This window comes from Lactuca saligna, chromosome 9 (genome assembly GCF_052625555.1).
Source record: "Lactuca saligna cultivar CGN05327 chromosome 9, ASM5262555v1, whole genome shotgun sequence".
Classification (NCBI taxonomy): domain Eukaryota; kingdom Viridiplantae; phylum Streptophyta; class Magnoliopsida; order Asterales; family Asteraceae; genus Lactuca; species Lactuca saligna.
This window is the reverse complement of record NC_136425.1, coordinates 188,271,466-188,415,644: the sequence shown is the minus strand read 5'-3', so window position 1 is coordinate 188,415,644 and position 144,179 is coordinate 188,271,466. Positions and strand designations below refer to the sequence as shown.

Genomic DNA, 144,179 nt, shown 5'->3' with positions numbered 1-144,179 from the left:
CACCCCTCGTTATCCTCCACCGGAATCACCGGTGGGTCTTCTCGTACCCGCTCGTTTCTCGGCCTAACCCGCCTTCCCGGCTCCTCGGGGACCGCCTGCTCGTCCTCATTCGGGATAGTAAAAGAATCACCAAATTTTTCCACTATTCGAGCCCTCCTATAGAGTGCAGTGTTGAATGGAGGAGGGTGGATAATCGTTAGCATTTGAGCATGCGGCAACTCCAAGATCCCAAATGATCTTGCAAGCCGAGTAATGAACATGCCCCCATTGATCTTCGAGTTCACTTTCTCCTTAACCACTCCCTCCGCAAGAAATTTAGCAATGCAATATGGAAGGTTGCAGAAGACATCGGGAGTGATAATACTCCACAAGTAAAAGATATCAAGGGTGGGCACTTTATCCCCATCCTTCCGCATATTGATCGTGCTTGCTATGAATCGGTGAATGAGTCGATGGATTGGAGAACGGATATGACCTTCTTGAGCAGTAGAAGGTATGTAGACCTGGTTAGCAATTGTATTCCACCATGTCGACGCCACCACCCCCTCGGGAAGTTCTTTGTGGGTATTTTCCAAAAAGGCTTCAAAGTATTCCGTCATCGACATGTCTTGATCGTAGATGCCCAACCGCCAAGAGAAATCAACCATGCTGCATTGTCACAGCTCTCCTCCCAAAGAAAACGAGATCGTGTTTGGATTGTAATACTCACTACCACCTCGGAATGAAATGGTAGCAAAGAATTCCCAACACAACTCCGCGTAGACTGGCTCTTGGATTTTAAACAATTGCAACCAACCATCACAAGTGATATTGGCATAACCCAAGTTACAATCTTTCACCAAGTATGGAGTAAGTTCCTCTTCCAAGCCGACATTGCCCATCCATCCCCAATCCACTGCAGTGGGCAAGTGAATTTCTTTCTGTCGCAGCGCTTCCAACCTGTTTAGGGCTCGAGTTTTGGAGGATTTGGAGGTGATTTGTTGAAAGGCTAACCATGGCATATCACCATGGCCTCCTCCACGTGATGACTGTCCCCTCCTTGCCATGCTATCTGCATAAACATTCCAAAAGCACAGCAACAAACAACACCCCATAATTAAAAATAGGAAAAAATTTCATCTTTTTGGGACCTACTCGCCGAGTACACTAACATACTCGCCGAGTAGTATGAACATTCGGACAGATCGAAATCGGATCTGTGTAATATGTGTAATAGTCCAATTTGTTCATAGGGGTTTGTTGTAATGGTGTATCTAACCATAGATCTTGAAGAAATTACTCCAAATAACCTCTAATTCATGAGTAAATCAAAGCCCTAAAAATTGGGGAAAACTCCCCAAATCCGAAATCATACCAAATATGGGGAGATATGTGATAAAGATTGGACCTTTCATAAAATTAAAGGGTAAAGATGTTACCTTGTTGCTTGAATGAAGAGAAAGAGGAAGACAATTGAATAAATCTTGAAGAACCCTTGAGATGCGGCTGAGAGGATATGCTCGGTGAGTGTGGAGATGAAATGTTGAATAATAGTAATTTTTACTGGTTTTAATTTACTGGATTTGAAACGGCTACTTGCCGAGTAGAATGGATCTACTCGCCGAGTAGATACGCGTGTTATCGATAATTAGCTATAAGTGAACATTTACTCGCCGAGTATAGTCGATATACTCGCCGAGTAGATGTCTCAGGTTGAAAAAAAAATTAATTTTGCCAATTCTACTATATGAATTCTTTTGTTTAGCCTTTCCACCCCACACTTTCAGTAGAGCTTGTCCTCAAGCACTTAGAGAAGTAGAATAAATGAAGAAGAATGAAAAAAAAACAATATGAAAAATAAAGAAAAAGAAAGAAAATGCAAACGTGAAACTCGGGTTGCCTCCCGAGAAGCGCTTCTTTTGATGGAGTCATTAGCTGGACTCCGCCCCTTCTACGTGTTTGCGATTCCGCACAGCAGCAGCTCCTCCAATCCTTCATTTCGGGGGACTCCTTCTTCATATTTCTTCACTCTATGGCCATTGACTTTAAATGGTGTGCCATCTCTTGAGATCAATTTTATAGCCCCGTGAGGAAACACCGTCTTGACCAAAAAGGGACCATCCCACCTTGATTTGAGTTTGCCCGAGAAAAGTTTTAATCGGGAATTGAAAAGTAGTACTTTTTGGCCTTCATGGATGTCTTTGCTTTTGATTCTTTGGTCATGCCATCTCTTGGTCTTTTCTTTATAGAGCCACGAACTAGAATAAGCCTCATTTCGGAGTTCTTCAAGGGCATTCATTTGCATTAGACGGTTGGTCTTCAATTCTTCCATGTCAAAATTGCACCTCTTTAACGCCCAATATGCCTTGTGCTCGATTTTAACCGGTAAATGGCATTGCTTTCCATAAACTAACCGATATGGTGTAGTACCAATAGGTGTTTTGAAAGCGGTACGAAATGCCCATAGCGCGTCATCCAATTTATCCGACCATTCCTTGCGGTTACTTCCCACCGACTTCTCTAAGATACGCTTCAAGGCTCGATTGGTCACTTCCGTTTGTCCACTCGTTTGCGGGTGGTATGATATGGAGAACTTATGGGTCACCCCATATTTCTTGAGCACCTTGTCCAATTGATCATTGGCAAAGTGTGTGCCACGGTCACTAATTAGGGCCTTCGGAACACCAAACCGGGAGAATAGTTTTTTTAAGAATCGTACCACTACCCGTCCGTCATTTGTAGGTAAAGCCTGCGCCTCCGCCCATTTCGAAACATAATCTACCGCCACTAGGATGTACTTGTTTCCTTTGGATGTGGGAAATGGTCCCATGAAGTCAATGCCCCACACGTCGAATACCTCACACACTTGAATGCTATGTTGTGGCATTTCATTACGGGATGAAATGTTTCCCACCCTTTGACAAGCATCGCATTCTTTGACATATTGAGCTGCATCTTTGAAGATCATAGGCCAATAGAACCCAATGTCAAAGATCTTCTTCGCGGTATAGTGTGCTCCATTATGTCCTCCCGTGGTCCCGCTATGACAATGTTCTAGTATTCGTCGACTCTCCTTTCCGAACACACATCTTCGTATAATTCCATCCGCACAGCTTCGAAAGAGGTATGGATCGTCCCAAAAGTAATATTTGATCTCCGCAAAGAATTTCTTCTTTTGCTGACTACTATAATCCTTTGGGACGTAATTGGTAGCTAAATAGTTAGCTATGTCTGCGAACCATGGCTCCTCTCCCATAGACACCATAATGTATTCATCCGGAAAGTCGTCTCCATCCTTATCTTCTTGCAATGCCGGGTTCTCGAGCCTAGATAAATGATCGGCCGCTACGTTCTCCATTCCTTTCTTATCTCGTATCTCTATATCGAATTCTTGAAGAAGCAGCACCCATCGTATTAGTCTTGGCTTGGCATCCTGTTTGGAAAAAAAATACTTGATAGCCGAGTGGTCAGTAAAAACAGTGGTTTTAGATAAAACCAAGTAAGGGCGAAACTTGTCAAAAGCGTAAACTACGGCTAACAGTTCTTTTTCAGTAGTAGTATAATTCTCTTGGGTAGGATTTAAGGTCTTCCTTGCATAATAGATGGGTTGAAAGTGCTTATCAACCCTTTGTCCAAGGACCGCTCCGAGTGCATAGTCACTAGCATCACACATGATCTCGAAGGGTAAGTTCCAATTTGGTGCTATAATGATCGGGGCATTAGTTAATTTTTCCTTTAGAAAGTCAAATGCCTCTAAACACTCTTTAGTAAAATTAAAGGGTGCATCTTTTAGTAATAATTGTGTTAGAGGTTTCGTGATTTTGGAAAAATCTTTAATAAAACGCCGGTAAAAACCTGCGTGTCCCAAAAAACTTCTAATGCCCTTCACATTAGTTGGTGGGGGTAATTTGGCAATGGTGTCTATCTTTGCCCGATCCACCTCAATTCCCTTTTTAGAGACTTTATGTCCCAAAACTATACCCTCCTTGACCATGAAGTGACAGTTTTCCCAATTTAGGACCAAGTCGGTTTTCTCACATCTAGCAAGCATCGAGTCAAGATTTGTGAGGCAGTCATTAAAAGAAGATTCGAATACAGAAAAGTCATCCATAAAGACCTCCATAAATTTTTCCACCATATCATGGAATATGGCGGTCATGCACCTTTGAAATGTCGCAGGTGCATTGCATAGTCCAAATGGCATGCGTCTATAGGCGAAGGTCCCACTGGGGCATGTAAAGGTGGTCTTTTCTTGGTCCATTAGGTCTATGGGTATTTGGAAATACCCTGAAAACCCATCTAAGAAGCAATAGTAGCTATGGCCCGATAGTCTCTCTAACATTTGATCTATGAAAGGAAGGGGAAATGGTCTTTGCGAGTGGCATCGTTTAGCTTGCGATAATCGATGCACACTCGCCAACTGGTTACCGTTCGCGTTGGAATTAACTCGTTCTTTTCGTTGGTAATGACCGTCATTCCTCCTTTCTTGGGCACCACTTGGACCGGACTCACCCATGGACTATCAGAGATGGAGTAGATGATTCCTGCATCCAAAAGCTTGACCACCTCCTTCTTGACGACTTCTTGCATGTTCGGGTTTAATCTTCTTTGATGTTGCACCACCGGCCTTGCTCCTTCTTCTAAGTTGATTTTGTGAGAGCAGTAGGATGGGCTTATTCCCTTGATGTCAGAGATGCTCCATGCGATGGCTCTTTTCCTATTCTTCAACACGCGTACAAGCTCCTCCTTTTCCGTCTTGGATAGATCCGAGGCTATAATCACCGGCTTCTGATTTCCTTCTTCCAGAAAGGCATACTCCAGATGGTCAGGTAGTGTTTTGAGCTCCAATTTGTTGTGCATAGTGACGAACTCGCCGAGTGCAGGTTTGGTACTCGGCGAGTTGGTGGCGGCATTCACGACTGCTGGCTTTTCTTCAGATGTACTCGGCGAGTAGATCGGGTCTACTCGGCGAGTAGGGCTTTCAGCTTGGTTCTTTATTTCTTCATACTCCGCTTCTTCCAACAGTCTTTCAATCTCTAATAAGTCCTTTTCTGGATCGAATACTTCTTCCAAAGCTGCAAACTTGCTGGAATCTTCAGGTATGTCTTCTTCTAATAATTCGCCAAGCATGTCGATTGAGAACGTCGTGTCGTCACTACTCCTTGAGTACTTCATGGCTTGGTCTACCCCGAATCTCACTGAATCGTCCCCAACTCGCAATGTGAGCTTAGAATCTCTCATATCTACGATGGCGCTAGCGGTGTTGAGGAAGGGTCTTCCAAGGATGATTGGCACTTGCGGATCCGCCTCCATGTCGAGAATAATGAAATCAGCCGGGAAGACAAATTTGTCTACTTTCACTAGCAAATCTTCACATATGCCTCTTGGGAAAGTAACAGTCTTGTTTGCCAAATGGATTGCCATCCGAATTGGCCTTGGCTCCGGAAGGTCCAGCTTCTTCAAGAACGAGTATGGCATAAGGTTCACACTTGCTCCAGAATCAGCTAAGGCATGAATTGCAGCCAAGTTGCCAAATTGGCAAGGCAAAGTTAAGCTCCCCGGATCACCCTTCTTCTTTGGTAATTTGTTTAGCATAGCGGCGGAGCAATTCTCATTAAGTACTACTTTCTGCACTTCCTCCATCTTTCTTCTGTTAGTGAGGAGTTCCTTAAGGAACTTTGCATACTTGGGCATTTGCATGACGGCTTCAATGAAAGGAATGTTTATTTGAAGAGTTTTAATATGATCAAGAAACTTCTGATATTCCTCTTCCTGCTTCTCCTTCTTGGCTCGGGCTGGGTATGGCATTGGAGGCTGGTATGGTTTCAAGGGTGGCTGTTCTTTTGTTTTTGCAGATGTACTCGCCGAGTCCATCGGTCCTACTCGGCGAGTAGGGCTCTCAGATTGTGAGTGTTGGTTTTCGACTTGTACATCTGTTCCTTCCTTCAGTGAGTCCTTGTTTGCTTCAGTTCGAATGGGGGCCAGGGGAGTAATAATCTTCCCACTTCTTGTGGTAACAATATTTACTTGCGCGCCTCGTGGGTTGTTCTCGGTTTTGCTAGGAAGCTCACCCGGTGACCTTTGGTTTAGTTGTTGAGCAAGTTGCCCAAGCTGTGTTTCTATGTTGTGGATGGATGCTTGCTGGTTCTTGAGCATTGTTCTTGTTTCTTGGATAGCAGCATCGTGATCACTATGTCTTTCTCGGAAGCAGCCACAAATTTAGTTAGCATTTCTTCCAAGCTCGGCTTCTTCTCTTGCACCGGCTCCTCCTTTTGGTAAAAGCCTCTCCCTTTTTGTCTGTACTTCTCCTCCTTGGCCTTCTTGTACTCTTCGTAAGGCAGCCACTCCTTCTTTTGTTTGCGTCAGTCCTCATCATACCGGTCACTGCTCGAATAGCATACTTGTGCCTTTTTGTTGTCGTTCTCATCCAAATCGTAATCTCTAGTGAGGTGAGGTCCATTGCAATTTTCGCAACCCACCCGTATGGCATGGATAGTTTGATCCATTTTGTCCATTCTCCTATCCATGGTTTTTAACATGGCCATGACCGCGGATAAATCTTCAGTAGCAGCGTATGCGGCTCCCCTCGTGACATCATTCCTAGGGTTGTGGTATTCTCTAGAGTGTTTAGAGAATTCTTCAATTAATTCTTTGATCACCGGGGGTGGCTTCTTTGTAAGTGGGACTTGTGAGTCTAGCAGCTGCCGGGTCGTGACATTGACTCCATCATAAAAGATGGAAACTTCTTGTTGGCTATTTAGATCATGGTGTGGGCAATTTCGTAGCAGACTTTTGTACCTCTCCCATGCTTCATATAACGACTCTCCAGCTTGTTGTTCAAAGTTTGCAATGGCCTTCTTGAGTTTGGCTATCTTGGATGGTGGGCAAAAGTGATCAATAAATTCTTCCTTCATTCTGGCCCAAGTAGTGACTGACCCGGGAGGAAGTGATTTGAGCCAGTCTTTAGCAGCACCCTTGAAGGTTACCGGAAGCATCCGAAGTAGTTGAGTTTCGCGGGTTACATTTGGAATGTTGAAGTAATCAGCAACATCATTTACTTCATCCAAATGTTTGTAGGCATCTTCATGATCTTTCCCATAGAAAGGTATTTCCTTGAGTGAAGCTAGGATATGACCTTTTAGCTCGAAGGTGGCAGTTGCGGGAATTGCGGGTTGCACAAGTCCCGGGCCATGGTCGTCGCGCATCCTCTTCTTCCATTCTCTCATGGGAATTTCATCAATGTTAGCCATAGTGAATGCTAACTCTTCCTCCGATTCGGTTTCTTGTTCGTACGTTGCCTCGTCTTCTTCCTCAGTTTCGTATCTAGTATCTTCTTGAATTGGCTCCTCAATTATCAAGGAAGCGCTTGAAGCTCCTGATTTGCTGCTCTTCTTTTTCCCAAAAACAGTCTTCAAGTTGGACAATGGTGATTTCTTTGGTGTGCTTGAACTCTCCACGTCCTTCCTTTTGTTTCTTTTCAATTCGGATTCGGGGTCTTCAAACGGGGGTACCAGTGGTGTGTTTGCTCCTCTGGTCATGAAAGTCCTGAAATTGATCAAATAAAAACGTAAAAAAAAACAAAAAGATTGTAAACAAATAATAAAAATTTCTAACTAAACTGTTACTCGCCGAGTAGGTGCGAGTGCACTCGGCGAGTATCAGTGATATTTCAAAAAAAATCTAAGTTTTTAACCTAACTAAAACAAATACTAAAACCTAATTACTAGTTACTAAATTGCAATAAATGAACTTTATGCAAGTAAACTCACACAAAGGATCGAAAAAATTAGGAATTAGCTTAATTATTTAGAACCGTTCCCCGGCAACGGCGCCAAAAACTTGATGTGTGTAAATTCAACTAGTTTTATCCCTACTTTTTATTAGCAATTCGAGCACACAAAGGCAGTGAACCTGTCTATAAGTGGTATAGATTGATAACTAAGGTATCGAACTCAGGGAACGGGTAATTAAACTAATAGCTAATTTTAACTAAAACAAATAATAAAAGTAAAGGGTTTTTCTCTAGTTTTGCAAGACTAGAAACTTAAACAAACTAAATTAACTAATTAACTAAAGCAACAACTATTTACCAAATTTAATAAAGATGTTTCTATTTAGGTTCAACCAATTCACTCCTATGGTTATTTAAGTTAAGGTGGATTAATTGCTATTGGTTACCAATGATAATAGTTAGGTTCATATTCATTACTCCTAACCCTTAGACAATTAACTAATTTAAGCGTTGATCAAGTGTTTAAACTAATTAATTCCCTAGATTAATTATTTGGATTAAATAAGATTTGTAATGGTCAATTAAGTTATTAATTCAATTAACCTCTTGTTGATGGTTTCTCAAACAAGCTCACACATTAATCTTCCTATTTTCTTATTAATCTTAGTTTCATACTCATTACTTTCAAGCATACGTTTTAGCATTCACATAGACATATGAGGTTAAAAATTAAGTGATGTTCATGCAACCTAATTGCCTTCCAATTAACAGAAAATAGTAGTGATTAATACATAAGGTTCTTTAACAAACTTAATTTAATAAATCACCAATAGACAATTAAACAAGAATTAATAATTAAACCATAGGAGTTCTTTGGTATTCCCCAAACAGAAACAAAAACGAGTTTAGCTCATAGTTGCAGTAGAAACAAACACAAAAAAAAAAGTTTATGAAATCAAACATGTTTAATTCCTAAGTCTAAGTGGTAGAATTAACCTAATTGCTTGAATTCTTCCAACTCTTGAAGCTTAGGATTCCTTAGCGCCTTCTGAACCTTTTAGTCGCAGCTAATCCTTCAAAAATCGCCAGGGGTTCCATCTCATGGGATAAGGATTCGTCTTTAAAAGATATCCCAAAACAGATGGTACTCGGCGAGTAGCAGAATCAACTCACCGAGTAGGTCCATACTTATCCGTCTTTAAATTAGCAGTCGTATTTATCTTCTGGCATATCGTCGTGTACTCGCCGAGTAGGGTCGATCTACTCGCCGAGTAGGTCCTTCTTTCACTCTTTAATCTTCACTTGCTTTCCCTTTTCTCCTTTTTTGCCTCCAAGCATATCTTTTGGACTGAAAACACAATTCAAAGCATTTTAAGTACCTTTTGTCCATATTATTCTCATAATTAACCAAAAATAACTAAGAATATATGTTAAATAATTAACTAATTATGCACATATCAGTATGCATGGCCTATGTGGTATGTTACTTGGATATGTGTATGTGTGGTGTGTGGTATGTTCTAGGGAACTCACTAAGCATTTCACTTACAGGTTGTTGAATTGTTTCAGGTACATCAGAGCCAAAAGGCAAGGGCAAGGCGTGATGGTGCGGTGTGCACTCTATCTATCTCTTTTTCATTAATATGTTTATGGACACACTCTGATAATCTATATAATGTAACGGATGGTGTTTTTAACTAAACATGAGATTCAGGGTTTTATGGCAATGTGTTATTTAAATTAAATGAAATTTTTTTGTGGTAAAATTTGGGTTGTTACAAGTTGGTATCAGAGCCTTGGTTTGAGGGATTTAGGCACACTCTCGAGTGTGTCCGGAGTCAAACTAAGGAATGGTAGAAATGTTTTCAAAATAATAACATAAAAACGAAAACATGAGAGTGCAACGCGCGTGATCAACCGAGCCAAGTAAGTAGTTCCCCTATATGATTGCCATGTTATACTAATTTTGAACCATGATTGCTTATGTGGAATTTGCTACGTGTACGCTTTTAGAATTGTATACGGTTAGGAGCTTATAGCCTCAGAATGATTGATTTGGCCTTATTTCCTGTTCCTTGTTTGGTTGTGGTCTTAGGGTAGAATCTTTTATTCGAAACTCTATTTGATTCCTTATATGTGTATAATTTTGATGCATAAGAGCAACCTGTTATGATGATGTGATTGCTATGAGTAGATGAACCTTTAGGATGGACAAAGATGGTAATGTGTGGTAAATACGGGGTATGGTTCGGTCGTGGGAAAATTTTGGAGTTTTTGAATTGAGCAGTGGAGAAAGGTACAGGTAAGTGTGGAAGGTAGTATTGGGCCTGTACTACTGGAAGCACAAGATCTGTGCCCAAAGCACTGATGGATCCGACAACCCCAAGGAGGACCGGTGTGGGATTATCCCTTATACGGAAACCCTAATCTTTGTTATTTATGAAATTTTAGTTTTCATGGTGGTGATGCGATTTGGAGCAGGAGGGTCAGGATCGAGAGACACTACTAATGTCATTGATGAGAGGCTATGAGAACTCATTGCAGCTGAGGTTACCAGGGGCATCCTTGACGCAACCCCAGTCATTTTTTGGACGGTCAAGGAGGGTATTATGGAGATTATGGAGGAGAGAATCGGATCTTTCAGGACGGAGTTGGCAGCGGGACAGATTGGGAACCGAACTCCCTCCTTCCGGGAGTTCAAGGCATGTGGAGCGCTGGGATTCTTCGGGATCAGGGACCCCATTGTCAGCCATCCCTGGGTGGTTTTCCTGTCCGGAAGTGGCAAAGGTTAGGTTTGCTTCGTGTATGTTGAGAGACAAGGCTCGCGACTGGTGGGACGAGGTTACCAGCCAGGTGGCTAGCTGGAGTGGCTGAGATTTCATGGGCCGAGTTTGTTCAATGGTTTGATTTGGAGTTTGCACCACCTATTGAGGTGCAACGGCTAGTAAGGGAGTTTCATGATTTGCAGCAGACCACCGAGACTTTGGCAGAAATCACTGCCACGTTTCGGGAGCGAGCCTTATTGATTCCGCAGTATGCTACTGATGAAGAAATGAGGCGGACCCGATATCATTCCATGCTGAGGGACGATATTCGGGAGTTTGTGAGCTTTACAGGGTGCAAGACCCTAAACGAGATGGTGGAGAAGGCCCGCGAGAGGGAAATAGAGTTGGATACCCTCACGAAGCGGAAGAATGATCAGGCACAGTCGGCGGCGGGTCAAGCTAAGAAGCGTAAGACCTCTGATTCTTCGAGTAAGGGTTAGCAAGGTCGGGGCCGGTGTGCCAAGTGTGGGAGATTCCATAGCGGGGCGTGTAGGACGGATGGGATGACAGGATGTTACTCTTGTTTCCAACAGGGCCACATGAGTAAGGATTGCCCCAAGAAGGGCTTGATAAGTTTCCACTGCAATCAAACAGGCCATAAAAAGGCCAAATGCCCTAGGTTGCAGGGAGGAAGAGGAGCGGTGGCGGCGCCCGCACCCGCCACCCTGAGGATCACTGATGCCCGCCCTATCAAGGCGGATATTTCGGAGGTGAAGAGCTACGCGTTCCAGCTGACTACTGAGGAGGCTCGGGTTGCACCAGACATCGTGATTGGTATGTATCTATTACCTTACTGCTTATTGTAATTATATGGCTTATGTTTATATCATGGTTGTTCAGGGAACCTTTTTAGTCAATGGTATGCCTGCTCATGTTTTATTAGACTCGGTTGCTACCTGATCATTTGTGTCTGTTGCGCTTAGCAAGAAATTCTGAGATACGCTATGTATATTGGACTCCCCACTCGAGGTTGAGATTGCGGCTGATAGCACCGTTAGTGCTGCGAGGGTGTATCGGGACTGTGTCCTAAATGTACTTGGGGAGAGATTTCGAGTCGACCTAGTTTTGATACTATTGCGAGGGCTGAAGGTGATTGTCGGGATGGACTGGATGGGGGCCAATGGGGCCATGATCGACTACGAGCGACAATTGGTTCGGGTTCGAACCTCCAGTGGGGGAGAGCTGGTTATTCATGGTGAGGGGACCTCGCAGGGACCGACCCTCTGTTCGGCTGCGAGGGCAAGGAAGTTTCTTCAGCAGGGTTGCATAGGGTTTCTAGCTTATATCGCGGATACAAGGGTATGGTCGCGACAAATGTGGGCAGTATGACAGTTGTGCAGGACTTTTGGGATGTTTTCGCCGAAGAACTGTCGGGGGTGCCTCTGGAGAGGCAAGTGGAGTCTCGTATTGACTTGGTGTCGGGTGCCGCCCCAATAGCAAAGGCACCATATCGATTGGCACCACCCGAGATGCAAGAGTTATCCGCGCAGCTTCAAGAACTATTAGACCATGGGTTCATTCATCCAAGTAGTTCACTGTGGGGCGCACCGATCCTTTTCGTGAAAAAGAAAGATGGGACGCACCGGATGTGCATTGATTATAGGGAGCTGAACAAGCTGATAGTAAAGAACCGCTATCCTTTACCAAGGATCGATGATTTGTTTGATCAACTTCAAGGTGCATCTTGGTTCTCCAAGACTGATCTCAGGTTCGTATATCATCAGATGAGGATTAGGGAAGAGGATATACTGAAGACAGCTTTCAGAACTCGGTATGGGTATTATGAGTTTGTGGTGATGCCATTCGGACTCACCAATGCTCCGGCACCATTCATGGACCTCATGAATAGGGTATGCAGACCGATGCTGGATCGGTCAGTGATCGTTTTTATCGATGATATCCTAGTTTACTCCAAAACTAGAGAGCGGCACGAACAACATTTGAGGGAGGTACTGGAGACTTTGAGGGCGGAGAAACTTTATGCAAAGTTCTCCAAATGTGATTTCTGGGAAGTGCATATTTTGGGGCATGTCATCAATCAAAAGGTATTTTAGTTGATCCAGTAAAGGTGGAGGTGGTGACGCGATGGGGGGTACCAAGAAACGCCTCGGAAATTCATAGCTTTTTGGGTTTAGCGGGTTAAAATCGAAGATTCATCCAGGATTTCTCCAAGATTGCTATGCCATTAACGCATTTGACCAAGAAGAATGTGACTTTTCGGTGGGATGAGGGTCAACAGAAGGCTTTTGAGACTCTGAGGTAGAGGTTATGCGAGGCTCCAGTCCTTGTACTGCCTGAAGGATTGGACGATTTGGTGGTATATTGTGATGCATCGATTTCAGGATTGGGTGCAGTATTGATGCAGCGAGGGCATGTGATTGCCTATGCCTCGAGGCAGTTAAAGCCTCACGAGGCAAACTACCCCACACATGACCTGGAACTAGGGGCGGTGGTGTTCGCCCTCAAGATTTGGAGGCACTATCTATATGGGGTGCGGTTTACCATCAATACTGATCACAAAAGTCTAAAGTATTTGATGGATCAGCAGAACCTTAATATACGACAGAGGAGATGGTTGGATGTACTTAAATATTATGATTACGAAATCGTGTATCACCCAGGGAAGGCCAATGTGGTGGCTGATGCCTTGAGTCGCAAGGCGGCAGGGTCCTCGGTTAGGGACATTTGTATGAGGATGATGGTGATGTCACCTTTGTTGGATATGATCAGAGGGGCTCAGGTTGATGGGGTAAAGAAGGAAAACTGGAAATCAGAGAAAATACGGGGTCAGTATCCATTGTTTGTTAAGGATAGCCACGGCCTTTTGACTCAATTTGGACGAGTGTGGGTACCTTTGGCGGGGGGGGGGGGGGGGTGGGGGGGAGGGGGGATTGAGGCAAAGGCTGTTGGAGGAGGCTCATAAGTCTAAGTTCTCTATACACCCATGGGCAACAAAGATGTATAGAGACTTGAGGCTTAGTTACTGGTGGCCCTGCATGAAGCGAGAAATCGCTTGGTTTGTGGAGCGATGCTTGACCTGCAGGAAGGTCAAAGTCGAGCACCAGCGGCCTCATGGAAAGGTTCAGTCGTTACCCATTCTCATGTGGAAGTGAGAATAGATCACTATGGACTTCTTTACGAAGCTACCGAGGACAACGAGGGGGTGGATGCCATATGGGTCATTATGGACAGACTGAAAAAGAGTGCTCACTTCATTCCAATCACCAAGAGCATATCCGCAGAAACGTTAGCAGACATCTACGTTCGAGAAGTGGTGGTCAGGCACGGGGTGACGGTGTCGGTGGTTTTGGATAAGGATATTCGGTTTACATCCAGATTTTAGAAAACGTTTCACGAAGAATTGGGTACTTAGCTACATTTCAGTACAGCATATCACCCTCAAACTGATGGAAAAAGTGAGAGGATGATCCAGACATTAGAATACATGCTGCGAGCATGCGTGCTAGATTTTGGAGGAAGTTAGGATACATATCTCCCACTGGCAGAGTTCTCATACAATAACAGTTATCATTCCAGTATCGATCGAGCTCCATTCGAGATGTTATATGGTCGGAGGTGCATGACACCCGTATGCTGGGACGAGGCCGATCATCAGGTCATGGGGAGCACAGAGGTGGTCCTCAAAACCATCGGGTTGCTACAGGAGGTACGCGACCGGCTGCGGGTCGCGCAGAGCCGGCAAAAGAGTTATGCCAATCGACAGCGATCGGATCTTGAGTTTCAAGTGGGGGATTTTGTCTTATTAAAGGTGTCACCCTGGAAGGGGATTATCAGGTTCCGTAAGAAAGGCAAGTTGGGTCCTTGATTTATAGGTCCGTTCAGGATCCTAGCCAGAGTAGGCAAGGTGGCCTATCGATTAGAGCTCCCCGAGCAGCTTAGTCAGATTCACAACACCTTCCACATATCTCAGCTTCGGAAGTGTATTGTTGACAAGTCCGCGGTTGTACCTTTGGATGACATTCAGGTGGATGGGGGACTAAATTATGTCGAAAGGCCAATTTCCATACTAGACAGGATGACGAAGTCACTTCGGAATAAGGAAGTAAAGATGGTAAAGGTGCAATGACAACATCGAAAGGGCTCCGAGTGGACTTGGGAGCCCGACGAGGAGATGCGGGAACATTACCCTGATCTGTTTTTATCCACAGACTTCGAGGGCGAACTCTAGTTTAAGTGGGGGAGAGTTGTATCATCCAGAAATATAAGGTATGTCATGAACCCCTCCCCCCTCCCCTTTTAAATTAGAATTTTTGCATTATTAGTCCCTTAGTACGCTAGGCGTACTAGGACCTTTTATGGTCGCGGGTGTCTGGAGGTACGTTGGGCGTACCAGGGTTTACGCAGGGCGTATGCGCTAGGGACCAGAAAACCCTAATTGCAGACTTGAGGCCTATATAAACGAATTTAAGCCCTTGTGACTAAACCCTGGAGAGCCTCCACTACCCTTGAACATCATTTCACTGTTGGAAGCCTTGAGGAATCATTTGTGAGCTCTTATAGTGTGCTTTTGTGATCTTTAATGTTCCTTTCAAAGAGAAGAGTTGGTCAAGCAAACTTGGATCAAGAGGGAGCTTCAAGATCTTGCATCATAATCATATTTCAGAGCTTTTAGAGGTAAAAATCTTGCACCTTTCCTCTTTGCTCTTTAGATCTAGCTAGGGTTTTTGTAGTTGGTCCTTTTGATGGATTTTAGGCCTCATTTGTGGGCTAGATCATCCCCATTCGATAATAAGGTCAGATCTAACGTCCTTAAGCCATTTAAGAGCATAAAAATGAGAGCTTGGTGGAGGTCTTAACCTTGTGCATGAATTATAGACTTGGGAAATGGTCTTAATGATGACTTTCGGGTTTAATGGACATGCTACGGCATACACTTAGCAACTTTATGCCCTAAGAGGTGTTAATGGACTCATATCTAGATTCTGGACGAAAAAGAATGACATAATAAGCACTTAATAGGGAAAGTTCTTAACTGAGACTTACGACGGGTGTACTCCGAGTACGCTACGTGTAACCTTTGAAAACCCGGTATGCTGCGCGTACCTGAAGTGTATGTTGGGCGTACGCAGGATAGTTTGGCCGATCTTGTTTTGGGCTGTTGAACTTTTTGGCCTTTTTTGGGTTTTTGGGCCTGATTAGATTCTGAGAGAAAAGTCCTTTTATCAATTGGATCATGAACATATTGGGTGGGCCTTTTTGGGCCAAGGGGGTCATTAAGGATATTAGACTTAGATCTTGGGCCCATTTGCAATGCATGGGTGATTGGGCCTTTAGGGGTACTGTTTAAAGGTTGGGCCCTCCCTTGGGATAATTTATGGACCAATCATTGATGATATTATTATTGTTATTATCCATTTCGGGAGGTTGTGGGTTATTAAGAGTGCATTATTCGTATTCTTCGGGCGAAGGTGAGTCTTCTCACCATACCCATGGGTCTACGGAACCAAGGCCGCTCCATTATGTGTTTATGATATATGTGGAATCGATTTGTGTTTGATATGTAATGTGATCGTATGTTTTGCATGAGACCACCGGGGGGCGTGGCATTGGATGTAAGACCATGTGGGGTAGCACATGGCAGTCCTAGGTAAAGACCATGTGGGGTAGCCCATGGCATTGGATGTAAGACCATGTGGGGTAGCCCATGGCAGTCCTAGGTAAAGTCCATGTGGAGTAGCCCATGGCATTCTTGCTGGTTCTATGTATGCATGGCCTCTGTGGTATGTTACTTGGATATGCGTATGTGTGGTGTGTGGTATGCTCTGGGGAACTCACTAAGCATTTCTCTTACAGGTTGTTGAATTGTTTCAGGTACATCGGAGCCAAAAGGCAAGGGCAAGGCATGATGGCGCGGCATGCACTCTATCTATCTCTTTTTCATTAATATGTTTATGGACACACTCTGATAATCTATATAATGTAATGAATGGTGTTTTTAACTAAATATGAGAATCAGGGTTTTATGGCAATGTGTTATTTAAATTAAATGATTTTTTGTGGTAAAATTTGGGCTGTTACACCTTCGCAACCAGCCGTGCCTTATAAGTGTGCACTTTTCCATCCATGTCGGTCTTCTTCTTGAAGATCCATTTGCACCCGACCGTCTTACGACCCGGTACATTGTCAACCAAGTTCCAAACTTGATTGTTATACATGGACTGAATCTCGCTGTCCGTAGCCTCTTTCCATTTAGCTGACTCAGGGCCTGCCATGGCTTCCCTAAAGCTGTTAGGTTCATCCAAATTTACTAGTGTGCTATCACTGATAAATGTATCACCTTCCGCAGTAATATGGAAACTATAGTAATGCTCAGGTACGTTCCTAACTCTCGTGGAACGACTCAGAGGTACATACTCATCATCCGGATCAACAGGAGTTTCCTCCTCAGGGTGATTGCTAGGGTTCGAGGTTCCTTCACCGCTTGACTCTTGAAGCTCTTAAAGGTCAATTTACGTCCCATTGTTTCCTTGGCTTATGAATTCTCTCTCACGAAAGACTCCTCTCCTTGCCACGGAGACCACATTATCACTGGGTTTGTAGAAGAGGTAACCAAAGGATTTTTGTGGGTAGCCAATGAAAATACACCTCTCACTTTGAGGTTCGAGCTTATCGTGAGTCTCATGCCTCATGAAAGCCTCTCAACCCCAAATCTTGATGTGGTCCAAATTGGGAACTTTCCCGGTCCACATCTTGTGAGGTATTTTGGCAACCTTTTTGGTAGGGACTAGATTAAGGACATTGGTGGTAGTCTCTAAGGCATACCCCCAAAATGAGATTGGTAGCAAAGCTCGACTCATCATGGAATGAACCATGTCCAATAAGGTTTTATTACGCCTCTCAGCCACACCATTAAGTTGTGGTGTCCTAGGAGGTGTCAATTGTGATACAATCCCACATTCCTTAAGATAGTCAAGGAACTTTGTACTAAGATACTCACCACCTCGATTGGATCAAAGCATCTTAATGTTCCTACCCAACTGATTCTTCACTTTATGTTTAAACTCCTTGAACTTTTCAAAGGTTTCTGACTTATGCTTGATTAAGTAGACATATCCATATCTACTATAATCATCAGTAAAAGACACATAGAAGTGGTTAGCATCCCTTGTGGCGGTTCTGAAGGGTCCACACACATCAGTATGGATGAGATCCACAAACCCTCACCCCTAGCACAAGTACCAGTGAAGGGTGACTTTGTTATTTTCCCAAGCAAACACACTTCACAACTATCATCCAACTTTAGGTCAAATAACTCCAAGACTCCATCCTTTTGGAGTTGGCCTATGCATTTCTTGCTTACATGTCCAAGACGACAGTACCATAATGATGCTTTATCCAAGTTAATGGAAGAATCAATACACAACACATTATTTCCTAGGTTATCAACAACCGACATAGTTTCATATACACCATCACAAGGTAATGCTTCAAAATAAAGAACATTATTAAAGAAAACATTAATACCACCACATGCATTATCAAACGAAAAGGTAAACCCTTGTTTGTACAAACCATGAAAGGAAATAATATTTCTCGCCATTTTAGACGAGTAACAACATTTATTTAAATCTAACACTAACCCAATACTTAGCAACAAAGAATTAACTCCAATCTTGGTGACAGGTGTAGCTTTCATATTCCCCATGATTAAGTTTATCTTCCCATGCTCCACATTCTCACTTTTTCTTAGTCCCTTCAAATCAGAACATATATGCATACCACAACCTGTATCAAGGACCGAAGAATTAGAATGGGGTGAATTATTATACAATATAGTGTAAATACCTACATGGTTGGGTTTCACTTTCCCATCCATAACATCTTGCAGGTACTTTGGGCAGTTTCGCTTCCAGTGCGACTTTTCATTGAAATAGAAGCATTCAACCTCTTTAGGGTTAGCAGAAGGAGTGGCAAAACCTCTCTTGGTTCCACTGAAAGAGGATCCATCAAGGGACTTTCCCTTGATACCCTTCGAAGGGCTCTTCCTCTTCTTTACTTTGCCTAGCCTGATTGCTAAGACAGGAGCCATTGTAAGAGTAGGAGTGGTAACAACTTATTTACCTTTAAGACTACCTTTGGTGGTCTTCAAAAGTCCTTGAAGTTTGATAAGTATAACTTCCTCCTTGTTCATGTGGTATGTCATTCGGAACTGATCATAACAAGAAGGTAAGGAGTGTAAAATGATGTCAATTTCCAACTCCTTGGGGAATTTCACATTTAGTTTCAGCAAACGGTCCACATACCTTTACATCTTCTGTAAGTGGCCCGTGATAGGTTCACCATCCTTCATCCGATTTGTTATCATGGAGGAGATGATGTCATACCTCTCTTGACGAGCACTTTGATGGTAGCGGTCCATCAAGTCCTGGTGCATCTCAAAAGAATAATAGTCCTCATAGGACTTTTGGAGCTCGTTTGTCATTGTGGCCAACATTATACATGCCAATTTAGTGGCATCTCTCTCATGAGTTCGGAATTCAGCGATCTCCTCTGGATTAGCAGACAACTCATCAAGTTCCTTAAGCTCCTTGTCGAGGACATATTCCTTGTCCTCATAACGACCGACCATCCAAATGTTCCGGATCCAATCCATAAAGTTGGAACCATCAAAGATGACTCTCCCACAAAGGGTCATGAGAGAGAAGGAGCTGGTAGGGTTTGAGCCAGAAGCGGCATTGTTGGAAGACATCAGAAAAAGAAAGACAAGTTTAGATTAGATGTAAAGATAGTCCTTAATAAGACACCCAAATTTAATATTAAGGATAAGAACCAACACAATACTTTATAACTTAGAAGAGGGATGTCGTAATCCAAGCTATAAAATATTTGAAGATAGGTGAATGACGATTCACCAATTTCCACCTTGAAAAACAAAATGAATTATTAGGTTTTAATTGGTTTTGAAACTCCAATATTCTTTTGAGATTCACTGAACGTTTCAATGGCATATTTTAATCTCGAGTGTGCCCTTCAGGTTTTGTGACTGGGATGCCGAGGATCACAAAACAAGGTGTGAAATAACCATGCACATTACTTGGTACTCTTAATGTTTATCACCTAACCGATGTGCCGGTTAACCACACATGCTCCACCGATCTATGATAAACCTTAAGCCACCCTTTCCCTACCTTGTTAAGTCCATGTTAGTGTGTTGGTTAACCACACACGCTCTACTAACGACTTAAGTAAAGTTTAAAGTGTAATTTCATGGGTTAGCACCATATTCACATTTTCCTAAAGTAACTAAGATTGGGAATTTAAGAAAACATTTAGTTACTTTACAATCATTATACTTTTAATGAGGCTTAAAGTCATTGTCCCACCCATTCGGATAACGACCCTCCACCAGTCAAGGAAGCGGTGGGTGAGAGTAGACACCCATTAAGCTGCCATTTTATAGGCAACAACCTTATACCCCCCCCCCCTTATCTACCGGCTTCATAAATGAGGCCTACTAACCATAAAACGACTTGTTCTTATACATACATATATATATATATATATATATATATATATATATATATATATATATATATATATATATATATATATATATATTATTAATGTTGAGTTTAAGGGTTGCGCCATTGGGCCTTAGTGGTCCGGTCCATTTTGTACTCGTGGTTTGGCCCTATCCAACCATGTTTAGTTTTAGGGTTTACTTATATATATAGTGCATGCATGCATTATATAGTTAAGGCTTTTGATTATTTTTCCACATTAAGTATTGTAACCCTAGCACACCTCTATAGTAGCAATTCTCATTGAATTCTTCTGAGGTGGAGCATATCAATCATTCGGCATACGTTTGATTTATCTTGGTGTTTAATTACTTGTCATTGATTGTTATCATTTTATTGATATCTGTTGAATCTATCAATCTTATAGAATTAATTCTCATCAATTGGTATCAGAGCAAGAGACTATATAATTCATACGCATCTCTTCTTTTAGAAGAATCTATTTTGGGTTTCCGCTTCTATCGAATCTGTAGGAGCCGTCACTTCTTTGTTGACGTTATTTCTTGCTTTTGATAAAACCCTAATTCAATTTTTACAAGTCTGATTCTTGCAGATATCTATAAAAGTTCATCATGTCTGTCAATGACTCTCAAACCAATCCAGTCAATATCTCCAATAACATTGGATCTACAACTAGGATTCCAATCCTATACACTCAAGATTATGAAGTTTGGACGCACCACTTTGAAGATTATGTGGTTGGATCTAAAGACAATAGCTATCTAATCTGGGAAGCAATAACATTGGGTCCATTTGTTCATTCGGGAACAAATAGAACAGTCAAGACTCAAAATGAGTACAACACACACTTAACTAATATGGACAAAATTCCTCAAGATGAAAAAGACATGTTGTTGTGTAACGTAAAGGCCATGAGAATGATAAGGTTCACCTTGCAATCCGATACCTTTCGTTTAGTTAGCACATGCACCACAACGAAAGAGATCTGGGATAGAGTTATATTAAACTCATGAAGACCTGGAACACTCCATCCAAACTCTATTGCTTTCAGAGTTTGGTGCATTTCAACAAAAACCAGATGAAAAATTCATTCAGGCTTTCGATCGCTTCAACCATCTTCTAAGCAAAATGATCAAGCATGGCATTGGAAAAGAAGTGACTGAACAGAAGGTCACATTTTTGAATGGTTTAAGACCCGAATGGATGGATGTAGTTTCAACTGTGAAGGATCGTGAGTAGTTTAAGTCTTATTCCCTAGCAAAGATGGTGGGAATTCTCAAGTTGCACGAAAGTGTTGTGTCAAAAGAAGCAAAAGTGGTGTCCGGTATGGGATCCTTGGCCCTTCTCTCTAAAGCAAATAATGTGGCAGAGGATGAAGAAGAGTCATAAGTGTCAGAGTCTGATCTGACAAACGAGGAATATGCAATGATGGTTTCTAACCCGAAGCGATTTTCTCGCAAGAAGTTCCCTGCCACCAAGAACTGAAATTGGCAGGGAAGCTATAGCTCAAAAAAGACTAAAGAGGATATCAAAAACAATCCCCAAAAAGAAGAAGAGAAGAAGGAGAGTAGGCTTGTGGGAGACTCCGGTTATGATTGCAACTTCTGCCATGGAAAAAACCATTTTGCCAAAGATTGCATGTTGAGAAAGCTGTCAGAAAAGAAAGAGGGTGAAGATGATGAAGAATATTACATGCGCAAGCTAGAGGAGATAAAGAAGAATAAAACCTCTAACAAAGCTATGAATGTTTTAGTTGTGCAGGAAAATGTGGTTGATGATGAATTCGGTGGAGTAGAAGTCTGGTCAACAGACTCATAAGATGAAGAAGTTCGCAAACCAACGCATGGCAGTGCGCTTATGGTCAAAGAAAATAATGTTGAGATTGCAGGAAAATGCTTGGTGGTAACTGGTGGAGCTTCTAAAATGAGGGGATATACAAGTAAAGGAGAGTATAATGAAGCGAATTAGAAGGAAGATAAATGCTTCGCTACCAAGCCTGTGAGTGAGAGGATCAGCGACTACGATCAGTTGATCAAGTAGGTACAATCTATTCTCGAATCACTTAAAATACCTATTACAAACTATGAAAAGGAATTAAACGAATTAAAAACTAAGTTTTCAAGTTTAAGTGGTAGCCTAATCCAAACTTGCCCCGCAAATTCTAACCTAACCGATCAACTTAGCAGGGCAACATCCAAGACTGAGGAGCGAAGAATGGGGATCGAGAAGATGGAGTTAGAGTTAGTTAGGTCTAGATATGAGCTGATTTTTTTACAGTGAGACAATTTAAAGCTTTTAAAACAACGAAATGTTTTTTGTTTAATAGCTAAATGTCTTTACACTAATATTACTCAGTTGCACTTAAATTGTGATATTGGCAAAAAGGTTCACAAAATAATCTTGCCATTTCTTGAATTTAAGGAGGATGAAATAGATGCAGATTGTTACAACTGTGAATCACTTGTATCATCTGATGAGGTTTCGGATGCTTACAGGATAAGTCAGGACAAAATTGAGTCCTTTATAAAATCCAAGGACTATAAGGACATGCTTAGAAATTTGTTGGACAAAAATGACAAATTGGACATAAAGACCCAAACCATGCTAAATTTTGACTCATTGAATACCAAATTAAATTCAGAACACAAAATGAATGTGGAAAATTCTTCTGAGTTTGATGAGGACACTGATATGAGTGAAATTTCCTTAGAGGATGAGGTTGACTGTTCTGAATTCCTCAAAAGCAATCCCAAACCAGCAAAGCCACTCATATCTGAAAATTTAGTTGGGTTCGCTCGTTCGTCCAAAAACAAGTCCAAATTCCTTAGAGAAAAATCAGTTGTATATCAAAAGGTGCAGACAATACCAAATCAAGTGTATGCTACTACAGGAGTTACCAAAAGTCAAACAGTTGAGCTTACTTCGTTGGTGGATGAAGACAACGTTGAGGATGTGACAACTTTTTCAAGTCGGCTCCCATTGATAATGTAGACAAAACAGTAGGTCTGTTCGAACAAACCTCATGGAGAGTCAAAGGCAAATATGTAGATGAGCCACAAAACAAGCCTTCAAGCTTTGATAATCCAAGCACAAGTGGTACTAAAGAGATTCAAACTGAATCTCCAAGTGAAGCTAGTAAAGAAATACCAAACCGAAAGCAAACATTCACAAGTGTCAAAAGAAACTTGCTGAGCATGCACATCAAAGAAACCAAAGGTATCAGAAGAATCTTAAAGAGAGAAAGCAGTTCTAGAAATCCCAAAATGCTAATTACGTTCATAAAGCATCTAAACCACAAGAAAAAGCAAGTCCTCAGTTGAACAAAGCCCCATGCACTCAATGTCATACTTGCAGATCAACAAACCGAAGAGACAATCTCGGTGCTAAGCCCAACAGTGACAAGAAATGAAAGACTAGTTTCGGATCTAAACCCCAAAATCTTCATCAACAACCGAAGCAGTACCCAGTGAAAGATATCAAAGAAAAAGGAAGCAAGTCTCAGATTTTGAAGTTCATGCCAAGAAAACAACAGCTAACCCTAGGAATCAAAAGGCTAATGAGAATAAAATTAAAATAACCAACCATATTGAAATAAACCGAAAGTGGAAAGTAATAAAATCAAAGTATTCACCATTAAAAGAAAAGATGAAACCACGTTAATAAAAAGAACATATTTGGTTGATCTTTCTATTTCTATTCCTTGTCCTATAAAAGGCTCACAAGGACCCAAGAAACTTTGGGTTCCTAAATATGCTTAATTTTTGCAGGTTATAAGTGACGACCAGTTCGACGATGAATGGTACATTGATATTGGTTGCTCACGTTACATGACAGGAAGGAGGGAAGAGCTGAGAGAGTTTCGGGCCCTTAAGGATGGTGATTGTGTTAAACATGGGAATAAATCATATGGAACAATCAAAGGATATGGAATGATCATAAGTGGTGAATTCTCAATAAGAAAGGTAGCATATGTGGAGGGATTGCAGCACAACCTAATCAGTGTCTCTTAACTTGTTATGGCAACTGGTTTAAAGGTTTCGTTCGATGATGAAGGTTCAGAAATTGTTGAAAAGAAGACAAAGACTGTTCTGTTGAAATCCAAGCGAAAGGGTGAGATGTATCCTCTTAATCTCAATCCAATTCGAGGGAGCTAGTTGTATGCCTTCTAACGAAATCTCACTCTAACAAAAGTTGGCTATAGCACCAAAGGCTCTTACATCTCAACTTCAAGGACATCAACAAGTTGGTTATTGGTGATCATGTATGAGGACTTCCTCTTCTCAAATTAGATAAGGAACACTTGTGCACTGTATGTGAGATGGGAAAGCAAAGCCGAAAGATTCATCCAACTCGTATCAATACAAAGATCATCGAACCACTTGAACTTCTTCACATTGACTTATGTGGTCCTTCAGCAATAGAAAGCGTTGGTGGTAGTAAGTATATATTGGTAATTGTTAATGATTTTTCAGGTTTCACTTGGGTTTTCTTTCTTAAATAGAAGAACGAAGCGACTCTAAAGCTCAAGGCATTTACAAAGAAAGTGGAACTTCAACTGCGAAAGATGGTCGGGAATATAAGAAGCGACAATGGATTGGAATTCAAGAATCAACAGCTCAAAGAATTTCTTGTCGATTAGGGAGTATCTCACAACTTCTTTGCTCCCTACAATCCATAACAAAATGCCATAGTTGAAAGGCGAAACCGCTCTCTGTGTGAAGCAGCCCGAACCATGCTCAGCTTCGCTTCCTTACCTTTGTACTTTTGAGTCGATGCGATTATTGCTACCTGTTATACCTAGGATCGATCTTTCCTCAACAAGCGATTCTCCATTACCCCATACAAAATATTGAATAATCATAAGCCGAATGTTAAGTTCTTCCATGTGTTCGGTTCAAGATGCTTTATTTTCAATTCCTTAGAGAACCGAAACAAGTTCGACGTAAAGGCTGATGAAGGGATCTTTCTTGGTTACTCTCTAACCTTAACGGCATATATGGTTCTAAATAAACATTCAAAGAGAATTAAGGAAACCTATTACGTAACCTTTGATGATAGTTATGTAAAGAATCTTCAACCAAGCATTGATCAATCGGAGGAAATCTTTCCTAAATCAGGTCAACTTTTAGTCCCTATTTCCAATTTATTTGATAAATATGTGTTGCTTTTTGAAGAACCAGAACGAGAAATTCACTTTGAGATGAAGGTTGTGGACAACAAGATCAATAACTTGAAGAAAATTATTGATGAAGCAGCAAAAGAAATGCCAAGCAAACACAAGGAACCAACCGAACAACCCGTTTCTAGCAAACCTCCAAAAGAAAGTCCTAATTTCCAAGAAGAAAATTCATCACCAGCAGAAACCCATGATGTCCCATTCGAGGGGGAGCAATCTAAACCTGAGGATGAAACCATTTCAGCATTTGAGGGGGAGAATCCAACTTCAAACAATGAACGTCCAACTGAGGGGGAGCATTCTGAACCGGATGCTGAAATAGTCTCGCCATTTGAGGGGGAGAATAATCATACAAATGATGATGACTCTCAATCAAAATTTGAGGAAGAAATAAATGTAGAATTGGATCCTTCTTGTGACCCAAACTATCCTCCTCTCTCTAAATGGACAAGGAATCATCCAAAAACCCAAGTAAAGCGAATCATCTGAGGGTGTTCTAACTCGGTCTCAAATAAAAGCGAAGCAAACTGCTCTATTCTCTCAAGTAGAATTTTGCATGTTTAATTTGTTTGTCTCAAAAATAGAACCGAAAACGGTTAATATTGCACTTGACCATTTTGACTGGGTTCAATCCATGCAAGATGAACTTAATGAATTTGAGAAAAACCGAGCTTGGAGACTAATTCCCACACCAAAAACTGCATCTGTTGTTGGGTTAAAATAGGTTTTAAGAAACAAGATGGACAAAGAGGGAAATGTTATTCGAAACAAGGCTCGGTTACTTGTAAAGGGATATTGTCAGGAAGGAGGAATTGACTATGAAGTGACTTTCGCTACAGTAGCAAGGTTAGAATCGGTTAGAATCTTTCTACCGTATGTTGAGCAACAACTCAGTTTCATGAACGAAAGGTATCCAGATCATTGCTATATTCTTGATAAAGCAATCTATGGTCTTAAGCAAGCTCCTAGAGCATGGTATGAAAGTCTTACTCACTTTCTAAAAATGTCTAAGTTTAAACAAGGTTCGGTTGACCCAACCTTCTTTCGCAAGAAAGAGGGTGAGCACCTAATGATCGTTCAAATTTATGTCGATGATATCATCTTCGGTTCCACGAATCCTAGCTTAACTGTTGAATTCAGGAAGTTGATGGAGACTAAGTTTGAAATGAGCTCAATGGGTCCAATTAACTTTTTCCTTGGGTTGAATATTAGACAGGGACCCAAAGGCATATTTATCAATCAAGAAGCTTACACAAAGACCTTGCTAACCAAGTTTGGCATGATGGGTGATTCCAAAGTGAAAGTTCATATGGCATTTGGAACAAAGCTAACACCATCTTTGGAGAAACCGGCTGTTGATATAACCCTTTATCGACAAATAATAGGGTCTCTTATGTATCTAACAGCTAGTCGACCCGACATTATGTTCTTTGTCTGTTATTGTGCCGGTACCAAGCTAATCCACGCGAACCTCACATGATGGTTGTGAAAAACATTTTCAAATACCTGAAGCGAACCTCATCTCTCAGTCTTTGGTATCCTGCAAAATCAGGTTTCTTCATACAAGCACTCTCAGATGCTGATCCTGGAGGATGTGGATTGGACAGAAAGAGCACCACTGGCGGTTGTTAATTTCTTGATGGGAAACTTGTTAGCTGGCAGTCCAAAAAACAAACATGTGTTTCTCTCTCCCCAGCCGAAGCTGAATATATTGCTGCAGAATCTTTCACGTCTCGGGTCATATGGATTAAAAGCCAATTACAAGATTATGGGCTGAATATGAAGAACATTCCTCTCTATTGTGTTTCTGAAAGCGCCATTAGAATTTGTCACAATCTAGTGCAGCATTCCAAGACAAAACACATAGCACCGAGATATCATTTCATCAAGGACCATGTAGAAGATGGAAATGTTGAAATTCACTTTGTTCGTTCCTCAGATCAATTGGAAGACATCTTTACTAAGGCCTTACCTAAAGCATCGTTTAGTAAAATTCTACAAGGCTTAGGAATGATGGAAGTTGAGTTTATTCCAAAACCACTCTCATTTCACTAAGGATAACTTTTGTTTTCATTTTCTTAAAAATTTTCTAACAACCGAAATAAACCGAACGCTAGGTCTATTTCGGCTCCTGATTTTTCGGGAACCGAAATGAACCGAAGGCTCGGTCTATTTCGCCTCATATAATTTTTCAAAGCAAGCGATTCTCTTATCTTGTGGTTTGATTCTTGTATATCCTTTGTACATTTTGTATATCTTTCTCTTCCTCTACTTTCTGTTTTCCACTATTCTTCAAAAATCCAAAAATATTTTATTTTTGTTTTGTTTTTTGTTATTCTGTTTTTACTATTTTTTTCAGAAAAATTAAAATTCCAAAAATATTTTTCTTTTCTGTTTTTAACTATTTTAAGAAAAATTAAAAATCCAAAATATTATTGTCTAGTATCACAGATGTTCTTTCATCATGGAGCTGGGACAGGTATTTCACACTCGCTTTTCACTAGCTAAGTGTCCCTAGAAGCATGTTGTTGCATGTTGATCGAAGCCTCACAAATTTCAAGTGAAGCCTTAATGATTCGATATACACAAATCGTTTCTTCCCAATAAGGCTGTCAAATTCACTTACGCCATGATCTACCTTACTCTTCTCATATTGAATAAAGAGATAACTGCTTGGTCATTTTCGTAAGTACTTTCGGTTCTTTAGCCATCTCTTCACTATTCTCCATCTCATTTCGGTTCATCATCGTAACCCTTGAGACTCTCAGACTTTACCATTGAGGTTTATGGTTACACGTGCTAAGTGAGACCCAAAATCCAACACCCATAATGCATTGACGGTGAACAATAAAATGTTCTAGTTTTTCACCCTAGTTTTAATGAATTCCCTTTGTTGGTATGTACCAAGAAATCTCGTTTTTCATTTTTTAGAGATCTTTATGAAATTGTCTAAATACTAAGACTTTTCTTCCCAAAAGATCCAGGTTGTTTTGTTTTTGAGATTTCTTCAAAAATCACCAAGTCACTAAAAATAATTCAAACCTACTTGTTTAATAGGCCACATCGGTCTCACAGGTACTTCAACCAACTTTCGGTCTTATGTCAAGTGCTAACGTTCGGTTGAAGCTAAGCCACCCCTTGTAGCCAAAAGTTGAAAATAAGCCTTTTAATGTTTCTTAATAAACAACTGATCGTAATTCAAAGGGAAACCACACAGACACTTCTAGGTCTCTCTTGACCTTGAAGGAAGCGATTCGTGCCCGGGATCCACAGTTTAGTGTCTATCTAGACATCACTAAAATCACACAAATAATTTGCTTTATTTATTTTCTGTTAGCACACTCTTGCACGAAGATCTTTATGATATTCTCAATTCTTGTTCATGGTAATAATGGAAAATTTGCAGAATTGATGGTTCAGTTGTCGCTCTCCAGAGATACACTAAATTAAGGAGCGAACCTCGTCATTTTTTTTGAAGCGAACGGATTAGTGTCCAATGGTAACAAAATTTGAATCATTTTTGGAAATGATAAGGCGGTAACAAGATAAGATTTCATGCCGAGTCATCGGATAAGAATTGCAACAGGCGCGTGAATTTGAAATGGTTCCTAAACCCACGCCTGGTGACGTATATCTAGGGAAACCAAGCTGTCAAATCGTGCTTTTTCAGGCGCCATTTCAGGGGATCGTATTATCATCACAACAGATTCTTTCTTTCTCCTGGAAACGGTATAAAAGGGTTTCTCACACTTCATGTACCTCCTTACCACCTCCAAACACTCGCACAAATACAACAGGTGATTTCCAACTATTCATCTTCTTTCTTTCTACAATAATGACATAATCATCTTTTATCCAAGAACAAACCACTACTTCATCTCTTCTGACCATCAAACCAAATCAGAATCTCATTATCGAACTGAATCCCTTCGTCTATGATTCATACATGCTTCATGTTGTCAAAGGTCTCAAGTATTCACCGCTGGTGATTGCCCTCACGCAGGTTGAATCTATTCCCATGTCACTACTCTCACAGGTCTATTCATCTGCTTCTTACGACAAACACAAGGAATGGATCTTCTTTGACATTTTCAATCATAAGACATCTGTCTCAAAAGCTCGCTTCTGTTCTCTTCTAGGGCTTGCTTTAGACGCCTCTGTTGTCTCTCCTGATTTCATCACCATTACCCAGCTCTTCACGATGTTCTTTGACATGGGGTACACTGATGTCCTTACCACGGTGACAAAGCTCAAGAAATCTTGCTTACCACCTCAATGGAATGGTCTTTTGACCCTCATCTTTAAGGGATTAGCCGAAAGGGTTGTTGGGTCGGATGGTGCCAGCAAAGGCTTCATGACTATTCTTTATGGTCTCTATCACGGCATCAATCTGGATTATGGCTCACTTATTTGGTCTCAACTGGTGCAGATCCTCAACTCGTCGTCCAAACACTCTGGAATTTCATGTGGATGCTTCTGGATGCTAGTTACTCGCAGAGTTATTGAGCATTTTCAGATTCTCATCATGGTGGATGCAATGCAATCTTCAATCGTCACTTTCCACACAACCAAAAGCATCATTTCTAATCCCACGAAGTTCGTGTTCATCGGGTTAATTCCTAAAATGATGTCCCGATGTGTTTCAAGCGAAAGCCATGTTATGGCTGATTACAGAAAATTGACACCTTCAGGGCCAAGACAGCTTACTCCAGAAATGCAGAGTGCCTTAGAGGTTGTTGACAAAACGCCTAAGAGGGAAAGAAACCGGAACAAAAGAAGAAGGAAGCCGAAGGTCCATCAGCCCAAGTGTTCATGCCTAAAAAGCTAAAACATGAAAAAGAATCTTCTCTTGCCCATAAAAAAAGAAAGATTAAGAAGATGGCTAAGAATCCAAAACCCGCCTCTTCCACTTATTCGTATTATGTTCCGTCAGATCAAGATCAACCGAAGTCCCCTGATACCGAAACTGTTCATCTTGAAAGCTCACCAAGAATAAATTCACCTCCCCGGTCCCCATCTCCTGAGGTACATGTAACCGAAACAGTTCTAACTCCTCCTCCTTCACCACCTCATACAATTGTGCCTATTTCGATTGCACCACTTCCACCACCGGTTACTTCTGAACCTATTTCCACACCAACAACTACTTCAACTGTTCCTCTTCCACCTCCAGTGATTACACTAGCAACCACCACAACCACTATAACTGAACCTTCGGTTATTGTCAATGTATCTGATATGGGGGCAACTACCGAAGGTCACTCCATCCCATCACTTCAAAACCTTTATCCTTACCTCACTCAACTGAATTAGATCCAGTTCTTGGTGGAGTCGATATGGAATTTGAGTTTGTATATTTCAGTCCATATCGAGTTCTAAGTGATGAGGACGATGATTCTCCCCTTACTAAGAGGAACTACACGGACCTTAACGCCAAGCTTGACACATTTCTCGCTTCAACCTCTTCTTCCTCATCATCTGCTTATATAGACGCTGCTTTCAAAGATCTTATTGAAACATCCATCAAGCAACATGATGTTCAATCCAACAAGCAACTAAGGCAGTGGATGCCTCCACCTTGTCCTGCAAAACTGCATCTGAAAATGTTGCTCATATTATTGATGAAGCTTAGATTTTTCTCAATTCTCTCAAAGGGGTTGCTGAAACAAATGCTAACAAGGTCAATTCTACAATTGACTCTACTTAACAGTCTCTTTAGGGCGAGCTACAAAAGTTTGGGGTGGTGTGTGATTCTTTGAAGGCTGATTAGGCTAAACTTATGTCCACCATCTCTTCTCATTTTGACAAATTATATCATGATATCGCCTTGGAAAAAAACTTCGAGATGAGCTGGCTCTTATCACATCTCAGGTCCAAACTCAAGCTCACCAGCTTACTCACCTTCAAAACGAAAATGATGAGCTCAAATCAGAAAGAGCTGTCATTTGGAGCAATGTGGGTATTCTCTATTCTATTTTGTTACATCGGTTAGATGCCCATGATCCGGTTCTCACAATAACTACTCGTCGTCACTTGGTCAAGAAATTGCGACCGACTCTGGATATCCTTAGCCGGATTGAGGGTGTTTCGGAGGCTGGTGTCCCTCCAAAACAAGGGGGATAAGGTAGTCCAACATAAAGTCGCAGCTGAACCGAAGGTTAATGTAGCTTCGGTCAGTTTGAAGGATAAACATAAGAATAAAGTTGTTGTTGAAGATGATGTAATTATTGAAGATATAGTTCAAGGTGAAGCCACTAAACCTGAAAATCCAAAACTCAAACATAGCTATCAAGAGCTCACCGAGAAGCTTAAACAGGCTGATGAAGATATTGAAAAAGAGAAAAAGGAACAAGAAGCATATGAGGTCGTGGAACGAAAGAAGTCTTTATTTCCTTTATGGTCAACGTAAAGTCTTCTGAGAGAGGCTATTAAAGCTCCGAGCATGCGTTGGCTTGATCTGATCCTTTCTTTTGGACTGGAAAATTTAATGGATGATCAGTTTGATATGCCCATCACCCGAAAAGAATTTGTATTTCATTGCTTTGATTCTATTGTTCCTATCCCCTCTCCTAATCCGAAGGTTAATCGAGACTTGCTCGAATTTTATCTTTCTTTCTCTAAACCGTAATACCTCACTTGGATCAATCAGAAGATCACAACAGTGAAGGTATTGAAACCCACTTCGGCTGGGAAATTTATAAATGTCAAGTTCAAGGTAACACGAGGCTCAAGGGGCTCGGTTCATGAAATCACTCTTGATGATCTTCCGAACTTAAATCCCCATGATTGGATTCTTTTGAAAAACATTTTGCTGACCAATCAACAAGAATATGGACCTATTATTAATCATATCAAGCGGGTGCTGGTCTGTTATATTCTTGAGGTGGCGAAGATGGATCAGGAGGTCTCTTCTGCAATCAAAAAGAAGCCCATTGTAAACCCAATCGGGAAGGAAAGTGACATAACAGTGATGATTAAAGGTAAAAGTGATCCACAGTTTTACATTGTTTTGCTCACAAGGGGCGAAGGTCAAAGATGCTTATTCACTTTGGCTGATAAACACTTGTTCTCCACCACGTGCTTAGAGCACATTATTGAAATTATATATCGGTGTGACCAGAACAGTGATGCAGATAAGAAGTTATTTATACACAATTTGCGGTGGTATATTCACTTTCGACAAACTTTGCATCCAATAATATTGAAGTTGTTCAAGACCGTGAATTCGTCTGCTCCCACTCAACCAAAGTGATCTCTCGCCTCAATTGGCGCAAAGGGGGAGATTGTTGAGTTTAAGGGTTGTGCCATTGGGCCTTAGTGGTTCGGTCCATTTTGTACTCGTGGTTTGGGCTTGTCCAACTATGTTTAGTTTTAGGGTTTACTTATATATATATATATATATATATATATATATATATATATATATATATATATATATATATATATATATATATATATATATATATATATAGTGCATGCATGCATTATACAGTTAAGGCCTCAGATTATTTTTTCACATTAAGTATTGTAACCCTAGCACACCTCTATAGTAGAAATTCTCATTAAATTCTTCTGAGGTGGAGCGTATTAATCATTTGACATACGTTTGATTCATCTTGGTGTTTAATTACTTGTCATTGATTGTTATCGTTTTATTGATATCTGATGAATCTATCGATCTTATAGAATTAATTCTCATCAATTAACTTATAATATTATAAAGTATACGGGTTGAATTTTAACTTTTAAAATTCTAGGTGTTGGAACTAAAGTTTTCTAAAGTGTGTGAGACTTTACATGTTCCAAAACTTGAGTGCAAGTTTTGTAACTTTCAAAACTTTTCAACTTCATAACTTATGAGTTAATGATTTATTAAAATGAAAACTCTTCATTTTCATGTAAATTATGTGTTTCTTTAATGGACTTTAAAAGAGTGACTTTTCGTAATCCATAACTTGAGGATAAATTATGGATTCCATTAAAACACATCAAGATCAATAATTAAAGTAACAAACTATTTGCAAATAATTCCTATGATCCTCTAAACTCATAAGTGTATGAACATTCATATCAACAATTTCAAGAATCATAAATAAACCATACAAAACTTGAAATTTTGATAATAGCCATTGTAAATGGATTCGCATATCATTACAACATCTAAAACAAGTTTATAAGCCCAAAATAGTTTAGGGTAATGTTTCTAGTCCATTTCCAGTGGCAAAACTCGAAAATCTGCATTTAGGGCCTCCTACTCGTCGAGTGCAAGAACCTAATCGACGAGTAGGATGAAATAACACATGGAATCATCGAGTCCCCCCATGGACTCGGCGAGTTCACTCAGCAGAATGCAAAAATCTTGACTTTTTTCAACAATTTACATCAAGTATCAAGAAAACAAGCCAAGGCTTTGATACCACTGAAGGGTTTTGAGCATTCTAACACTCCTATGGTGTACATGCAACCCTAGAAACCTTGGATCTATGTTTTCTCTGAAATACATGCAAATAATAACTTTCCAAAGTTTACATCCTAACTAGCATGTTATGGGGTACTTGAATCATAAAACACTAGTAGAATTACATATCTTTTAATAGTGGTTGATTGCTTGGAGTTTGAGAGCCTGGCACCAATAATGTGGATGCCTTAAATGGAAGTCACAAATCACCACAAACTTTGGAAACATGAGAGAATGGTAGCACACTTCTAGAAATCGGCCACACCTTAGTTCTCACACACACTAGTGCCATTTCAAGTGCTAAGGACCCCTTTATATAGTGTGGTGGATTAGGGTTACATTAATGTAAACCCTAATACCCATGACCTTTCATTTCCATGAGATATGTGGGTTAAAGCTCCATGGACTTTCCATGCAAGCCTAGCCCATTCTAAATAATCAATAGCCCACACAATATAAGTACAAGAGCCCAAATTTAATTAGTCACCTTTTTTATCACCAAATTAATTCTAAATTAATTCTAGATCAATACTAATTAAATAATATGATTACATATTGATATATTAGAACTTATAATATAGTAATAAATCATAAACATACTATTCTCCAAATATTATTCGTAAATTGTTCGGGTGAAGTGCAACCCAAATGAACCATGCCGAGTCGGGTCATGTACATCTCAAATATAGTTATGGACTTAGACACCTTATCCAACAAACCATACATAATGGTGGACCCCATAGACTTTCGAATACATGATCCTACCCTAAGCCTTTCATCAAACAAGAACAGGAAATAAGTTCAAACCAAACATTCTCATGCTATAAGATCTTAATTATGTACGGTCGTGATTCATACACTAAGAAACTAAAGTAATGATGTCAATTTCATACAAAGAAAACCCTAGGATATCAAGCATCATATAATCAGACAATTCTATCACGCAATTCCTGAAGATCCGTAACCTAGTACTAGCATGTTATTCTAACATATCACAATATCAAATAAGCGTATGGTATTTTGGGGTCTACTTACTGGCTCTGGCTGATCGTACACTTTGTATCCTCCTTTTAAAAATCAAAGTTAAGTCAAGATCCATGTTCCCGATCCCAAGCCAACAATCAAACAAGAACATGACAAGAGATCAAGCCCATGCCTGTAACCCAACTCTTTTTATTATAATTTCTATTTAAAAAAACATTTTGCAAAAACTCTCAAATCCTAGTTTGAGACTGGATTCACACAAGTGTTTATTCAATTCACTCAAACCAGGGCTATGATACCAACCTGTAAGATCCATAAAAATCATGCCAAGTTTAAACTTTTTAAAACATTCAGAAACCAACAGTTATTACCAATTTGTTTTCAAAACAATTCTATATCAGAGTATCCCAGAAACATATTCATAAAATGTGAGGAGATGTACGATCACGCCTTTGCCTTCCCGCGATCATCTGAGTTACCTGAAACCAAAATTGAAACTTTAAGCCCGAAGCTTAGTGAGTTCCCCCAAAATACCGATACACTTCAAATAACACATATAAAAATAACAACATGTATTAGGTCCATAGCTTTACATACTGGATTATCCCTGGCCCATAGTGTGAGTCTGGATTGCCTTACAGGCCCATAGCTCAAATCTGGATTGTCTCCGAGCCCACAGTACAAGTCTGGTATGCCCTACCCGGCCCTCAACTCGTATCTAGAATGCTCCTGAGCCCACAGTACGAGTCTGGCAAGCCCCACCAAACCCTCAACTCGTATCTGGAATGCACTTGAGTCCTCAGTATGAGTCCGACATTCCCCGCCCGGTCCTCAGCTCATATATGGAATACTCTAGGGTTTGTTGGCTATCGCACGAAGCATTATAACCTCAACCCAACCCACATAATATGCCGACATATAACACAACTAAGGCACATACAAATAATCACATAATAATACAGGTAGTCCTACAGATCAGCTAAACTAGCATAGCAACTAGCATGCAAAACTAACCCATACTCGACATAATACCAACTGCTAGGATAACATATCTAATGGATCGGCATTTGTGCCTTCAACCCCTTAGTATAGTGAGGATAACTCACCTGGAACTGCTGAAGTCCCACTGTTGGTGCATGGAAATGCTCCACAAATAATAAGTGTTTATTAGGTTATATTTTCCCTTTATTGTATTTATGGTGTAAATACTCTCCCTACTATATAAAGGGAGAGTTGGCCATTCTTAAAGTTAAGCTATCCATTCTTACTTTTCTTAGCTCTTGGTATCCGACACTCTACATCCGATGATTTGTTGATTTTTGATATCCGGTCATTGGTTATCAAAAATAGGGAGAGAATATCATTCGGATTTGGTTATTATTGTTTGAGTTTGGATTCTTGAAGACTTCTGAAGACGATTATTTATTTAGTGATGCGATGTGGCACTTATTTTTGGTCATTACGGATCAAATTTTTGGCATTACTCGATGTTTTCCGATTCAGATTATTTATTATTCGGACTCTACCACAGGATGATTTTGTGTTCGCATCTAGTTCAGATTTTATGGTTTCACGAGTTTGGATTTGTGATATGTTGAAGACGAAGATTATTTTGGCGATGTGACGTGGCACTTATTTTTGATCCTTGGATCAAATTTTTGGCATCGCTGGACCATGTTTTTGGACTCGCATTATTTTTATCCGACTACATTTTATGGATGCTTCACATGTTTAGCAGGTTATTCTTTGAAGAATTTTGGTGTATTATGATTCGATAACTCGAGATGTTTTTCAGACTTTTGAAGACGAAGTGTTTCTTTTATTAGATCTTCTACTTGCTCATGGTGACCTCCTTCTTCGGGTGATTATGACTGGTTTGAAGATTTGGATCTTATTTTTTCTACTTCATTGGTTGTGCTTTAAAGCTGAAGACCTTCATTTCAGATATTCATGGCCAGTTTCAGACTTCACAGACACTTCAGAGTTTCAGAGATATTTCAGCACTTGATTCCATTTTATTACCACACTTGCTAGTTGGATTACTGTATTATAGCCTTATATCACTTATTGTATCTCTCATCATTTGTAAGCATTTAGGGAGAGAATGTTCGTGCATGGAAATGCTCCAAAAATAATGAGTGTTTATTAGGTTATATTTTCCCTTTATTGTATTTATGGTGTAAATACTCTCCCTCCTATATAAAGGGAGAGTTGTTCATTCTTAAAGTTTAGCTAGCCATTCTTACATTTCTTAGTTAGATTTACTTTTCTCACAATGTAATTCTAGAGAGAGAGAAAGTAGTGGGTTCTCCCCACCTAGGGAGAGTTTCTCTCCTACCATGTTCTTCATCCAATATTATGATTATTGTCTCTTGTTCTTACTTCTTTTTTATGAACTCATATTATGTTCTTCGTGTTCATACTTCCAAAAACACGATTAATCTTGAGATATCTCACTTCCGCATTCACCGTTCGTTAGAACAATGGGTCTCTACACCCACGGATGAAACTCCAGCAGCTAGTTGATAGATTCCCAAACTGCCAACATCAAACAATACCCAATTAATAATTGGGTTCCAAGCCCAAGGTTCAACTCACACTCCAAAGGCCCAATAGTCAACCAATGGACCAAAGCCCAACATATGGCCCAATATTCCAAATTGGGCACAAACCTCTACATGGTCTTTGTAACGACCCAATTTTCAAAGTAAAATTTTCATTTTAGAAGAAATCCAATTATAATTGTTTTCAAAACATAATTCTAATACAACTTTTATTCCAAACATCAAAGTGTCCCAAAAAGTCTGTGAGAGAGTGCACGCCACGCCATGACGCCTTGCCCTTGGAATCTGAAGTACCTGAAACCATAAAAAAAAATTGTAAGCACGAAGCTTAGTGAGTTCCCTAGAGCATACACCACACAACAACCACATAACATGCAAGCTATAGAAGCTACCTCTACCACATACACATATCAATAAGCTATAAAGCTACCTCTACCACATACACATGTCAATCAACTATAAATCTACCTCTACCAGATAACACATATCATTAGCTATAAAGTAATCCCTGCCATTAGCCACAAGGCTATCTCTACTCTTAGCCATACATGCTATCTCTACCATTAGCCATACATGCTATCTCTACCATTAGCCATACAGGCTATCTCTACCATTAGCCATACAGGCTATCTCAACCATTAGCCATACAGGTTATCTCTACCACATATCAATCATAAACATGCCACACACCTCTACACAACAAGTATACCAAGTATCATAAAATGGGTCATCCTTGGTGCCTTAGACCAATTGGTATGGTGAGAGGACTCACCTCACACTGTCGAAGCTTCCGTACGAATTCCCTCGCTGCTACCTTGCCAACTTCCCATGATGCCTCTATCAAACAATATACCCAATTAGCAATTAGATCCCAAACCAAAATCCTTAATCCATGCATGGGGTAAATTTAACATTTTACCCCTGGCCCAGTATGATCCAGAACTAAGGCCCAATCCTCAAAATAAAACCCATCACTAGGTAGGCTTTCCAAGCCCACTAGTGGTCTACAAATGGACCAACTTGCTCAATTAGGCCCAATCCCTTTAATGGTCTTACCCTAAGCCCAAACATGTTCTTGGCCCAAAACATCTGACTCCTAATTGCCCACTGAAGCCCAACAACCCAAAGTCCATTACTTGGCCCACCCCGAGGCCTAAAACTCTATAAGCCCAAAACTGATGAGTGCGCGGGGCGTACTCTACGTACGCTAAGCATACATGAAACATGGTGAGTACATTGGGCGTACCTGCTTGTATGATCAGCGTAATTACCTTGTTAAGTCCTTTTTCCATTAAGCGCTTATTACTCCACTCCAGAGGCTACAAACACAGATATAGGTCCTTTTCCATGTCTTATTCCATAAAGTCACTGACTTAGTGACTTTACTAGGCCCAAACAACCCAAACTCCAAAAATAATCTTCTACTTCCATAAAAAGGGCTAGATCTCATGCATGATTATGCATGAACCATCAAGTTCAAAACTTTACTGCTCATGAAACTCTCTTAGCCTTAAGGGTGGCAACCCCAAGCTCAAAAACGAGATTTCATTATAAAGGTCCAATCTTGGGACCCAAAATGACTCCAAAACTTCACTACACTAGATATATGCATCCTTAAGTAAAGTTATGAACTTGATACCTCCACAAAGTCCCAAATGATGATGCTAATCCAGATCTATGAGCTCCAACTTCGAAAGTTCTTCCTTGTCAACTTCTTCTTTTCCTCTTCCAAGTTTACACGACCAAAATGAGCTTCTTAAGGAGAAAATCACTCAAGAATGAGGTAATGAGACGTTCTAGGGTTTTCTGAGGGTAAGGGAACAGATAACGAGGCTAGGGCTTGAACCAATATGTTCTTTATATAGTGGTATGCCCTAAAATTTGGGTTTCTGGACATTGGACATACGCTGGGCGTACATCCTATACATTGGGCGTACTCCACAAGGCACCCGCAGTCATTTACCCTTATACGTTGGATGTACTCGCACGTTTGCCACTTTGCATGCATGGTTCTTCTTGTCATTTATTTCTATTAGGGGTCATTTCTGTTAATAACTCAAAGTGTCATAACTCCTTCGTTCCAAGTTCGTTTTCGACGAACTTTATATCCACGAAAAGGTGGAGAGAAGCCTTGCGCTTCTAGTGACACTCCCCGACCCAAAACCTCTCCAATAAAAACTCAAAACCCATAAAAGACCAAAACACCCCTAACCTTGGCCTTTGAAACCCATAAATGTATATTTTCAGAACAGGGTGTTACAGTCTTCTCCTAAGGCCCATCCATTTATTCTAGTCCAAACTCTTGATATTCCCATGGCCCAATATCATATAATCATCAAGGCCCATTTATGGCCCACGTATGGCCCAATTTTCCAAATTGGGCCCAAGTCCTTCACATGGGCCTTATCCTAAATCTCATCCAATTATGTTGGTCCATTACTTGTTATTGGATAGCCCATCAATAGTCCAATTACCAAAGCACAATAGGAAGGCCTAACTCAAGGCCCAAGTGAAATTAGGGTTTTCACATGAAATGATGATTAGGGTTAACTTTTCCTACTTAACCCATTAAGGACTTAATCCATTAAGTCCAGTATTGACTTAGGTTAATAGCAAATGATTATTAATTAATATTTTTAGTTTAGTGAATAATTCAAGTGTGGGTCCCGATCAATCCCCAAATTAGGGTTTCATGACATTAGGGTTTTCCAAACCCTAATTAGCGTTTCCAACCCAATACTAGCCCATTAGTCAAATGGTTAGGCTTTTAGGTCAATTAGGGTTTCATTGGACCCATTAGGGTTTCATTAGGCCCACTAAGGTTTCACTAGGCCCATTAGGGCTTCGCTAGACGAGCATCACCCACTACAACCTCGGGTAGTGGTGGTCAACAGCAGCTCACGGCGACGGCCACCACCTCGTGGTGGTGGTTATGATTGTAATACATTTTTTGTCCAAGCAACTAATGTAACGACCATAAATTCAAGCCAAATTAAACTTTTCAAAAACATCCCAATTTCTTTAACTTTTTACAAAAATGTTTTCAATACATTTATTATCAAAGTATTCCCACAACCATAACATAAAACATAAACACGAGGAGTGGTACGATCACGCCTTTGCCTTGCCAAGGTCTCCTGAAGAACCTGAAAAACATTAAACCACAATTGTAAGCCCGAAAGCTTAGTGAGATACCCCTAAAATACCAACCACATATACCATACACACATAACATGCTATATCATAACAATTCACAGAATAGCCATGCAATTCAGGTCTACTGTGTGACTGGTCCGGCGTATCGGGCCTTCAGTCCACCTGGTCCACCCTCCGAGTCCAGTCATGTCCCTTGAGTCTGCAGTGTAGTTTCCGCCCGCATCGGGCCTTCAACCCACCTGGTCCACTTTCTGAGTCTACAGTATGACTGGTCCGCCCGCATCGGGCCTTCAGTCAGCCTGGTCCACTCTCCGAGCCTCGGCACCTCTGGTGCGCCATCGTGGGGCCTACAGCCTATCCGAACCACTCGCTGGGCCTTCGGAATAACCGGTCCGCCCTGGGTATGTTGGCCTACAACACAAAGCAGGTCCCGCCTCAACCCAACCCCAGTCAACAACCATGAGCACATAAACATAAAATCATATAACAATTCACATCCAATCAAACCGATCTAGCAGATCACGTATCATAACATACTCTAAACAGGATACCGACCTAACATGACACTAGCATATACCATCCTAATACCCAGATGCAAACATAGCAAGGCAATAAGATAACAACGATACCCGGATTACAATCCGATAAAGGGTCGGCCTTGGTGCCTTAGACCCTGTTGATATAGTGAGGATAACTCACCTCGCAATTGTCGAAACTATGAACTTGAAAAGCAGACTCCCGAATCACCGACTCACCAAAAATCCTGAACTAGCCAACATAACAAAATAATCATTAGGCCAAACATATATCCACTTATTGGGCCAAGGCCAAAGTCTAATTCTCCTACAAAGCCCAATATTGGCCCAATTTACTAAATCGGGCCCTCCTCACCAAATAGGCCTAGATCCAAGGTCCATAATAATTAGTGAGTCCACAATACTCTTTTCATAATGTCCAGTCATGGCCCAAAATCCAACAGCCCAATAACAACCCAATCTCTAAGGCCCAAATTGAAAACCCAACAGAGGGAGTATGTTGGGCGTACCCTCTCTGGTACGCTGGGCGTACAACGTCGATTCGCAAAGGGGATCGGGGCACTGACTCGCTACGCAGGGCGTACTCCTAGGGTACGCGGGGCGTAACCTCGTTGCTCAACAAATCCATGTAACTTCTTAATGGCTTAAGCTCTTAAGCCCAAACTTCAGATCGTTAGGCCAAATATGATTAGGACCCATAAAGTCTCAAATTTTATCACCTGGGATGTCCATAAAGCTCTTAATCCATTAAGACCTACTTATCTCACACATGGAACAACCTCAGCCCTTGGGACCTCATTTTTCTCACTCAAGACCTCTCCTAAGGTCTGAAAGGATAGATAATCTTGACCAACTCGAAACATGCAACAAGATGAGGACTTTTAGGACAAGAATGGTGTCAAAGCTTAACAACACATAGATCTACACAATATAAATGCCAATCAAGAAGCTTTATACCTCAGATAGGCTCCAAAGGATGATGTCTTTCCAGATCTAAAAGCTCCAGCCGTTCCACTCCTTCTTTAACAACTTCTCCTTTCTTCCTTTATGCTTTCCTTTGCTAATCCAAGCTTTCCAAGACCAAACACACCCAACAATGGAGGTGGGACGGCTATCTAGGGTTTCTGAGGTTAAGGGATTGCTTATGGAGGCTAAGGAGGAAACCTTTATGTTCTTTATATAGTGGTTGTCTTAAAATTAGGGTTTTGGGATTCTGAGAGTATGCTGGGCGTACCTCTAGTACGATGGGTATACTTGACCTTGCCCCCGCGTTCATTTACCCAATTACGTTGGGCGTAACCCAGCCTACGTTGGGCGTACCCAACGTGTCCCTTTTCTTCATACTTGGTCTTCCCTTTCCATTTTTCTCATTAAGAGCTATAATCGATATTATCTTCGAAATGCCGTAACTCCTCTACTCTAAACCCGCTCCCGATAAACTTTACATTCACACAAGGGTGGCGAGAAGCCCTATGCTTCTATCAACATACACCAGTCCGAAACCTTCTCGGATAAAACTCGTTTCCCATAAAAGGACCAAAATTACCCTTCCTCTTAAATCTCAGGGACTCATAAATAAATACTTTAAGAACAGGGCGTTACAATTCTCCCCCACTTAAAGTAGGTTTCGCCCTCGAAGCCTTCGGCAACTCGACTCCAGAACTTCCCCCGCAATGCACCACCTGGCATTCACCAGACCGGGTTCCTCAAGACACAACCATCGAAACCCGAAACCCAACTTATCCCCTTCTTGCTGATAGGATGACACATCCCTCGGGATGAATGTCTACAACATACAGAATCCCTTGGTCAAAATCAAACTGGGAGTCCGAGACTCCATCCCTGCATCCCTTCCGGGCCTCTTAGCTCTAAACCCTCGGAACTCCTTCCATGACCTCAGCAGACATCCAATCCGAATGTGACTCCATACCACTGCTGCAACCCACTACTTAATGACCATACTTGAAACACCCCAATCATAACTTCGCACTACTACCCTCACTTACGTGAACTTACACTCCCTCTCGGAGCTACATTCTTCTCCCTTTCCTTACCAAGGAAAACCCCTTGGCTGCCTTGATACTACCACAAGTGCCACGGTACTCACTCAATACCACACCGTTCTCTTATAGCATAATCTCTATCCTATGCACGATACATACTCTGGATCCGTTCGTGAGGACTCTCAAGTCCATGCTCGACCTTCCACCATTATCAATTCCCGGGGCCAGACCTTCTAACGCTAACATATCGCGACATACTCAATCCATGTCCTCACACCGATCAAACGACACATGCAGAGTCTTCAGTATGACTGGACCGCCTTACTCGGCCTTCAGCCAATCTGGAACACTCTCAGAACCTTCAGCAGATCTGGACCACCCTCTAGAGCCTTCAGCCTGACTGGACCGTTCTCTGAGCCTTCGGCCTGACTGGTACGCCTACCGGCCTTCAGTCTATCCGGACCACTCAACTAGCAATCAATATTCCGAGTTACTCCTTCGGGAAGCTTCTCCCATGCATATTGTTCTAGCCCTCTAGGGGTTCCGAACTCTACCTCCATCATACATACTCAGTCCCGGCCCGATCCCAGGCCTTCCACAATCAATCACCCTGGGTCTGTATCCCATCCCGCATGCCTGCCACTTACTCATACTAGCCTACGCTTTTGGCTGACAGAAACACTGCTGAGTCCCATGTAGCTGAACTACCACTCATGCTCATCGATCTTCCAGAGAATTCCCCAATTCTCCCCCACTTAGAGTACTGACTACCAACCACCGGTCGCCATCACCGACCTCCCCCAACAACCCTTCACGACACAAACACATACACACGAACTGATTCCCACTAACACGAGCAACCTTCACAAATCACATATCAACACTGATCATCCTGGGCTCGAAAGAAACCCAATCTTCAGCTAACCACTCCTCAGACTGCAGATGTTACCCGATATTCAAACCAGACACCAGATTCCCACTAATAACCCTCAGAAATCAATGAATACAATACCGAAAACCACACAACAAGACTAGCAGATAAACAATACTCCACAATAATCATAAAATATAATATATCAAGAAAGAAACATACCCGCAGCTGCTTTCGGCACTGCCCTGACCTCCTCCGCTGTAAGATGAAAAGCACGACCCTGAGCCCTTGAGGGATCCGCTCCACCTTGACCTCCACCTGTGTTCCTCAATGTGGCCGGTTCTGGAGCCAGAACCGGTCCCGCAGCAAGCTGTGACAGCTGACCCTCAAGTGCCCAACCTGATGACAATGATAACAGATCCTCAAATTCCGACCCGGGGCAGCCTGCTGACAATCCCTCGCATAGTGCCCCTCCTTTATGCACTTGCGGCATGCACCACCGGACCTACAAACTCCGGTGTGACCCTTCCCACACTGCCCACAAGTGTGGCTGCTCTGATCTCCCAATCTAGAATCAACGGTCTTAGACCGTTTCGGTGCCGGATGCGAATGCACCGGAGCCTACCTCTGCTCTCGCAACCGCAACTCAATCTCCAACTCACGTCGCCTGGCGGCCTCCTGCAAATCTAACAAGGTCCCGCACCTCTGCGTAGATACAAACTACCTGATATCCCTCTTGAGCATACTCAAATATCGGGACATCTGAGCCTGCTCCGAAGCAAACTTGGGGCAAAACATCGCCCTCTCAGTGAACATTCTGGTGATCTCCATCACCGACTCCGAATCCTGCTTCAGCTCAAGGAACTCCTGATCCAATCTCTCCCTCTCAACCTGTGGAACATAACGAGTGCTGAACATCTTTTGGAACTAATCCCATGAAGCTGAAGCCCTCTGCACATCCGAATATGACCCCGTGGTCAATCTCCACCAATCCTTCTGCCCAAGCCTCGACAGGTTCATAGCACACCTCACCCTCTGATCAGCAGGGCATGAACACGTGAAGAAACACCCTTCCACGTCTGAAAACCATCTCATAGCAACAATCGGGTCCTGAACTCCATCAAAGGTAGGGGCTTCGTATTATCGAAGTCCCGATACTAGAAACCTCTACCAACTCCTCCCCCTTCCGCTGCTACAGCCGTTGTAGCCGCCACGGCAGCCGTCTCGGTGAGAGCTGCATAGCGCTCATCAAAATACTCAACCATGGCGGTCTTGATCGACCCAAACAGTTCCGGCAACTCGGCCCGGAACGACACATCAACCTCATCATGCAAGATCTCACGAATCCTAGCATCCAACTCGCCTGTGCTCATCTGACCAATAACCTCGGGCGGTACTAAACCGCCCTGACCTCCCTCTCCTGCTCCTGATCCTGACCCGGATCCGCTCCCAGCATGCCTCATGACCACCATACTGAAAAACACCACAAAATCTCAGATACTTCCCACTAACCCGGGAACCAACTCCCAACTCAACCCTAGAGGACACGGTTTCCCTGATACGCGTATTGGTCCTGTACTTTCAGTAGTATGGGCCCATACTACCTTCCACACCTACCCATATTTGTATTAAGTACTACCACAACACCCTAGTGACAAACATGCATAACAAGCGCTCAATCCTCACTCCTAGAGGAACACTGGAAATCTCATACATAAAGAAACCCTAGGCTAGTAGGCATCATAAAACAGGCAACATTATCATGAAATCCTAAAGATCCCTAGCCTAGTACTAGCATGTTGTTCTATCAAAGCTCGAAAACAAATATCATGTATGGTATTTTGGGGTTACTTATTGGCTCCGGCTGATTGTATCTCCGCGTCCTCCTTTTACTTATTTGAAAACCATTTTAAATTCTATTTTAAAAACTCTCCCTGATTTGAGACTGTATTCACACGAATGTTCCTCCAATTCACTCAAACCAAGGCTCTGATACCAACTTGTAACGACCATAAATTCAAGCCAAATTAAACTTTTCAAAAACATCCCAATTTATTTAAGTTTTTACAAAAATGTTTTCAATACATTTATTATCAGAGTATTCCCACAACCATAACATAAAACATAAACACGAGGAGCGTTACGATCATGCCTTTGCCTTGCCATGGTCTCCTGAAGAACCTGAAAAACATTAAACCACAACTGTAAGCCCGAAAGCTTAGTGAGATACCCCCAAAATACCAACCACATATACCATACACACATAACATGCTATATCATAACAATTCACAGAACAGCCATGCAATTCAGGTCTACTGTGTGACTGGTCCGCCGTATCGGGCCTTCAGTCCACCTGGTCCACCCTTCAAGTCCAGTCATGTCCCTTGAGTCTGCAGTGTGGTCGGTACGCCCGCACCGGGCCTTCAACCCACCTGGCCCACTCTCTGAATCTACAGTATGACTGGTCCGCCCACATCGGGCCTTTAGTCGGCCTGGTCCACTCTCCGAGCCTCGGCACGTCTGGTCCGCCCTCGTAGGGCCTACAGCCTATCCGGACCGCTCGCTGGACCTTCAGAATAACCGGTTCGCCCTGGGTATGTTGGCCTACAACACAAAGCAGGTCCCGCCTCAACCCAACCCCAGTCAACAACCATGAGCACATAAACATAAAATCATATAACAATTCACATCCAATCAAACCGATCTAGCAAATCACGTATCATAACATACTCTAAACAAGATACCGACCTAACAGGTCACTAGCATATACCATCCTAATACCCGGATGCAAACATAGCAAGGCAATAAGATAAAAACGATACCCGGATTACAATCCGATAAAGGGTCGGCCTTGGTGCCTTAGACCCTGTTGATATAGTGAGGATAACTCACCTCGCAATTGTTGAAATTCTAAACTTGAAAAGCAGACTCCCGAATCACCGACTCACCGAAAATCCCGAACTAGCCAACATAACAAAATAATCATTAGGCCAAACATATATCCACTTATTGGGCCAAGGCCAAAGTCCAATTCTCCTACAAATCCCAATATTGGCCCAATTTACTAAATCGGTCCCTCCTCACCAAATGGTCCTAGATCCAAGGTCCATAATAATTACTGAGTCCATAATACTCTTTTCATAATGTCCAGTCACGGCCCAAAATCCAACAGCCCAATAACAACCCAATCTCTAAGGCCCAAATTGAAAACCCAACAGAAGGAGTATGTTGGGCGTACCCTCTCTGGTACGATGGGCGTACAACGTTGATTCGCAAAGGGGATCGGGGCACTGACTCGCTACGCGGGGTGTACTCCTAGATTACGTAGGGCGTAACCTCGTTGCTTAACAAATCCATGTAACTTCTTAATGGCTTAAGCTCTTAAGCCCAAACTTCAAATCCTTAGGCCAAATATGATTAGGACCCATAAAGTCTCAAGCTTTATCACCTCGGACGTCCATAAAGCTCTTAATCCAAGGTCTTAATCCATTAAGACCTACTTATCTCACACATGGAACAACCTCAGCCCTTGGGACCTCATTTTTCTCACTCAAGACCTCTCCTAAGGTCTGAAAGGACATATAATCTTGACCAACTCGAAACATGCAACAAGATGAGGACTTTTGGGTCAAGAATGGTGTCAAAGCTACACAACACATAGATCTACATAATATAAATGCCAATCAAGAAGCTTTATACCTCAGATAGACTCTAAAGGATGATGTGTTTCTAGATCTAATAGCTCCAGCCATTCCACTCCTTCTTTGACAACTTCTCCTTTCTTCCTTTATGCTTTCCTTTTCTAATCCAAGCTTTCCAAGACCAAACACACCCAACAATGGAGGTGGGACAGCTATCTAGGGTTTCTGAGGTTAAGGGAGTGCTTATGGAGGCTAAGGAGGAAACCTTTATGTTCCTTATATAGTGGTTGTCTTAAAATTAGGGTTTTAGGATTCTGAGAGTACGTTGGGCGTACCTCTAGTAAGCTGGGCGTACTTGACCTTGCCCCCGCGTTCATTTACCCAATTACGTTGGGCGTACCCAGCGTGTCCCTTTTCTTCATACTTGGTCTTCCCTTTCCACTTTTCCCATTAAGAGCTATAATCGATATTATCTTCGAAATGTTGTAACTCCTCTACTCTAAACCCGCTCCTGATAAACTTTACATTCACACGAGGGAGGCGAGAAGCCCTATGCTTCTATCAACATACACTTGTCCGAAACTTTCTCGGATAAAACCCGTTTCCCATAAAAGGACCAAAATTACCCTTCCTCTTAAATCTCAGGGACTCATAAATAAATACTTTAAGAACGGGGTGTTACAACTAAACACAAGCAAAAGCACACTGCCACCCAACACGACGACTGGTGGCAGCAGCCACCACCCTACGGTGGTGGTTTTGAGTTTTCTTTTGATTATTCCTACCCAATTTCAATTTTACAATGAAAAACTCTCAAATAACACACACAACTAAACACACACACACGGTGGTACATGGTGGTAGCCACCACCTCACGGTGGTGGCGGTGGATTTTCTTGGTTTTTAGGCCAAACAAAACACACACACACTCTCTCTCTCTCTCTCTCTCTCTCTCTCGTGATAGAAATACACACATTAAGCACGACTTTTGCTAGGAAATTAACATGACCACCCATCTCACAGTGGCGTACGGAGGCAACAACAAGGTAACGACCACCATGGTGGGCTGAGATGGTGGTTCCCGTGATGATTACGGCCAGAAGATAGCATCCACAAATGTATTTGGCTAGCAGAAACCACCTGCCAGAACAACACCGTTGAACGCGTCCATAACTGGTGGCAGACGACAACCGGAGCGCTGAAGGAGATTGTCATCTGGAGCTGCAGTGGTGACGATCGTAGCTAAGCATAGTGAGCGGGGAATGATGAGAAAATGCAACTGCGAGCGACCATAGCGACACCCACGACAACGGATGGCGGCTAACAGTAGCGGCGAAGGAGTGAAGGCAGAGACCGATCGGTGATTTCGCCGGTAGCAGGTTTGTGGTCGGATTGGCGGCTAAGAAACTCTACACTGGAAATTAGAGAGGTCATGGGTGGCGGCTCAACGTCTTCAGTGGCAGCAAACAACGCCGGTGATGGACACATAAGGGTGGCAACGGCGCCAGAGACAAAGGGGTAGAGGTTAGATTGCAGCTGCCACTCCTTTTAGGGTGACGGGTTTACCGGGGTGACGGGTTTTATACCCCGAGCGCTATATAATTTATCCCATAATGCCACCTTTAGCCCCTCCCTTCCCTTTTCCTTTCAAAGTAGGTCCAAAATTTACCCTTTAAGCCCCCAACATTAAAACTTCAATTCAGCTCCAATCTTTTACCAAACACCCCTCCACTTTTAGAATCTTTTGCAAAACAAATCTAGAAATTACATTTTTATCCCCTAAAATCTCAATTATGGCATATTCAGCCCTTCCTTCTCTTTTCCTTTCAAATTAAATCCTAATTTCCCAAAAATCCCTTCCTCTACAAAATATTTTCAATATAAGCCAATCAATTACAAAACGAGCCCGACTGATTATCCTTTAGCCATGTGCTTAAGTATTCTTTCCACTCTGAACCCTGAAAGCGCTCTTTAGTCCTCCTAAACAATTTATAATGCCCATTTACACACTTTTCCACCTATCTCTTTATTTAATTATATTCATATATCGAAACAGAATGATACTTAAAACACATCTTCAACTCTTAGGGTTTGACTTGGAAACGGGGTGTTACAAAAACAAAGCATGCACAATATTGGTACTTTTGGGACAAGAAGAATACTAAAAAGCTACCAAAGCAAGATCTTAACAATCGGAGCATAAAGGTAGAAGCTTTTTACCTTTTGGAGCTTCCCAAGAAGATAATAATCCAAGATATACAATCTTGCTTTCCTTTTTTGACTCCTTTGATGCACTTTCTTCTCCTTTTGGCACACAAATATCACACTTTAAGCTCAAGATGCTCACTTATGGGTTATGGTTTACTCAAAATGGCTCAAGGACTTGGAGTCTGAAAGAGTGAGATAAAATGGTCCATAATGGTGCTTAAATACTCCACAAACCCTAAAAATTAGAGTTTTCACCCGGACACACATATGCCTACCGTACATATGTGTACCCCCAGCGTACTAGGCCCTAGTACGCTTAGTGTACCCACATGTACGCCCAACGTACAACTCAAGCTCCCAAGAATTACCAATTTGCCAATAGGGCTTCTTACGGCTAATTCCAACCAATTTCAAGGACCAAAATGACATATTTAATTACCAAAGTAAGGATTTGAAAATACCAGAAAGCCAGGGATGTTACACATTGAAAGTGTATGAGATGAATTAAACAAAAAAATCAACATACTTGTGTCACGGCGTGACAAACCCTTTGTCACAACGTGAAGACAGTTTAAATTTGATTTCAAGATTTTTCTGCCTAATCTGATTAATAGGATTATTTTTAGTGATTATATGGTTCCGATTCTACTAAAATCCGAATTTTGAATGCCTTATATGATTAAATATAAAACCCAAAATATTATGAGATAATCTTGGAATATATAATATTTAATTATAATTTGTGAGATTAATTAAATGGAACTATCCTTATGGATTTAGTAATACATTTACTTTCAAGATCAATTAGAGGATAATTATAAAGTCCATGTTAGGTTTAAATTGATTAATTAATTATATGACTAATTTAGATAATTAATATTTAAACATTGTGTTTTAAAAAGCTTTAAGATACACCTTTTATATATATATATATATATATATATATATATATATATATATATATATATATATATATATATATATATATATATATATATATATATATATAAGCCATTTTATTCTCATTCCACCGAAATCAAACCTACACAGCTTATTGGATGTCATGTCAATTACATTCGGACACGATGGAAATAAACTCAATTCATAGACACAACACCTATTATTCCACAAAACCACTTCATCAACATCGATTCATATAGACATTGATTTATCACAACATCTTACATAGCTTATTCAAACAATTGTTTCACTCATAGACATCTGTTTCCGACCACCGCTTCTCTCATTTGTCTTTCTTTGCATTTCCTCACAACTCTCCAACAATCATCTCTCTAACATTTAGTCGGGTTTGATGTAAATCGATTGAGGTTGCTCAATGGGTGTCGTCAATTTTGTAAAGTCACCATGTTCCTTGAAATGGATCCACGCCGCTTTATCATCGATACCATACCTATGAAATATGCACCCTCACCGTAATTTCAAAAAGAATTTAACTAAATAATTTAAGTTTCTCTCACAATCAAGTAAATAAAATGCAGAATATATATATATATATATATATATATATATATATATATATATATATATATATATATATATATATATATATATATATATATATATATATATATATATATATATATGAAGGACATATTTGTAGATCATAAAATTCAAGAGATGTATATTTTTGCATTGTATTTACCTGATTGTGAGAGAAATTTATATTAAATTTCTCTCACAATCAGGTAAATAAAATGCAGAAATATATATTCTAAGCGATTATCCATAAACCTACAAATTTATTTTTGGGGAATATCGATATTCCTTAGGACCCCTTTTCCTGAAGGATGGCATGACATAAATTTTTTATATAGATTGATCATTGTTACTTTGGAATGTGCAGCTTCAATTAACTATTGTCTACTTGCTGGTATATGGAATGTTGAAGATCATGGTATATGCGCCGACCTGAACTAACAAAACCTTGAGTAACAACACCACCCGACGAATTCAATTATTAGTTCTTCCCAAGTATAATATCATAATAGGAAACTTTTTAGAAGCGCATTGTTATAATTTGATAGATTTTTTACTATGATATCTTAATAAGAACAGCAAACTAAAACTACTATTACAGAAAGACATCAAAGTAGAATTGCAAAATAAACAAATGAATGAAAGTATATTGCTCTGTCTAGCGTCTATCCTTAAATAACATTTGAGAAAATTATAGCACACTTGTAGAAATAAAATAAAAAAAAAGCTAATAACGGAAAATTTGTGAAGAGATATGACTAATTACATGAGGAGTTAATTTTCATGACCTTCTTAATTAAGTCATTCTTCTGCATCAAGTCAAAATGACCACTCATCGTATATAGTTTACTATGCACCTAAAATATTTATATAACAACTTTGTTATAACACATTCATGTATTTAGGATTCATGTGTAGTATTGATGCTTTTGAAATGTGTTCAGTTTGAGAAGTCAGTGGAAATACCCAAATCACCCTTTTTATAAATGAGTTCACAACATTCTTAAAAGTAATACCAAGTTACCTCTTATGGGTCGTGATTATCAGGTCCCTCAAAAATTTTATAGTATATATATATATATATATATATATATATATATATATATATATATATATATATATATATATATATTAAAACATTTAATACTATATGTATAAGAAAAGTCAATTGAATCTCTAGTACGCCTCATTCACGAAGTCATGCTATAAGAGGGGTATAAGAAAGCGACCTATAAAATGATCGTTGAATGGGTCTCATTTTCACCCACCACACATTTGTGTGGTGGAGGGTGTTAGTTGAACAGTTTTGGTAGGATATAATAGCATTAAAATTATAATGTTATAAATTACTAGAACCTTCTAAAATCCCACTTTAGTTACTTTAGGAAAAATGTGAAGATGTATGCGAATCCATGAAAACACACTATAACACCCCAAATTTCAACCTATAATTTTCAGTTAAAAATTTAAGTGTTTATTCGAATAACAACTACAAAATCTTAAATATGACCATTTAATCTTAAAACATTTATCAGAGTATCGTCAAAAGTTATCACATGCACAAGTCTCCCATGGGTGCGATGCAATTGAGTCGTGCCCCTCCTTTATTATAAGAAAACCTGAAAATATTTAAACCACAAATCGTAAGCACAAAGCTTATCAAGTTCCCTAAAATACCACACACATCACATCACAAATAAACAATTATGGGTTATCAACAACCATGGAGACTACCTAAAGTCTCAGTGGGAAAACAACACTCCCCGAGGGTTATTAACAACCTTTGAGACTACCCGAAGTCTCAGTGGGCAAACAACACACCCTATGGGTTATCACCAACTATGGAGACTACTTAAGGTCTCAACATACAAAGTATCACATATAATAATAACAACAAATAAGACCCAGCTGGTCAACACATATATATACAGACAATCGTGTATGAGTCACAAAGACAGCAAGCATCCTACATACACAAGTTAGTGGGTCGGTATTGGTTCCTTCTACCCCACAAGCACAGTGGGAAAACTCATATGAATCAAAGAGCTATGAAACACTACGATACAATACCTTTTTTATATTGCTTGCACCCGTGAATCCACTAACAGCAGATCCATATAATATCTCAATTAATTGCCCAAAATCCTCAAGTTTGACCCCCGATCAAACTTGGTCAAAATACAAACGGTCAACAAAAGTCAAACTTCAGGTTGAGTATGCCAGCGTACTCAGCTCGTACGCATGGCGTACTTACCATCCAAAATCGGGACCCGATACAAGTACATGCATCACTTATTTTATTAATTTCTTTCATCCAACATCGGTACGCCCAACATACATGGTCAGATGGAACTTTTCCATTAAGTGCTTATTTTATTAAGTCCTTTCATCCAACACTCAGATCTAGACCCATAACATTATTCTAAGTTATAAAGTTTCCACATTTATAACTTTCTAAGTCTAGAAAAGTTCCAAAAGCAAAAACCTTAACTTATTAATCAATTAAGACATCATGACATTTTCATGGAAGGAATAGAAGAACCAAGATCACATTTTTATGGATCTTAATAGTTTCAACTTCTCCTCAAAATGGCACAACTTCTCCTCCTTGGCACAACTTCTCCTCCTTGGTACAACCCCACTCCCTGGCATCAACCTTTTGGGGCAACTTCACTCCTTCATGGCGCAACATCCATTCCTTTGGCACAACTCCTTTCCTCTTGGCTCAAAAACTTCATGAATGGTGCAAGATATTACCCAATGGCACAACATCCTCTATGCTTGGCGAAACATCCATGTTCATGGCACAACATGTTAATTCATGTTTCTCCGAGTGCTTTAAGTTGCTCCAAACCACTCCAAGTTACTCCAAGATGCTCTAAGTTTCTCCAAACCACCTTTTGGAAGATTCATTCCTTTATCACTTGATCCATTCCTTTGTTTGATGATTCATTCCTTTCTCAGAAGATCCGCTCCTTTGTCACATGCTTCATGAACCCCAAGTACTCCATTTTGATCTAAGTGCTCTAAATTCTCCATGATCATGATGCAAATGCTCAAGTCATGTTTAACATATACAATCATCTTCTTCATTTCCACTCATGGTGCAACTCAATGCATCTCATTACTTACCATACCAGTCACCGCCTCGTGGATTAAGCTTCAAGAAGGTATTTGGTCCTGGACTTACAACATATATCTTTGTCTTCTCTCCCTTTAACTTGTATCACCCTGGTTTTAGGTATTTTCAAATTCATCTCTTGGTTTTAAAGTATGTCATTCCGGTCCTTGTTTTGGAAGGAAGTAGCCGTAAGAAGCCCTAGTGGCAAAATGTTAATACTGGGAGCAGGAGTTGTACACTGAGTGTACATGTGAGTATGTTAAGTGTACTAGTACGCTGGCGTACACATATGTACGTTAGGCGTACCAAGGTTCGAGTGAAATCCTAGATTTTAGGGTTTGTGGGGGTATTTAAGCACATTTATGGATCATTTTGCCTCATCCTTTTAGCCTCCAATCCCTTGATTCATTTTTGGCAAACCCAAATCCCATAAGAGAGTGTGTTGAGCTAAAAGTGTGTTCTTTGTGTGCTTAAGGAAGATGGAGTTACATCAAGGAGGTTAGAAGTTGAAGCAAACTTGTGGATCTTGGATCATCACCTTCTTGGGAAGCTCCAAAAGGTAAAAAGTTGCTACATTTATGCTTTGTTTTCTTGGATCTCATTTTGGTAGCTTAATGATGTTCTTCTTGTCCCAAAAGTCCCATTGTTATAAATGTTTGATTTTGGACGTTTTGGGCAGTCCTTTCAGACCCTAGGAAGGGTTCTAAGCCATACAAATGAGGTCCATTTAGCTAGTTTGCCTCTATGCTTATTGTAGAAAGTCTTAATTGATTAAGACCATGTATTAAGGACTTTATGGACGTGTAAGGTCATAAAGTTGGAGACTTTATGACCCTAGTATGCCTCTAGACCTTGGATCTAAAGTGTGAGCTTAAGTGTTGAAACCATTAAGCACTTATAAAGAAAATGAGATTTACAAGGGTACACCCCGCGTAAGGAGGTGTACACCCCGTGTACCCAATCAACTATCCCGATGGTAGATTATGCGTAGCCTCGTGTATGTTGAGTGTACCTCCGGAGTATTCCCCGCGTATGCGACAATATTAGGCCTCTTCATTTTGGGCATCAGTTTTGGGCTCAAATTATCTTGGTTCATGTTGAACCATCTGGATTTTATGGTTTGGGCTTTTGTCTTGTTGGACTTTTTTTGGTGAAGGCCCACGAAAGTAATTGGGCCCAATTTGGAAAATTAGGCCATATTTGGGCCTTAGATGTTTGTTTTTGGATTTTGGGCCTTTAGTCATCTAGTTTGGGCCTTGGCCTTAGGCCAAGCTTGTAGAAGGGTAAAACGGTCTTTTAACCTAATTTGAACTTATAGTGTGAGTCAGGGGTTGGATGTTGATGGGTTATCATTGTGGATTTGATAGCGCGTGGATTTCAGCGGATCTGCAGTCAGAGATCGTTTGTGAGACCAGCTGCTGGTGGGGTGATGTCTTGATATTGGCGGTTCGGGTATCTGTCAGCCAACAGCTATGGATCATCTGTATGTTTCGGCAGAGCGATGTGAGTTCTCCTCACTGTATTTACAGGTCGAATGAACCAATTTCGGCCTACTGATTTAATATCCTGCTATTCACTGATATGTTGAGTATGGAATAGATCTGCATGATTATGCTAGTTGCCTATATGTTAGTATAGTAGATATATAGGACAACCTATGATTCTGTATACATGATTATTTGCATATGTTTGTTATCTGTCGGCATATTGTCTTGGGTTTATGATGTACTGCTTCGTGTTGTAGCCAACAAACCCTAGAGCATTCCAGATATGAGCTAAGGGTCATGTAGGTCATACTAGACTCATAATGAGGGCTAACTAGCATTACAGATACGAGCTGAGTACCCGGTGGTATGCTAGAATCGTACTGAGGGATTGAGGGTATCATAGCAAATCCATATAAGAGTTGAGGGTTGGGTTGGTATGTTAAACTCATTCTGAGGGCTTAGTAGCATTCTTGATATGAGTTGAGGACCAGTTCGTATACCAGACTCGTACTGAGGGCCAAACATTGGTATACCAGTTTGATGACTGATTGAGTTGGGAGCAAGCTAGACATAAGCTGTCGGCCCAGGGGGCAAGCCAGACTTATGTTGTGGGCTCAAGAGAAAGCCAGACATAAGTTGTGGTCCCTTTAGGCAATTCATACTCATAGTGTGGGCTCAGGGGTGATCTAGCCTTTTAGTTGTGGACCCAGTGCATATTGTTATTGTATATATGCTATTTGTTTGTGTATTGGTACTCTGGGGGAACTCGTTAAGCTTTGTGCTTATAGTTTTGTTTATGGTTTCAGGTTCTTCAGATGATTCATGGCAAGGCGAAGGCGTGATCGTACACATCCTTGGTTTTACAGTGGATTGGATCTTGGAGACTCTGGTTTTCAATCATGTTTTTGGGAGAAAATGTTTTGTAAACACTTTTGTTAATACATGGGTTGTTTTGAAAAGTTTTAATTTGTTGAAATTTTTGGGATGTTACATAACTCATAAGTTTCAAATTATGAGATTCACATCCTTGAATCATGGCAAAATTTTGTTTCCGTCTTTATTTCTACCTCTTCTCGCCTCTCAATCTAGCACACAAGAACCAAAGTTGGCGATGTTGTGCTTTGAAGAGTTATACATTATCTTGCAGAGCAAGAGTTGATTGAAGATTGTTGTAACAGAAGTAAAATATAGGTTTTGATTGAGTAAAAATCATTTTCGAACAAATTTCATGAGTTTACTCTCGAGTTATTGACGTTGATTGATATATTTCCTAACATGCGATATCTAAGCAAGGATGTTGAAGAATTAGTCGGTTTGAAGAGTTGCACATTATCTTGCAGAGCATCAGAAGCAATGTATTGGAAAAATTAGATAGAATCAATAGCAAAATTGTTCCTTAAAAGACAAAACTCAAGAATATCTTCATCACAGTCTGCCACTAACAGTCTCTCCATCGACCACTGATTTAGGTTTTCAATTTCAAGCTCGTTGATCTTTATTTTAACCCAAACTAGTTATTTAGGTTTGCATTTTTTTCTTACGAGGAACTCCTTTTCTTCGCGATTCTCAAAACCAAAAGGTTCAACCACCACTACATCCATCACTCTCGACGGATCATAGAAATCGTCACCTACTTCATCTGGAACCATGCCAAGAGTTTACGGTGATCGGGGACTGTGGTAGTTTATGAAGGACAATGTAACGCCCGTAGATTCGGGCTAGTCAATTTAGAGACGATAGGCATCAAAAATGAATTTTTGATGAAAGATTATTTAGAATGAATAATCTTAACTAAGTTATAGTATGTGTTACAAGGTTTCCGTACATATAAAGAACGCCGAAATCCGAGTTATAACGAAGAAGTTATGACCTGTCGAAGTTTCGCGACAAAACCGGCACGACACAGCGCGACGTAAAAAGTGAATTTACGTTAGAGCGATATTTAGCCTTAGCAATCTAAATGAAAGTCGTAGAATACGTTAAACCATGAGCGTGCATAAAAAGAACGCCCAAATCTGACTTCGTATGAGAAAGTTATGATTTTTCGAAATTTCGACTTAGCAGTATGCAGCCCGAATGCTCGATTTGAGACCGAGCGGTTTTTAGCCAAAGCAATCTAAATGAGAATTGAAGATCTCATTAATTTTAGTAAAACGATAAAAAGATAGGCGAAAACGGACGTTGGATGAAGAAGTTGTGATTTTATAACGAAGTTTTCCTGTCCCGGCCTACTAAAAATAAATAATAAAAATAAAGTCAAAATTAGCCGACGGAGTCTAAACGAAAGTTGTAGATCGTAGTCTCACCTACGCGTGGATATAAAGAACGTCGAAAACGGAGTTTGTATGAGAAAGATATGAATTTTTGAAGTTTATTTAATAATTTCGATATTTAATTTAAATAAAAATTGGCCGATATTATCCATGGGGGGAGTCAGCGACCTTATCATCGTTACGCCCTGCATAATGAAATTTACGCCCCGCGTAAATCAGGCTTCAGCCCTCTATAAAAGGAAGTCGAGTGCAGCCGATTCAGTTGCTCATTTCTTCCCGTTTTCTCGCGTTTTTGCATCGTTTTTCGTGCAAGAAATATCCCGAAGCCCTGATATCATTCCCGAGCCCCGAAGCAAGTCCCGAGGCCCCGAAGATCTCGAGAAGTGCAATTCCCGAGCCGAAGCTCTGCCTACGAGGAGTCCGGTTTTTGTGAAGATCTTCCAGATCTACCGAAGAATACTACTTCTACAAGCCGTAGTGCTGTCCGATCATCTTCTGATCAAGTGAGTGTGTAGTTACTTTCTTCTAACGCATAATTATGAAGTATTTTATATGAAATATGTGTTATGTGTATATATATATATATATTGTGGTTTATATGTGTGAGTGTGCGGTTACTCTCTTCTAAACACATAAATATAAAGCATTAGCTATGAAATACGTGCTATGTGTTATATATTAGTTGTCTATATGAGATGGGCTTGGAATTGATGTTTTGATATGGGTGTTAAATGATTTAAACTATATATGTAATTTATATCTACAAATATGTTGGGTAGAACATGGGTAGATGAAATAGTTGATGTGTGTTGAACGAATGTGATAAGAGAAAGGTGAGGATATAATGGTGATGATAATTAGGTGATGAGAAACAGGTGATGATGATTAGGTGATGAGAAATAGGTGATGATAGAAAGGTGATGATAATTAGGTAATGATAAATAGGTGATGTGAGATGAAAGGAGATACCATAACCTTGACCGGCGAGGTGCCAATTCGGCGATGTAGTCATCTACCAGAGTATAGATGGCGACCACGGACTATTCTAGATGACCCCGTGGAAACACTAGCAGACTCATAACCTGTAGGTGATGAATTACGAGTCCAGGCGATGTTGTGGCTACGTATTCATGCGATGATATTCTAACCCTTACTATAAATTACGAGTCCAGGCGATGTTGTGGCTATGTATTCATGCGATGATAGTCTAACCCTTATTATGACTTACTAGTCCAGGCGATGTTGTGACTACGTATTCATGCGATGATCCTTAGGAAAAAGTCCTTAGGAACAAACATACAAGGAAATGTGATGTAAGGAGATGAGAGGTAAATATGATGTAGGAGATGACCCTTAGGATAATTCCTTAGGGAATGTACTTAAGAAATAAATGGAGATAACGGGGATGGGTAATTGGGTTGATTGTTTGATGATTGAATATAATAATTATATTATTGTGGGTTGAAAACCCTATATGCTCACCAGGCTCCCAAGCCCAACCCACTCAGTTTAATTGTATCACAGGTATCGATACGAAGATGCTTTGCACTGAGAGATTAAAGGAGATGTAAATCATTAGTGTAATTGAATGTAAGTTCTATTTATGCTTATATGTCTGTATCGGAACATGACATCCCGAGGTTTTATTATTAAATGAAAATACATTCTCTTTGAAAAATGTTTTGATAAGTTATTATCATATCTTGTTTTGGGAACAAATTCCGCAACCGTTTTCTTTAAAAGATTACTCTGATTTTATAAAACAAAGCATAAACAAATCAGTTTTTTCTGGCCGTGAAAATGGGGATGTCACAGACAAGGAACAGGATGGAGGGAAGAATGAGGACAATGTTGTTGTAGATTTGTGTAAGATCCAATTTGTGGGTATTTAAACAATGAAGGGAAGATGACTTATTACATACCTGGGTCAAGGGAAGTGGGGTCACAAGAAGTGCTTATGTGACATAGGGTAACCAGTTTACCCCTTCAATTCTTCCAAAAAGGCCTAATAGACCCGAAAAAATGACTTTATGCCCTCATAAAGCCACGAAAATAGTTTAGGGATTAAATGGACCAACCCTAAAAAGTTCGTAGGGCATTTATCTCATTTTCCCATTATCAAACTCAAGGGAACCTGTCGCATTCTCTTCGTGTTTGTCTCGTGGAACTTAGGAAAATCCCCAAGCTCTCACATTTATGTCCATAATCATGTACATCGTTCACTTAGTTACCCTCGTTTCATGAACAACAAAGCGCAACAAAAAGGTTTCAATGGTCATATAACTGTTAAGTAAGATTTCAGATTGTGTATCCACAAAAACATAACAGAAACATGGTTGTTCCAATAGATAAGGAAGTGTTGGTTTGGGCAACAAGGATTTGGGATTGTGGGTCACAAACGATGCAATAATTTGACCATATCAAGAATACAACTATCCTCTTAGAATGTAAAGAAAAAGAATAAGTAGCGTGACTATTACAACATGCATGTAATTTGGGAAGAAGAAGAGAGCACAATATGACATAAGGATGACTAGGTCACGCTCCTTTGTAATCTGATTAGGCCACACAGCTTACCTAGACCCGGATTCCAGTCACATACATTTCTCATGGTTTAAACCCTAATTACATGTGTTCCGACGCTTCACATGTTTCTCCCTCCCTCAATCTCACTCTCTCCGGTTCAAGTTTCATACGATAAGTGCATGTGTAGGTTTCTAGGGTAAGGTAATTTGACATACCAATCATGAGGAAGAAGGAATGAAAGAACACAGGAAACAAAAAAGTGTAGTCGTTTTTAATTACCGGAGGAAACAAAAGAGCATGATGAAGTGTCAAAATTGAATATTTTAAAAATTAATGTTCTTTGTATAATTTTTTTTCGAGTTTGAGACGTTAATACTAACCAGATAATGCTGTATAGTCAACGTCCCATGCAAAATCAACTGCAAAATAGTTAACATTTTAACAAAGTAGAAATTAGAAAACATAATGTTAACAATAAATCTAACTATATTTTGCATAGTTGTCCATCGAAAAAAAAACTAAAACAGCCTAAAACAATAGGTCCAATCAGATAAATACACGTCGTCTTTCCCAGAAAGTGCTAGACGAAAACGCAAACTTCGCTTTGCTAAAAAAGCGATCTACCTCCCCCTTTCTCTCTCTCTCATAACTTCTTAGCCCTGATCTTTCGGTTGACGGCTGCTGTTTTAAACCCCCATTTTCACGGTAATCATCGTTGTTCATCTTCTCCATTAACATCGTTATTCTCTGGCAAATCCGATCAGATCTAAACTTTATTCATCGATCTGTTAATTAGGGTTTTCACGCATATTTCAATCTATTTTTGAAAATGGTGCTTCTGCAGGTTGCTTTGAAGTGTTCGTGTATCATATCCGTGTATAATAATGTGAGTAATCCCTCTCTTGAACTTATCCGTAAGAACTAATTTAATTGTTGTGTATGAAAGTTTGTTTTGTAAGTATTAATGTATTGCTGCCCTACGATGCCATCATCCGGCTGAATTTGCATCGTTAACTCGTATTTTTTAGATCAATTAGGAGTTAATCCCTGATTCGAAAGCAGAAATTCAAATCCATGATGTTATCTGAGAATGCTTTCTCGAAGGCTGATTGCAACTAAAGAGAAATAACCTTGATGTTGTCTTCCAAGTCATCTTTTTATCTCAACATTCTAAAATATGAGCTAGACCACCTCTGATTAAGTGGCTGTAACAGTTATATATCTTCAGTGGGATGTAACTGTGGATCATCTGAATCCTTTTTCTGATGTTTGCCTCCATTAATAAGCTCGATATGCTGGAATCAGTTTAATTACAAACTACACAGCATATCATGCTGCCATGTATTCGATTTTAGAAATGCTGTTTCTTCTCTCGAATCTTTCTTGATCTTCTGCATCCCAAATTACAACTATCTTGATAATTCAGCGGCTGCTCATCCTGACAACACAGTTACTTTTACTACTTATCTCCCATTATTTGTATCCTGATTTGCAGACTTTGTCCTGTTTGAATGAATTGTTTGATAGTTAAGAGGTTTTCAATGGTTTTATATGTATCTTTATTTCTCCATTTAAGGTCGGATGAAGAACCAGTTGACCAGAAGAAATACTTTGAAGATTTATGCAAGCCCAAGTGTGTTAGAGCTTGGCTCGACTATCAGGTTTTCCATTATACCAGAAATTGAAAATTTTCTATTTTACTTTTGCATACATCTTATATCACATGTGTATTTCTCTTTGCTTCTTTCCTTTTGTTGCAAATATATGGAGGAAACTACCTTTGATTATGGTAAATCTATGTCATCACATAAACATTGGGCATTTTTTAAAAACAATAATTTATTTCTAATTTTTTCAGGGATGTGTGAAAAGGGTTCAAGCAGATGAAACTGGCCACAAACATTGCACTGGGCAATACTTTGATTACTGGCAGTGTGTGGACAAATGTGTAAGTATATTATTATTTTATTTAAATAATAAATTTGATCAGTGTTTATCTTTATTTAATATTGAGGCTGATTTGAATGCAGGTTGCACCCAGGCTATTTGCAAAACTCAAGTAATGGAGATACATATTGAGTTCACATTTATGGGTGTTTATTTGTTTGCAAGAAAACTCATTTTTGGGTGAAACTGGTACCTTGAGTTGAAACATGAATAAGGAGTGTCTTAATTGCCATGAATTTAGCTTCTTGATGTTTATTTGTTGAAACCTTGAAAATTGAAAATAGACCTTTGCAACAAGCAAGATCTTGCTTTTACATCATTTTGTGTTTGTGGGTTTCGTTTGTCTCACTTAAATACAACATGTAATGACACTATCTATAACATCTTCAAACGCAACTTGACCCTTTCCATTTGGTTTCTTTTCCTCCTAGAATTTGTTATCTTATCTTTATAAAGGTCATTCTTATCAAAAATGACATTACTCCTTCTAATGACACTCTACTATGTTCATCGTGTAAATAATATCTTATGAATTATAACCAATTAATACACTTTTTTTTTTTTTTTTTTTTTTTTTATGCTTTTACTACGAGCTTATCTCTCTCAACATCGTTAATCTTCAACAAAGAAACATAGCCGAGTGCTCCTAAGTGTGAAATAGTTACCTCCTAACCTAGCTTTTTCCTTGTCTGAAATCATGAAACTGATTTAAACACTTGATCTTAAAGTTCGTCTCATTCTCTACAACTTTCCACTTTTTAAAGGGTATTATTGACATATTTATTATTTTTAGAGAATAAAACCATACGTTTCTTGTGGAATCTCAAATGAAAATCCTGTAATAGCGAACATCCTATTGAAGAAACTAATATAGGTCATACAGATCAATATGGGCAACTCTGTTTTCTAGCTTTAGACGCATTTCCATCTTTGCAAATGTAACATTTTTTGTTTAACAAGAGCGCATGGATGACAAAAACCTATCACCATCCTTAGATCCAGAATTATGTATATTAAAGCTACTATCTTTATACGTTTCTCACTTATATTGTAACATCCCTCAAAGGCCCCTACCACAATATTGTCCGCTTTGAGCCACGAAAACTTCACAGCAGGATCACCCATCCTGAAATTGCTCTTTCCTCAGACACGCTTAAATGTAGAGTACTTATGGGATTCACCATCCTCACGGCTTTAACAACACATTGTGATAAGGTAAGATAGAGTTCGATTCTCCTTCCCAGACGACGTTGGATCGCAGATCTCTCCCCCATTCACCCCTTATTGCAATGTTAGAGGTCCCCGTTGAGCACATCAACATGCAATCTCTGATACCATTCGTAACATCCACAAATGCATGTATTATAATATTGTTCGTTTTGGGCCATCTAACATAAAAACTTCCTAACGGGCCATCTATCTTGAATTTGTTCTCGTCCGGGCATGCTTAACTGCAAAGTTTTATGGGATCTATTGACTTCACGGCTTTAAAACGTATTATGATTGGGTAAATATCTGCACCCCTTATAAGACAATTCTTAGGGGGTGTTTGGCTTAGCTTCTTAAAGCCCAAAAGTTTTTTTTTGGAAAAATTACAAAAAGTTAGGATTTCCTAACTTTTCCAAAAAATTGATTTTCCTTGTATAAAAACTCCAAAAGTAGTTTTTTAAAACTAGTTTACCAAACATCTTTTGCTTTTTTTTCTTTTCCAAAAAAAACTTTTGGTTGTAAAAAGCTAAGTCAAACAACCCCTTAGTTGTCATTCCCAATCGGCGTATAATTAGGGATGATTTTAATCCCCTCCTTCACATTTCTATTTGTAATTGACTGTTATATTAGCATTTTTGTAACAAACAAGGGATGACTTCCCTCGATTTTGTCGCCAGGTATAGACCAATGCAACGATATAGACATTGTAGCTATAAGCAATTGCAGTGTCACGTCGTTGCATAGGTGACAAAAGCTTTAAATAATACGTTATTGTACTGTCTTCTCATTCTCAATAATACATGTTCTTCTTAGTAATACATGTCCTGGAAACATCAATGATAAAGCTCACATGGGTCGCATTATTAAAAGTGTACATCAAATGAAAGAGAAAATGATAAATATTAAGACGTAAAAGTTATTAAACTAAAATTTTGAGGTAGTGTGCAATGATCACACTCTTCCAACACCAAACACTCTATTCTTTTTGTTTCAAAACTGATGTATATTTTAAAAAACCAAAATAAAAACAGTTCTGTTTAGCTAGTGAGACAACATTCACACATCTAGAACACCAAATTAAAATTAATTATCAAAAACACAATTTATCCAAAATATATAGTTATTGCAATGGGACAAGCATCATGTGTACGAACATTGTACAACCTGGTAGACAATGGCAAAATGGGGTTGCAAATATTTAAATTAAGGGTTTGCTTTGATGCCCACTTTATGTCAAATGATTATGCACCTTGTTTATAAATAATAATACTTACCATGTCATTAGGTGTAAGATTCCTCCATTAAATCATTAATATGTAATCCCCACTAAACCGTAAACAGCCGCTATAAAAGCCACCTATCCCATTACACCCTTATTTGCCACTCGATCATACAAACTACAAAACCGATCTTTCTCTAATCTCTACAACTACAAATAAACATTTATCATTCATCGAAATGGAAGGTGTGAAGCTAGCCACTTTTCTTGCCATTACAATGATTGTTCTCATGGCGTTCACCAGTTCTGGAACGATGGCTCAGGAGTTTGAGGCAGCACCAGCACCATCTCCATCAATGCAGAGCGCTGGAATTGCATTGCAAGTTCCTGCTTTACTTGCAGCCATCGTGTCTTTGGTGGCTTGCTTCTTCTAAAGCAAGGCTAGATTTTTCTAGCGTCTTTCTTATTTTAATAAACTTAACCTTTGCTATCTTCAAGAGTTCAATGTTTCAAACTTGTATTTCGAGTGTGTAGCTCTTCATTTGCAACCATAATTTCTTTTTAACAATTGCATTTACTATTCTCTACTGATTATTATTATTATTATTATTTTTTTCTGGTCACTACTTAAATTTCCCTCAAATTTATCAATTTCTTGTTATACATTTAAGTAGTAACCAGGAAAAAAACTAACGAATTTACAATAAATATTAGATTAGATAAAACTAATACTTTGCCGTTAAAAAAACAAAAGGATGAAATTATTACTTTTCCGTCCCAATATGGATCAATGCAAAAAAGTAATAATAATACAAAAGATAAAGATGTACATTTTTTTAAGTATGTTTTAGAAAATACAAAAAATGCTGGTGAAATATTATGCATATTAGGTATGGGTAACGCTACAACACCAAATTCATATGCCATCTTAACCGTAAAACCATCATAACACAAAGGGAGGAATGGTGATTTCACATGTTATAACAAATTAAGAGGTAGAGAGAGAAAGAAAGAAAAAGATTTGATTGGTTCGTAGATGCAACAACCAATTAAACTTTCCGTTGCATCTTGTCTGCGTCACAACGAGATGTGTCATAACACCCTTTTAACAAGGAGAGGGGGGGGGGGGTGTTCATCTTGTTATGATTAGGTTGTGAGGTGTCACATCAGCAATAATACCACTTCGCATTGTCCATACCGTATGCTCTAACATTCCTAAAAATATGGCCATTTTCATAAAAATAATAAAAATTTGGGTAAAACCTACAAAAAAAAAAGATAAATGTTAGGTTAAAAGTATAAAAGCATAAGATGGAGAGGTTAGGGGTAAGCATGGGCATTAGTGTGAATCTGGATCGTAAGGCAAACACGGTAGGACAAAGCTTTTTATTTTGACTCATGAAAAAATAAAGAGAAAATGACACAAAACCTCGTCTTGAATGTGGAAAGTAAGCACATAATTCAGGAGGTCCGTTAGTTAATGTTAAAAATAGGTTTATAAAATAAAAACTTTTGGTATTGAAATAATAAAAACACTATTCATTGCAAATTATCCTTGGTTTATAATTCATTAATTTGGACACTGTAGTTTTTTTTTAATAAAAACATTAAACAAGTTATAGCAATATACTACATAATTTATTTGTTGTTATAGACATAAATCAACATTGTTATATATATTTTTAATTTTTTAATATTTTTAAAATAAATAACAATTTTTTTTAATAAATAATTTCACATAAATCAAAAAATAATTAAAAATTATATTTATTTAACAAAAAAATTAGGTTAAAATTGATTTATTAATTAGTTACAAAAGGATAAAATTGCAAAAACGGTCCCTGTGGTATGCATTTTTTTGGAGTTTTAGTCCAAACTCTGACTTTTTTTATTCATGGTCATTTTAAGCTAGGTTCATTGTGGATTTGGTCACTCGGTAAACTGAAATGACTTTAATAACCTTGGGTATTTATTTCTATTTCTAAATTCATTTTTTAATTTTTAATAATTATTTATAAATTTTAATAATTAAAAATGAAAGGTCTCTCTCTCTCTCTCTCTCCCTACTAAATAACTACATACCACCACCTAATCTTTGAATCTTTGATTACAAAAGAACCACCAACTATGGTGATCGTGGGGATTTGGTTGCTGTCATCGGAGAACAAAATCCATCGATTATTGTAGCAGCTAGTTCTCTACACAGATTGAGATTTTCAGGAAGGATTTATTCAAACCCAAATTGGGATTTTCAAGAAGATGATAGAGTATTGTTTAGTGCAGATTCATAATGTGGTGACCTAGATTCACAGTGACTAATTTTGCCGTCAAATCTAAGGCAAATGACGAAGAGGGTGATTGCAGACACCATAATCGATGCCCATCATCCCACCCACAACGGTTCTGATTGAACTCCGACCATTGTTATCGTGTGGTCAATTCTGCTTGCTTTGATTTTCTCCCTTTTGTGGGTCTCGGTTTTCCTCGGATTGCACTCGACTTCAACATCAAAGGGAACACGATTGCGATGTTTGATTTAAAATCCAACAATCGGAATCCGGGTTTGTACCATTTTCATTTTCTCTAAAACCTCACCTACAATCTCAAACTGTTGTTCTTCGTATTTTTTCTTTACAAGCCTGAATCGATTTCAAAGGAAGATTAGAGGTAGGTATACAAGGAGATTGATGGTTTGAATTCATCAAAAATGTTGCCGGTGGTGAATTTGTGACTGGTTACGGGTGAGGCTACTGAACAGTAAGATGAATCGATCTTCATGTTCATGTCCTAGGATACATCTATAATCTTTGGTTTTTAGTCTGGAAAATCATGTGTGCATGGACCCAAATTATTTCATATGTGGGTGTATGTAATCTAAGAACTGAAGAAATTCCTTTCATCTACAATCCTCAAAAGCAATGTTTCACGATTTTAATTTCAATGACTTCTGTTACCAACTCATTCAATGCTACCTGAATATTTAATTGATTGAAATCACAAAAACATGTAGTTAAAAAAACTAGAAAATTGAATGAAATTGTGCAAGAAGTGTGTGTATGTGTTTGTGAACCAAAAACTAGTTCTTGATTTGGGTTTCTGCAAGGAGAGAGAAAGAGAGAGAGAGAGAGAGAAAGTGTCCCAGAGAGAGAGAGAGAGAGAGAAAGTGTCCCTCTTTATTTATTAATGATTAAAATAGATAAATATATATTAAATTTAAAAAATGAAAGAAAAATAAAAAATAAATACATGAGGGACATTACAATCATTTTAGTTTACCAAGAGACCAAATACGCATTGAAACTATGCCAAAAAAACCACAAATCGAGGTTTGGACCAAATACGCATTGAAACTATGCCATATTTGAAGTTTTGTCTTAGGGAGGAGGGAGTCGTTCCCATTGAACCCACTGAACCCACTACCACATCAGTTTCTCTTTAATTTTTTTTCATCTTTTTGAACTCACAACACACGGAAATCCTATCTTTCTCAACCCACTTAATTTTAAAAAAAATATATGCAAAATAATCAAGGTAAAATCTTAATTAGCAATAGAGTTACCGCCGGTACCACTCTCTCTTCGGCGGGTTGTTTAATTGGTTTCACGAATCCACTTCATCCTCTTTCTCTCTACTTTCTCTCTCACATTTTCTCTTGTATCATATGTTTTAAGACTTGTACCTTAGTTGTTTACTATTTTTTTTAATTGAGTGGGTTGAAAAAAATAGAATTTCCGTGTGTTGTGAGTTCGGAAAGATGAAAAAAAATCAAAAAGAAAAACTGATGTGGCAGTGGGTTCAGTGGGAACAACTCTTCTTCCCTTACAAAAATTATGTTGGTTGAATCAAGGTTGTCAAGATCGGGATCCTACCTAGGATCGTTTTTGAGTTTGCACGATCGAGATCGAGATCTTAAGATCCCACAAAATGGAATATAATTTTAATTTATAATATTTAATAATGAAAAATATTTCGAACATTTAATTTTTTGTTCAAAAGTTATAAAAACTTCAAAATATTAATCATAAGTCACAATAAAAAATGATAAATGGTAGATTCTTAAAGAGTAAAAGATATAAAGTGGTAAAAAATTCCATTTGAAAAAAAAAAAAAAAAAAAAAATCAAAGAAAGGTAGGATCGGATCGGATCTCGATCCTACGATCCTTTTACGATCCCGATCGTTTTTCATATGTAGGATCGTAGGATCGTACGATTCTACGATTAGGATCGCGATTTTGATAATGAATTATATATTTATATATATAAGAAATAAAAATTTGGGTGCCGCTAACTCCGTCTCCAATTTGATGGGCATTTGATAAGCTAGCGTGGCCATGAACTCGACGGTTCTGCAACCAACCACCACCGGTCAGTCACCACACCCATCGACCTTCTTTCCGGAGCTCAAACAATGCAAGACGAAGCGGGATTTATTTCAAGTACACGCCAGACTTATCAAAACCGGACGCATCCAGGACCCACTTGCCTCCGCCGAGCTGCTCCGTTTCTACGCCATTTCCGACCCACCTCTCCGAGACCTCCAGTACGCCCGCCGCCTGTTCGATCAAATGAACCAACCCAACTGCTTCTCTTGGAACACCATCATCAGAGCTCTATGCGATAGCAACGACCCATTAGAATCCTTCGTTCTGTTTTCCCAAATGGTCGAAAAAAGCAACGATTTTGCAAAACCCAATAACTTCACCTTTCCGTCTGTGCTTAAAGCGTGTGCAAAAACGGGTAAGCTCGAAGAAGGTAAGCAAACTCATTGTCTTGTAGTAAAGCACGGATTACTGAATGATGGGTTTGTGTTAAGCAATTTGGTTCGAATGTACGCCATGTGTGGTACCATGAACGACGCTCATCTTCTTTTTGATTCTTTCAAAACGAACTCGGAAATGGGTGAAATTGTTTTATGGAACGTAATAATCGACGGCTATATAAGACTTGGCGAACTCAAAACTGCACGAAACCTGTTCGATAAAATGCCGCAAAGAACTGTAATGTCTTGGAACTCCATGATTTCTGGGTACGCACAAAATGGGTTTTTCATGGAATCTTTAGAACTATTTAGACAAATGCAAATGGAAGATGATACCACAATACCAAACTACATCACTTTGATCAGTGTACTTCCAGCAATTTCAAGACTCGGTGCACTTGAAATCGGGAAATGGGTACATTTCTACGCAGTTAAGAACAACATAAACATCGACCCAATCCTTGGTTCTGCACTAATTGACATGTATTCAAAATGTGGAAGCATCGATGAAGCGCTTCAACTCTTTAATTCTCTAACACAAAAGAACGTAATCACATGGAACTCAATAATCACCGGGCTCGCTATCCATGGTCGAGCCAACGAAGCTCTTAATCACTTCAAGAAAATGCAAGAAAACGGGGTTTCACCAAGCGATGTAACTTATATTGCGGTCTTAACCGCATGTAGCCATGGTGGTCTAGTTGACCAAGGGTTGTCAGTTTTCAACCAAATGGTTCGAACCGGTGGGTTAACCCCAAGGATCGAACACTACGGATGTATGGTTGACCTACTCGGCCGTGCAGGCCGTCTACAAGAAGCCGAAGAGCTCATACTCAACATGCCGGGTGAACCAGACCATGTGGCCTTAAAGGCCTTACTTGGTGCTTGTAGAAAGCACCAAAATTTTGAGATTGGTGAACGTACAGGGCAACGTCTTCTGGAAACAGATCCAGAAGACGGGGCCCCGTACGTAGCCCTATCCAACATGTACGCCTCTCAGGCGAACTGGGATAGGGTTGCTGAAACAAGGTTGAAAATGAAGGAAAACAACGTTAAAAAAGATCCGGGGTGTAGTTGGATTGAGATCAATGGGGTCATTCATGAGTTTTTTGTTGAGGATGAATCGCATATAAAATCAAAAGATATTCGTATGATGTTGGAAGAAATGATGGAGAAGTTGAGTCTGTCCGGTTATAAACCGGACAGGTCTCAAGTTTTCCTGAAAGTGGATGATGATGAGAAAGAATCGGTTTTACGGTATCATAGTGAGAAGATTGCGGTTGCTTTTGGGTTGATTAGTACAAGCCGTGAGATGACGGTTAAGGTGGTTAAGAATTTGAGGATATGTGATGATTGTCACTCGACGTTTAAACTTGTTTCTAGAATATATACACGAAGGATTATTGTGAGAGATCGAAAAAGATTTCATCATTTTGAGAATGGGTCGTGTTCTTGTATGGATTATTGGTAATGGTTGATGATTATATTATATTAATTTAATGAATACCTATGAAATAAATTTAATCAACAAGTCTTGCCCAATTTTGTATCATTGACAGATTTAAGTTATTTTATTATGTCGATCTGATAGTTAAGTAAATAAATATATGTTAAATAGAAAATCACAAACATAACCATGTGGGAATAACTATTCAAGGGGAAAGCTTTAAACATAATAATTATAGTATTCCTCAAAATGATTACCAATTTCCTAGTGGTTCCAGCAAAATTGGAACAAAATTACTTTTGACCACTACTTTGCCTTTTTCTCTAGTTAGGTTTCACATTCATTCATAGTACACATATGTCTGTAGTGTTTAGTTGTTTAGTCGTGGTAGTCTTATTTCACATGAAGGTATTAAAAGCAATCATAAGAAACTGAGTGGTATGGATTACCGAAAAACTGTGGAACAATATTTAGTCTCTCGGGTGTGGGCAACGCCATTCAGGCGTTATCTGATGTGGCAGCTATGGGTGTGCGCGGTGCGGTTTGGTGCGGTTTCGAGTCAAAACCGCAAACCGCACCGCATATGCGGTTTGAATATTTTAGAAACCGCACCATAGATGTTCAAAACCGCATGACGCGGTGCGGTTTGATGCGGACGGTTTATGCGGTTTAGTTGCGGTTTGTGCGGTTTGATCAGTTGTTTAACATTAAATCTATCAAAAAACCAAAAACTTTGCCCGGTTAAAAAAACTGATTGCTTTCATTTTATAAAAACAAATACAATTTTCAAGTTAAATTGTTTTTAATAAATTGTGACTCATGTTACTATAGTTTTGTAAGTATCATTGTTATTGCTTTATATTATCGTTATGATTGATATATTCTTGTAAACCATGAGATCTTGATCTAATAGTGATTTAATGTTACATTATAGATATTTGGTTATTGTAAGAAATATATTTATATACATCATTTCTAAATCGTGATTTGAACTTATAACAAAATAAAGAATATATATATATATATATATATATATATATATATATATATATATATATATATATATATATATATATATATATATATATATATATATATATATAACATGCGGTGCGGTGCGGTTTGAACCGCAATTTTATAAACACAAACCGCAAACCACACCGCATAGTGCGGTTTGATAAAATGATGAACCGCAAACCGCACAACGAAATTATAAACCACATTATGGGTGCGGGCGGTTTGTGCGGTTTTTTGCACAGCCCTAGTGGCAACGCCATAACGGGGGAACACCGCTCTGGGTAGCCGTTATTACGCGTTATGTTACCATACGTTATCACGATCACGGGCTATAACGCGTTGAATAAATCAAACGGTTGAATTTTGGACCGTTTTTCAAACGGTAATATTAAAAATAAATAAATAAATAAATAAATTACACTATAAAATATATACAACTTATATCATTTTTAACTACAAAAAACATAAATCTCTCTCAACTACATAATTCTTTCAATATTTCAAAACCGAAAATATGAATCGTCTTGATCCGGCTCATCCGTTCAATGATGATAACGACGATGACGATTTGTACATGACTATGATGTACCAGTATTATATGGATAACGTACTACAGCTAGATCCAACTCCACTACTCACGCAACGTGCGACGTTAAATAGAGATCGTGAGGAAGGGCGTAGACGTCTAGTTAACGATTACTTTGCGGGAAATTGTGTCTACCAGCCAAACGATTTCAAAAGAAGATTTCGTTTGCGAAAAAATGTTTTCCAAAGGATAGCCAACGCTATGGAAGCAAGATATCATTTGACTCAGCTTTTATAATTTACAAAATGTCACTTTTAGATAAAATAAATAAAACTTTTATATGTTTAATATTTAATTAGGTATGAATTTTTCCAAATGAGATATGATGCTAGAGGCAAACGAGGCTTCACAGGGTTACAAAAATGTGTAGCTGCAATTAAACTTATGGCAATAGGGGAGTCGCTCGATTCTGTTGATGATTATATGAAAATGTCTGAGAGGACCGCACGAGAAAGTTTGTATTTATTGGCAAGAGGTGTTGTCGAAACCTTCGGTGACCAATACTTGCGCAAACCTTCATTGCATGATATGCAACAACTATATGCGGCGCATGAAGAAAGACATGGTTTTCCGGGTATGCTTGGGAGCATTGACTGCACACACTGGAAATGGAGAAATTGTCCCGTGGCGTGGAAAGGCCAGTATTCGAGCGGTCATCATGGAGCGCCTTCGTTGGTATTAGAGGCTATTGCTTCACAAGATTTATGGATTTTTTTTGCGGGGTTGCGGGTTCTAACAATGACATCAACGTTCTCGATCAATCACCAATATTTGACGATCTTTTGTCAGGAAAAGCCCTGGATGCTCCTTTCACAGTGAATGGAAATGAATATAAGTTTGCGTATTATCTTACAGACGGAATATATCCACAATATTCCACGTTTGTGAAGGCGTTTTGACACCCAATAGATCCAAGAGACAAATATTTCAAGAGACGACAAGAAGGAGCATGTAAGGACGTTGAACGTGCTTTTGAGGTTTTGAAATCAAAATAGCACATAGTTGAACATGCAGCAAGACCTTATGAGTTAGATACTCAACGATATATCATGTATGCATGTATCATAATGCATAACATGGTTGTCGAAGATAAAGGACGCAATATTGCAACGTATTCGCCTACGGAACCAAGACATGTGCAATTTCAACCAGGGACATCAGAATATTTACATAGAGTGGTTGATATTCAAGATCAGCGAAAACACAAGCAACTTCGTGAAGACTTGGCGGATTACATCTATGTTGGTCACGAAGATGAAGATGAATAGTTTTAGGGCAAAAAATGTAGGTTTTATCATTTTTTTTGTTTTTTTGTTTTTTTAGGTTTTTAAATGTGTTTGTGTTTGGTTGTAATTTTTTTTATGTTGTTTTTAATTTAAGATTTATTAAAATTTTATTTTTACATTTCAAATATAACGCGTTAAATAAAAAAAACAAATTCGAAATATAGAAAAAAAACATAAAAAAAAAATAGAAAATAATTGGTGTTATCACATGTTATTAGATGTTGCCCATTTCCACCTTGGGTGTTATAACACCATGTATGAGTAGGATGCTGACATGACACCTTTTGGGTATGGTAACATGTGATAACATGTTGCCCACACCTAGTAGTCTTATGATGGTATGCACATGTCACGAGGAGGCTACCACCAACGATAATAGGAAAGGTAAAGTCAATGACTGATGGTAGGAAAGAGAGGAGACATCCTAGAAGTAAATGGGATAAGAGTGTGATGCTTGGCATAATGTTATGTATGAGATTGCTTTTAACGTGTACATGACATCAATGGTGTGGAGACGAAATATTAGGGTTGATGGATAGTGTCACCACCTTGTAAGTCTTTATTTAGTTTTTTTTTATTTATTGTGATAATTGTATCTTGCTCTTATGTTAGTTTACGATTATTCATGTATTTACCTATTTCTATCACTTAGTCCTCTTAGGTTTTGCCTTTTTTGTGTTGGAAAAATTAGGGTTTGAGTTTGAGATCTGGTGTAACGCCCGGGTTTTAGGGCTAAGCATTTTTGTCAATATAATAGTCTAGGTCAACTCTTGTAAATCTTTTTGAAGTAATAAAGATGAAATATTGAGTATTATGTGATGTTATGTGTGTTTATGTGTTTATTATTTAATTATAAATGTATAATTAATAAAGAATAAAAATGAGCGTCAAAATTAAAGTGTGAGATAATCCCGATATCTCTACATAAAGTTGTAGAATGTGTCTCAAGGTTTCCGTACATATAAAGAATGCCGAAATCCGAGCTATAACGAAGAAGTTATGGCCCGCCGAAGTTTTACGGCAAAACCGGCACGACACCGGAAGAAGTAAATAGTGAATTTACGATAGAAGACTTTTTAGCCTTAACAATCTAAACAAAAGTCATACAATATGTTAAACTAAGAACATAGATAAAAAGAACGCCCAAATCTGACTTCGTATGAAGAAATTATGATTTTTCTAAGATTCGGCTTAGCAGTGCACGACCCGAAATTCGAATTTTAGCTCGAGCGGTTTTTGGCTTACGCGACCTAAATGAGAGTTGAAGATCTCATTAATAGGAACTCAACGGTAAAAAGACAGACGAAAACGGAGTCCGTATGAAGGAGTTATGAACTCTTCGCGGTCATTTAACAGTCAAAACGCCTCCTACGGAGTCTATACGAAAGTTGTAGATCTTGATTTTACCTACGCGTGGATATAAAGAACGTCGAAAACGGAGCTCGTATGCGAAAGTTATGATTTTTCTAAGTTTGAAGGCTGATACGCGATAGGGGGTGACGTGGCACCACCAGAATTGGACACGTGGCACCACCAGAAGGCCACCACATGGACCAACTCGACGAGTCATGACTCAGACTCGACGAGTCCATCAGAATCCTCCCCTATAAATAGAGGTGTCGGGTTCCCTCATTTCCTCACCCCTCACCCCTCTTCTTTCTCTCTCTAAACTCTCTCTCTAAGCTCCCTAACCCCCCTAAAAGCCTAGGTAAACCCCCTAGCACCCGAAGGAAGCCCCGAGGCTCCCGGAGTCCCGAGAAAAGAGCCTTTCGGCTTGGGAACGCTGCTCCAGCGAAGCCCGGTTTTCGAGAAAAAACCCGTTGTAAGTGAGCTGTACCTATCTTATCTTTAGTTTAGCTTATGTTTTAATATAGGAATTTTATTAGGTCCTTAAAATAATTATTTGGGCTATTATTATGAGTTATATTGAGTGTTATTAACGCTTATATAATAATAATAATAATAGTCAGATAATTAATTTGTCGCGGTTATCATTAGACTAAACCCTAGTGGTATCGATACTAGGTTTTTGGTGGTTGTCGAGGCCAACACAAATAATAACCCTAAATGTTACACACTAAAATAGTGTATAGTGGTAAAGGGATCGAATCCACGGAGATTGGTTCAATTTCTAACTCTATGAAAAATCTCTTTGTAAAAATACTTGTAAAATAACAATAAAAATAAAATGGGGGGTTTTGGTGTTTTGAATACTTGATGCTAACTAGAATTAACTATGATTTAAATAGACAATTGCAACAAAAATAAGAATTTGATGTAAAATCAATAAGGGAAAGATGGTTGACTTAAAGTTTTCTCACTTTGACTTTTGATGAACATATCATTAGAATTCAATGGTGCAATACTTGTTTTAAATCCTCAATTTGGCTATAGTAATCCAAGGAGCTTGAGATTACCTAGACTTTTCTTAATTGTTGAAATGGCTAGAGAAGCTCATAACAATTTCCTTAGTCAAAGTCACTAATTCCAAATAGCATGTAATTAGTGAAAGTCAACTAGCATTAAGAACCAAAAAGTCACCAAATCCAAGAGGGGTCAAATGCTTTCACCACCATGTTGGAGGAAATGTTTTTATGATTGTGTGAAGTAAAATCAACACAAAAATCATTTGTTGCTTGCTAATTTGAGGATCCTTTACTTAATCAAGAAATTAGCCAACTAATCACCACAAACACATTTAAACTCATGAACTAAAACATACAAGTAATGATAAGATGTTAAAACACAAAATATTTCCATAAAGATTCAAGAACATGTTCATGGATTCTTCAACATTCAACAAAAGTTCAAAGGATTAAACAAAAGTCAACCAAGATTAGTTTAGCCAAGCATGGCTAAACACAAAGAAACAAAGTTAGAGAAATTTGTACCAAACATTAAGCAAGAATCAAGAGGTAAAAATATGATGTTCTTCAAGGGTTCTTGGCCTTCAAAAGTCTCCAAAACTCCAGAGAGAATCTTCAAAAATCGGATGTGCAAGTGTATGCAAAAGATGGGCACCAACCTTCCTCAAATAGCCCAAAAGAAGGATTTCCGAAATTGCCCCTGCAGGGCCTTGCGCGACCCGCGTGCTGCTGCGCGGGTGGGTTGCGCGGGTGGCACCTGACATGGGCTCCTTTGAGATTTTGGGCCTCTAAAGCATATCCCACTAGCCCAGATCGAATCCAATCACCTCCTAGCCCATTTTCTTCAAGTTTTTCTTCATTTAAAGCCCAATTTGACCTCTCTAAATCCTCCAAAGCTCGTGAACTCGCCCGATTAATAATTTTCATACGCTTGAATGTTCCCCCGCATCTTTCAAATTTAAAGCTCAATTCTTCCAAGCCTTCAAGCAATTGACAAGTCCACCCCATGAATCACCTTCATAGCCATCAAGCATGAAATCTCCAATTCCCTTCAAGCCCAATCGCCTCGCAAGAGTGCCGCCCCGCTAGTTTCCAAGAAAATCTGCAATAATGCTCAAGAAACTAGAAAGTACCCCGAAATGGTCATAAAAATAACAAAAGGGAAAATATGCATGAAAGTTAACTAAAATGCGAATGAAATGTACTAAAATAAACTATAAAAATAAGTAAATAAAATGAAGCTATCAGTTTTATCGAAGGAATATCATTTTGAGAGTATCGAAGCGCTGTCCGAGTGCTGAGTCACCACCTAATCAGGTGAGTGCATAGTTACCTTCAACTTACACATAGATGTGAAGTATTTTATAAATTACGTGCTATGTGTGCATATTATTTGAATACTTACTATCTATGCTAGATGAACGTTGTTATATATGTTTTCAATGAGTTAAACTGTATATGTATTTTATATCTACGAGAATGTTGGGGTAAAACATGGGTAGATGTAATAGGTGATGTGTGATAAAATGATGAGAGGCCTCGATGTTGTTGTTGTTGATCCAGTCATCTAGCGGAGTATAGATGACGACCACGGACTCTTCTAGACAGTCCAGTGGAACATTAGCAGGCTCGCAACCTGTAGGTGTTGTGAACGATGTGTTCACCGGTGTACTCCATCCCCCACATGGTTGCTTATTAGGACATTTATTGCTGAGGAATCCCCTTAGCAGTAGTGTCCGTCCCGATGATGATCCTTAGGCTAGGTCCCTTATGATAGGTGTTTAGGGACGTAAAGTGAGGATAACGGGAACGGGTAATCGGGTTATTGTTGATTAATGAAATTAATAAACTTATTTATTGTGGGTTGAAAACCCTATGTGCTCACCAGGCTTCCAAGCCTGACCCACTCAGTTTTATGTATTACAGGTAGTGGCGCATGAGCATAGGTGTGATGTTTTGGACGAGGGATTACGGATATAGGCCTGTAGATATGAAATAATGTAGTAAGGCTTATATTGTACTGTTTATACTTTTGATCTGTACGAACATGACATCCCGAGACTTTTAATGAAATACATTTCTATGGAAATGCTTTTGATAAATCTTTATCATATTATTGTTTTGGGACAAATTTCGCAACCCTTTTATTAAAAGATAACTCTGATTTTGAAATAAAGTATAAACAAAACCGGTCTTTTCTGGCCGTGATTTTGGGGATGTCACGGTTGGTATCAGAGCATTAGTTTAAGCGAACTAGAAATTTGTAGGATTTCTAGACTTAAACTTAGAATGCTAAGCGATGATTGTGAGGTGTGAGCACTAGCTTATTTTAGGAATTGTGCCTAAAATGCTTTTATGTGCTAAATGCTTTATGCATGATATGCTGTTATTTTCGGATCTATGGTCTGTTGCCGACCGGATCTGGAAACCTTATGTGTTTAGGATTCTAAACGTACGACTACGATATTAGAACTAGCATGTAAACGTTTTGGAGTGATAAGGACGATTTAAAACGTCTCTCCTAAATAAAGATCTGAATTCACCTTATTCGGTGTATAGATCAAGATGGCAAGGACCCGTAGCGGAAACGTGAACGCGAATGGAGGTAGGAACCAACCCCCAGTGGTTCAGCAAATACCTATTGTTGAAGAAGTTGCACCTGAGCCAGTTACCATGGCTAGAGTTCAAGCCATGATTCAGGCTATGCTAGCTGAACAAAGGGAAGATATGAGACGGATGCTCCACGAGAATAGGGACGAACCTACCATACATGTTGAATCGACGGAGCCAGTTCCCAAGCCATCTGAGGAAGGGAACTATAGCCGTCAAGTGAGTCAAATAGGGACTCAAGGCGAGCAAAGGGATGGCCCAGAAGGGAGAAACAACAAGGATGGACAGATGTACAAAAATTTCTTGGGTGCGAAACCACCAAGTCTCTCAGGAAGCCCAAAGCCTGTTGAGATTATGGACTGGATATCCGAGATGGAGATGGTGTTTGAGAGCTGCGACTGCAACGAAAAGCAGAAGACTGTCTTCGCTGTGAGACAATTGAAAACTGGAGTCTTGAGTTGGTGGAAGCTATTGGCAGATACGATGCCACGAGGAGAAGCCCTGAAAATGTCATGGGATGAGTTCTTGGAACAACTTAAGGCGCAGTACTGTTCAGAGATAGACCTAATTGATCTGAACAATGAGTTCCAAAATTTGAAGAAGGGGAGAATGAGCATCGATGACTATGCTACTGCATTTACGAAAAAGATGAAGTTGTTTCCATACCTAGTGCCAACCGAACTTTCTAAAATTGAGAAATTCGCAAACGGACTGCCGGCTGACTTTGGCCCAATAGTCAAGATGGCAACCACTCTGAAATCAGCTGTTCGAGCAGCTAAGAACGTGGAGACCCAACAAAAGGAAAGAGGTCTAGAAAGGGCTAAGGTTGGTGAGAAACGGAAGTTCGATGGATCCTTGAAGTCCAACAACCAGAGTAGGTTCTCAAAGTCTGGTTCGAGAGGAGGAGGATCAGAAGCGAAGTGGTGTGACAAGTGAAAGAAAAAGCACACTGGGAAGTGTGACGGAGGGGTCACTTGTTACAAATGCGGAAAGCCTGGGCACTATGCCAATGAATGCACCCTCAACCAGAAGGCCTGTTATGGGTGTAATGAAGAAGGGCACATTTTGAAGGACTGCCCGAAGAAGAAGGAGGCAGGAAGACCCAACATACCACCGAAGCCGAAGGCGAGAGCCTTCCAGATGACGCTCGAGGCTGCAAATGAGGCAGCAGACGTCGCTTCAGGTACCTTTCTTGTAAATGGTTTGCCTGCAAATATACTGTTTGATTCCGGAGCCAACTACTCCTTTGTATCGCATAAATTTAGTGCGAAATTAGCATTACCTGTAGAAAAACTAGATAATGCCCTGATTGTAGAAGTTGCCAGTGGTAAATTCGTACCTGTTAGTAATCGTATTAGGAACATCGTCATTGACCTAAACGGAAACGAATTCCATGAGGAACTATTAGCCATAGAGTTAAACGGTTTCGACATCGTTTTGGGTATGGATTGGCTTAGAGCCAACAATGCCGAGATATTATGCCGAAAGAAGATAGTTAGGATAAACCCACCCAGAAAGGAATCATTTATGGTGTACGGGGACAAACGTAGAGTGAGTTCTGGAATCATCTCCTTGATGAAAGCCAGGAAATGTTTGTCCAAGGGATGTGCATCGTACTTGGCATTCGTAAACGATGCTAAGAAAGAAAAGAAAGAGGTGCAGAATATACCGGTTGTGTGCGATTATCCGGAAGTCTTTCCCGAAGATCTTCCCGGATTACCACCTGATAGGCAAGTAGAGTTTCGTATAGACTTATTACCAGGAACAACACCGATAGCAAAGGCACCTTACCGATTAGCACCGACGGAGATGAAGGAGCTCATGATGCAACTTCAGGAGCTATTGGACAGCGGTTTCATTCGACCTAGTTCATCACCCTGAGGGGCTCCGGTGTTATTCGTGAAGAAGAAGGACGGAAGCATGAGGATGTGAATAGACTATCGAGAGCTGAATAAGGCAACGGTGAAGAACAAGTATCCATTGCCGAGGATTGATGACCTATTCGATCAGCTGCAAGGTTCGAGCTACTTCTCAAAGATCGATCTTAGGTCAGGATATCATCAGCTGAAGGTGAGAGAGCAGGACATTGAGAAGACTGCATTCAGAACAAGATATGGACACTACGAGTTCTTGGTTATGTCATTCTGACTAACCAATGCTCCCGCAGCATTCATGGATTTGATGAATAGGGTTTGTAAACCATTCCTTGATAAATCTGTGATAGTGTTCATCGACGACATTCTCATCTACTCAAAAAGCCAGGAGGAGCATGGAAAGCATCTACGAGAAGTGTTGGAGGTGTTAAAGAAGGAGAAGCTTTTTGCAAAGTTCTCCAAATGCGACTTTTGGATACGGGAAGTCCAATTCTTGGGTCATGTTGTTAACCAGGAGGGAATAATGGTTGACCCCGCCAAGATTGAGGCTGTAATGAAGTGGGAACGTCCGAACAGTCCCACGGAGATTCGAAGCTTTCTAGGATTAGCCGGATATTACCGACGATTTATCCAAGGCTTTTCTTCGATAGCTGCTCCATTAACAGCTTTGACCCATAAAGGAGCTACGTATACATGGAGTGAGAAACACGATGAGGCGTTCGAGAAGCTAAAGAAGAAGTTATGTGAAGCACCGATACTTTCTCTACCCGATGGAGTCGAAGATTTCGCGGTTTATAGTGATGCATCTGGAGTCGGGTTGGGTTGTGTTCTAACCCAAAGAGAAAAGGTGATAGCATACGCATCTCGACAATTGAAAGAGCACGAAAAGAACTACCCCACTCATGATCTGGAGTTGGTAGCGGTAGTATTTGCCTTAAAGATATGGAGGCATTACCTATATGGCACGAAGTGCAAGCTCTTCACTGATCATAAGAGTCTCCAGTATCTCTTTAATCAGAAGGAGTTGAACATGCAGCAACGACGCTGGCTAGAACTTCTCAAGGACTATGACTGTGAGATACTTTACCACCCAGGTAAAGAAAATATAGTTGCTGATGCTCTCAGTCGGAAAGTCAATCTTGAAAGGAAAAGGCCAAGAGCGTTAAGAATTGAAGTCGTCTCGACGATTGTGGAAAGTATCAGGAAAGCTCAAGAAGAAGCTTTAGGGAAGAATGACCGAAAGGAAGAACGTTTGGGCAAAACGTTAGTATTCGGAACAAACAGTCGAGGACTGAAGGTATTCCAAGATCGAATCTGGGTACCTAAGACGGGAGGAATAAAAGATCTTCTAATGGAAGAAGCACACAAGACCATGTACTCGATTCATCCCGGTAGCACTAAAATGTATAGGGACCTAAAACCCTACAACTGGTGGCCGACGATGAAGCTCGATGTTACGAAGTACGTGGCCGAGTGTGTAACATGTGTGAGGGTGAAGGCACAACATCAGAAACCGTATGGGAGTTTAGAACCTTTACCTGTACCCATGGGTAAATGGGAAGACATCACCATGGATTTTGTGACTAAACTGCCCAGAACGAAGAATGGTCACGACATGATTTGGGTAGTCGTGGATCATTTCACCAAGAGTGCACACTTCATAGCCGCCAACGAGAAGTGGTCTATGGATAAGCTCGCAAATGCTTACGTGAAGGAAATTGTAAGACTTCACGGTGTCCCTCTTACGATTGTGTCAGATCGTGATAGTCGTTTCACGTCGAGGTTTTGGAGGAGTCTACAAGAGGAGTTGGGTACAAAGTTGTGTTTGAGTACTGCTTACCATCCGCAAACTGATGGTCAGAGCGAAAGAACGATTCAGACGTTGGAAGATATGTTGAGATCATGTACCCTCGAATTCCAAGGGAATTGGGACGAGCACTTACCTCTAGTAGAATTTTCCTACAACAATAGTTTTCACTCGAGCATCAAGATGGCACCTTATCAAGCCTTGTATGGACAGAAGTTTCGTACGCCGTCTTGTTGGCTTGAAGCCGGAGAGAAGTAGTTTATAGGCCCCGAGATAGTCCATGAGACTGCTGAGAAATTGAAGGTGATTAGGGAAAGAATGTTAGCAGCTCAGGATCGTCAGAAGAGCTATGCTGACAAGAAAAGACGACCGATAACCTTCGAAGTTGGGGATTCCGTTTTGCTTAAAGTCTTACCGTGGAAGGGACTTATACGATTTGGGAAACGAGGAAAGTTGAGTCCAAGGTTTATTGGACCGTTCAAAGTTCTTCAGAAGATTGGGAACCAAGCTTACAAGCTGGAATTGCCCGAAGAACTCAATGGTATTCATAACACCTTCCATGTGTGTTATTTGAGGAAATTCATGGGAGATGTTCCCAACATAATTCCAATTTCAGAGTTAAGGATGGATGAGAATAAAAGGTTGATCGAAGAGCCCGAGGCAATTGTTGACCGTAAGACTAAGAAGTTACGACGCAAGATGGTCGACTTAGTGCTAGTCCGATGGAAACATTCGAATGGGCCGAATCTCACTTGGGAAACAGAGGATGACATGATGAGTCGCTATCCACATCTGTTTGCTGATGCATGATTCCGGGATGGAATCATCCTAAGGGGGAGAGAATTGTAACGCCCGGGTTTCAGGGCTAAGCATTTTTGTCAATATAATAGTCTAGGTCAACTCTTGTAAATCTTTTTGAAGTAATAAAGATGAAATATTGAGTATTATGTGATGTTATGTGTGTTTATGTGTTTATTATTTAATTATAAATGTATAATTAATAAAGAATAAAAATGAGCGTCAAAATTAAAGTGTGAGATAATCCCGATATCTCTACATAAAGTTGTAGAATGTGTCTCAAGGTTTCCGTACATATAAAGAATGCCGAAATCCGAGCTATAACGAAGAAGTTATGGCCCGCCGAAGTTTTACGGCAAAACCGGCACGGCACCGGAAAACGTAAATAGTGAATTTAAGATAGAAGACTTTTTATCCTTCACAATCTAAACAAAAGTCATAGAATATATTAAACTAAGAACATCGATAAAAAGAACGCCCAAATCTGACTTCGTATGAAGAAATTATGATTTTTCTAAGATTCGGCTTAGCAGTGCACGACTCGAAATTCGAATTTTAGCTCGAGCGGTATTTGGCTTACGCGACCTAAATGAGAGTTGAAGATCTCATTAATAGGAACTCAACGGTAAAAAGATAGATGAAAACGGAGTCCGTATGAAGGAGTTATGAACTCTTCGCGGTCATTTAACAGTCTAAACGCCTCCTACTGTTAAATTTGAGATCGGTCGAGATATAGCCGACGGAGTCTAAATGAAAGTTGTAGATCTTGATTTTACCTACGCGTGGATATAAAGAACGTCGAAAACGGAGCTCGTATGCGAAAGTTATGATTTTTCTAAGTTTGAAGGTTGATACGCGATAGGGGGTGACGTGGCACCACCAGAATTGGACACGTGGCACCACCAGAAGGCCACCACATGGACCAAATCGACGACTCATGACTCAGACTCGACGAGTCCATCAGAATCCTCCCCTATAAATAGAGGTGCCGGGTTCCCTCATTTCCTCACCCCTCACCCCTCTTCTTTCTCTCTCTAAACTCTCTCTCTAAGCTCCCTAACCCCCCTAAAAGCCTAGGTAAACCCCCTAGCACCCGAAGGAAGCCCCGAGGCTCCCGGAGTCCCGAGAAAAGAGCCTTTTGGCTCAGGAATGCTGCTCCAGCGAAGCCCGGTTTTCGAGAAAAACCCGCTGTAAGTGAGCTGTACCTATCCTATCTTTAGTTTAGCTTATGTTTTAATATAGGAATGTTATTAGGTCCTTAAAATAATTATTTGGGCTATTATTATGAGTTATATTGAGTGTTATTAACGCTTATATAATAATAATAATAATAGTCAGATAATTAATTTGTCGCAGTTATCATTAGACTAAACCCTAGTGGTATCGATACTAGGTTTTATCGAAGGAATATCATTTTAAGAGTATCGAAGCGCTGTCCGAGTGCTGAGTCACCACCTAATCAGGTGAGTGCATAGTTACCTTCAACTTACACATAGATGTGAAGTATTTTATAAATTACGTGCTATGTGTGCATATTATTTGAATACTTACTATCTATGCTAGATGAACGTTGTTATACATGTTTTCAATGAGTTAAACTGTATATGTATTTTATATCTACGAGAATGTTGGGGTAAAACATGGGTAGATGTAATAGGTGATGTGTGATAAAATGATGAGAAGCCTCGATTTTGTTGTTGTTGATCCAGTCATCTAGCGGAGTATAGATGACGACCACGGACTCTTCTAGACAGTCCAGTGGAACACTAGCAGGCTCGCAACCTGTAGGTGTTGTGAACGATGTGTTCACCGGTGTACTCCATCCCCCACATGGTTGCCTATTAGGACATTTATTGCTGAGGAATCCCCTTAGCAGTAGTGTCCGTCCCGATGATGATCCTTAGGCTAGGTCCCTTATGATAGGTGTTTAGGGACGTAAAGTGAGGATAACGGGAACGGGTAATCGGGTTATTGTTGATTAATGAAATTAATAAACTTATTTATTGTGGGTTGAAAATCCTATGTGCTCACCAGGCTTCCAAGCCTGACCCACTCAGTTTTATGTATTACAGGTAGTGGCGCATGAGCATAGGTGTGATGTTTTGGACGAGGGATTACGGATATAGGCCTGTAGATATGAAATAATGTAGTAAGGCTTATATTGTACTATTTATACTTTTGATCTGTACGAACATGACATCCCGAGACTTTTAATGAAATACATTTCTATGGAAATGCTTTTGATAAATCTTTATCATATTATTGTTTTGGGACAAATTCCGCAACCCTTTTATTAAAAGATAACTCTGATTTTGAAATAAAGTATAAACAAAACCGGTCTTTTCTGGCCGTGATTTTGGGGATGTCACATCTAGATACCACTTGGATCGAGAAAACACTTTCCGAACTGATATTTCTACTTTATGTCTGGGTTGCAAGAAATCCAGCCTAGGATAATCTAAGAGGACACTTACGATTCTAAGTACAGAAATCGTAAGCCAAATTCCTAGAAAGATTTTGTGAGTGTTTGAAGAAAAACGAGAGCTAATTTTCGTGTGTCCATTCTCAAAAGGAAGAGTCGTTTATATAATAAACAAGATTAGGGTTTCATTAGGGTTGGGCCGTTATGAGTTGCTTTAGAAGCAAGCTAGGAAATCTGAAATTTAATAAGGATTTAAGGCTTCCAAAAATTAACGAGTTTCATTAGTTTTACCATAATCACCCTCAAAATTTTGAATTTTACACTATGTTCCCATATGTAAAATTCGTAGAGGTTTTGGGGCGCTGCCCCTCGACCCAGCCCGCTGACCTAGCAGCGGGTCCCCAGCCAGGGGTAGAGCCCCTTGGACCCAGCTAGGGTCACTTCCTCTAGACCACGCCAAAGGGGCGCCACCCCTTTGGAAACCTCGGATCCAGGGGCGCTGCCCCCGGACCCCCGACTTGTCGTCGAACCGGCTTCTAATTCGATCTTATACATGCTTGCACTCCGCACAAACCCGTACATATATTAAAGTACAAATCATGAAGCCTCTTAACTCACATGTTAGTTCTAGTTACATAAAATGACATGGTGATACTAAAATCACTAACATTTAGGAGGTTCCATGTATGCTTATTTACGAAGTACCAATCTTTATTTCTTACACGATACTATGAATCAATCTCCTTTTTTTCCCTTTCTATACATTTTCTTTATGCACATGTTAGAGACCATCTAGGTGACACAATCATTCTCCTTGCTATGGAGACTAAACTATTGACTTCTACCCTTATCCCATTATAATGGAATTCTCAATATATGGAGACTAAACTATTGACTTCTCCTTGCTCGGTGAATATCCCATTTGTGTAGGACATATTGGCATATGGAAAATAATGCTAATGCTATTGCAAGTGGTCAATCTACTTTCATAAATTGGCAGACCATAACTCTAACAACAAAAAATTCATATCAATTCGTTCATTTGCAAACACGCATCCACTACACTACTACTAATCTTTTAGTATACGACGAGATTTGAATCATCAACCTTTGCCTAAGGGGAACCACTCTATTTATAATCAAAACAAATTTAGATACTAACATCGGTATATAACCAAATGAATTCTAATTTTCCAAAAAGTGTCATCCAAAAAGGTATTCAGTTCAACCAAAGTATTTTTCGTCTGTAATACTATGGCAATATATATATATATATATATATATATATATATATATATATATATATATATATATATATATATATATATATATATCCACATATTTGTAAAGCTTAAGCATAACATTGTCAGAAAAAAATGGTTCGAGAATGTAGGGGATGTTGGTCTAGAGGTGCTACGGCATGTATCTCTGTAACATCCCAAAAATACAGGCCAAAAATTTCATTTTAATTATGGTATTACATAAAACCATCAGTATAAGAACATTGGTAATAATGTCTCATGTCAAAACCCAAATGTCAGTAATCCAAAAAATAGTATCATAAAACCATATCAGAGCGTAATCCCCAAGGATCTCATGTGTGAAAAACATAGTGTGATGCGCTGCGATCGAGCCGACTCCTTTCCTTTGAAAACAAAGTACCTGAAACCAAAACTGAAAACCGTAAGCACAAAGCTTAGTGAGTTCCCCCATCATATCACATACTATATAATCACATAGCATACATACTGCCAGACAATTCTGGGGTGCCGACCTACCCACGTCAAGCCATTCTGGGGTGCTGACCTTCTCGTGTCAAGCCATTCTTGGGTGCTGACATACCCATGTCAGACCATTCTGGGGTGCCGACCTACCCTACAGTCTATCTCAACCGGCAATGGGGACTATTTCACCCATACGACCACCACACAATAATATATCATAATCATAATGTCAGGCATATATGGGGTGCCCGACCTACCCTTCGGTCCTAACAACCGAACTTGGGGACTATTCCCCTCTTACTACCACTATCACATATAACATATCATAAACATACTGCTAGGCATGCATAGGTTCTGACGACCCCTTCGGTATCTTTCAACTGGTATTCGGGGACTATTTCACCCCTACTACTACTAACATTATCACAAAGCATCCTAGCACACAAACATAAAAGATAACAGCATACCAGATAATTATCACAAAGACAATCATCTAACAAACAACTCTTGCTAGTGGGCCGACATTGTGGTCGTAGAACCACTTCTACTGGAAGGTAACTCACCTCATATTATTGAAGTCCCGTAGACACAATCCCACACTACTGAAGTCTTGCATACTGAACCCAACTGTTGGTTGAAAAATTCCCGAACTGTCAACACCAAAATAACACCCAATTTAATAATTGGGTCTCAACACATAATCATAGATACTTACTTGGATAATTACTACATTACCCCAAGGTTGTCTTTATACAAGCCTAAGGCCCAATCTTTAGGCCCAAAGTCCACTAGGAAATCAAAGCCCAACATATGGCCTAATTTTCCAAATTGGGCCCAAGCCTATACATGGTCTTATTCTGAGGCCCAACATCATGTAAACATTAAGGCCCAAACTCTGGCCCATCTATGGCCCAATTTTTCAAATTGGGCCCAAACCCCTTACATGGGCCTTACCCTAGGCCCATTAAATTATTCTAGCCCAGTTGCTTGTTCTTGGATGGCCTATTATTGTCTCAATCATCAAAGCCCACTAAAAAGGCCCAACTTAAGGCCCAAGTGAAACTAGGGTTTCACGTAAAATGACGATTAGGGTTAAGTTTCCTACTTAACCCATTAAGGACTTAATCCACTAAGGACTTAATCTATTAAGTACAATATTAACTTAGGTTGATTGTAAATTATTACCAATTAGTATTATAGATTCATTAGAAAATTTGATGCAGCTCGCTAAGTCCCAAGTTAGGGTTTCATTGCATTAGGGTTTTCCACACCCTAATTAGGGTTTCCAATCCATCTTAGCCCAATAGGCCCAAAGTCAAGTCCCTTAGCCCATTAGGGTTTCCTTAGGTCAATTAGGGTTCAATAGACCCATTAGAGCTTCTTTGGACCCATTAGGGTTTCTAGCACCCCAAATGAATCAAACTCAAATGAGGCAAGCACACCGCCACCCAACACGGCGGCCGGTGGCGACAGCCTCCACCATACGGTGGTGGTTAGGATTTCTTTTCATTACTCTTCTTTTAGATACATTTTACAATGCTTAAACTCTAAATAATCACACACACACACACACACTAATACAAACACGAATTCATAGCAACCTAGTGGCGGCCGATGGTGATGCATGGCGGCAGCCACCATGGCTGGAGGCCATGGTGGTCGTCTTCTCTGTCTTCCGGCCAACTAACACCCCTACAACACTGACACATACACACATTCCTCAATTGCACAAGGACCCAGCCACCCTTCGGTGGCGGTTGGCGACGACAGCAACCCGGAGAGGCGACAACAACGTCTTGACAGCGACATCTTGCGGTGGTGTGTCGCGGTTGATGACGAGATTAAAGAAGAGGCAAAAAGGTGGAGGCGGGCGCAACCCTTGATGGAAGGAACTAGCAGCGAGGTGGTGATGGCGACAAAACCCTCCCCTGACGATAACATTGGTGGCAGGATGGAGAGAAGAAGCCTGCTTGCGTCCTTGTCGACAACTGGGGTAGCAACGGTGCTTGGAGGCCGTCGGCTCACTCCGGCAGCAATGTTGTATGATTAGATGATTGTCTTTGTATGGTAGCGTTAGCATCGGCAGCAGTTAGAGGATTCCCGCACAGATTAGCAGCTACTACGAGGTGAGTTACCTTCCGGTAGCGGTGGGTCTATGGCCACAATTCCAGGCCACCAGTAGGAGTTGTATGATTAGATGATTGTCTTTGTGATATCATCTAGGTTTGCTACTACCTGGATATGTTATATGCTGGCTTGATATGTTATATGTGATAGTAGTAGAGTTCGGTTGTTAGAACCGAAGGGTAGGTCAGACACCCCAGATATGTCTGATAAGATGTGCTGATATGTTCATATGATGGCATGATATGTTATATGTGATAGCGGTGGTAGGAGGGGAATAGTCCCCAAGTTCGGTTGTTAGGACCGAAGGGTAGTTCGGACACCCTAGATATGTATGATAGTATGTTTATGTTATATGTTATTGTAGCAGTAAGGGGTGGAATAGTCCCCGAGGGTCGGTTGTTAGGACCGACAGGTAGGTCAGCACCCCAGAATGGCTTGATATGGGTAGGACAGCACCCCAGAATGGTCGCATGGGTAGGACGGCACCCCAGAATGGCCGTACCGGGTAGGTCGGGCACCCCAGAATTTCCCGACAGTATGTATGCTATGTGATTGCATGGTATGTTGGTACGATGGGGGAACTCACTAAGCTTCGTGCTTACAGTTTACAGTTTTGGTTTCAGGTACCTCTTCAGAGAAGGGGAAGGAGCTGGCGCGGTAGCGGCACATCATACACACTCTTTGTTTTCCGCATTATGAGTTATTTTGGGATTTGTACTCTGACATTATTATGTTTTTACGATTCGGTTTTCAGATACGAGACATGCTTTTATTAAATGATATGATCGGTTGATATTTTGATACAAATGTTGTACAAATCACTTAATCAAAAAATGAAATTTTTGGTCGTAGAAATTGGGTCGTTACACACACACACACACACAGACATATATATATATATATATATATATATATATATATATATATATATATATATATATATATATATATATATATATATATCAAACTATTTTATATTATATTTTCTTTCATATAAGTCGTTTTTAACTAATTAATAAAAAAAATTATATTGTGTTAATTTATAAACAATGGTTCATATAATAATATATGAATAAGCCGTATGATCGAAATTTAAAAAAAATTAATAAATAAATAATTTTAAATTAATCAATCATAACATTAAATTATAATATCAAATCAAAAATCATGTTTAATTTTATTTAAGTAAAATCATAAGTAGATATAATTGAATGATATGAATATAATAGATATATAATTTATATTATGTTTCAGTATAATTATAAAATTATATCATATTATTTTCAACACATATATAAAAAAAATTAATTATATAATTTTAACATACATGACACAAATATTTGCTTAGTTAATGATAAACTAAATAGGGATACCCTGCGTTGCAAGGGTCGGATGCAACCCACCTATTTGATATCAATATTAAGTGGTAATACATAAATACACCAGTTTGGTTAGATAAAACTTTGTTTGATGATTTTGCAAGTAATCCATTTCACATGGGTCAAACATTTCGTACGAGCTCATTACACATGGCCCATTTCATATGTTTCCAAGTGCCTACCCTTCACACAAGCCCCACTACAAAAAATGGCAAAACGATATATTTTTTACCATTTCACATTACACATGAGCCATTTCATTTATTTATTTATTATAACATCAAACTTTCATTTCTTTCTATGACAACATTATACCTTTTAATTTCTTTCTAATTGAGTAAATGTTTTTTAAAAAATACTTACAAAACAAATCTTGTTAACACATTGTAGTTTGAAAATCTACTCAATCATGGCTACAATGTTGTAATATGGAGATATGAAAGTAAAATGCTATAATAGAGAAATAAAAAATATAAGTATATTGATATTTCTTGCATCAAAAGATTAATAATCACAACAGAAAATTATGTAATTCACCATTTTAAGGAGCATTTTTTTTTTGCAAAAGAATAGATTCACAGTCACCCAACATATATGTATCTACCTCTCAAGATTATCTAATATAGTTCATGGAAAGGTTCAACTTCCAATGCATGAGGTACAAGTTACTATAGCAGCAATGCTCTAGATTTTTACCAATTCTAGTCCCCTTGAAAAAAGCAACTATATTATTATAAACCTCACTCCATGTATCTCATGGAAGTGTTGTATTGATCCTATTCAGCAAGTTCATCCCAAATATGGAATAAAAGGACAAATCGATCATTTTTTTTTGCTTTTTCCACAATAAATGGTATGAAAAATATTTAACGCTCATCGTGACCTTGTGGTTGTTCCATTTTCACTACTTCTAGTTTATCTTGTAGCTCCTGAAACATTCCATACAATCTTTCTCGGGTTATTCTTTTACAATGAGAAGGGCATTTTGTCTTTTCACAAATAAAATGATGAAAGACATGTGTACCTTGAGTCTTCGTTCTTGGCAAAGGGTTGGAGAAGTTAATAACGGTGAGTATCTGCAAATAAATATTTTATTCACAATTCACAATAAAAACAATAAAACAAATATATATATATATATATATATATATATATATATATATATATATATATATATATATATTTTTTTTTGGGGGGGGGGGGGGGGTTTACTTGCAACGGGTAGGTTCATCTATATCGGCAACTTCAACTTTTGATCCACATCTTAATCTCACCTGTTGAGAAAATATGATATGTTGAAAGGGGCAATTTTTAAATTTTGTAATTAATTAAAAAAGATTAAAATATTAAGGTAGGTCAAGGTAAGCTTGTTTGAGGTAGCATTTGTCACCATTTGAGAAGAGCATGATTCTGTATGACTCATCAAAACATTTGAGAAATTTAATACACAAGTTTTAGTGAAAATCAATAAATAAAAAAAAAATAAAAATAAAACACATACCTTAAAGTAGTTGTGGTATGACCCTCCACTCGACTAACATCTTAAAAGGCACAAACTTTGTAAACATACCTGAAGTTGTTTAAAAAAAATCCAAATTTAAACAAAGATAAATATAAGCTTTACAATAATAATAAAAAGAGTAAAGTTAATAACTTGTTATCTTTGATCTCAAAACAGCGACCATATAATGAGTAAAACTCCTTCTTTGGTCCTGTAATGTCAAAGAAAGATAAAATGAAACCTGCATGAATCAAGAAAGAAATTTGAAAGTCTGTATTACGAATCAGTGACCAATCAACCAATAGGAACCTGCAATGTAAAGTGATTTCCAGTTTGTTCTGGATGGTTAATTGGAGTCTAAACCCTATAAAATGAATAAAAAAATTGAGAAACATACCAATTCCAGAGTCATAAGTTGCTTACAATCTGTTAACACTCGTCTTGTATTTGTGGTTCACCGTCTTGATCTCCACATCTGTTAATGACCATATGCAGGGGCATTTTTAACAAAAACTGTTAAAATCATTATTTTTTTTTTTTATAAAAATAAAAGTATGTAGGGAAATAGGAAGAGGCTAACTTGGTTTTAATATCTATAACTACCATTTCGTCAATAGAAATAGCCTTTTTTTCAGATGTTCCTGCATTAAACATTTTTATAAATATTAAAAAAAAAAGAAAAAAGAAAAAGAAAAAACAAGTATTAGCCTTTTGTTGATAATTTTTTTTTTATAATATACAAAAATGATGTCCCAGGAACTTCCAATCTGCCTATAAGCAACACATTCTAACGTGAACATCCCAAGAACTTCCAATATTCCTGGATTGAGCCTAATAAAAGGAATGGAAGTCACTACTCTATAATTCATCAAAAATTACAAAGTGCAGATAACATATTTGATTCTAGAATAAACAAATATGCATATGAATGATTATGCTGATGACATACCATGTATGTATGAGGTAATTTGATGTGCAAGAACCCAAATTTCCACATGCAGACAACAAAACCCAAGTAATTTCAGAATTTATACTTAGGGTTTACAACTTACCTGTCAAAAGCTTGTCCAGCGAAACGAAAGAGTTGAAGGAATTAGGGTTGAACAATACCGACACAGCGACATAGGGCTGCTGGCTACCTGATGGTCGTACCTATTTAAACAACAGATGCATTTATACCACCGAAAGCAGTTCTTACACAAGGAAAGCGCACTTGGTCTGGATGATGCGTCTGCCATAGTCAAGAAAAATAAAAGTTCATTCTAAAACCCAAAAGAATGACATTGTCGAAATTACAAAATTACCTTTTTGAGAGGAGTAAGTGACGAAAAGGTCTGAATAGGGTTCCGAATTGGGATAGAGTATTATAGACTTACAGAGTTTTAGTCATTGAAAGCAAGATCTTCTGAAGGGATTCCATCTGTTTTGTGAAGATGTTATTTTTAATGTTATCAAGGTTTTTTAGGGAACCATAGTTTTTGGGACTTTCGAGCAACTGATAAGAGGGTAAAAAAGGGAATAAAATCGATAAGAATTAATCAAGAGATTGAATCTATGTATGAATATATGTATGTGAAATGTGAAGGACCTGTAACCTTCCAATGATGGAAGAAGCATTTCTGAACGGTGATACTAATTGAGCATGAAGGTTATCCCATTTATCCATGTCATCTTTCACCCTCTTGAATTTCTGCTGAAACTTTTTCACTGTTGCCTCCATTGTTAACCACAAATTCTTGCATTTATTGATATACACGATTAGAGTCTGTTGATGCTCATGTTATAAATTTACCTATTTATTTTGGGTTTACAGTTTACTGCATTGTTAACCTCGAAAATTTGGCAAACATGTCATAATCTCAACCCTAAGTATGAACATCTGGAAGAATTAGGGGTTTAGAACTCTGTCAGGCATATACACAAACACATGATATGGTGTCCACTCTGAAATGAAAAGTTAAAGCCTTATGAACACAAAGCACACCGATGTGGATCATCAAAACCCAAAAAGAACATATTCATCATAAATCGGTACAGTCAGTAGCAATAAATTGAATAAAAACATGGCCAGATTAAGCAATGAAACCAGGGATCGAAATTCGAACAGTGTGCCTACGTAGGTGGATAAAGAACATGAAAATTGGGATATGATGCATGTAAGGGATCAAGAACTGAGACATCATGCTTCATACGTAGGTGGATAAAGAACAGTCGAAATTATACCATTTCTTTTAACAGTACAAACCCATGGTGGCAGCGTTTGAGAAGCAGGCGAAAAGGGGTTAGAAGCTCCAGTTGGCGGTGACTGTTGGGTTGCTGTCGGTGGCACAAATCAGGAGTCAGCCCCGTCGTGAGAACCTAAATCGCATCTCGGTCGATGGCCATCTGCATCATGACCACTTCAACCTTTAGGATGCGTCGATTTCATACATCGATGGTGGAAGTGTCGAATTCACATACCGACTGTGGAAGCATCAAAGAAATTCGAGGATTTGAAGAGCTCAACGGAACGTATCCGATCCCAATCCCGTCGTGAGAACCTAAATCGGAGTCCGGTCGATGGTCATCTGCGTCATCCCGTCTGTAGTTTGGTGAAATCCGAATATGAGTGGCGAGAAAGCGGTGGGGGGAAGATAAGGCAGAACCGGTGGGGAGAGATGCGAGAATGACACGTAAATACCCACCGGAACTCCAAAGCACCACAACTGAAGTGAGAGGAGGCAGTGGAGGTCAGAATGGAACCAGGGGAAACACACCTGTGCCATCAATTGAAGGCACCGTAGTAGAAGGAGCAAAATCGAAGGCACCGTAGTAGAAGGAGCAAAATCGATCGGTGGGGTGGGGGTGGTTTTAGGGCTTCTAGACTATTTTGATGGGAGAAGAAAAGGTTTGATAATAACAAAGAAACTGAAGGACCGATTTTCCTTACCATGGTCGAGGAGCGAACCCGATGAACAGTACCCTAGTTAGAACTTTGGTTAAGCACTATTCCTAAGAAGTGCTCCCCTTTAATATATATATATATATATATATATATATATATATATATATATATATATATATATATATATATATATATATATATATATATATATATATATATATATAAGAATGACTAAATGAGTAACTTACTCGTTTGGACATAAGCCCCCTCCATCAATTTATATGTTTATTTTAAGCCCCTAAATTACTTAATAATAAATAATAATCTTCTCTGTTTGGAAAAATATTTTTATTATTAGAAACAAAAATTAGATAAAGTCACTTTCACACCCGGCCGTTCATAAAGCAAGTCCACTTTCACATCCTTTTATTTATTTATTTATTTTTAATTTTTAATTTATGACTTTCCACTCGTCATTTTCAATATTCGAGCCTAATGACATTCACTAATGAATTCAACAAATTACGTTAAAGTATATTACAAATTTAGCAAATTTTTTATGAAAAACTAGCTTGCGTATCCGTAAGGATTTACTTTCTCAAATTAGATGATGAATTTATGATAAATTGAAATATATGATTATATTGCAATATTATATTATACATAGAGATACGTGGTCACTTTTATGATTATTTCATAAAACAATTATGAAATATATTGAATTTTAAAATAAATATAGGAATAACTCTTCCCATGACCCTTTTCGTTGACGATGCGTCATGGTGCAACATGTCTGAATCGATTCCAAGTCCATATCAACTGCCACCATTGACAACAATAGTCAAATTTCCATGATCAACCTCTCCTTTGGAATTTTTCATATTCGGTGATTCCTTCTTCTACTCAATTTGTTCTTCCGAACTTTCCTCGTCGGAATTTTGGCATTCTAGAGAGATTGAGTAAAAATGGGGCATGGAAGTTCCAAATCAAGCTCCTCTGATGACTCTACAAACGGCGGTGGTTCCAATTCAAAATCACACACGTCGCGCCGCGAGAGAATCAAGACGAAGCTTCATCTTCACCGACATCGTGATCGTGATCGTGATCGTTCCGTTCGAACTAGTCGCGGTTCGCATTCTCAGCACCCAAAACTCAGCACTTTGGAGGATTTTGCCGGCATCGCTTTGGTCACTCTTATTTCTGTATGATTCCGATTGTATATTGTGATTATGCACCTAATTTGTTGTTTATATAAATCATTTTCGACTGAAGTTGTGTTTCAATTGTTTTGTAGGCGGAGATGAAATTTAAGGATAAGTGGCTTGCTTGTATTTCCATTGGAGAACAGACTTTTCGCACCGAGATTTCTGACCAGTTAAGTACCATTAATAACCTTCCAATCCTATGTTTTCGTGCTAATAAAACTAAATTTTCTAGAAATCATTCTCATGTAGTACAATTAAGACTTAATAGTTGTTTTCTGGAAGTTACTGTTCAACTCATCAGTCTAATTTTTATATTTGAACAATGTGCAGGACCAACAAGCCTACATGGAACTCTGTAAGTGAATTTTCTTACATATAGCTTTGAATCATCATTACATGACTGTAATTTGTTAAGACTTCCTTTCACAATCAAGAATCAACCCTTAATGAATCATAGAAGTTTAACAGTTCTTATGAATCATATCCCAAACAAGTTGACAAGATTCATTTGCATGTGTAATGTTCTTCATCTCCATTAAAGCTATAGCATGTGATAATCAAATGTTCAAGTTTCTCTCCATCTGCATTTAAATCACTTAAAGAATATGATTTGGTTCTGTGGTTATGACACACTGCATTCAGTAACAATACATTTGGTATTTTACAGGAGATAAAGTTTCTTTTGGAAAAGAATGGGCCTCATGTTGCCAAAATATCTGTTTTTGAGGTTTGTAGCAACTGAACTTCATTTTTATATATCAGTTTTACATTACAAGAAAAGATTACCATGATATGGATTTTTTTTACCTCTTTCGTTGTAGGACCATAATCATAATATATAATTTTGATATGTAGGAACATAACCTGCTTTTCTTGAATGTTTAAACTTCATCATCTTCTTTTTTGTGTTGCAGACCAATAGACTACGCAAGAACAACCTCATTGGGCATTGTGAGGTAGATCTTTTCGAATTCCTTATTCGGGTAAGTTCTCTCTTGAAGAAGTGTATTTTGAGATAATTAAAAGAATACATATTTTTATGACAAGATAAATCAAAAAAAATATGCGACTTCTGCTGAGTGCAGTAACTTCACTTTGCATTCATATTTTACAGGATTCAGATTCTGACAAAAAAGTGTTCAATGTAATGGATCCATCATCTTCAAATGTAGTTGTTGGCAACATATCTCTTTCATGTTCCATTGAGGTTTGCTACAGTGACATATTTCATATTCTGTAAGAATGTTTTTGTTATTGTTAATGCATAATAATTTGTTTATAACATCTAGTTTTTTTTATTGGCAGGATCCAACTGAAACAGAGAAAAGTTTTGCAAGACGTATCTTATCCATTGTTGTATGTCTAAAACCATCTTTAAAAAGAAAATGGAAGCTTTATTTCTTTTACAAGATTTTAGCTTTAACTTTTACGTAATGCAGGATTACAATGGTGATGGAAAATTATCTTTCTCTGAATTCTCAGAATTAATAGATGCATTTGGCAATCAACAGGCTGCAAAAAAGGTTTGAATGTAAATCTTGTTAATCTACTCATTTCAGTTAATGGTTCTTTTTGTTAACGAGTAGTTCAACTATTTTTCTTTCAGAAAGAGGAGTTGTTTAAGGCAGCTGATGAAAATGGAGATGGTGATGTCAGCATGGATGAACTGGCTATACTTTTAGCCATGCAACAAGAAAAGTATGTCACATAACATTATGATCCTTTTGTTTTTGCTTGTTTCCTCACTTTTTATAAATTGTGAGTAACTTTTTGACATTTGATCTTGAAGGGAACCTCTGATTAATCGTTGTCCTGTTTGTGGAGAGCTTCTAGAAGTTTCTGATAAGCTGAACTCCATGATTCATATGTCACTATGTTTTGATGAAGGCACTGGAAACCAGGTTATGACTGGGGGATTCTTAACTGATAAACAAGCTTCCTTTGGGTGAGATACTTTTTACTTTTTACAATCAATTTTTTTATATATATTTAAAAGTAATAAATTATTTATGTTTCAATGATTCTTGTTTTCAAGGTGGATGTTTAAACTCTCTGAATGGGCCCATGTCTCATCCTATGATGCTGGCTTGAACTCTGGTTCAAATGCTTCACACATTGTGGTACACACACACACACACACTCTCTCTCTCTCTCTAGTGTGTGTGTGTGTGTGTGTGTGTGTTTTAACTAGAAATATGTTATTGGAACTTAGGTTTTTGACAGGAGGAAAAAGAGGCTTGTAGAGGAGATAATTGATGGAAAGATTGTATTATCAATGAGAGCTATATATCAATCTAAAGTAGGGCTTGGAATTATGGACAAAGGTAAAAAAAAAAAAATTTAAAACTTTTTGTAATAAATCTTTATTTCATAATGTTTTTAAATGTATGTCCAATGGGATTCAGGGGCAAAAGAATTATTACAGAGCATATCAGAAAAACAGGGAAAGAAAATGAATTCAGCTGAATCTGCAAAAGATATACAACCATTTCTTAAATTCTTCAAGGTAACATAATCCTCTATATTAATCATCCTATCATTTTTTTTTTTTGCACTAAGTTTAATATGTTATGGGTATATATTGTAGGATCAAATCAATATGGCTGAAGTTAAATACCCTTTGGATCATTTTAAGGTAAGTCAAATTCAAACTTTATTCAAACAAGATCTAAATGCAAGAAATAGCAGTGTATTTTCAAATTTTCATTTATTTGTGTATTATAGCATCATGCTATTTAGAAGTACAATGGTGGAATAGGAAAAATGAAAGCAGGATGCTATGTGGGACCACTTATGAACACGAAAGAGTAAATTCAGTGACAAATTTTGTTTATGCAGACATTTAATGAATTTTTTATAAGAGAGTTGAAACCTGGAGCAAGACCAATTGCTTATGTAGGACGTGATGACGTGGCAGTTTGTGCTGCTGATTGTCGTTTAATGGCATTTAGAACAGCTGAAGAAAGTCTCAGATTTTGGATCAAGGTATTTACATTTTTTGAAATCATTGTTGTATTTCAATATTTCATACATTGATTGAATAACTCTTGTAAAACATTGATTGTCATCACTAATGGATTTATTGCAGTCTTTGAAAAAGAAAAGTAACGAATGTTTGCAAAATCAAATACAATTTTGATTTTTTTTTTTTTTGTAAATTTTAGGGTAAAAAATTCTCCATCCGAGGTCTCCTTGGTAATTTACCATTCTCAGATACTTTCACTGGTGGAACTTTGGTGATATTTCGCCTCGCACCACAGGTGATATTTCATTTTATTTTGACAAATAAAAAAACATAAAATATAAAAAAATAAAAGTTGAAGTTGAAGTTGTACAAATTCTGGCAGGATTATCATCGTTTCCATTTCCCAGTTTCTGGAAAGATTGAGCAGATTGTCGATATACCTGGATGCTTATATACGGTATATATAGATCCATTTATTTATTTATTTTTAAAATTTTATTTCTGGTTCATATATATTTGATTTTTACTATTTGTAGGTGAACCCCATTGCTGTAAATAGCAAGTATTGCAATGTGTTTACAGAAAACAAACGTGCAGTTTCCATTATATCAACTGCCGATTTTGGAAAGGTTTGTTATCTCACTCTTTTATGATTATTTCTCGACTTAATGAAGAAAAAAACGACTTAATAGAAAAGTTAAATTTAGGTAGCATTTGTGGCAATTGGAGCAACAATGGTGGGTAGTATAACATTCACTAAAAAAACGGGAGACTATGTCCAGAAAGGAGACGAGGTTCAAATTTATTTAACTATACACGTTAATTTCCGTTTCTACCCTTGTTTGGTTTTTGATTCATACATCTTCCTGTTTATTTATGTTTATACAGTTTGGGTATTTCTCATTTGGTGGAAGCACAGTCATTTGTGTCTTTGAAAAGGTTAGACCATCTAATTTATAGTAACTTGTTTTAAATTATAATCAAGTATTATGAGTGTATTATATTATAAAAAAAGTAAAATTTTCAGGATTCGATAGCTTTAGACGAGGACCTTTTGGCTTATAGTGCAAGATCAATTGAAACCCTAGTTTCAGTTGGAATGCAATTGGGGGTATCCCTAAAGAAACGCACACAACTTCCATTGTCAACATCAAACACCTCATTTTATGTTGAAACTGCATGATAAAAAATTTATGTTTATGGAGAATCCCAAATTACCATTTGCTCCCCAAAATATTTTGTCAACTGTATTGTGTTTGGTGTACATTTAGACAAAAAGTTGCAACTTTTTGTCCTCGTTCTTGATCTTTTGACGCTGCAAAAGAAGTAAATATCATCTGAATCATCATCATTAGGATGGTGAGTGTCATACCATGCTCACCACACTTTTCAAGTGGCACGTCATTTTTTACCACTCCTTCCAAAAGAGGTGGGTGTCATATCTCATTTTAGCATATTTTTGTTTTTTTAATTGAATAAAAACGAAACATAGTTGAACAAGTCGTCTAATCATCGTCGCTTGACACGTCATCAAAATCTTCATCCCAATATCCTTCAAACATTTCCGATTCCTCATCTGTATTGTCAAATAAGTCGTCTTCAACAAAATCGTCGACAACGGGTTCCCTTTGAACATTGAAGACATGTTTCACCAAATCAGCACGGAGGTTGTGGTTACCAACCTAGTCGTCCACTTCCCCTTTGTTCACCATGTATGCCTCCGAACAAATACCAACTCCTTCGACATTTGGTAAATTCTCTTTCTCTTTGTAGCGGCAAATCGTCATCTCCTCATCTTCTAAAATCATATTATGCAATATGATACATGCGTACATTAAGCTACTTATTCGTTTGTGCTCTATAGATCGTGTCGTTACAAATAGTATTTGTCAACGCCTCTTTAGGACACTAAATACATGCTCGATACCCTTCCTAGCTGATTATTGTGCCGCCTTAAACTTTAATCGTTTTTCATCATTCGGACATATGAACGATTTCACAAATACTACTAATTCAGGATATATTCCATCAGTAAGGTAATACCCACGTTTGTATGACGTCTCATTTGCTACAAATGGCACATCATACGATTTGTCAAGGTAGATATCGTTGAATATCAGCGATTGGTCTAGAACATTGATATCATTGTTGACACCCGATGGACCAAAAAATGCATGCCAAATCCAAAAGTCATACGACACCACTGTTTCTAAAATTGTTCTCGGTTGGTTTTGATCACCCTGCATAAACTGACCATGGCAAGTATTAAGACACATTGTCCACCCCCAATGCATACAATCAATACTACCAAACATTCTAAGGAATCCATGCTTGTTTCCATGTGATGTATATAGTTGATGGATGTCACTAATTGTAGGCTTACGTAAATAGCGACTGCGATAAATGATAATCACAGGTTTAACAAACTTGTATGGACAATCCTGTATCATGCACTCTGACATCCTCATATACTCATTCCATGAGTCCAGTCTCATGCCGAATGCTAGTTGACGAATTGAAGCTGTATATTTTTGGATTGTGGAAAAACTTTTTTTTACCTCTTCCATCAACCCGTTGCTGAAAATATGGAAAACGAATTCGTATATCATCAACCATGCGTAAAAGTAATACCTTGCGCATCCAGAATTGATGCCTGGATTTTTCCGCGAACACTACCTCATCAGAAATGTAGTCGTTCACCACTTGGTTGTGCCCAACTTCACGTCTTCTCCGTAGAGGAGGATTTATTGTTTTTGGACGCAAACTTTCGCCTACATATTTTGCCATATTTATCGAATAATCATTGAAAATACCCCAAAATGATTGTTAGTCTTGTTAAAAAACTAACAATAAAACCAAGTTAAAAAAAACAACATAACGATCTATATTAAGGTAGACCAACTCTTGCCTTACTTGATAACTTTGGTGATTAAAATTTGAAAATCAATATAAGTCTACCTATTACATTACTCAGTCGATATATATACAACAACTAACTTGTGTGAAATACCAAAACTGCCCCTTCTAGGTCTAACACAACGATTTAGTTTGTCACTCCTGATTTCTCTTTCACACGTTCATCCATGGCGTCTAAATCCTTTTGTGAAATCTTGTCGACTTCCGGATACTCAGCATTCTTTGCGTTGCTAGCAGTTTTGCACCAATAATAAAACATGTCGAGTTCCTCGTATTGTTTTGACACTCGTCGGAAAATACCATAGACCTTCACGGAATGTGATATATTGAGATCATCCATCTCGAATTTGTCTTTCAAGACACCCATGATTTCTACAATGTCTTTATAAAGTTGGAAGCTTTGTATTAGAACCGGGTATAGAGCTAGAAGCACCAACCTTTGAATCCTTGCTCCACCTATCGGCCAAGAAAATATAAGTTATCCAACTGGTTGGAATGAATATCGAGAAGAAAGAAATCAATGAAGTTGTATTTGTTACACAAGACAATAAGAGTATAGATAAGCTCATCAATGCCATTTTTGGTTGAGACAAAAAAGTTTAACTTTTGTTATACTCATATCCGTCCTACTCTCAATCCCATCTTTTTGGAAGTGACATGATAGATTTTGTTCAACTATTTTTAACAATAAGGAGGATGAGTGTTTTTGTGTTTTTTACTCATATGGGATATTTTGGTGGAACACAATATTGTAATTTTTGTTAATACAAGTTCCATTTTTTTGTTAGGAGTTGACAAGTTCGTTTGAGATCATAATGACATTTTTGTCTTTTATACGAGTACTAGTTTATAACCCGTGAAACCACGGTTACAAAATTAATTAAACTTTAATAGTTAGAACACAAAATTATTAATCAATTATAATCGTTAATTTAAATAAACATGTGGAATTATATCACCTTAAATTTGTATTAGTTTTATTTTAATTTTTATTCCATTGTTATTAATTTGTTGTAATTAAAGTGGAAATATTAAAATTTGAAATAGGTAATTAATAGGTTGAGAAGTTGCATGCATTAATTAAGAGGTTTAATAGGGTGATACATGGCAATAAAAGAATAAAATGTGTATTAATTAGGAGGCCTAATATGATGATACATGTCAAAATGAGGTTAAAGCTATTCTTTTATTAGAATAGAGATATGGTCTTTTTGGGTGGAACAATATTGTAGATTGTATCCCTCTAGCATCGGTCCAACTTGACAAGCCTTGTAGGGTCAATTCTTGAGACCATTTACGAATTTTGTACGGACAACAAGAACAAGTTCATTTACAAATTACAATTTTTATCTCACAACATCGATTATATTTGTAGTCCCACTTTTTATCTCTAATATTATTCATAAAAAAATAACATATAAAAGTATAAAATTCTGAAAATTGAAAGTATTTTTGGATTTTTTTAAATAAAAAAAATGTCAATACAAACAATTTAATATAAAAATGGGTGCCCAAAAGAAAATGTATTTTGTAATATGATTTTTGGAGGGCTTTTTAATAATAAATTTGGTTGGACCTATTTCTAAGTGGGTCCATATATCATATTTTCAAGTAGTGTCTTTTTTTTTTTGTTTCTTATATGTGAGGAATAGGCGGGAAAATATAACCTGCAGGGCGGCAAGCGAGAAAGCGGTCAAGTAATTGCATCAAATGATTAACCCGAGCAAAGAGCTGATCCATGGTCATTTCACGAACAGGTACAGTCACAGCTGCAGATAACGTAAGCTCTCCTCCCTCTTGCACATACGAACACGAACCATGTCTTCCGATTCTCCCTTGCATCTCAAACTCAATCTGCTGATCCAGATCATGCGATCGCGATCCATGCTTTCCTTTCCTCCCTTGAATCATAAACTCATGTTGCTCAAGATCTTGCGAGAATTCACGTATTCCTTTCTTCCCTTCCATCTTATACTCCAGTTGTTCATCCAAAAACAAAGCATACGCTCGAACAAACGCCGCGTAATCCCACGTACTCGATTTCAGAGCATCCCTAAAATCCGACATGTTCAATAGTCGAGTCCCCCGCCGTGTCGCGAAGAACACCTCCTGCTCGTACGCCGGACCACCGTCGTGGAGGAGTCGCTGAACCAACATTAGCGTTTTTAAAGCCACGATCCAGTTTCTGGTTTTGCTGAGACGACGAGATATGGTGTTGACGCATGATGCGACGTAGAGAGGCGAATCGGTTGTTAGGGTTAAGATTTCGACCATGAGATGCTCGTCGGGGGGGTTTTCGTCGTGCGATGTGGCCTTGAGGATTGCGACATCGAGATCGGCTAATGACGCTTTGTGACCGTGTTTGGCTAGCCGGATACTGGTTTGATCCTTCACTGCTTTGATTGCTTTACCGAATCTACCCATCGATTTCTGATTAATTAACCTGAAATTTCAAAAAATTAAGAGATCAACAAGATGATCATCATCAATGGCAATGCACACAGAATACATACTTTTTTTACCTTTTGCAATTTTGACCCAAGAATGAAGAAGGGGTCAAGATTTTGACTTTCTTGTTGTCAGCAGCATGGGAGAATAAGAAAGGGAAAGAAGATTTGTTGTTGTGTGGAGATTGTTTTATGTCTTCTTTCTCCCTTTCTTCTTTCTATCTTATTTTTTTTTTCTTTCTTTCACTCGTTTCCTATACTATTTTCCCCTTAATTGATTCGGGTTTTGGTAATTAGATGCCATACATCTTTCAACATTTTAGCAATTGAAGGGGGAAATATAGTGGAAGTTAAGCACCCAAGTGGCATCTCTTTCTTCGCATCTTTCTCTCTCTTTCTATATATAGAAATACGCAATTTTACACAAACACAAAGTTATTTTACATTCTTCATCTTTCTTATATCATTGTCAACCCTTATTACTTTGATTCCTTCTTCCGAATCTTCCGTTAGTAGTATATGCTCAAAGTATGTTTATTCTTGAGTTAACACATAATAATTTAAATTAATTACATCACATATTAGGTAAAATAAAATGATACTATCAAATCTCCCTGGCAAATTATCTCTTTCTCATCCTAGAAAAACTCAACAAAGTCGCCAACTTCCATCATTTTTCTTAGACCTCGTTTACTTTGACAATGAATTCAATCTATTTTTCAAACATGTATCTAACACTTCCTAAAAAGTAAGCTTGCCATTACTGTTGTTCAGGGTCTCCCAAAGAATCCCCAAGTCTATGTGATTAGCATTTTTACCCTTACCCTTACACAGTCAATATTTTACATTTGTATAATGTTTGATCATGAAAGAGTTAGGGTTTGGATTGTGAGCAATTTTTTGCTTTTGAAATGCTGTGTGATTTTGTTATTTAATGATACTCTCATTCCTTGAGTCTTGAGAACGAGACTTCCAATCTTATCGTGGACATAGGTAGTGGCAGATCCAATGTATTTGAAGTGGGGTGTATGGCCCATTTGGATATATATAATTTTTTTTTTTGTTAAACATTGTCGCCCCCATTATATGGTCACCACATAATTTTTTTAGTAAACTAGATAGTTTCCGCTGCGTTGTGGGGATGGAAAGTGTTGCTTTTGTGTAAAAGTAAAGTATACTGCCTAAGTTGTTAGCCACAATAAAGTACGTTGCCATTGTAGGGGATTTGCGATTTACAAACGTCTAAATGGTAGAATAAGAAAATTTTAAAATACAATCCAATAATTGGATAGAATTTTCACAGGACAATGTGTTAATAAGAAAAGATATCAAAATGTTGTAGTATGCTATAAAAAAAGAATGTACATTGCTCCGATTCAACTTTCCAAAATGAAATTAAATCATATCATCATCTAAGTCTAAGACCGACATCCCATGCAACTATCAGTTTCTTAAACGCTTGTGTAGATCTTGTTAGTTCAATCAAGAGCACATGAGCAACCGTAAACATATCAGAAAACCACAAGGCAGCCATTATCACAAGGGTAAAAAAGTCAACACAAGAGCATGTGCGATCCATCCAAACCTGAAACACCATGATAAACCAAAAAATATACTCACATGCCAATATCAGATATTCAATACTTTGCCATTCATTGAGCTACATGCATCTGTTGCTCACTAAATTCTGCTCAAAAAACAATAAAACCTAAATTGCCTAAATTACCCTTCCACTATCAAAGATGCTTCTTATTCTTGTTTAATTCTCATAATACCCAACCTAAAAGCCCCAAATGATTGAAGTAGTATGTTTGTAAGCCTATAATAACAGGAACATGCAAACACATCAAAATTAATGGTTTTGTAACATATATTGCTATATGCTCCTTATTTTGGAGAATCATAATAATGTTTATCCTTCTTCCATGTGCAAATGACTATATTACCCTTTATTTAACTTTTTGATATTGTTTTTATTATTTATCATGTAGTTCTATTATTATTGAAATCAGGTAATTAAATAACAAATATTAAAAAAGGGGCAATATCGTTATTTTAATTAGAAGACAAAAAAAAGAAGATACAGAAACTTAAAATTAGGACCAAGATTCCTTGTTTATGGATTTAAACTAAAATCACCACTATCATTCTAGATATGCATATTAAGGACCAAGTAAACTCTTCACACCTTATTAAGTTTAGGCCCGATACAACCAATTTCATTTTTAAAATTATTGAGTATTCAGTAGTCAATTCTGCAAGTTTCTCCTCCGTGTTTTTCTGCAATAGAAAAACGAAATTTTATATTATATGCATTAATATTTCTATAAAGAAATGACATATAAGTGTAAGCCTCCAAGATTCCTTTTTAAGTTGTGCAGACTGAATTCCAAACCTATCTTACTTAAATATCCTTGTAGTATTTGCATATATTTTTCCTTAAAGATTTTTTTTAATTTTGTATTTATTAAAAACAGAAAGAAAGTAATACCTAAATATTGAAATCTTAATTTATCACTGCAAGCATCACATGCCAAAGAAAACTATATTTAAAAGTTTACGGTTAGCATAATCAATATTTATCTCGTTGGTTTTTAATTTCCCAATAAACCATAATTACATGGACTCCACGAAGTGCAAGAACTCATGTAGTTTCAGTCTCGAGGCCAGTTGAGGGGTCCTGAAATAGCAGCATGGAAGAATCATAAAGAAAACAGAGTTTAGTTAGTACTTTCATCGAACACTTGGAAGATAAAATTAAAACAGAGTTTAGTTCGTACTTTACCTTCAGTGTAGTTGCTGACTTTTACTTGCATTCTGCGAATTCACAGTAACAATATGATCATAAATACCAAATTATAACCCAATAAAGTAGTACAACTTTACGGAATGCTAAATTTGCCTAATATTGTTATCATTGAAGTAGATCAGAAGATAAACTACCTAATGAATTTAAAATCATTCAAGATGGGAGCAGGAGAATGATAGCAGCACATACAGACGACTTGTAAAGCCCTTTTTCATTATGATCAAGATTCAGGTAAAAAAATTGCTTGTAGGCGATGTAGAGTTGAGTCGATGAATTGAGAAGTTGGAGAAGAAGACTTCATGATCGGGTTGTCGTTTAGGTGTCAAATGGTATTTATTTTAGAATTCATCTTATACACCAAACTCTAGTAGTCTCATAGGGTGTAATTGATCGGCGATACCTTGATAAGAACCAAGAATAAAATCAATTCCAGGTGTTAGGAAATCGTTTTGATACTTGAGGTATTAGGAAATTGATTTGATACCTGAAAAAGAGAAGGAGAATGCGGTTTCTTCCATGTCGGTGAGCTGAATTGCTACAACCGTCGCTGGTGCGCTTGGCCGGCTTCGCTTCACCTTCATTCGCGTACTTCTCGGCTTTCCAGATGGATGATGGTTTAACACGTAGAGATCGACCAAAAAGTAGGGTCTTCGTTACCGCAACGCTGGTACGATTATAGAGTGCTGGAGAACTTGAATTTAGGGCAAAAAAGAATCTGGAAAACACCCAAATATTCAGATTTTCAAATATCTAACCGTTCTTCTCCAAGTATCGGCGGGGGAAACAATGAGGGTTTCTGCTCTAACTACGGTAGTGGAGCGGCTTCAACCAAACAACCTTACCGCGCCTCACCGTAGGCAACCTACCAGGCGATCGGTGAAGGTGGAGAGGCAGGAAGATGAATCGGAAGAAGTGACGGTAGGATTCTAAGGCAAACGACATGTATGCAGAAAGGAAGAGAGAAGAACCCTGAAGGGTAAATTCGGGCCTAGACGACATGACCAGCTGTAATCGAGGATTTGGAGAAGATGGAGATGAAGCGGAGGGTACAATCGGCAGTGAGATGGTTTTAAGTCTGAGTCATTGGGTTAAGAGGCGGTGCAGGAAACGTGGAACATAAGGAGCTGAGTAGTTGCGGATGATAGGTGGGAACATATGTGTGAAAGAACACGTGTCCACAAACATATATACAATGTGACAAAAAATGACCCACTGCAAAGAGCAACCCAAATGAGATAGAATTAAACCCACATCAATAAATAAGGGACCAAGTGTACCAAATGTCTATGAACTTTACTGTAGCTAAGGCCACATAATTTTAATATATAGTATAATTACACGATGGTCCCTATTGTTTTGGGTAATTTGCATGATTGATATTTAACTTATTTTTTTAATTCGAAAGGTCCATACTATTTGTTTTTGTTACGCATTTGGTCTCTACTGTTTGCTTTTGTTATGCGTTTAGTCACTGTCTTACCTAAAAATACTATTATTTAAATAGAGAAAATGGTGGGGTTGGTAAGGTAAAGTGAGAGGAGTGAGGTTGGCGATGTATTTATTTAAATAAGTTAAAAAATCAATGACAAAATTGTCTTTTTAGTTAGAAGGGACCTTTCAATTTAAAAAAAAAAAGAAGTCAGAGACCAAAAATACAAATTATCCTAAACCATAAGGACCATTCATGTAATTTACTCTAATTTTTTTGAAAGAAATGATTTCTTTCTTTCTCAAAGTGGATGTACTTGCGCAACGAGAGTGCTATTGCATCCTTTTGATTAATTATTAGACCTTCCGATATACTAACAACGAAGAAGCTCGTGGTCTACATGACTACAAGCGTTGTCTGTGCACATCACCTTGGTCTATTGTGGTCGAGCGTTTTCATGGTGGGAGGACGCAAGACAACGACTAATGAGAAAACCTCTCTCTCTCTCTCTCTCTCTCTCTCTCTCTCTCTCTCTCTCTCTCTCTCTCTCTCTCTCTCTCTCTCTCTCTCTCTCTCTCTCTCTCTGTGTGTGTGTGTGTGCGCGCGCGCGCGCGTGCTGTCGTGATGAGTATACCACAGTTGGTTCATGGTTCGTGGTGACTAATGGAGGTAGAGGTGGTTTGCTGTCTGTGAAAAGTATTCCAGATGGTCTTATATTATCCATAATATCCACCAGTAACCACTAAAAGGATGCATTACAAATCATCATCATATTCGACCACAAAAATGTTAGTGTACTTACCATTATATCCCTTTTATTTTTTGATTATTAAAATAAAAATATATATTTTTTAATTAATAAAATCGTAGAGAGAGGTAGAGAGAACTGGAAAGAGAAAGATGATTTGGTATTGTGGTTCGTTCTCCTCACCACAAATAACCATGAAAACGTTCCACCATTAGGAACCACTAACATCTAGGATAGTATTCACATTCGTGGTTAGTGACCATGTAAATCACGAAACCTCTCCTCTCGTGATGACCATTCAAGATGGTCTTATTAAAATTGTACATACAAAAAAAATTGTCAAACTTCGTTGCTTTCATGAACCATTTTGATTCACATGGGACAAACCACAAAAATAGCCAAAATTTCATGGCTCAACGACTCATACCAAAAAACACTTTCGTAAAATAATAATATCCAAAACTTATGCATAGCTACAAATAACATAACAACCTAACAAATAACATAAGTTACAAACCAACATCACCTCATAATCCTACACATATTTCCCCCTATATTTCTTCTTAGGATCCTTCCCACTTTTACTATCCACCTCATCAAATCCCACAAAATCCGGATCAAAAACCGCAGAGTGAAGATTCCCTTCCTCCATCCACTTCACATGATTCTCCCTAAACTCCAAATGCTTCACCCTCGCAGCCTCTTCAATCTCATCCGTATACGCTCCAATCTTCACCATTGTCAATAATACCCTGCTATACCGATAACTCAAAATCTGTTCACAGCTTGCAACCAACTTAAAACAAGGGTGTTTTGGGAAATCAACATCCAAGGTATCGTTGTTGTCTCTTAGAACTGGATAGAAGAACACAAGCCTGCCACCTGTCACGAGCATTTTCGCCGCTAGGTCAAGGAGGTCGTGGACACATTCCGCTAAGCTGTAGGCGGCGGTTGATGGGATGTGGCCGGATCTTAAGTTGTCCGGTACTGTGTAGGGGTCCACCGTCCCTTTTAGAAGCTTCCTGCCACCGGATTTTCTGCCCCCCGCCCGGACCCCGTATGGTGGATCGCAGATGATCGCATCAAAGATCTAATTGAACGAATGATTAATGACATTTTTAGAATATCATTTTCGCAAAAACCAAAAAAAAAAAAAAGAGCTGATGGCAATTCTGTAATAAATAACATTGTTATTGTTACCTCTTTTAACCCAGGTCGCCAAGGAGGAAGGTTATTATCTGCTCTCAACAGCGAAACTGGCATTTGCAATCCATACTGTTAACACAAATATCATCACCAAATTCAAATTTGTTAAAACTAAATATTTTTTTTTTAAATTGGTAATAAGGAAAGATTATATAAGTTGAGAAATTTAAATTTACCTGTTTGAAGTTACTCCAGACATTGCAATCTGGGCCACGCCCATCACGCACGACCCGAATATCAATATCTGCTCCCTGAATATTCTAAATTAGAAAAAGAAAAAACATTTTTGATGCAAAAGTTTCGATCAAAATTCACACACCATTGTCATGGCTCCGAAATGAGCTGCAGCGACAAGAATGCTTCCAGTACCAACAAAGGGATCATAAACAAGCTTCCCAGGCATGGCTTGTGCTTGATTAGCCATCAAAAAAGCTACTTCAGCATCCATGGCAGTGGGGCCAAGATAAGTACGGCTTTTCAACTGATATGTAGGCAAAAGCTTCCTATCAGCAGCACCAACTTCTCGCCCAAAAAAGATTCTTTTGTCAACAATTGGTGGAAGCCCATTGTTGGATTCGTAATCATCGGTTTCAATTAGCCAAAATTTATGCTCTGGGTTACGTAAATCAACTCGACCCTGGAAATTTGATCATTTCAGTTTCTGATATGAAAGAAGAAAGGTATTAAAAATTGATTACCTTAAAGGGGATGTAGGACATTCCCTGAATGCGAGATGTTTGATCCTTGAAGGTTATGGCTTTTCCGAAGCTATCTACTATGATCCTAAAACTGCTATCTGGAGTTAGGTATGGTAGCTTTCGATCTTCTGGATAACTGTTTATCGCTTCTTTGAGTTCTTCGTATGAACTTCCCTCTCCCCAAATCTCATAAACTCCTTTCACAAGAATACCTGCATATATTTTCCAAATTGAAATCAGAGCTTCGGTAAAGACAAATGAATGATGATTTGTAGAAAAGTGAAGAGGACAAACTTCGATTGGCGATGTTGCGGGCGATTTCCTCAGAAGGAAGATTAACGAAGTGGAAAGGAGAATCGGGATGGTGATGGTGAGGTAGCTTCCATTCAAGCGAATGTGAACTGCTTGGATCATCGTCGAATGCACCAAAGAGATCAGCTAGAGATTCGAATTCGGGTTTCCTGTAGTCTAATAATCTGTGGTAAAAGACACAGAGATACCACATTCTTTTGCTGCTTTTTTTCTTGATTTTCTCTCCTGTGCGACTGTTTGTAAAAAAAAATGAAGATGATAAAGAGAGTCGTGAAAAGGTAGCAGAAACCCTAAAATGGAAGAGTTGGAGGCGGAGAAGGGAGGGAACGCTGTCCTCACGAATCAAAGGGTTTATGTGCGCAGTCCGTTAAACCCCAAAAAAGGGTTACAATTTATTTATAAAACTGTTAAATTTAATTTAAAATTTAAAATATAATATATACATAAAAATTTTGTTTCACAATTTTTGTGAAATTAATAAAACGCAACTTAGATCATCCGTTATACCCACCACATACCACATATGTGGTGGGTGCCACATCAGCACCACATTCCATTACCACTAACACATACCACATATGTGGTGGGTGCCACATCAGCACCACATTCCATTACCACTAACATGGGATACTTATCACTAATACACCACTCCACATCATTATTTTTATTTTTATTTTAATTCAAAAATACAATAAAATTACTTTTTTTTTTAATTCAAAAATACAATAAAATTACTTTTTTTTAATTCAAAAATTAAAATAAAATTACATTTTTTATAAGTAAAAAGCATTCATTTTTTTAAAACTATTTTTTCATTAATTATAAAAATAAAATAACAACTTTAAACTACATTACTTAGTTAATCTAGAAAACAAACATTACATTAATAAGAAAACGAACAAACATACATATAAAAATCCTAATCGTCGTCCATGCTATGTTGGTACAAATGTTTCGCGACATCTTCTCGAAGATTGAAACACGTTTCACTGTTATGAATTTCAACAACTAGCTCCAAAAAAGCATTCATTCCGGGTACGAACTCATCAATTGGAACGACAACGTCGTTCGGATCATACGTGCAAATCGCTCGACCTTCATCTTCAATAATCATATTATGCATTATAATACATGCTAGGACCATTCGTTTAATTCTTTCTTTATCCCAGAGTCGTGTAGCATATTTCACTACATGCCATGTTTGCTTAAGGACTCCAAATGCCCTTTCGATATCCTTTCTCGCTAATTCCTGTTTTTTTGTAAAAAATTTTGCTTTTTCACTTCGAGGAACTGAGTATGCCTTCATCAATGTAGAATAATCCGGGTATATCCCATCACCAAGGTAGTAACCATATTTGTACGCGTGCCCGTTTACCGTGAACGTCATATCAGGTGCTTTGCCGGTCCAAATATCGTTGAAAAGTGGAGACTGACCAAGAACATTAAGGTCGTTGTTAGACCCCGCTACTCCAAAAAAGGCATGCTATATCAACAAATCTTGAGATGCAACAGCATTTAGGATGATAGTTGGTTCACCTATATCTCCTCGAGTGAACTGACCACGCCATGCAGTTGGACATTTTTCCCAAGCCACATGCGTACAATCTAGACTGCCAAGCATACCAGGAAATCCATGTCTCTCTCCATGAGCTGAATATAATCTCTCAATATCATGTTGAGTAGGTTTACGCAAATATTCTTCGTGAAAAACCTCATAAACACATGCAGAAAACCAATCTACACATTCAACCGCGGTCCTCTCGGATACTTTCAAGTATTCGTTAGATGCATCAAATGTTATACCGTATCCCAAATACCTAAGAGCAGCCGCACATTTTTGTATACTACTTAAACTCATTCTTCCTCTAGCGTCGGGTTTTTGTTTGAAAAAATCATAACAAGATTCTAAAGCATTACTAATACGTAAAAATATAGCCTTATTCAGACGAAAACGACGTTCGAACGAGTCGTCATTATAAAGACAATTATCGGCAAAGTAATCACGTACCAATAAGTCGTGTGCGGCTTGGCGATCACAATTGACGACCGCCCTTGTACGCGCTGCATTCGAACTTTCTTCGGCGTGAACGTGTTGCACAACATTGAAGAATGTCTCGACGAATTCTACGTCGTCATCCGAGTCAAAACTTTTTAAAAATTCCATATTTATTGAGGGATCCATGGGTGTAATAGAATGTGTATGTATGTGTATGTGTTTTGGTATTAGAAGTGTATTTATAATTGAGTTTGAAATAAAAAAAAAAAAAAAAGAAACGGCCAAAAACCAAACACCCAATCGAAACCATCGTTTGAATCCGTTGTCCCGAACACGACTCACAACGAGAACGGACCACCACGAACCACCGGGACGGTGTGCACGTCCGTGGTTCGTGGACACGTAAACCACGAAACGGCTCGTGGTGACTATACCAGTCGGTCTTAGGGTGATCATCAAAACAAGATACTCGTCCTATGAATCAGAACCGGTCCTTCCAATTTTGGAATTGGAATTGATGTCTATGGTATTGCCGGATTGTTTTCGATCTTAAGAATAGATTGAAGTTGGTCTCATTTTGATTCTCAAAATTTTGTATCGTGCTAATAGTTGGGACCGATCGTTATAGGTCTCGATTTTGATTCTCAAATTTTTGCATCAAAAAATAATGTTATAATATATTTAAAATATTGTTGGCCAAAAGGAATTATGAATTTTGTTTATGGTTTAACGTTAAAACAAACCAAACTACCGAATTTAATTATTTGATAATTTTATTAATTGTACATTATATTTTTATTTATATTTTAATATTAAATAAAAAAATTGAAGACATATTTTGATATGGAATTTTCTAATATGTGTCCTAAGGACACGTATAAGAACTATTAATTATGTGAAATATTACTATAGTTAAATGTAAAATGCATTATCTATGAAGAATATTTTCTATAATTAATAAATTTCACATTTAATTATATGTCAATTCCAGAATCTCAAAATTTCTCTTCTTTAATGATTCTTCTCGTCATTTCTGTATGTTTATTTTGGAACTTCATATTTGATGTTTGGAAAATTAAATTTATGGATTTTATTTTTGACCTTAAATTTTGGCTTTCTTGGTTTTCAAACAAAACTGAATCGAATTGTAACTTAGTTTTCAGTTTGGTCCATACAACCTTGAATTTCATTGGAATATAAAAAAAATCAAATCGAATAAACCTAAGAAACAATAAACAGAATTGATTCACACCCAATCTAATACAAATCTAGTGGTGTGCATTAATCACATATATAAGACAAGTTTAATCCCAAACACAATAAAATACGGAGGTCAAGGCGTCGTACCGATTGACACCGCCTGAGATGAAGGAGCTGTCATCTCAGTTGCAGGAGTTGCTAGGTAAACAGTTCATCCGTTCGAGCAATTCCCCATGGGGAGCTCCAATTTTATTTGTCGGGAAAAAGGATGGTTCACACTAAATGTGCATCGATTATAGGGAGTTGAACAAGTTAACGGTGAAGAACGCGGATTGATGATCTTTTTTATCAGTTCCAAGGAGCATCTTGGTTCTCCAAGATAGATATGATGTATGGGTACCATCATGTCAGGGTGAGGGAGGAGGACGTGGAGAAGACCGTGTCCTGGACTCGTTATGGGCATTACGAGTTCGTGGTGATGACATTTATGCTCGCCAATGCGCCTGCAGTATTTATGCATTTGATGAATCAGGTATGCAGGTCGATCCTCAATCGCTCAGTTATTGTGTTTATTGATGATATTATGGTATACTCCAAGACCAAAGAGTAGCATGAGGAGCATCTTCGCGAGCTCCTGGGGGTTTTGAGGTTATAACGACTTTATGCTAAGTTCTCGGAATGTGAGTTTTGGTTGCGAGAGGTTTAATTCCTTGGACACCTCGTTAACCAAGATAGGATAGTGGTTGATCTGACCAAAATTGAGGCGGTGATGCAGTTGGACGTTCCAATATCTCATTTGGATATCAGGAGTTTTTTTTGGGTTTGGCAGGGTACTACCAGAGATTTATTCATGATTTCTCCAATATTACAACGCCCCTCACTCGTTTGACAAGGAAGGGGGTGGAATTCTGATGGGGCCCTGAGCAGCAGTCAACATTCGAGACACTTCGGCAGAGACATTACGAGGCCCCAGTATTGACCCTCCCGGAGGGAATTGAGGATTTTGTGGTTTTTGTGATGCATCCATCACCGACTTGGGAGTAGTCCTCATACAGAGGAGACGAGTGATAGTTTATGCTTCGCGGTAGCTGAAGCCGCATGAAACGAGATATCCCACGCATAATCTAGAGTTGGGAGCGGTGGTTTTCGCTCTCAAGATTTGGAGGCATTACCTTTAATGGGGTCTGTTGTACTATCTACACGAATCACAAGAGTTTGATGCATATTATGGATTAGTTGAATCTGAACATGAGGCAACGAAGGTGACTGGACGTAATTAAGGATTATAACTACGAGATACTTTACCATTCAAGTAAAGCGAACATGGTGGCGGATGCCTTGAGTCGTAAGTTGGTTGGACCTTCTGATGAGGCGACATGTATGAGGATATCAATGGATTCTCCACTGGTGGGTTTGATTAGGGAGGCTCATGCTGAGGGTGTTCGAGAGGAGAATTGGAAGTTTGAAATGATTAGGGGTGAGATCACCAAAATTTGTGTTGGAAAGTCGTGGTTTGTTGACCCGTTGCGGTCAGGTGTACGTTCCTGTGTCTGGTGGGGTAAGACAAATTGTGTTGGAGAAGCCTCACAAGTCTCACTTTTCTATCCATATGGGGGCCACCAAGATGTATCAGGATTTGAGATTGAGTTATTGGTGGTCGTGCATGAAGAGAGAGATTGTTTGGTATGTCGAGACGTACTTGACCTACAGGATGGTCAAGGTTGAGCATCAAAGGCCGGATGACAAGCTACAACTCTGGAGTTTCCCATGCGGAAATAGGAGCAAATTTCTATGATTTTTCTCACCAAATTGCTGAAGACGACAAAGAGTTTTGATGCTATTTGGGTCATCATTCGTGGATTGAGTGACTAAGAGTGCACATTTTTCTGGCAATTCGGGAGAGCTCATCGCCTGAGAAGTTAGCCGATGTGTATATTCCTGAGATCGTTGCTCGCTGTGGGGTTTTGGTCTCTATTGTTTCAGACCATGATGTTTGGTTCACCTCCCATTTATGACAAAAGTTCCATAAGGAACTGGGTACGAGGTTGCATTTCAACACAACTTATCATCCGTAAACCGACGACCAGAGCGAGCGGACAATTCAGACTCTCGAGGATATGTTGTAAGCCTACGTCATTGATTTTGGTAGGAGATGGGACTCCTACCTACCTCTTGTAGAGTTCTTCTACAATAACAATTTCCACTCTAGTATTAGTACTCCGCCTTTTGAGTTGTTGTATGGCAAAGGTGTCGTACCCCAGTTTGTTGGGGCGAGGTTGGTCACATGGTTATAGGTCGGGCCGAGGTGGTTATGCAGACTACAAAGATGATTTAGCAGATCAGACAGCGATTGTAGACTGCTCAGAGTCGGCGGAAGAGTTATGCTGACCGACACCGATATGAGTTGGAGTTTCAGGTCGCTGACATGGTGTTGCTGAAGGTCTCACTTTGGAAGGGTGTTATTCGCTTAAGGATGAGGGGGAAGTTGGGCCCTCGATATATTGGACCATTCCATATTATTTTCAGGATTGGTAAGGTTGTGTATAGATTGGATCTTCCGGAGGAGCTCAGTCATATTCATAGCACTTTCCATGTTTCGCAGTTACGAAAATACGTATTGGGCGAGGATGCAGTGGTATCATTGGATGACATTCAGGTTGATGAGCACCTGAACTATGTTGAGAGGTCGATGGCTAATCTGGAAAGGAATGTAAAGGTCATGTGTAGCAAGGAGGTGCATTTGGTAAATATACAATGACAACATCAGAGGGGATCCGACTGGACCTGGGAGACAGAAGCTGAGATGCAGGTGCATTATCCGGATTTATTCACCTTAGCAGGCTTTGAGGACGAAGCCTAGTTCTAGTGAGGGAGAGTTATAACATCCTGATTCCCAGGTATGGAATTTTTAATTAAATATACATTTTTTTTCTTGGAACTCGTTGAGTTTATGGCCTCAACTCGACATGTTGAAAGTCTTTAGGCCACAAATCTTTTTGGACAAACTCGACGAGTTGGAGAGGAAAACTCGACGAGTTGGTGGTTGATTAAGAGACCCTAATTTTTATGGTGTTGCACCCTATTTAAAGGCCTTATACCATTTGGTTGGCCTCCTTACCCGTGTCCATTATCTATAAACCATAGTCTCGTGCTTTCTCTTCCATATGTGTGTGTGTGTGAGAGCTTGAAGAGTGTTTTCTTAATGTTCTTTTGAAGAAGCTTGAAGCTTGAAGTGGTTTGTGTGGAAGGGAGGCTATAGATCCAAAATCTTCTCTCTTGTTGCAGTCCTTTAGAGGTATAAAGTCGACACCATGCTTATCTATAGCTTAGATCTCATTCCTTGAAAGTTTATTGTCATATTGGCTCATTTTTAGGTTTGTTCTTGGTTTGAGCATGTCATGAAGTTATAACTTCAGATCTGGACGTTTTGTGGCCTCCTTAGGCTTAAAGTTTCAAGCTTTATATATATATCTAGGATTCCTTTATGTTATAAGCCCCTTAATAAGCCTTATTTGAGTGTTTTAGACTCTTTGTGTTATACATGGACGTAAAGTTAGCAACTTTATGTGGTTTGTTAGCCCTTGGGTTCCAGATCTACATTCTAAAGCGTTAGACTTAATGAAAAAGGATTGAATGTGTTAAGAGGGGAAAACTCGATGAGTTTTCTAGTCAACTCGACGAGTTGGATGGGGTTTTCCCGACTCTCGAATTACTGAAGGAACTCGATAAGTTGGTAGGTGCACCCGATGAGTAGGGTCAACATGGACTGTTGACCTTGATTGTTAGCTTTGACTTTGATCATGGTTGACTTTTGAGGGATTTTTGGGTATTTTGAGGTTTTGATGGGTTGATCATGATGGTTGTAGGCTTTAAGTCGGGAGCTGAGATTTAGAGTTAGATCTTATCACTTCAGCTGTTTGTGAGGTGAGTCTTCCTCACTATACTTTTGATACGAACCCATCCCATACTAGGCCTGTATCATGCCATAAGTCCAAGTGTAGAACTCACTCCTAAAAGCCAGTTTGTAGGAGGAGGGGATACTTAGACTTATAAGCCACCAACTTATAGTACTTTCGGCCGATGTGGGATCATAACAATACCCCACGCTTTAAAGAGCCAACATCCTCGTTGGTCACGGTTGGCACCCCCTTTTGGTCCAAGCCACCACTCCGAGTCATTGTTGGTCACAGCTACGTTGGTCACGGTTGGCACCCATCTTTTTAGGTCCAAGCCACCACTACGTAGGTCACCACTCCAAGTGTTGGCACCCCGAAAGATGAAGACGACTTTGATACCAATTGATACGAACCCATCCCGTACTAGGCTCGTATCATGCCATAAGTCCAAGTGTAAAACTCACTCCTAAAGCCAGCTTGTAGGAGGAGGGGACACTTAGACTTATAAGCCACCAACTTATAGTACTTTCGGCCGATGTGGGATCATAACAACTTTCGGGTCGAAGGCACCAAGTTCGGCTCATCGGTTTGATAACATGATATTGCTGATACGATGAGTATGATATAGTTATGCATGCTAGTCTTGTTATGCTAGTCTGGTAGATCTGTAGGACTACCAATAAATCAATGGCGTATCTAGTATGTCTAAAGCTAGGTCATAGGACCTAAATTAAATTTTCAATTTCATTTACAATATATGTTGAAGAAAAATTAGGAACTACCTTAGAAAAAATGAAGGATCTACCTTGAATTTGTTTTTTAAAAAAAATGTCTTAAAAATCATTTTAAAAGAAGAAAAAAAAAAGTTATTAGGGTCAATTTGTTATTTTAAATTGTTGGATTGATAACAAAAAATTAACCACTCTTAATCGGCACTTTCAAAATATCAATAAATAAATAAATTATTGTAATAAAAAGAAGCCCACATGCTAAAGACTCTCATTCTCTGTTCACCGCTTTATCAATAGACTAATAATCAACTAGTTTTTTATTAAAAACGTACTACTTTTTTTGTTTATATTTCAATCGTTTTGTTAAAATTTTTAATTGGTGGTGTCTAATCGATTTTAACAGGTTGAGTTGATTGGTCCAATTTTTTAAGGTACGCAACCCGACCCGACCCAACCCCACACAAGTGTTGTTGAATTTTTTTCATTGACTTCACTTAATTTGAGGACCACATGATTTTTTGGTCTATATTCGCCACTGCAATAAATTGCCTCTTTATCTGCTCATGATATTATTTGTTATATGTCGACATATTGTGTGGGTTGGGTTGAGGTTGTATTGCTTTGTGTTGTCGCCAACAAACCCTAGAGTATGCCATATATGAGTTGAGGGTCAGGGTGGGCATGCCAGACTCATACTTAGGACTCATGAGCATTCCAGATACGAGCTGAGGGTCAGGCCGAGCATGTCAGACTCGTACCGAGGGCTTAGAGGTGGTCAGGAAGCAAGCCATACATAAGCTGTGGGCCTGTGAGGCAAGGCATACTTATGTTGTGGTCTTAGGGGTGATCCAGTTTGTAAAAGCTGTGGACCCATTGCATGTTGTCATTATATTGTGTTATTTGTTATGTATTGGTATTTTGGGGGAAACTCACTAAGCTTTGAGCTTAGAGTTGTTGGATATTGTTTCAGGTACTTTTGAGGATCGCAGAAAGACGAAAGCGTGATCGTGCACCTCCTCATGTTTTTATTTCATGATTTTGGGATTTTTCTGATATGAATCTTATTTTGGAAACAGTTTGTAAACAATGATCAATTTGAATGTTTTTAAAAGTTTAATTTTTTCATAAATTTATGGATGTTACAATATATATATATATATATATATATATATATATATATATATATATATATATATATATATATATATATATATATATATATATATATATATATATATATATAAACACCCTTTTTATGTGGTATCGCTAAAAACAAATTCCCACGGTTCGAACACCGCCACGTAACCCATCCCCTAATCGACGCAATTTAGCGATGCCTTTTATCGTTACGTCGACTCGTCGACTCAATCCTTCTCATGCCTGCTTCTCCTTCAACGCATTATTCACAAGAAACCTTGGTTTCACAACCATGTTGCTTCAAAGTGGATTCACTTCGCTTCATGTTGGACTCTCCTCTTTTCGCTGGCTCTTCTGGATGATCCGGATTTATAAAGTTCTTACCTTCTCTTTGCCATCGAATTTCAATGCCAGAAAAACCTAACTTCAAATCGTGTTTATTATTTGATCGATTGGGAATAAGTTTCCAAATTATGCGTCTTTGTTTAAGACCGTGGGTTCCCCACCGATGAAAATAGTTATTCCATAATGAAATTTTTTGCAGTCTCATCGTCTGACGTTTCACTTCCAAAACAGAAATTGTATGAAAGGTCGGTATTCTTTCTCAATTTTGACTTGGTTTTCTTTTTCCGCCTTCACTTTTCTCATGTACGCATTCCAAATATGGCTTTATGATTCTGTTAATTTTGGTGGTTTCTGATAAAAAAATGGGGATTTTATGTCTGAAAGTAAGGTGTTGATTAGGTTTTTTTTTTAACTTAATTGAAGAATATCTATGAGTCGGTTCCTCCATTGCATTTGAATATATATATATATATATATATATATATATATATATATATATATATATATATATATATATATATATATATATATATATATATATATATATATATATTGTTTATAACTTTTAGGTTAGTGAAATTAGCAAGGGGGAAAGGTAAAGCATGTACATGACAAAAGAAAAAGACTTATCAAGGTAATCCTGCGAGGTTGTTTCCAATGTGCAAAAGCAATATATTAATTACATCTAGACATAACTGGTTTTTATCCTACTTCTGTCTCTCCAAATAGGTTACTTATCTTAAAAATCCTTGAAAATTGTAAAGTTTCTTTAGCAAATTTGAAGATGAAATATAGTCTCATTAACTTTCATAGTCAAAAAATTTATGTTCATTTACTTATTACTATGAACCCAATGTTTTTGTTCATTGCATTCATGAAAACCCAGGTTTTCGTTTTTAGATTGTTATGGCCTCTTGCATATAATATAAAGGCATATTATAAGGTATACTCCAAAATAAAGACGCCCTTGACTTTTTAGTCACATACTTTGTTGCCAAATTCATAAATATGGCATGGTTATTAAGTTTTTTTGAAAAAGATGTTCATAGTTCCCCCCTGAGTAAAGTGATTAAACTAATGATCTAAACTTTCTAGCAAACTTTAAATGTCCGTACTCCATAGGAATTACAAAATAATAATTACTACATTTGACCCCAAAAGTCAAAATTTGCTGTAACTGATACTTGTTCAATTTAATAAAATATAAACTCTATTAATCTATCGTTATAAATTAAAAATAATCTGTTTTTTTTTGCACTAATATTATCACCATTATCTATGTATTCTGGTGTATATGTACATATTGAAGTGTCATTTTAATTGGGACGGTATATAGGGGTATATGAGTATTGCGTAGATTCCTCCTTTTAGGTTATGCTACTTGTGTTTGATGTGGCTAATATATAATTGGTTTAAATTGTCAAAGCATGTGCAAGATTTTAAGCACAAATTAATGTAATCAATGAAAAAAGATATAAGATAGTGAATGTAATAGGGATATTATCCTCGGTACTCATGCAATAGTTTATTCTTCTTACATGTTCTATTATAGCCTTCTAATAGATTTTTTTTCCTTGGATCTTTAGTTTATAACTACGAGGCAAGATATAAGACATGTAAGGAACTCAAAATCATGGGTATTAAGATGAGCATTTGGTTCCCGTGATCGAAAACACTGCCCATGAGAGAGTTGATATTGCTCTTCAAAGTTATATAACAGATAGTAAATATTCATCTCCAATGTTGAAATAGTACATGTATTACAAAATAAGTCGATAAACGTAAGTTTTCAATCTTATACAAATTGTATATTCACAAGCAGAAATTTATTGAAGGCATAACAATAATCGGTGGATTGATTGGAGTCCAGTGTTTTTATGCAGAAACTCAGTTTGTAGAAGTGCTCATGTTTTCTATCGATCCTTGGTCCCCTTTGATCATTTCCCTCGATTTTGTCACCTTTCTTATCCTCTCCATTTTCGCATTATTCTTTTAAAAGTAACCAAGATTTTGAAATCGATCATTTGAAAATCTAAATACTAGATCAATAAAAGCTTCCAAGTATTATTTGGGTACCTGCGTTAGCAGTGTAACTTCATTTTCTTAACCATAATAGCAATATATTTTCATTTCTTTACCAATAATAGCAAAATAGTTTTTTTTTTTTTTTTTTTTTTTTTTTTTTTTTACAATAATAACAAATTAGCAACATACTAAAAATTGTTCACCCATAATATCAAGGTACATACATTTCTTCAAAGCCATGGATAATAATGAAAGAAATACTTATGTTACCCTACGTGGGCCGCGCTAAGCACGGGCCTCAAAACATTCCTAGAAAAAACTTTTTCTCTCGTGCCTTCTAGATCAATTTTACCCTCTTCTTTGGAGGCCACGTAACCTACTCTTGAACGATGCAGTGAATCGATTCATATTACTTTTAACGACGCAAGGAGTTGATTCATACATATTTTGTTTCGGTTGTGTCGTATCACTTTACGTTTCAAATTTATTCAATCAGACGCTCTTCCCTTCCTCCTACTCTCGCTGTTCTCCATTAAACACAACTCCCACTTAGAGAAAATCTCTGATCAAATACTCCACAGAAAAACCTATCTGGCGAACTTTGGTTACTGCACAAGAAAATTTCCACGAAAGGCTCCGTAGAAAAATCCATTAAAGCCTCTGCAGACCCCCCCCCCCCCCCCCCTAAATGGCCTCCACATGTGTCTATTCATCTTCTTTGTCGGTGATTCATGATATTCTTGACTCCTTAACAAAGGATATATTTCATTTACTTTTCACTTGTATATTTCATTTAACTGTATGTTCACTGTCAAATGACTCGAACTGGAACATCATCGACATAAATCACATACTTCATTATTACCTCAAGAATCCTTCTAATTTTTAAATAATAATCAAGTTTGTGACAGTGTAGACGAAGACAAACCTTGCTATAGAAAACCATCAAATAAAACACCAATAATGATTGATGTTTTAGAAATGTTATTTTTCACTTTTGACTATTGTTGCACTTTTTCCCTTATATATACCTCTTCCATCCACATCCTATTTGACCCTCCGTTATTCTTCAAGTGTTAAACAGTTAATCATCAATAATTTGGATGGTCTTAAAATATGAAATTGTATAATCATCGATTCATATTCCTCTGTCTATATATCCAACTCTTCTAAGTATTTACCAGATTGTGAAAGCTAAACGTGTATGTTTCAAGTTGCTTTTCATCATTATCGACACGCCAAAGGAATTATTTGTTGGTTACAGACCATGGCAAGTTTCTATACTCAACATCAATATGTATGACGAAATTTTTAATCTATTTTTGCTACAATATAGTTAGATTTTGAAATTAGGTACATCAATTATGTATGTTGGCTTGTAGTTGCAGGGAAGTCATCAAGGGCATGGTTGCACGGGAGCCTGACACCATTTTAATAAGATAATATTTTCATCTGAGTCTTCAATGTTGGTCACAAAATAATCACAAGTCGGCTTATCAGGTCATCTTTTTAGCTTCATACCTCCAATTATTATTTTTGTTATAAAAACATTCCAAGTTTTCTATTTTTTTTTGTAGTTCTACAGTAACTGTTGACCTCTTCCAAAAAACATCCTTATCACATTGGTCTTTTTCTATTGTACTTAATGAAGTTAAGAGTTAAGTTAAGGAAATGGGGCTTCTCCTATTAATTCATGACCTTTTCAAAATTTGTCCTTATTTATTTTTTAATCCTTTTTTTATCAGAGTAAAGTGGGGCATATGGAGGGGTTGACCCGATGTCCTATTTTGAATTTGTGTTTGATATGGTGAGAATTGATGATGATTTTTCAAATTCAAGCTTCATGATCTCACTTCTACCATTTCTTTAGTTGATTCTTAATTTAGTTTAACTTTTTACTAGAACATTAAACATATAGATTTTGATGTCATATATAAAATTTACATTGAGGTAGAAAGCAAACACAAGAGAGATCGGGACTTAGTCACTGTCGACAAGAAAGGTATATAAATTTGGTCCATTCATGATCCGATTGTTGTGGTGTTATTGCTGAATTGCTATGAATCATGAGTGTATGAAAAAGCTGTAGCTTTCGAATTTAAGGATAATGATACATAATTCATTTTGAAACCTGAAGTCAAAATTTGTTTTAAATTATACTTGTTCATTGATATATGAAACATAAACTCTATTGATGAGTTCTTGCATTTATATTCATAATCGGTTCTGAATTCTCCATTGTAGACTGAGCCTACAAAGTCGGTGCCTGAGAAATACTATTGACTATCGAGAACCATAAGACTCATGGCCTTTACCTATCCAACTACTTGGAAAAATTAGCGACACCATATATGTAGTCTACTATCAAACAAGCCTCTATACAAGCAACTCATGTCTTTAGTTTTTAATTGTTTGTAAATGTAAGTTTTTGGAAGTACCGTGACTTAGATAGAAATTTATTGAATTACAAAGATGTAATAGAAATAAATGAAAATGCATTACTAAAATACAATGTATTTGCACTTTCTCGGTATTAGTAAATTTTAAGATAATTCAAAAATTCCCAAATCACCCTTCATGGATCGTGCTTAGCACGGGCCTCAAACTTTTCTAGTATATATATACACTAATAAAAGAATAGCTTTTTTACCATGTGTCATCATATTAGACATTTTAATTAATGTGTTGCTATTTGTCAATGTATTAGTTTTCAATTTTAAATTTATTAGACATCCTCATTAATGTGATTTTATTGTAAATTTTAAATTTTAAATTATTGTTTTCATTAATTCACAAATAAAAAATATCTAATATATATTAAAAATTAATTTTATTTATTTTATTTGAATCAATGATTATAATTTCACATAACTAATAAAAATATCTTTTAAATTAATAATTTATTTAAAATAACTTATTAATAATTTTGAGTTTTTACTATAAAAGTTTGATTAATTTTATAACCGTAGTTCCCATTGGTTATAAATTAGTGTGTATATATATATATATATATATATATATATATATATATATATATATATATATATATATATATATATATATACTTCCTTGCAAGACATTGATCGATAAATTGTAATGAAGGCGATAATGTTTTCTTAGGAGAAGGTTTCAACAATACGTTAGGGATCAATTATGAAATATGTAGTCATAATTACTTTTTTTTATTGGAACTGATAAAACCTTTAACTAAAAGATGAACACTTGAAATGACTAAAATACCTCTAATCCAAGAGACACATAAGACTCATTAATAGTGGTGTGGATATGGTAAAGGAGCTAAGAACGACTTTTGATGAAATTGGATGCAATAGGAACTAATGGTGTCAAAATTAAAAAACTAGTGTAAAACTCAAATTTCTACCAACCAAAGGGACCAAAATAAGTTTAGGAGAAGTTTATTTTTCAAAATTGAAATGGAGAAGCCCATTTATTCATTCGGGCCCAATTGACCTGGGACGGGTTTAACCCGTTTGTAACTCCGTACAGATGTATAGATAGGGCAGGCGTAGCCGCGTAGGTCTTAAGCTTTTATATCATTCTTTCGTCAAATCAACGCTAACTACTAGAAAGTTTTCCAATCTCTTCACTCGATCGTATCGTTCTACTGGTAAGAAAGATTACTGATTTATATCTTTTGTGCCGCTTTTAATTCCTTTATACTTAGATCTTGATGTTCTTTAGTTTTTGTTGTTTGATCTATGAGCTGCGATTGATGTTCTTCTTTTGCGTTTTTTTGTATATAATTCATGAGTATAATCTATTTCATGATTAGAAACATGATCTTGATAGTTCTTTACTTTCCTTTCAGAACGGTGGATAATTATTTTGTCAATCGTAATCGTATTTCTAAATTTTAATTTTATGTTTGCGATATTTACTCTTCGGCATCGTATTGTTCAATTTCACACCAATCATAATGATTCTATATGTTCAATCATCTCCCTGATTTGTTTATTTCGAAGATAATATAAATTTAGCAAATCAGGAATTAAGATCTAGCTGTTTGGTTTTGAATTTGAGGATTGCCGATTGGGGAAAGTTTATATATTCACAGTAGACTATCAAAACATTCTTCTTTTTGACGCTAATGCTCTGTTTACTCGTGTACGCAGCTGTAAACATGTCTGATGATGTGGAATACCGCTGTTTTATTGGTGGGTTATCATGGTCAACATCTGATAGAGCTCTAAAAGATGCATTTTCAAAGTTTGGGCATCTTCTTGATGCAAAGGTAACATATGGTTTACAAGTTTTTTTAATTCATTCACCAATTTATCTCTTTACATTTTTCTTTTTTCATGTTATTTAGGTGGTTGTAGACAAGGAATCCGGACGTTCACGAGGATTTGGTTTTGTGACTTTTGATGAAAAGCAAGCAATGGAAGATGCAATTGAAGCAATGAATGGAATGGATTTGGATGGAAGGAACATCACAGTAGACAAAGCTCAACCTCAAGGTGGTTCAGGCAGGGATTATGGTGGTGGTGGTGACCGTGATCGTGGGCGTGACCGCGGCCGTGACCGCGATGGAGGCGGCCGTCGTGGCGGCGGAGGTGGTGGCGGTGGTGGTGGTGGAGATTGCTTCAAGTGTGGTAAACCTGGACATTTTGCTAGGGAATGTCCAAGTGAAGGCGATAGAGGTGGCGGTAGGTATGGCGGCAGGGATGACCGTTATGGCGGTGGACGTGGCGGAGGTGGCGGCGGTGGTGGTGGTCGTTATGGTCCTGACAGGAATGGAGATCGTAATAACGGACGCAGTAGGAATGGCGGCGGAGGTGGCGGTGGCGGCAGTGATCGGTATGGCCGTGACCGTTCTGGACCATATGAACGCCGATCAAGTGGCGGTTTCCGATGATGGGAGATTCTGGTATGATATAAATACATATATAGATATAGATATATTGAAGTTGATGTAAGGAATTGTGTGATGTGATGGATTTGTTTGAATTTGCAGATGAAGATGGTGGATCTAAAAAAGATGAAAATGGTGGTGGTTTTTGTTTCTGAAAGATGTCTCGTTTTAATTCGTACAATGTAGTAATGAATCAAAATCAAACTTTTGAAAGTTTTCACAACTTGGGACTCGACTACTTCTATGTTGGATTGGTTCGGTGTGTTCTAAAATGCTGCTCTCTTTCTCTACTTTCTTGCATAAGTGATTAATGATGAATGATGAATGATGATCTCTATACACAAACAAATTACTTTTGGGTTCTTTTGGTGACAAAATGGAGGTAAAATTTTGTGACTTGATCAACTGAAAAAAAAATATACTCTTGGTGTGTATTTTATTAATGTGTTTGACCTTTTGGCAGGCTGTGTTCAGTGTTGTGGCTAAATATATGTGGGTACATGATATGTTGATAGTTTGGTTGTGATTAAACATGATAAAATTGGGAATGGTTTTTGAGCACAAGCAGCTTATCTGCAAATCAAATAATTGATCATCAAAAAGGGGGAGATTGAGATTGTTGATGGCATCTGGCTTTGGCTTTGTTTTGGGAAGATGGTTCTTGTTGTCCTTATTTTGCCTTGCCTTGCCTTGCTGAGTGTGTGCTAATTCCTTCCTTGTGTGCTCATTGTTCTTGTTTTTCCTCGTGACACTTCTGCCCTTGAATATCGTTTTTTGGTGGATGCTGATGCTTTTTTCGAGTCGTGTATCGTGGAAGAACATATCTATCGTTCTAGAAAAGTTATTTTTTCAGCAACCCCTGAGCTGAGCTGGCCCACGTCTCTCTGTCCCATTCTCACTCACAGAAACATCATGTGAGATGTAAAGCAGGTACATACAGTGCCCAATAAGGAGCCCAATTCACATTGAATTAAAGCTCTGATATAATTCAAATTGCGGCTACCGAGACTCGAACCCTTGACCTTTTTCTGCAAGTATGCCGTTTGAAACTTGTTACTTGAGTGCCTAATCTGCTACTACTTGGTATCCGATCTTTTCTTTTGTTTGCGCCCTGCTGCCTTTATTGATTTTTTTTTTCTTATGTGAATTGATCTTACAGCTTGATGAGTTGTGTCCTCAAGGACATGATGTATTTTACTATTTATAATTCTGTTTTTGCATGATTTAGGTTGAAGCTTACATGGTCATTTATTGCTATTTTTCATGAGATGGTAGTAACTAAATAATGTATACAATTTATTTTACAGCATCCTTCTACTTCGTTGAATTTTCCCTTGCACTGATGGAGTTTAAGTAGTCTGTTTTTTTGTTTGTTATGGTTTATAAATATGGTGGCACATTAAAAACATGGATAAACATGGATGCGGTGGGAAATGTGAATATACCCTTAAGGGTATAATGTATACAATTATGATGAGTTTGGGTTATATATATATATATATATATATATATATATATATATATATATATATATATATATATATATATATATATATATATATATATATATATATATATATATATATATATATATATATATATATATATATATATATATATATATATATATATATGGCAACCAACTATCTATATATCCCTCTTTCAAAAAGAAAAAAAACTATCTACATACTGTCTACATATCAGTAAAGCTTTGTATATTGTTTAAATTATCACCCTAAGTCTGTACTTATCTTTTATTTTTCATCCTTTCTCTGCCACATTACTACCCTCTTTCATCTTTCAAGCCATGTTATATCTACCTTTCATCTTTCAAGAGCATTGCTCACATGTTTGTAGCACAATATACAAGTAGAGAGAGAGAGAGAGAGAGAGAGAGAGAGAGAGAGCAGTGTCCGGTTTGCTGCGGGTCGGAGTAGTGGAGTGGAGGAGCTGCGACATGGTGTGCCAACATGTCAACATGTGCATGCTTCCTACCTTATATCCCTTCGCCCCTTTGTAGGAGATATAAGACATAGTCTTATATGTCACCGAAGTGATGTGGATTGAAATTAAAACTTAACAATTGTTTGAGTTTCTGTAAATAATTCTCTTTAAACCCAAATAAATTGTTTTTTTTTCTTCTGACTTTCTTGACATGTTTTAAACATTTAAGAGATTTGACTTTAGGGATTGTGCTACAAATACGATTGTTTTTTTTTCCAATGTGTTGTAAACACCTAAATGCCTATCCACACTGGAGACTTCATATGATTAAACTTATTGTTCTTCGACTTCCCTGCATGCCTTTCGTCTTCCACAAACTGTCCTAAATCTCTAAACAAAAGCATATTCTAGAAGAAAATCATATTCTAGAAGGGTAAACTGGTAAAGTATCCAAACCTTTTAATAGAACGAAGTGTGCTTAGAAGCTAACTCTCAAATCCATGAAAGCAATATTACAAGATATAGAGGTCACATTGTAGGAGGAGAAAAAGAAAATCAAATGTGCTATTATGTAATTGAATTACTTACATAAGATAAGTGATCGAAGCTTTGACTAAATTGAAGTTGTGGCAACCAAATATCATTAATCATGGCAGACAAAATTAAAATTTGTTGACACTACAAGAAACGAGATCTATAGGGACGACAAATGTTGTCTCTATAGGTTATAAAAAGTCGTCTCTATAGGTCGTTGTGATGACAAGTCGTCCCTATTGTCTTTGTTACTATAGCCCTGCCATAATAGATAGCTTGGGTTGTCACTATAGATATCGTCGCCATAGGTACCTTTTAGAGACCACATATCATTGTTGGTTTGTGACTATCATCCCATTGCTGGACCTATAGAGACAACAAGTCGCCCCCATAACTAGACCTATAACAACAAAATGTCATCTCTATAAATATTGTATAGAATTTACATTCAACTTCTATTTTTTGTTTACTTTTCTAGTTTTCTCAAATACAAAAGCTCAAAAATACTAAATTTAACTACAAAAACATTAATTTATACAATATCAAAACATTTGAATATCTTATACAATTGTTTACTAAAACATACTACATAATTTGAAATTGTTTAAAAGTTTCATACAATATCAAGAAAACTGATTGTGTAGCCATGTTTACTTGTTTGCAACATTGTTATATAAGAACCTAAAGAAAAACCACAATGTTTTGAACAAATTTGTATGATATAATTAATAACTTGGTAATCTGGTCTGAAATCATGTCCCCATTGGCTTACACAATGTGCCTCATCAATCACAATTCTATCTAGCAATTCTCGTGCATACAAGTTTTCTAACTGCTCAATAAAGCATCACTTCTGCACTCACATATCAAGTCACTAAAAAGTTAGCAACATGTTAAAAGAAGTAAAAGAATAAAAATAAGCACTCACTTTGCTACTTTTTCTGGGGTGACATATAACACATTGTAACTGCAATGCCCTGAGCAAAGATCTCTGAGAATGTCTTGTTGTTTGGTCCATTCCATATTTGAACTTAAATAAGCAGAAGATATATTTGCCTATTATTGTATCCAAACACAAGATTCGATGTTCACTATAATAGATAAATGTGAAAATGCTCATAGGTTAAGAAATAGCAACATGTACATACCTGCAATAAATGCATTATTTGACACCTCAAAAAATAAGAGCACATAGCTACAAGAAAAGGGGGTGTCACACCCCCGAACCTGGACGACGAAAACGTCCGGGGGCGGATGACTTCATGTATAATATCATAACAATTGAATATGCATGAAACATAGCAACCAAACATCATGCACCGGAAATACACACTTACATAGTTTACATATTGTACTTGTTCACCAGTTACACAAAAGTAAGAAAGTAAAATTTCTTGAAGTCGCACCACTTGATCTCATAGCCAAGTTTATTACTTGTTACTAGATCTCTGAGAATACAAGTCGTTTTGAAAAGCGTCAACTAAAAAATTGGTGAGTTCATAAGCATTTTTTGTATAAAATGGTTTTGTACTTGTTTAGAGTAGTTCTCATAGTGCTTTCAGAAATCCGATATTTTTATAAAAATAATTTGTAAGTCTCGTTCTAAAACTGTGAATATTTGCATGTCTGTATAAAATGGTTTTGTACTTGTTTAGAGTAGTTCTCATAGTGCTTGTAAAAGTGAAGCGAATCTTCCCGTAAAATCCGATATTTTCTAAAAAGAAATGATTTGAAGTATTTGTGTCCGATCTTATATTAATGCACGTGGGTTAATGTTTGCGAAAATAAAAAGAGAATGATCCTAGACAACCCAATGTTGTTTGCGTAAGAGAATGCTGGAATCTCAACCCCCGAGGTTGAGTACCAGCGCGTATAGGTTACCGTTTTATCCAAAAAGAAAAGAGAATGGTTTCTTGTAAATTTTATAACGTTAATTCCTCTAAGTGAGCCGTTATAACTATACTAGATAATGACAATTTCGCCTGTCTTGGTGTTTTTCGGACGCCGACGGAATAAGGTACGGTTTGTCATCCTAGACTGGCCTAGTCTAACTGTAGCGAACAACTCAGGTGTGGGGCGTCACCCCCGTATAGATCTATACACAAACTCACGCTCTCCCTCCAAGAGACTTTGGTTATAACTACAGGCTATGATCGTACACTCAATAGGTGTCTACCAACACGTCTCACTAGATCCTTAATCGAATTTAAATGGAAAAAGAAAGAAAAACATATAAGGTATATTCCAGACCCAATAAACATGTAAGTGGACAACTAAGGCCCATTAAACATATAAGGTATATTCCAGACCCACTAAACATGTAAAAGAAACACTAAGGCCCACTAAACATGTAAATTAATTTTCCAAGCCCAATAAAGGAAAGAATATATATATATATATATATATGTGTGTGTGTGTGTGTGTGTGTGTGTGTGTGTGTGTGTGTATGTGTGTGTGTGTGTGACATCCCCAATTTTCTCGGCCAGAAAAGACCGATTCAATTTATGCTTTTAAAATAAAATCAGAGTAATTTTCCAAAAGATGTTGCGAAATTTGTTCCCCAAAACAAAATATAATAAAAATTTAACAAAACATTTCTTAAAGAAATAAATATTTTCATTATATATCAAAAACCTCGGGATGTCATGTCCAGAAACAGACCAAAAGCATAAACAGTAAATTATAAGCCTTACAACATGTATTTACAACTACTGACTTATAATTCAAAAATCCCTCTTCAACCTCCAAACTACGCCCGGGGTCCACTACATGTAATACAGAAAACTGAGTGGGTCAGACTTGTGAGCCTGGTGAGCATATAGGGTTTTCAACCCACAATAAATAAATTTATTAATTTCATCAAACAACAATAACCCGATTACCCATTCCTGTTATCCTCACTTTATGTCTCTAAAACAACTATCACAAGGGACCTAACCTATAGGATTTTCATCGGGGCGACAACACTGCTTTGGGAGTTTCCCAACAATTTATGTCAAATAAGGCAACCATGTGGGGGATGGAGTACAACAAATGAACCCCTAAGCTCATTAACACTTACAGGTTGCGAGCCTTCCAACGTTCCACAAGACTATCTAGAAAAGTCCGTGGTCATCATCCGTACTCCGCTAGATGACTGTATCATAATAACATCGAGGCATCTCATCATTTTATTTCATCACACATCAACAATTTACCCATGTTTTACCCAACATTTTTGTAGATAAAAATACATATACAATATAAAACCTATATAAAACATTCATTTATCTTAAATAAACAAATAATATATAAACACATAGCACATATTTTATAGACCATACTTCATATCTATGTTTTAGATGAAAGTGACTACACACTCACATGTTAAGAAGATAATTGGACAGTACTTCGGCTCTAAAAATAATATTCTTCAATGAAATCGGGAAGTTTTCTCAAAAACCAGGCTCCACACGGGCAGAGTTTCGGCTCGATAACTCTTTTTCTCGGGATCTTCTGGGCTTTGGAACTTGCTATGGGTGCTAGGACGATACACTAGGCTTCGGGGGTATTTCTTGCAAAGTAGAAGAAAGTTTAGGGGTGAAAGATGTTAAAGAAGTAAACAAAAAACCCAGCTGCCCTCGAGTCCTATTTATAGGTGCTGGAACCTGGAATTACATTGGGCGTAATATCTTTGTACGCTGGGCATACTGTGAGGTGGTCCAGTACGCTGGGCGTATGGGTGGATCATCTCGGACGCATCAGAGCTACGTACACGCGTCTCTCATGCGAAGTAGTAGGCTACGTGGCCCATCTCAAACCATGAACATGAGTACGCTGGGCGTACTCCGAATTTCTAAATTTCTAAAATTTGTCACTTTTGCATACGAGCTCCGTTTTTGACGTTCTTTATATCCACGTGTAGGTGAGACTATGCTATACAATTTTCCTTTAGACTCCGTCGGCTAATTTTGAGTTTATTTTTAAAGTTATATTTTTAACAGACCGGGACAAGAAAAGCCCGTTAAAAATTCATAACTTCGTCATCCAACATCCGTTTCCATCAATCTTTTTACCGTTGCACTACTATTAATGAGATCTTCGATTATTGTTTAGATTATTTTGGCTAAAAATCACTCGATCTGAATTTCGAGTTTTGGGCTACATACTGCTAAGTCGAAACTTAGAAAAACCATAACTTCCTCATACAAAGTCAGATTTGGGCGTTCTTTTTATGCACACTCTCGTTTTAACAAACTCTATGACTTTCGTTTGAATCACTAAGGCTAAAAATCGTTATATCGTAAATTCACTATTTACGTCATATAGTGTTGTGTCGGTTATGTCATGAAACTTCGACATGTCATAACTTCTTCGTTATAGCTCGGATTTCGGTATTCTTTATATCTCCGGAATCCTTATTTCAACCACTACAACTTTCTACATAGATATTGGGTTTATCTAACATTTTATTTTGAACTTATTTTTATTCTTAACTTATTAAACATAATAATTAAGTAAACAAGCACAAAATCCACATAATATTCACATAATTCATCTTTATTACTTCAAAACGAATTACAAAGGTTAAACTAGACTATTACATCATCTTTAATGCTTTAGCCTAGAAATACGGGCGTTACAATTCTCTCCCCCTTAGGATGATTCCGTCCCCATAATCACACATCAGCAAAGAAATGCGGATAGCGACTTATCATGTCACTCTCCGTTTCCCAGGTGAGATTTTGCCCATTCGCATGTTTCCATCGCACAAGCACTAATTCGACCATCTTGCGTTGCAATTTCTTAGTCTTACGGTCAATGATTGCCTCTGGTTCTTCGATTAACCTCTTGCTTTCATCCAACGTTAATTCAGAAATTGGAATTATGTCACGAACTTCCCCCATGAACTTCCTCAAATAACACACATGGAAAGTGTTATGAATACCATCTAGTTCTTATGGTAGTTCTAGCTTGTAAGCTTGATTCACAATCCTCTGAAGAACTTTAAACGGTCCAATAAATCTTGGACTCAACTTTCCTCTTTTACCAAATCTTATAAGTCCCTTCTACGGTGATACTTTAAGCAAAACCGAATCATAAATTTAAATGTTAACGACTTTCTTTTCTTGTCAGCATAACTCTTTTGACGATCTTAAGCTACTAACATCCTTTCCCTAATCACTTTCAACTTTTCAGCAGTCTGATGGACTATTTCAGGTCTCATAAACTGCTTTTCTCCAGCTTCAAGCTAACAAGACGATGTACTACACTTCTTTTCGTACAAAGCTTGATAAGGTGCCATCTTAATGCTCGAGTGGAAAATATTATTGTAGGAAAATTCTACCAAAGGTAAATGTTCATCCCAGTTACCTTGGAATTCCAGGGTACATGCTCTCAGCATATCATCCAGTGTTTGAATCGTTCGTTCGCTCTGACCATTGGTTTGGGGATGGTAAGCTGTACTCAGACACAATTTCGTACACAATTCCTCTAGTAGACTTTTCCAAAACCTCGACGTGAAACGACTATTACGATCCAATACAATAGTTAAAGACACACCATGAAGTCTTACTATCTCCTTTACGTAAGCATTAGCAAGTGTATCTATAGACCATTTCTCATTGGCTGCTATGAAGTATGCACTTTCGTAAACCGATCAACGACCACCCAAATCATGTTGTGACCGTTCTTCGTTCTGGGCAGTTTAGTTACAAAATCCATGGTGATATCCTCCAATTTACCCATGGGTATAGGTAAAGGCTCTAAAATCCCATACAGTTTCTGATGTTGTGCCTTAACCCTCGCATATGTCACACACTCGGCCACATACTTTGCAACATAGAGGTTCATCGTCGGCGATCGGTAATAGGGTTTCAGGTCCCTATACATTTTCGTGCTGCCGGGATGAATCGAGTACATGGTCTTGTGAGCTTCTTCCATCAGAAGATCTCTTAATCCTCCTGTCTTAGGTACCCAAATCCGATCTTGGAATACCTTCAGTCCATGACTGTTTATACCGAACACTAACGTTTTTCCCAAATGTTCTCCCTTCCGGTCATTCTTCTCTGAAGCTTCCTCATGAGCTTTCTTTATACTTTCCACAATTGTCGAGACAACTTCTATTCTCAACGCCCTTGACCTTTTTCTTTCAAGATTGACTTTCCGAATGAGAGCATCAGCGACAACATTAGCTTTACCGGGGTGGTAAAGTATCTCACAGTCGTAGTCCTTGAGTAGCTCTAGCCAGTGTCATTGCCTCATATTTAATTCCTTCTGATTAAAGAGATATTGGAGACTCTTATGATTAGTGAAAAGTTTTCACTTCATGCCATAGAGGTAATGTCTCCATATCTTTAGAGCGAAAACTACCGCTGCTAACTCCAGATCATGAGTGGGATAGTTCTTCTATCAAGATGCATACACTATCACCTTTTCTCTTTGGGTCAAAACACAACCCAACCCAACACCAAACGCATCGCTATAGACATTGAAGTCTTCAACTCCGTTGGGTAGAGAAAGAATCGGTGCTTCACATAATTTCTTCTTTAGCAACTTAAATGCTTCTTTGTGCTTATCACTCCAAGTATAAATAGCTCCTTTGTAGGTCAAAGCTGCTAATGGAGTAGCGATCGAAGAAAAGTCTTGGATAAACCTTCGATAATATCCAACTAATCCCAAAAAGCTTCAGATCTCTGTGGGGCTTTTCGGTTGTTCCCACTTCATCACACCTTCAATCTTTGCTGGATCAACCATTATCCTTTCTTGGCTGACCACATAACCCAAGAATTGGACTTCTTGAATCCAAAAATCATATTTTGAGAACTTAGCATACAACTTCTCCTTCTTTAAAACTTTTAACACTTCTCGCAAGTGTTTGGCATGCTCCTTCTGTCTTTTTTTCAGTAATCAGAATGTCATCTATGAACACTATCATGGATTTATCAAGGATTGGTTTACAAACCCTGTTCATTAAATCCATGAATGCTGCTGGAGCATTGGTTAGTCCAAATGACATTACCAAAAACTCGTAGTATCCATATCTTGTTCTGAAAGCAGTCTTCTCGACATCATGGCTCTCTCACCTTTAGCTGATGATATCATGACCTTAGATCGATCTTTGAGAAATAGCTTGAACCTTGCAGCTGATCGAACAGGTCATCAATCCTTGGTAACGAATACTTATTCTTTATTGTTGCCTTATTCAGCTCTCTGTAATAAATACACATTCACATGCTTTCGTCCTTCTTCTTTACGAATAACACCGCAGCTCCCCAGGGCGATAAAGTAGGTCTAATGAAACCTTTGTCCAATAATTCCTGAAGTTGCATCATCAGCTCCTTCAGCTCTGTTGGTGTTAATCGGTAAGGTGCTTTTGCTATTAGCATCATTCCTGGTAACAAGTCTATTCTGAACTCCACTTGTCTATCAGGCGGTAATCCAGTAAGATCTTCGGGAAACACTTTCGGATAATCACACACCATAAGAATACCCTGCATCTCCTTTTTCTCCTTCTTTGCATCAATCACGAATGCCAAATATGATGTACATCCTTTGGCCAAACACTTTCTGGATTTCATTAGAGAAATGATCCCAGAATTCACTCTACGTTTTTCCCCATACACCATAAATGACTCTTTCCCTAGCGGGTTAACTTTCACTATCTTCTTCTTGCATAATATTTCAGAATCATTGGCGCTAAGCCAATCCATTCCCAGCACAATGCCGAAACCGTTTAGTTCGATAGATAATAATTCCTCATGGAACTTATTCCCATTTAATTTAATGAAGCTGTTTTTCATGCGATGGCTAACATGTATAAACTTGCCACTAGCAACCTCGGCTAATAAAGCATTATCTAGTCTATCAACAGGCAAAACTAGTTTTCTACCAAATTCATGCAAATAAAGGAGTAGTTGGTTCCAGAATCAAACAAAATTTGGGCAGGAAATTCGTTTACGAGAAAAGTACCTGAAGTGACATCAGCTTCTTTCTTTGCAGCTTCAAGTGTCATCCGGAAGGCTCTTGCCTTCGGTTTTGGTGGAATGTTGGGTTTTGCTGCCTCCTTCTTTTTCATACAATCTTTCAAAATGTGCCCTTCCTCGTTACATCCAAAGCAAACCCTCTTGTTGGACGGACACTTATTGGCATAATGCCCAGTCTTTCCACATTTGTAGCAAGTCACCTCCTCACTACATTTCCCAGAGTGTTTTTTCTTGCACTTTTCACACCATTTCACTTCGCCTCCTCCTCTTCCTCCAAAATTATTCGAATTAGACTTTGAAAGTTTTCTTTTCTTGTTGGAACCTGAAGTTTCTTCAATCTTTCTCTTTTTGCCAACTTCAACCTTGCTGGTAGTTCTTCTCTTGATCGTTTCCTCAACAGACTTGGCATCCCAAATAGCTGCCTCCAGAGTAGGTGCCTGTCATAGTGGCATAACGTACTCCCATGGAAGTCCCTTTGCATATCGGTCAACTTTTGTCAGCTCGTCTGAAATGATGTGCAAAGCAAACTCCATTTTATCTGTAAAGGCATTGGTGTATTCATCAGTGGACATACTGTCCTTTTTCAATGTCAGGAATTAGTGCTCTAGCTCTAGTAGATTTTGGACTGAGCAGAATTTGCATTTGAAGTATACTAAGAACTTTGGCCATGTCAGTTATAGTGGCTCGTTGGGGCTTATGGTCTTCCCTAGAGTGTTCCACCAATGAACAACGCCACTTCTGAACTGACATACTGCATATATGGTTTGTAGTTTTCCCTTGCAACCGCATGTCATGAAGGCCAATTCCATCTCCGAGATCCAATCCATGACTCCGATCGGATCTTCTTTTCTAGTGAAGGTCGATGGTTTGCAAGTTAAAAAATCTTTGTACTTGCATCCAAGTCCTTCATTTCCCTCATCTTGGTTGTTTCGTCTATCTATAGGTGGGTTGCCTTGGCTAACAATCCCACTGAAGTTTCCTCCTTCCGAATTCCCTTCATTTAGTTCGGGTTGTTCAATTGGTATGGTAAGTTCTTCACGATTCTGTTGAAGAAGACGTATAGTTTCCTCCATTTGACGATCCAACATCGTCCAAATCATCATTTGCACTCTGGCCATTGTCATTGGCTCAGGTGCTGCTGCTGCAATAGGTACTTGCTCAATCGCTGGTGGTTGAGGCTGTTGATTCCTGTTTCCGTTTGCATTTCCAACTCCACTTCTAGTTTTTGCCATTTTTGATCTATACACAAATAAGGTGACTTTAGATCTTTACTCACGATAGATATTTAAATCATCCATATCACTCCGAAACGTTTATATGCTAGTTTGAATAACGTAGTCATACGCTTAGAATCTTAAACACATAAGGTTTCTAGATTTGGTCGGCAACAGACCGTAGATCCGAACAAAAAATATAATATATGGAAAACATATAACATTTAGCACATAAAAGTATTTTAGACATCTTTCCTAAAATATACGAGTGCTCGTGTCTAAAATATGGTAGACACTCATCTCACGATCATCACTTAACATTCTAAGTTTAAGTCTAGAAATCCTACAAATTCCTAGTTTGCTTAAACTAATGCTCTGATACCAACTGTGACATCCCAAATTTTCTCGGCCAGAAAAGATCGATTTAATTTATGCTTTTAAAATAAAATCAGTGTAATTTTCCAAAAGATGTCGCAGAATTTGTTCCCAAAACAAAATATAATAAAAATTTAACAAAGCATTTCTTAAAGAAATGAATATTTTCATTATATATCAAAAACCTCGAGATGTCATGTTCTGAAACAAACAAAAACATAAACAGTAAATTATAAGCCTTACAACATATATTTACAACTACTGGCTAATAATTAAAAAATCCCGCTTCAACCTCCAAACTACGCTCGGGGTCCACTACCTGTAATACAGAAAATTGAGTGAGTCAGGCTTGGGAGCCTGGTGAGCATATACGGTTTTCTACCCACAATAAATAAATTTATTAATTTCATCAAAAAACAATAACCTGATTACTCATTTCCGTTATCCTCACTTTACGTCCCTAAAACAACTATCACAAGGGACCTAGCCTAAGAATTTTTATCAGGGCGACAACACTGCTTTTGGGGGTTTCCCAGAAATGTATTTCAAATAAGGCAACCATGTGGGGGATGGAGTATAACAAATGAATACCCAAGCTCATTAACACCTATAGGTTGCGATCCTACCAACGTTCCACATGACTATCTAGAAAAGTACGTGGTCGTCATCCATACTCCGCTAGATGACTGTATCACAATAACATCGATGCCTCTCATCATTTTATTTCATCACACATAAACTATCTACGCATGTTTTACCCAATATTTTTGTAGATAAAAATACACATACAGTTTAAAACCTGTATAAAACATTCATTCATCTCAAATAAACAAAAAATATACAAAAACATAGCATGTATTCTATCGAAAATAATTCATTTCTATGTGTTAGATGAAAGTGATTACACACTCATATGTCCAGAAGACGATTGGACAGTACTTCGGCTCTCAAAATAATATTCTTCAATGAAACCGAGAAGTTTTCTAAAGAAACGGGCTCCACATGGGCAAAGTTTCGACTCGATAACTCTTTTTCTCGCGATCTTCTAGGCTCTGGAACTTGCTTCGGGTGTTAAGACAATACACTAGGCTTCGGGGGTATTTCTTGCAAAGTAGAAGAAAGTTTGGGGGTGAAAGATGTTAAAGAAGTAAACAAAAACCCGGCTGCACTCGAGTCTTATTTACAGGGGTTGGAACCTGGAATTACGCTGGGCGTAATATCTTCGTACGCTGGGCGTACTGCGAGGCGGTCCAGTACGCTGGGCGTACATCGAGTATGCTGGGCATACGAGTGGATCATCTCGGAAGCATCGGAGCTACGTACATGCGTCTCTCATGCGAAGTAGTAGGCTATGTGGCCCAACTTAGACCATGAACACGACTACGCTGGGTGTACTTCGAATTTCCAAACTTCTTAAATTCGTAACTTTTGCATACAAGCTCCGTTTTTGACGTTATTTATATATCCACGCGTATGTGAGACTATGCTTTACAATTTCCGTTTCGACTCCGTCAGGTAATTTTGATTTTATTTTTAAGTTTGTATTTTTAACAGGCCGGGACAAGAAAAGTCCGTTAAAAATTCATAACTTCTTCATCCGATGTCCGTTTTCGTCTGTCTTTTTACCGTTGCACTACTATTAACGAAATATTCGAATCTTGTTTATATTTCGAGTTTTGGGCTTCATACTGCTAAGTCAAAACTTAGAAAAATCATAACTTCCTCATACGAAGTTAGATTTGAGCTTTCTTTTTATGCACGCTCTCGGTTTAACGAACTCGACGACTTTCGTTTAGATCACTAAGGCTAAAAATCGTTCTATTGTAAATTCACTATTTATGTCATATAGCGTTGTGCCAGTTCTGTCGCGAAACTTCGACATGTCATAACTTCTTCGTTATAACTCGGATTTCGGTATTCTTTATATCTCCGAAATCCTTATTTCAACCACTCAAACTTTCTACATAGATATTAGGTTTATCTAACATTTTATTTTGATGCTTATTTTTATTCTTAACTTATTAAATCATAATAACTAAGTAAACAAGCACAAAATCCAAATAATATTCACATAATTCCTTTTTATTACTTCAAAACAGGTTACAAAAGTTAACCTAGACTATTACATCATCTTTCATGTTTTAGCCTAGAAACACGAACCTTACAATATATATATATATATATATATATATATATATATATATATATATATATATTAAATACATATAAGTTAACATGTCTAGATGTTTTAAAAGTATATATAAGTTACACAAACTTGCATCTAACACATGTATAAGAGCTTTTAACATGATAAAAATAATTTCTTGTTTTTGACATTTCTATCCTTATTTTTAGAAAAATTATAGAAAAATCATGATAAGTCGGAATTCGGATTTGTAAATTCTTAGAGTTTGGAAAATGAGCTTACTTTATTCATAATTTTTATTAAGCTTTTAATGGTGTCAAACCAAGTGAAAATGTTCATCTTCACAGATTGGCCCGAGATCATTCTTGAAATGATAGACAGTTTTGTAAAAATCGCCAAAAATTGTAGAAAAATCGTATGAACACGTGAGAGTAGTAATTTTAAGGGTACAAACCTGAAAATTTTGCATATAAAACATTTTTGAAAAATATTATAATTAAGGTGGTCAAAACAGTCCGTAATTAGAATAAAACGTTTCTGTTAAAAGTTGATTTTTGAGTTGAAGTTAGGGGTGTGCAAAAAAACCGCAAAACCGAAAAACCGAGCCGAACCGGCCGATCCGAAACCGAAAAAAACCGAAACCGAAAAAAACCGAAACATAAAAAAACCGAAACCGAAAAACCTGGATATCAACGGGTCGGTTTTGGTTTGGATACTTAGGTATCCGCGGATAACCGAACCGAACCGCTTGATATATATATATATATATATATATATATATATATATATATATATATATATATATTATTCATTTTCATTGAACTTTTAGCCATATCTTAAACAAAAATCATGATCGTCTATTCTAATTTTACACTTCTACATTATGTTTTCTTCTATTTTTATTTTTATATTTATTATACCAATTATAATGTATGTTATTTGAACTTCATTATGTATTTATAATTCTTTGGACTTAGTAATTTTTGAAAGAAATCGTTGGAATGAAGTTTGTAATTTTAATTGTATTTGAATTCTTATATTTAGCGGGTACCCGTGAACCGAACCGTGGTTACCCGCCTTTATACGGTTCGGTTTCGGTTAGTGCACATGAAGTACCCGCCCCGTGATGACGGTTCACAATTTTATTACTATCCGAACCGAACCGCCCCGTTAACACCCATAGTTTAAGTTATACATGTTTGAACACAACACTTATTTTTGTTATTTTGAGTGTATAATCCCAGATCTACAAGTTTATATGTAATATATATATATATATATATATATATATATATATATATATATGTGTGACAACACATACTTTTCTCCTGGTTTTTATGAATATCTAAGTGATAACTTCATGTTCAAGTAAAGATCTAAAAGTTAGACACATAACACAATGGTACATGCAAATATCCAAAGGTTAAACAAGAGTTGACTTGTATCCTCCCCCTGAAACATGAAAAATACAAAAGATATGGAGGTATGAAGCTCACCTTGAGGTTTTTGAGATGTAGATGAAGAAGAAGACGAATCTTTGAACCTAGCTTGAGTTCTTGTT

At 38.2% G+C, this 144,179-nt stretch overlaps 10 protein-coding genes, 2 long non-coding RNA genes and 1 other non-coding gene across 17 annotated transcripts; 8 read left to right on the top strand and 5 right to left on the bottom strand.

The window, feature by feature from the left end:
- The first annotated feature begins 6,738 nt into the window (after nt 1–6,738).
- On the top strand, nt 6,739–6,845 carry LOC145019038 (small nucleolar RNA R71). Its single transcript, XR_013667357.1, has one exon. It is a non-coding gene; the product is annotated as a small nucleolar RNA R71 (small nucleolar RNA).
- An 18,190-nt stretch (nt 6,846–25,035) lies between these two features.
- LOC145017042 (uncharacterized) lies at nt 25,036–26,695 on the top strand. Its single transcript, XM_078975148.1, has 3 exons — nt 25,036–25,686; nt 25,940–26,124; nt 26,428–26,695. The coding sequence occupies exons 1-3, from the start codon at nt 25,036–25,038 to the stop codon at nt 26,693–26,695; spliced, it is 1,104 nt and encodes a 367-aa protein (XP_078831274.1).
- Nucleotides 26,696–61,114: 34,419 nt separating this feature from the next.
- On the top strand, nt 61,115–62,806 carry LOC145018217 (cytochrome b-c1 complex subunit 6-1, mitochondrial-like). The gene is made up of 5 exons (XM_078976119.1): nt 61,115–61,245; nt 61,385–61,426; nt 62,117–62,201; nt 62,399–62,488; nt 62,571–62,806. Coding segments are annotated over exons 2-5 (210 nt in total). The 5' UTR covers nt 61,115–61,245; nt 61,385–61,424; the 3' UTR covers nt 62,604–62,806.
- Nucleotides 62,807–69,209: 6,403 nt separating this feature from the next.
- On the top strand, nt 69,210–71,149 carry LPA66 (Pentatricopeptide repeat (PPR) superfamily protein). Its single transcript, XM_078976602.1, has one exon. It carries the CDS (start codon nt 69,248–69,250, stop codon nt 71,144–71,146), a length of 1,899 nt encoding a protein of 632 aa, XP_078832728.1. The 5' UTR covers nt 69,210–69,247; the 3' UTR covers nt 71,147–71,149.
- Nucleotides 71,150–72,653: 1,504 nt separating this feature from the next.
- LOC145017041 (uncharacterized) lies at nt 72,654–73,624 on the top strand. Its single transcript, XM_078975147.1, has 3 exons — nt 72,654–72,730; nt 73,025–73,299; nt 73,515–73,624. The coding sequence occupies exons 1-3, from the start codon at nt 72,654–72,656 to the stop codon at nt 73,622–73,624; spliced, it is 462 nt and encodes a 153-aa protein (XP_078831273.1).
- A 22,684-nt stretch (nt 73,625–96,308) lies between these two features.
- LOC145018319 (phosphatidylserine decarboxylase proenzyme 2-like) lies at nt 96,309–100,907 on the top strand. The gene is made up of 21 exons (XM_078976213.1): nt 96,309–96,705; nt 96,798–96,877; nt 97,039–97,063; nt 97,376–97,435; nt 97,623–97,691; nt 97,823–97,915; nt 98,014–98,064; nt 98,148–98,231; nt 98,315–98,406; nt 98,498–98,653; nt 98,744–98,828; nt 98,921–99,032; nt 99,114–99,214; nt 99,296–99,343; nt 99,547–99,693; nt 99,873–99,968; nt 100,056–100,130; nt 100,210–100,302; nt 100,381–100,467; nt 100,562–100,612; nt 100,701–100,907. The coding sequence occupies exons 1-21, from the start codon at nt 96,469–96,471 to the stop codon at nt 100,854–100,856; spliced, it is 1,998 nt and encodes a 665-aa protein (XP_078832339.1). The 5' UTR covers nt 96,309–96,468; the 3' UTR covers nt 100,857–100,907.
- Nucleotides 100,908–101,178: 271 nt separating this feature from the next.
- On the bottom strand, nt 101,179–102,460 carry LOC145017040 (uncharacterized). Its single transcript, XM_078975146.1, has 4 exons — nt 102,305–102,460; nt 102,171–102,250; nt 101,633–102,067; nt 101,179–101,299 (listed from the first exon to the last, which is right to left on the bottom strand). The coding sequence occupies exons 1-4, from the start codon at nt 102,458–102,460 to the stop codon at nt 101,179–101,181; spliced, it is 792 nt and encodes a 263-aa protein (XP_078831272.1).
- Nucleotides 102,461–102,576: 116 nt separating this feature from the next.
- Nucleotides 102,577–105,400, bottom strand: LOC145014329 (putative clathrin assembly protein At1g03050). 2 transcript variants are annotated; one of them, XM_078972712.1, is made up of 3 exons: nt 105,103–105,400; nt 104,257–105,032; nt 102,577–103,045 (listed from the first exon to the last, which is right to left on the bottom strand). In XM_078972712.1, exons 2-3 carry the CDS (start codon nt 105,011–105,013, stop codon nt 102,717–102,719), a joined length of 1,086 nt encoding a protein of 361 aa, XP_078828838.1. In that variant the 5' UTR covers nt 105,014–105,032; nt 105,103–105,400; the 3' UTR covers nt 102,577–102,716. The 2 variants fall into 2 exon arrangements, with proteins under 2 accessions (XP_078828838.1, XP_078828837.1); XM_078972711.1 differs by having other exon boundaries at nt 105,112–105,397.
- Nucleotides 105,401–106,290: 890 nt separating this feature from the next.
- On the bottom strand, nt 106,291–109,045 carry LOC145013957 (uncharacterized). Of its 4 annotated transcripts, XR_013665348.1 has the most exons (6): nt 108,330–109,045; nt 107,980–108,245; nt 107,822–107,853; nt 107,528–107,716; nt 107,225–107,316; nt 106,291–106,621 (listed from the first exon to the last, which is right to left on the bottom strand). It is a non-coding gene; the product is annotated as an uncharacterized LOC145013957 (long non-coding RNA). The 4 variants fall into 4 exon arrangements; XR_013665346.1 differs by having other exon boundaries at nt 107,225–107,716; XR_013665347.1 differs by having other exon boundaries at nt 106,291–107,316.
- A 1,398-nt stretch (nt 109,046–110,443) lies between these two features.
- TRM11 (tRNA modification 11 protein) lies at nt 110,444–112,593 on the bottom strand. The gene is made up of 6 exons (XM_078975884.1): nt 112,221–112,593; nt 111,927–112,138; nt 111,548–111,865; nt 111,405–111,479; nt 111,223–111,297; nt 110,444–111,112 (listed from the first exon to the last, which is right to left on the bottom strand). The coding sequence occupies exons 1-6, from the start codon at nt 112,429–112,431 to the stop codon at nt 110,558–110,560; spliced, it is 1,446 nt and encodes a 481-aa protein (XP_078832010.1). The 5' UTR covers nt 112,432–112,593; the 3' UTR covers nt 110,444–110,557.
- Nucleotides 112,594–113,721: 1,128 nt separating this feature from the next.
- On the bottom strand, nt 113,722–114,402 carry LOC145017038 (uncharacterized). Its single transcript, XM_078975145.1, has one exon. It carries the CDS (start codon nt 114,400–114,402, stop codon nt 113,722–113,724), a length of 681 nt encoding a protein of 226 aa, XP_078831271.1.
- A 6,946-nt stretch (nt 114,403–121,348) lies between these two features.
- LOC145015248 (uncharacterized) lies at nt 121,349–123,443 on the top strand. Its single transcript, XR_013665806.1, has 3 exons — nt 121,349–121,788; nt 122,113–122,177; nt 123,130–123,443. It is a non-coding gene; the product is annotated as an uncharacterized LOC145015248 (long non-coding RNA).
- Nucleotides 123,444–127,068: 3,625 nt separating this feature from the next.
- ATRZ-1A (RNA-binding (RRM/RBD/RNP motifs) family protein with retrovirus zinc finger-like domain-containing protein) lies at nt 127,069–128,731 on the top strand. The gene is made up of 4 exons (XM_078973251.1): nt 127,069–127,196; nt 127,702–127,820; nt 127,899–128,456; nt 128,544–128,731. Exons 2-3 carry the CDS (start codon nt 127,710–127,712, stop codon nt 128,442–128,444), a joined length of 657 nt encoding a protein of 218 aa, XP_078829377.1. The 5' UTR covers nt 127,069–127,196; nt 127,702–127,709; the 3' UTR covers nt 128,445–128,456; nt 128,544–128,731.
- Nucleotides 128,732–144,179: the final 15,448 nt, after the last annotated feature.

Excerpts from the sequence above, each read along its gene's own strand:
- LOC145017041 (XM_078975147.1), top strand. The coding sequence starts at position 72,654 with ATGAATCGTCTTGATCCGGCTCATCCGTTCAATGATGATAACGACGAT. Across the intron at positions 72,731-73,024 it reads TACATGACTATGATGTACCA|GTATGAATTTTTCCAAATGA; the intron begins GTATTATATGGA and ends ATATTTAATTAG. Across the intron at positions 73,300-73,514 it reads AGAAAGACATGGTTTTCCGG|GAAAAGCCCTGGATGCTCCT; the intron begins GTATGCTTGGGA and ends ATCTTTTGTCAG.
- TRM11 (XM_078975884.1), bottom strand. The coding sequence starts at position 112,431 with ATGTGGTATCTCTGTGTCTTTTACCACAGATTATTAGACTACAGGAAA. Across the intron at positions 112,139-112,220 it reads CCGCAACATCGCCAATCGAA|GTATTCTTGTGAAAGGAGTT; the intron begins GTTTGTCCTCTT and ends AAATATATGCAG. Across the intron at positions 111,866-111,926 it reads TGTCCTACATCCCCTTTAAG|GGTCGAGTTGATTTACGTAA; the intron begins GTAATCAATTTT and ends TCAAATTTCCAG.
- LOC145017038 (XM_078975145.1), bottom strand. The coding sequence starts at position 114,402 with ATGGAATTTTTAAAAAGTTTTGACTCGGATGACGACGTAGAATTCGTC.
- ATRZ-1A (XM_078973251.1), top strand. The coding sequence starts at position 127,710 with ATGTCTGATGATGTGGAATACCGCTGTTTTATTGGTGGGTTATCATGG. Across the intron at positions 127,821-127,898 it reads GGCATCTTCTTGATGCAAAG|GTGGTTGTAGACAAGGAATC; the intron begins GTAACATATGGT and ends CATGTTATTTAG.
- LOC145018319 (XM_078976213.1), top strand. The coding sequence starts at position 96,469 with ATGGGGCATGGAAGTTCCAAATCAAGCTCCTCTGATGACTCTACAAAC. Across the intron at positions 98,829-98,920 it reads CAAATGCTTCACACATTGTG|GTTTTTGACAGGAGGAAAAA; the intron begins GTACACACACAC and ends ATTGGAACTTAG. Across the intron at positions 99,344-99,546 it reads ACCCTTTGGATCATTTTAAG|ACATTTAATGAATTTTTTAT; the intron begins GTAAGTCAAATT and ends TTGTTTATGCAG.
- LOC145017040 (XM_078975146.1), bottom strand. The coding sequence starts at position 102,460 with ATGGCAAAATATGTAGGCGAAAGTTTGCGTCCAAAAACAATAAATCCT. Across the intron at positions 102,251-102,304 it reads ATCAATTCTGGATGCGCAAG|CAACGGGTTGATGGAAGAGG; the intron begins GTATTACTTTTA and ends CCATATTTTCAG. Across the intron at positions 101,300-101,632 it reads AATGATGAAAAACGATTAAA|GGAACCCGTTGTCGACGATT; the intron begins GTTTAAGGCGGC and ends CAATGTTCAAAG.
- LOC145014329 (XM_078972712.1), bottom strand. The coding sequence starts at position 105,013 with ATGGGTAGATTCGGTAAAGCAATCAAAGCAGTGAAGGATCAAACCAGT. Across the intron at positions 103,046-104,256 it reads TCTCGCTTGCCGCCCTGCAG|GTGGAGCAAGGATTCAAAGG; the intron begins GTTATATTTTCC and ends CTTGGCCGATAG.
- LPA66 (XM_078976602.1), top strand. The coding sequence starts at position 69,248 with ATGAACTCGACGGTTCTGCAACCAACCACCACCGGTCAGTCACCACAC.
- LOC145017042 (XM_078975148.1), top strand. The coding sequence starts at position 25,036 with ATGGTTCTAAATAAACATTCAAAGAGAATTAAGGAAACCTATTACGTA. Across the intron at positions 25,687-25,939 it reads GGAATCATCCAAAAACCCAA|GTTTTAAGAAACAAGATGGA; the intron begins GTAAAGCGAATC and ends GGGTTAAAATAG. Across the intron at positions 26,125-26,427 it reads CTCAGTTTCATGAACGAAAG|ACAGGGACCCAAAGGCATAT; the intron begins GTATCCAGATCA and ends GTTGAATATTAG.
- LOC145018217 (XM_078976119.1), top strand. Across the intron at positions 62,202-62,398 it reads GAGCTTGGCTCGACTATCAG|GGATGTGTGAAAAGGGTTCA; the intron begins GTTTTCCATTAT and ends TAATTTTTTCAG. Across the intron at positions 62,489-62,570 it reads GGCAGTGTGTGGACAAATGT|GTTGCACCCAGGCTATTTGC; the intron begins GTAAGTATATTA and ends ATTTGAATGCAG.